The sequence below is a fragment of the Symphodus melops genome, assembly GCF_947650265.1.
Source record: "Symphodus melops genome assembly, chromosome: 19".
In the NCBI taxonomy this organism is placed as follows: Eukaryota; Metazoa; Chordata; class Actinopteri; order Labriformes; family Labridae; genus Symphodus; species Symphodus melops.
The window spans coordinates 4,177,062-4,321,240 of NC_136709.1; the positions used below are offsets into that span (position 1 = coordinate 4,177,062).

The following is a 144,179-nucleotide window of genomic DNA, read 5'->3' on the forward strand; positions in this document are numbered from 1 at the left end:
CCCGCGTGAGGACTATGGCCTCAATGAATGGGGACGCGCGCATTGCCACTGCGCCACCAGCGCCCTCAATAGTGAATATTCTGACCTTAATTTAAAGCATTACCAATCTGAGCTAAAAGGCTTTCATATGTAAGGCAAGTGGTTCTTCCCTATTTGTTTTCTTTTAGATTTGTATTTTGTTCCCTGAGAAGACCTGAGTGTGTCCACAATATCCAGGACGCTGACACGATTGCCCTGCTCTTAAGATGCCCATCATCTAGTCTGATCAGTTTAGTTGCAGATAAATTAGCATATCTGTGAAGATGGTCTCCGGGTTGGGTAATTAAGACAGTCATTGCAAAATCTAAAAAGTTGAATTTCTGAAAACAGAGTTTATGAAGTATGTAGAGAGGAGGGGATTAACATAATATATGTTTATAAGTTTAGGTTTATGAGAGGGACCATGTGTTATTAATTTAAATCCCTACAATTTTCTGCCAAATTACAGTAGATCATTAAGCTTTAATCAAAACTGCTCAAGTCTCATCATTTTTACTTTTATTTAAGCCTCCAAAGTCCTTGAGATGTCCCTTGGGAGCAATCATGTGAACAATTTTAAATTATAACACATGTTTTCCAATGATGGCCTAAGTCAAATAAGGGATAAATAGATACAAAGATACATGTTTTTATTATACCTTCATGCAAGAAAAGACCAACCAACACCGTCCAAAAGAGTGATGGATTACTTTTGCAACATCACATCACTCCTACCGGGGTCTCTGGTTATAAATGACAAAAAAAAAGCGAAGAGATAAAAACTTAGTCTAAGGCTTTGAGAGGAAGCAGAGGCATGTTTATAGATAGTAAAAACTAACAATAAAAACGTAAAAGTTGCCTCAACCATTTGTTTTCCTACAATTAAGAGATTTGTTTCAGTACAGAAATCTAAGTCTCTGTTTGCCAGTGAGATTTTCAATGTCATGCTTCGATGAAAAAGACATAAGCTAAAAAAGGCACTTTTTTTAGATCAAATAAAACTGTGATAAAGTCATGAGTTCAGACAATTTGTAAAGGCCTTTCCTTCACTGAATGCTTCCTGAGCTCTCTTAGGTTCGTTGGGACTGTTGGTGAGGATGGCCTGCAACATGTGCTGAGAAACATCCAAGGTCAGAGAGTCAGTATGTTCGTTCTGTGATCAAGTGCATCAGAAATTGGTTAAGTGTATGATTCTCTTCACTTTGTCTGTGAGAGGGTTAGGAGGACGTTGGGCTGCTTGTTGTGTTGTCTATAAGTCAGGCATTGTGTTATGACTTAATACTCCCCACATGCACTAACTAAAAAGAAAACCCTTGTTGCTGTGATTTCCAGTCATTAAGAAAGAGGCCCAACAGACCTAACAACAACAATAACTTCAATTTATATAGGGCCTTCCAAGTGACCCAATGATGCTTCACATCAGAACACAAAAACACAACCAGCACTGAAGAGTTTAGGATGATGACACATTCCTCACACACTGATCGCAGACTCTGCTCTGTAAAGTGACCATCAGCAGAAACAAATCCAATTCATATTCGTTCATACACCGTCGACAAAGCAGCGGGAGCGACTTGGGGTTAAGTGTCTTGCCAAGGACACGTCAGACGTGGCTGCAGGAGCTTGGGATCAAATCCCCGACCTTACGATTAAAGAAGACGACTCTTCCAACTGATCCACAGTCACCCGTAGTGACATGTATTTAATCTGCTTGCATGTGTGGTAGTTAATAATTATACACAAAGAAAGTGAAGGGTTTAGTTCGGATTGTATCTCAGAGGTTGGGAGCGTTTAAAATATACATTAAAAGTGTGAAAGTAATGATAACACACACTGATGTAGGATCGTGCATGGAATGCATTTATCTCCCATGAGAAGCTCATTAATTTCCAATGAGAGAACCCATTATAGCAGCATGTGTCATTGCAAATGCACTGAGCCAGGGTGACAGTGTTGCATGAGAAGAGTAAAGTAGACACTCCATGGCTTAAACTGAAGGAAATGTATATGAAAAGTGCTTTATTTTTTTGAAAAGCTCCAAACTGCAGAACAGATTGGTTAGTTTTGTTAATACACTTAATCTTACATGATGAACACGTAAGTTAAACACAGGTGTTGAGCTGAGAATCAGTTATAGATCAAATGTTATCAAAGTGTAATGCTAAAGGCACATGATGCAGTATGCACTTTGCCCTCCCAGATACGGGTTTGCCTCAGGCCTTATGAAAGCATTGTTATGTTCTAGATAAGCAGACTGTAGAAAACATCAACAACAGCCTAAGGATAACACTGTGTAAGCAGCAGCACAGTTTTTATACTGTAGATACAGACAGCTCTGCCTTAAGGAGAAAGGCTGAGCGCTGCACATCTGTGCAATGAAGAGGGCAGGAAGCCATTGCTCACCGTAGGCCTCAGGAGCATGTTGTGTGACTTGATGCCTTTGAGAAACACACACCTGCATCTTAGAGGTTAAGTGCTGGAAAGTGGTTGAAAGTAGCCACATAAATAGTGTGTCATTTCAATAGAAACAGGCCGAAGGTGACAACTTAGTATTGCAACTATAGGTATGGCATTTATTTTTATATTTTCTATAAACCTATAATCAAATGACTAACAATCATCAGACCTCAGAGCGCCTTGAGTCGTCAGAAGACTAGAAAAGTGCTTTCCAACCCAAAGTCCTTTTACTATTTACCTCTGCTCTGTGTTGTGTAAATATGCAGCAATATATTTGTGATGGTAGATGTTATCAGTGCTCGTTCTATATAGTGCATTCATGAAGGCATATAGACGAGTTAGAGAGGGAGCTTCTGTTTACAGTTTTCTATGCAAAGGAGATCCCAATTAAAGGCTTATGTACCAGCCTCGTGTTGATGAACTTTTAACAATTAGAGGCAGGTCTAAATTCGAGGTCCCTTATCTTATTAGTGTATAGTGTTCATTCATTGGCAGATCGGAGATATGCATAGAATTGGTGACTCCCTCTGGTCCCACAGTGCAGCAGGTTAGTAAGGGTGGGATGTAGTAACACATTAGACTATTTCAGCTTGTGGCATTTTGACCTTTTCAAGCCTTTCACTCTTCATGCACCTTGTTAGTTTAGTGAGGTTGTGCCAGAAAATCCTGCTCTGCTTCTTCTTAGATGCCCTTCCATTGAGTCTGTCTCCTATTGACCTCTGTCTCAAATAGAGGCAGGGTTATTTTATCAATTCAAGTAAATGTTAACATGTTAGTTAGCTATGAAGCTTCTCATACTCATGAAGGTATAGTTCTTGAGGATTTGTTTACAACAACTTTTGTACTTTTCCCCCTACACACTACCACACATATTTGTACTTTCTATTTTTTTTTTTTTTTTTCAGTTTGAAAAACCAGCTTTTTACTTAAATTCATTTCTTATTTCACTTTAACATCTTTGCATGCTATCAATCGCAACTTAAACGTTAAGGACAACTGTCCATCAGTGATATCGAGTACTAAAGCAAGAGAACAGGAGAAGAAAGTTGATTCAAACTTAACAAGACAAAAAACTCTTACTTTGAGAGTTATGTCTGTGCCCATCAAGATAGTCTTAAAGCTACATGGATGAAAATGAAAACCAAGTGGAAATTTGAAAATGTCACAGGAGCGGCAGACTTTCCACATTCATACTGTTTATTTTACACATTGGAACCAAGCTCGGAAATAATTATGTGCTGGAAGATAAAGCTATATATGCAGGCTGTGTAGCTCATGTTTCTATCAGCTCTCTAATTGGCTGAGTTAGCCTGCACAGGGCAGCTCGAAGGACATCAGTGTCACTTTTGATGGCAACAACAAAGCCTTGACCCTTATCACCCAAGCTGGAGTGGTTCAGTAACAGTCTGCTTCTGCAGAAAGAAATATCAGATTGGAACTGACCTCGACCCCTCTGCTTGAAATCCCAGCACCGCCATAAGAAGCTTTACTTCAGACTAAGGGCGGGTGAATAGGGATAATTTAATGAAACATTCAATGAGTGCACTCCACAGTCCTTTGACAAATTGTCTTTTTTTGGGTTTTTTTGATCGCCAACCATGGCTCAATTTGAGTTGCCTGAAAAAAAAGTCAAGTTGAAATACAAGAAAAGGAAAGGGAAAGCAAAAAGGAGCAGATATGCACCTGTAGTATTCAGAGGTTAAGTATAATTGCATCAGGAAAAAAACAATTGAAACAGAAGATCATACGATTAGGTAGTCTGATGGTGGCTTAGGCTCTGGTAGAAAAGTCTACTGTATGAGAACTATAAGAAGTGTAATGGCAAGCTGTCGATTTTCAAACCAGAGCAACTTCTGGGCATAAACAGTCTGGTAAATTACAGGTGAGGTGGGCAGACCTTAATAAGATGCTGAAAGAGCAAACAAGAGCAATCCTTCAGTGGCATCACAAATAGATTCATCCCTCAGTACCTCTTTGTGCTATGTTACTTTCTAAAGCTTGGGATTTAAAGCTGGCAACCGAGCAAAGCCTTGAATTAGCTTAATGAGAAGAGCTAGGCACATGACTCCCGGCTCACGTGGAGAGAAAGTCAGTAGCAGGCACTTAACGCTGAGTTGATTGTTGTGTCTTTGAGCTGCATTGACAGGCGGGGGATGGCTTCAGGTTTGTTGTGCAGTTAAAAGAGTGATGACTTACATGCTAGAGAATTATACATGTCTGTATTTGCATGCATGAATCCTTGTCTGTTTTTTACTGGATCTACATTTGTGTGCTAATGTGGGCATAATTGGGACTCCGGCATATGGATTCTTATTGTCTCAATAATGAGGGCAGAGGAAGGCACACAGCCATAAAATGTACGTCTCAATTGTACATTGTTAGCTTTCGTCAGTTTCAGTGGGTGTAAGCTTAAGATGTAGCGTTGTTCAAAAAACAGAAAACACTGAAAGCCTGGCCTACATACAGTTATGCAAACTCAAATAACAAAAGACCAGAGGGTAAAAGTAAAAACTTTTTTTATGACTTCAACTCCCCAGGAAAAGAGTCAAGCCAATGAGATGAGTACAAACAAAAAAAGTTTCTTGAGTGTCTACGTGAGGCTGTCTCCAAAACCTTAGAAAAGTCAACTTACACAAATGTTAACATGCAAATGTTTGCATGCTGTAAACATTTACAATGCATGCCAAAATGCATTCGTGGGCAAGTTGGGTACCATTTTCAAAACTTCAGGGGAAGTCTGGGTGTCTATTGCTGTAGGGATGCAGCAGTACAGTCATCCCCCAGTTCACAATGTACCTTGTTTTGTTGGTGAAAACGCAAAAACCAATATAGCTGCAATTCACAAGCATGTATTGAACGGTGGATGTTGTACCGACGGGTTTAATTTTATATTATACATTATACAATTGCATCATCCAGTGTCTGTTTGGCTACGTCTCAATGATGTTCATCCACACTATTAAAATGTGATTACACAGTGAAAGACACAACTCCTTGTTTGATGTCACACCTCTGTTGGATGTATTAAGGACTTATCTGCACACATTAAGATGCGAGCTTCATTAGTACACATTTAATTAGCATGTTGAGACGATAGGATGACAAGTATATTTTTTGTGAAGAGTAAAATATGCTAATTTGATTCAGTGTAAGAAGAGGGAATTTGTTACTCCGGGTTATATCAGAGATGCAAAGAAAGAAAAAAAAGAGAATAAAGATGGAGCCATTGTGTTTTTGTGCAGCATCTCCAAAAAATGTCATGCCCAGACTGCTGTCAGCAGCAGCAGTGAGATCTCTGTTTGTCTGCAGGAGGAGTGTCTGTTCCTCAGTTTGCTCTGCAATGAAGCCATTTAAATGAATTCTTCGACCTCAGCTCTTGATCAAACCTGTTTTCTGTCCTTCCCTACTCATTATTCTCCTGCTGTTTCCTCCATGCATTGTCTGCCTGTGTATCGGGACAATGGGACACAGAGGTTACCGTTGCCTGTGGCTTGAGACTTCATTGCGTGTTGTAAGCAACTGCCAGAGCACACACAACGCCATGTTTTGTGTGTCACACTGTGTTGTTAATCCTGCTGGCAGGAATGTCATTTCTTGGCATGAGTAAGTTGGCTAGGAAACAACAGGAGGTGGTTGGAATGAGTTCAATTAGTCATTCATACTTTAAATTGGGTTAAAGAGGAAAGATAGAAGGGTTCTTCAGTGTCCGAAGAGTTTGACCCCAGAGGGCACGTATGGAGTCAGTAGATGCAGTTCTTAAGTACTTCTTAAATCCACTCTAATATAGCTTGTTAACAGTAGCTCTGCCAGCAAAAACTTGGCTGTTAGCCTACAATTCAACAACTGTATGGCCCTAAGCTTTGCCATGTGACATTATGAGCCAAAAACCTCTCAGCTAAGACTTGTGTAATAAAGATCTCCATCTCACTTTACTAAGTGGTTTGAGCTCTGTGATCTGTCTCAACACTTACAAGACACTTTCCACGGATCTGTGATTTTCACGATTGAAAAAACACAGTTGACACTGTCAAGGAGAACATGGAAAGCACATTAAAACCATGCATGCATCAGCATCACTGTGCATGGGCTGGGTCCATGTTACAGATGCTATAACGTAAGTGTAGCACTGGAGGAAAAGGCATCCATAAAGATCCAGTGGTTTACATGGATCTCTTGCTGACCAATAATTATTAAAAAAAACATAGTGTATGTTCTCTCAGAATACAAGACTAATAATTCAGCAACATGTGTATGATGTGTATGAATGGGATTAGTTACTTCTGATGGTCACTTTACATGGCAGCCTCTACCATCAGTGTGTGAATGTGCAGGTGAGACCTGCAGTGGAAAAGAGCTTTAAGTAGATAGAAGACAAGCTTAAGTCCATTTATCATTTAACATGATGATCGCAGACCTGGAAAAATGGCATCATGATATTTTTAGGCAATTGTATAAAGTTAGTGATACGTGATTATAAAGTTATCAGTGATCTTACTAGACAGGCCCTTACTTGGGTATACAGTACATCAGATGTTTACAGTACAAGGAGGGCAAGTGTGTTAGTTGGTAATGCTACGAGAACATTCATTTAAAGCCTAACGCTTCTGTGACTAGTCACTCTAACTAGTTTCTCAACAAAGGGTCCATGTTTTCTGGAGCAGGGACCGAATGGACAGTAGCTACAGTCCATGTCACACTGGTCACAGTTTTGACTGGTTTGACATACACAGTTCCTCGCTCTCTCTCCCAAAGTTTCTTGCCTCTAAATGCACATTTGCAATACACAATTCAAAGACACAGTAATTGTGTTCATATATGTGCTCAAATTAACTAATAAACTAAACTAAACTAAATATTCTTTTAAATGCACCCCAAATTAAAATCTGTAAAGGAAGAGTGTAGGGCTGTGTATGTTCTCTAGTATCTCCTGTAATTTACAAAATATACAAATATAGAATATAGTCAGATGCAATAAAGATCTTGAGCTGATTATTTTTTTAACATTGTTCTGGATGTTATAAAGATTTGGGATTTGCAGGGCCCAACCCCCATTTACAGATATTTCTCAAAATAGAATAAGTTGAAAGTCGGTAACCTTGTTGTATTACATTATTTAACAAATATTGTATCACCGACTTTGATAGTGCCATGTTTCTGTCCATTTATTTCACTGCTTTGGAAACAAACCATTGTTCAACAACCGTCCAGGAACACAGTAAATTAATGGGAGGGTTTATCTGTCAGTCAGTAAGCCAGGAGAGTGAAGGACTACTGTGAGTCTGGAGATCCATGGACTGCTTTCAAGGTGGAAAACATGTTTGATTTATGTTGAAAAACCATCGCAGCCAGTAGACCTACTTTGGTGTCTCTTTCTATTTCATCCTTAAAGAAAGAGCCAAGTTTTTGAGGGGCTGACCCATTCACAGATCTTTAATCTTGTATCCAGGTTGGCATGTCTGTGCCAATGTTCTCTGTAGCTGCTGTGGCACACTGTAGCAGTGTCTATTTGCCTCAATCCATTCCAGAGATATATTTAGACAACAGTAAGTGGTGGGAGAAAGCAGGGTGTTGGGCTGAGATAAGTTTCTTTACACCTGAGGACTGTTGTCGTGCATCACCGTGTCAGTGTGCTCTGTAAGCTTTTTGTTGGATTTTGTTGCTGACACAACAATTGTGACTGGCACATTCTTGTGACAATGTCTAAAAACATCCAAATATTACAGGCTACAAGTGTTTAACATTTAAAATTTGTTTTCGCATTGACAGTAAAATGATTGAGTTGATAAATGTGTGTTTTGTGTATATTTTGTTTTAGTTTGAAACTGACCCGACGCTCTGCATTTCCTTGTCTGACTTCCTGTCCAGGTTGATCTATTCTATCCAACTTGTCGCATGGCTACAAAAGGCTCCGTTGAAAATTAACTTGGAGTGTATTTGAAATAGATGGACTGGGGCGCATTGACTTTGTGGCAGTGAGTGTACACATAGGTATACGTTCATCACCATTCAACAGAACCAGAAGCATCAGTCTGGATCAAAGAAAAGATCAAAGGTTGGAGTAAATAGTGACCTAACTGTTATTGTTGGTTCTGTGCAGGACAAGAACCCTCTTGGTGAATTCTGTTTGTTATGGACCAATCCATCCATCATTTCTGATTGTATAAGAGGGATTCCATTAGTGCTGGGACTTTTCACTATGTATCCTTCACTGAATACATTACAGGGTTTATTTTTATCAATCCAGCTGGTACTTTTGAATCACAAAACAGACTCTTAATTAACTTGATAAATTAAAACATACAAATCACATGTGTTGGGTTTAAGCTGGTAACCATGGAGACATACAATGAAGAAAGAGCAAAGGAGAACAGTTGGGTTGCTTGGCAACAGGCCACTTACAGTCAAGGTGTGAATTAGTTGAATGGCGAGCAAAGAACTGTTGTAAAAGTAGTGTCACACTTCAGGTTTATATGCTGTACTGGATATCAGCACTGCTGTGATCATCTCTTGACCAAATAACAGCACTGCTTTGGGAAGACTCAACTGAATACCAAATATGAGCTTAGAAAACAATGTTTTCCCTTTGCCCCTAACAGCACCCAACATGTTGGCGTTAAACATACAGTATAGCAAGCTGACTTAAGACGTCATGATTATTGTCTGTAATACAGACAAATCAGTCCTTGTTTTCAAATGCCTGCAATGGCAGCATTTTTGGTCAATTATGGACATTCAGCACATGCTGTAATCAACTCTTCCTGTAAACCATGACTTAAAAAACCTTGTTCATTGGAGACATATAGAACCTAGTAGTATCTGAAGTACCTCAGAATCCATACCCTTGTTGAATGTCTAGAATTTATTGTTGAATTGTTAGCCCTATACAAAATAAAGTATTCTAACTAAAGTTTACCGGTATCTCAGAGGAATATAAGGAACAATGGCATCACCTTTGGGAGTCATTCGTAAGCAGAAAGTCCCAGAGAGTTGGTGCAATCGTGCAGATTTTTTCAGCCCACCATTGTGCTAATGGAGTTGCAGAACTATCTCCTGCAACGAGTGGAGAGGAGCTCAAATGAGGCTGGGGAATGACAGGCAATAGACTGGAAAATATGAGAAAGAGAGAGCGAGGATGGACTCAAGCTGATGTGTTTATTTGCCACTGCAGGTGCCTGGCAGAAAGCTTGGTGGGTAAAATGCATTTTAAGTCCCACGTGCATTAAGAAAATGGACACAGCCCGTCTTCTTTTATAAAAATCAAATGCAATGGTGTGAATATTGGTCTTGTTTTGGTTTCAAAAGTTCACGCAGGGCTTAAGAAGAGGTTTGAAAATGAAATCCTACCATGCAGTAAAGTGCTCTTGCCCATGACGTACAAACTGGATCCATCACTTTGTAGTTCAAATTACTTGCATACAGTTATTGTGAAAAGATAGACAACTTACATTTATAATTGAACTGTTATTGTGAAGTAAATGGGCTTGGTTTGACAACTGAGATGATGGTGAAAGTGTTATCGAGTGCAATTGACATGCAATTGAGGTAATGATTTCAAGCAAGCTGGGAAAAGCACAAATGTTCGTTCTTGAACAGGCGTCAACACAAGCTTTGGGCTGTCAGTTTGATTTCCCACATACCTGTTCTAAAAAACAAATCAGAGCAAACCTGGATTTTGAAACAAACCCCTATTGCCTGTCATAACAGCTAAGAATCCAAGACGTGTGAATCAAAGAGCACAAATGTCTTTATTAAGCAGAGAAGCAATCACACACTGTCATCTGGTAGCAAAAAGCCACATAATAGTCTTTTCACTGTGCTATTCAAGGAAACAAAGGATGCATCATGGTTCAATTCAAAGGGAGAAAAGACTGTGGGCAACATATTCACTATTACAGGGCTAATGTAAAGCATGTTTAAAAATTAACCACTCCTGAAAGCATGACAATGTGATTCATAGCATTACAACTAACTGCTGACTCATTTGCTAATCAACAATGATTCCTTGCTAACCTTTTATCCCTGAAAATGCTGAAAAAGCATTTGCAATTTTTGAACACATCTGCCAAATGCATTTTTCAACATCATGGGTGCCATAACCGGGGCATGATTGTTGCTGAATGTACAAAGAGGTTAGCCTACCAGAGTAATATATATATATATATATTTATTTGAATTTTTATGACTTCAGAGGCTACAGAAACTACGGATTACTTTTAATAAAATTGGGTTTTGAAAGAAAAAGGAGGTATAAATACAATAGATACAAGAGAAAAACATGATATCTCTAAAGGCAAATGCAAACTTTTTGGTTCAGAAGTCAAGATGATGTCAGGCTGAGGATGAAAAATGCAAGCTAGTCAAGCTCTTGAACAAAGATTTATGTAAAGCAATCAAGATTATGCTTTAATAAAGTAGGGTTAATTTCGGAATATATTTTAGAACAGGTTATCTTTGTGCTATGGTTCAGGGCTATAAACCTATTTGTGTGTGGTTGATGGTATAGCAATTTCTATTGGTTGAATGATGTTGCACATAAACAACCAAGAAATGAATGGTGTCTATCTCCCTTTAACACAAACAGAATGTCTGGATTCAGGCTAAAGCACAGGCAGTTTATATTGTATTTACACTGGATTTCATGGGGATGTTTGGTACAATATAGAAGATTTAATAGAGAGGACGATGAAGGACTGACTTACAGTCCACAAACAGATATATGGTCTTTCCCAACAGGAGCACTAACATCTTACAGCAGTTATTCTCAGCCACAGCTTTACAGATACCATTTTGAGAGAAGTATAGCCTCTGTAGCTTCGCCTCACTGGTTGTCTGTTCAGCTAGACGATGATACATTATAGCAACTATATAGGAGCACTTGAAGAAGCGACTTCAAAGAAGCGACTGAGATAGCAGCCGCCCAATCAGATCTCACTTTAGCAGCATAATGGCATTCAGATCCCTAAAGGCAGAGAAGAGGATGTGTCATAAATTATGAATTTCCATGAGAACAGATATGGATGGTGGTGTCATGCAATAATTGGCACAGCACTTAGCTCCAAGTGAAGCTGGCTGGTGGCTGAGTGATGTACGCCGCAGGCACCTACCCTGAAAACACAACCGAGATTATTTGCAAAGTCAGCGCGGCACTTAGAGCCACCCCCAATTATTATGTTGACCCAAGGGTCTATGATGTGTCAACATCTTCTCTTCACCTTCAGGGCAGGTTGTTGGGTAGCAACAGTAAGTCATGTTTAGAGGAGCCCTGTAAGGGGATTGAAAATTATCTCATATAAGTTTGAATATGAAAAAATACACCTTTCTAGGTACGTCTACTTGACTTAAGTGTTGATGGGGGTCAAATCTGGGTAAAATTGATTCATACTGTATAGGTCTGTCAATAATGATGTTTCTTAATTGTGATTAATCAATGACTTTCAATAGTTTATCACAATTAATCCAATTTCTAATCGTATGTATAAAATTGAATCATTTAAAAAAAAAGTTTTTGCAAGGCTTTTATTTTGAATTGTGTTGTACTGCCTGCTTTTATTTTGACATGAAGGAACTTTTGGTAGAGAGAAGGTTATGAAATGAACTTCACCATAGGAACAAAAATACTCCTTACGGATGGACCAAATAAAACCAAACGAAACCAGCTAAAAAGAACAGTAAATAGTGAAGTGTTTAATGTCATGAGGTGGATATTAGCTTTGCCTCATTAACGGAGTTGTCTGATAATTTTTTTAAAGTGTAATGAGATAATCAAAGGAGTAGCAGTATTAATTGTGATTAACTCGCCATAATATTTACAAAGTTGAACCCAGTGGTCATTGACTCATAGGATGAGTTATGTGAAAATTCCTGTTCCAGAGAATGAGATATCAATTGGCACAAGCTTTGTGCATTTTTAATCCCACCAGACAAACACATTTTTAGCCAACATGTTCCAACAACTGCTTCTACCATCACCATGTTTTATTGCTACTTTTGACTATAGCTTACCACTAACAGCTTTACAACATCTTCAACATGGCTAGATTTTGAAAGGCTGGTTCAAGCCTTCTGCTTAACAAAGGTATTACATGGAGTGCTGTCAGAAATATTCATACAGCAGCTTTCTTATCTTGTGACAACTCAAAGTGAAAAATATATCAGAGTTGGAGGGAGGAGTTTGTAGTGACGATGTGAATATGTAATTGGGCACTTAGACGAATAATCTAAACCTATCAGTCCCAATTACAAGCAGACATCCAGTAGATCTAGTTGCAAACTCGGATTTTGGTGAATCTTTTGCTGCACGTCACAACAGCTAGTTTATTTTGAAAATTTGAAAGTTTTCATGACTAAACTGGAATAGCTGTTTAGGCTTGTTTGGTTTTTTTCTCAAGAGCTGGGAAAATAAGACATAATATTCAGTGTAATTAGGGTTTGCCTTGCTTTGTTTTCTCTTTTCGTTCCATGACAATGAAAAGATTGCCGTCTGATAAGTTAACGTCTAAATTATGGTGTCATGTAAGCCCATGTGGGCTGGGCATAACAATGGATGTGTGACAAAAAAAACAAACTTGTTTTTACTAATTCAACCAACTACTACATCTGTTTCTATGCCACCTTAGTTGTGGGTAATTCTTCCCTTCTGCTATGAGAACTCCTGTATTTCCCTCTGGGTATCTGACGCTGACAGACATTTGGACATACATCCCTGTTACGCCTTGCGTGCAACATGTAACACATGGTTGCTCAATGGTGGGGTAAAGTCTTTCCACCCCTGATCTGTCATCATAGGTAATAACAGAAGTGTAATGGGGGAATGAGCTTGATATATGTAACATAGCCATCGAGGCAGATTAGCTATGCCTCGGTTAGTTATGCGTATGTGTGCATGACTGTGTGAGCTGAATGTGGCGCTCCTGCTGTGAGCTCACGTGGTTGCATCTCGCACTTCTCTTGGTGTGCCACAACCTCATAACGCAGTGTGGAGTCACATCATGGGACAACATGGGATTACACAGGTATGGATGCAATTTTTATTTAGAAGGGCATGAACTTTGTTCCAGCATTGCCACAGAAAAGAAAGTCTGTGAGCGGCTCATAACGGCTAATAAAGACTTCTCTTATCGCAGTGTATGTTGAAGATCCAGAAACGTGAACCCAATTTGCACAAAGATTGGAAAAAGGCATTGTCAAATATACATTTTTATTTGTATCAGCCACACCTATACCCATATTCAGTATCAGGTAGCTAAAATTGTCCTAGTTCCTAAATATCAGTGAACTGTAGCTTCAGGATTGGATTTTGTTTAAAAGCAAGGATGCAATGAAGCCTTGAAAATAAAAGTTTCCCTAAGAGAATGAACCTGACTCCAGACCTTTGCAGGATTTGGGCAGACCTAGTGTTCTCTCCTTTTTCGAAAATAACAGGATCAGATTGCACACAAATGCCAAAAGATCTGAGCTGTTTCTCATTCTCTCCTGCGCTCTGCCTCTTGTTGTTCTCCTGCAGGTTAAAGAGTGAACACATGAGCTGGAGGACTTCTTCCTCTGCACACACAGAGACGACACCTCGCTACGCTCATCAGAGGGAGGAGGGGAAAGACTTGGGATTGTTTGTTGCCCGCAGGAGGAATTCAAGGTCAGTACACTGCGCTCTCATACATCGCAGACGTAAGCGCGCACACACACATGCACACAGCGAGGATTCTGAGCAAATAAATAGATGGGGCACCTTCTATTTGTGTTTGAATTAAGAGGAGTCAAGTGAGTTGATAAGATTTTATGCATGAGCTGCTTGACTCCATAAGCAAATAATTGGAGAATAAATGAGGAATCTGTTCAATATCTCTGACAGAATAATAGATTTTTCAGCAAAATTGTAGTTCAGATGCAAGAAAGGAGTTAATTGACGATTCCCAGTTGTCTCTGCCCTTATTCTTCCCCCCCGTCTCTTTCCCTCTTTTATCCACTCTGCACCTCTTCACATTTTCGTTCTCTTTTCATGTCGCCTCTATGATCCTTCTTTGAGTCCTCTATTCTTTTTTTTGAGTTGTCATTTATCTAAAGGAATATCACTAATCAACTCTTCTAAAGAAATTCTGGGCTATCCAATGTTTTTTTTTTCTTTTCCCTGTGAAGTCCACACTCTGGGAAAAATTTGGGTTTTAATTGCTTCCCCATAGATTGCTGCTTCACTGAGAAACCGGGTTAATTGCATTAGCAGAGAGAGCCACTTGTGACCTTCATTCATTGCTGCCAACCACAGTTCTACTGCAGTGTGGGTGCTGCAGTGTTACTTTTAGAAGAAAAAAAAAAAAGGTGATAGTCTGTGGATGTCTGCCTGGTTTTGTATGAATGTTGACATCAGTTTCAAAAAAAGCTTTTTTCGAAAGTGTCGGACGTTCAAAGCCTCCCTGACAGGATCATGTTTGCTGTGTAATTCCTCAGCCTACACATGTCAGCAGCAGGGCAGCAGCACATGGAGCTGCTCTGTGCTGTGATTGCACGGCAGATTGATTGGAGACTTTAAAGTTGCTCGAAGGTGAAGAGTAAATGGAAAGTAAATTCAAAATATATAGGCCAAAAATCATCAATAACCCCAGTAACTTCGTGTTTCACAGTACTTCATTTTTCCTTTCTTATTTATTTCCAGGGAGAGTCGATCAGGCCCCATTTTCCATTTATATTCAGAAGGATTCAGCACAGACAGGCCTGGCAGGAATCAATCAGACCTGCATGAGCTGAGACCATCAACTCTCCCCAGCTTTCATTCCTTTCTCCCTTCCTACAGCTTCTGTCCTCCCTCCCTTTATTCTGGCTTCTCTTACTTTTCTCCCTTCTTCCCTTTCCCCTCCATCTCCATCTCACCAAAGTTATTTCCTTACTTTTTGATTTATTCCCTTCATCTGTCCTCATCTTGTGTGTTGTGTCTATCTTTGTCCCAATGGTCTGGTTCTGCTTCGTCCAGTTTTGAGTCACTCTTTATTTTCTCCCTGCATTTTTTCAATCTATTTTTCTATCTTTGTGTTTATATTGTGTTACATCCGTCCATCTATTAACCCATCTTTCTGTTTTAGTTCCCTAGTTACTTTTCCTCCCTTCACCGTGTTATTTTATTCTTCCTTAAAATCCATCCTGTACTACTTCTACAATGCGTCTTCTTTTGTTGCGCCTCTTCCATTTTCCAGTATTTTGAGTTCTACCTTCCTTATCTTCCTCTTCTTTAAGCTTACTTCTCTGTTTGACTTCTTTCCACCTCCCCCCTTTTTTTACATCTTCCAAAATGTCCTCTACCTTTCCTTGTCCTAGATTGGTTCTGTTCACGTCTCCTCCCTTCCTTTTGTGGACTTCTACTTGCCTTTTGTTTGTACTTTTTTTGTGTGTATTACTTTTTTTTCATTCTCAATTTGTATCCTTCATGTATTTTAGATGTTTGTTCTTCTGTGCCTTCCTTTTCTCCTTTCCATCCTTTCTTCCTTCCAACTTTAATCCTACTTTTATTTCATTCTCCCTTCTGGCTTTATCATAGATTGTATCCATCTGCTTTCTTGTTTTGTCCCTTTTACTCCGTACTTGCTCCTTCTCTTATTTCCTGCCCCCCATCCATCTTTTAATATCATAATTTCTTTCTATTCCTTCCCTGTTTTTTCTACCCTTTTCCCCTGCCTTCCCTTTGGCTTTGCTTCCTGGTGATGTGAACAGCTCACACACAGCCAATGATAGCTTCAGATGAGGTTGGGGCCATGACATTCCCCAGAGGACCGGTGACTGGCACACAGTCCTTGTAGAATATTCTGCCAAGTTTCATCACGAGCTGAGGATAATAATACCTGTTTTATAGGTTGAGAATCCCAGGATACTCTGAAGGACAAGCAGGGTCAGCTGAAAACACAAGCAGCCTGTGAATTATTTTGCATTGCATTTGGGGAGAGGTATTTATTCTAAAAGAGGAGAAGTCACACTCTCGGGGGATTAGACTGGGCTTTACCATGGTTCCTTATCCTCCTGAATATACCCGATAGTTTTGCTTTTCATTCTTTCTGAATTAATAAAGTTTCATTTTTCATGCTTTCTAAAATAGTCCCCATGGATCATGAACACCAGAATATCAGTTATTTAGGATGAAAAAAACTTCAGCTATAATAAGCATTCACCCAGTTACATGGCAACAAGTTGACATTTGAATATTTTTTTATGACCACACTCTGTCAACTCTCTCAATGAGTTCGTAATAAGTCGTCCTCTAGTTTGATGAAAGTAGTGTTAATCATCATTGGCAGCTGAGACAGCTGACACGGGCTGGCAGTATTAGGAAAGCTATAGCTAATGAATGCAATGAGGCAGGGCTAAATTCATGTAATGAGCTGATGTGATTGGAAGCATATACCGCAAACATGAAAAATCAGAGCGTAGCAAGAGTTTCTTACCAGTTATATAAGTGTGCCATGGATATCTAATTGTACCCCATCCAACAAATCACATATACAGACTCAAAAGTCCACCGGAAAACAAACTTGTTAACAAACTCCCAACATGTTGAACATGGTAGCTTACCATGGCCCTGTGCTACAACATATCATGATCTAGGTACCATCAGCTTTGGGCTTGCAGGTCTACACTATCAAGTATAAATTGAATTACCCACCAGTGACAAATAAAGCTTGTTGAATTGAATGTTAAAATGTACAGTTATGAGTCAAAATGAAATGGTTAACCCAACTGGAAACATTGAGTTGGACCGATGTCAAAGCTCTCTAAACAGACACAAGTTTGCTCATGGTTGGGAACCAAAACTACTCATGTAGTTTGAGGATAAAGAGTGTGGTTCATACAGTATTGCATGGTATAGAAATGCATGTTAGATAAAAGAACAACATATTGAATGCTGGTTTTCTGGGTAAAAATGTAACATTTGTTTGACCTACCAACCTGTAAACCACAGGGTGTCAAACACATACATGTATCAGGTAGGTTGTCAATTGCGGCCGGACTAACATTTTGAAGAGGCTGCTCGTGGATTTATTAAGTGTTATAACTAAATAACATGGGGGTAAACATTTAAACATTGGAGGCTCAAAGGGTCAACATTTATTGATAAGAAGACCATGTTTTTCATCAGAGGTAATATAATGAACTAATATGAACTTGACTGCTCCGAAGACATCTTAAAGAGGTCCGATCAAACTGAGGATACAAGTGAATCAAAATAAATTTAGAATATAAAATGCATCAGCTTGAGACAGGGTTTTTTTTTTAAGTCAGCAGATTTTACCTACATCCAGTTTTAAAACAGGCAGTCGAAACCTGAAAAAAACAAACAAACAAACAAACTATGGTTTGCATTACATTATGTTATTTAACATGAATAATTCAATCAAGCACAAAAAGAATTTGAATTCGAAATGTGAACAAGCCAATTGAAATGTAGAAAACAACAACAGATGTTTGGCATTGTTGCTTGACTGAGATGTTCAGCTGTGAAAACTCTCAGGAAGAAGTGTGCGCTTCAGTGAGACACCTGTTCTCACCTTCATCACAGAGTTGCTCACACAGGTATGTGCTACTTCCAAACAAGCAGCATGTTGGAGCAGTTTGTAGGTGTCGTGGGAGCATTGTTTCAGGAAGGTGTGGGAGCAATGCAGTCACAGTTGCAGTGTCACATTGCAATCGAGTTCTAAAAGCTCCATTTTAATTTGTACAGGTGCTATTTATGCTTCAACTGCAGACACATAATCGAGAAGTTCGAAACTATGATTCTGAGCATAATGGTGGAAAATCGGTGTTTAAACTCGCTGGCATCAATACTCCGTTTACCTCCACAGTGCAAGGCTTGGAACACAGCAGTGGAGACTGCATTCAGCTTTCTGTTTTCCCACAGGCACAGCTTGGCTTGGACAGTTCTCCCTGCATCATACATGTCCAGGATCTCACTGTGAAGCTACAGGTTTCGCTAATCAAGACGCTGCACTGAAACAGCAGCAGTGAGAGGGAGCTGGAGCTTGAAAGTCTTGATTTGCCTGCCAGTCGTCGCAATGCATTCTGTGTATAGAACCAGGGATGTGTTTGCGATAGGCTACCAAACAACAGTTAAGATAGAAGTATGATATTATCTTGGGAGCCCGAAAGTGTCCGAGTTTGACACCAGGGCCAAACGCATTAAGATGTGACAGTGTTCTCTGGAGCAGTGGTTCTCATCTAGTGGGTTGGAACCCAGAGTAGGTCACAAAGCCTTTTACAGAGGGGCGTGAACTTGTTTTTCTTTGTTCTGTCACGTGTTCTGTATCCTTTGAGGTTTAAACTAGAACATTTTTTGTTAAATAAATGTCATTGGTTGCAAAAATTGGGGTTTTCATGAAGGAGTTGGAGGTGGGTCCTGAGGATAGCCTAAATAAGAACCACTGAACCAAGCAGCTGTATGACTTAAGTCACATGTCCTTGAATTTGTTTGTCTATATAAAACCAAACCTTTTTTATCCTTTGAAAGAATACTGCATTTGCATTATTATGAGCAAGTAGGGGTTTGGTTTTATAAGCAGCAGGAACGCTTGAAAAATGTTCTTTTACTGACCATCAGTAACCTTTAGACTTCATAGATGAAACCCCTTTTATGCATGGCATCTTCCCAGGATGTAAATAAGATGTTGGCAGAGAACACAAAGCACAGGCTGTGCTCTGTAGACACATTTAAAAGCCTCTCAGGGTCAGTATGTGAATTATTAAAAGAAGCATTATTCCAGCACAGCAGAAGTATTGCGACCTTTAAAAGGGTGTTTATAATCACAGGCTTTGTTTGATTTCTTCAAAGGCTCGGGGCTTTTACAGCTGAAGGTTTCTGACTGGACTGTGATAGTATTAAGTTCTCTTATATTCCTGCATTTAGTCCACACATTCTAACACAGTATCATACTGTAATTTAACCCATTAACTTGTAATATTTCTAAGAATTGTTTTGTAGTTTAGTCTTTTTTGCATAAAACATTTTTTTATAGATTGTATTAAATTTGACTTTGATGTCCCCGATGATGAAACCTTTCGTGTTGTTGTTTTTTGTTTTTTATTTAATTTAAAATTAATTTAACCAGGAAAAACCCTCACTGAGATTAAGAATCTCATTTTGGAGTGTGAAACTTTGACCTCTTTTGACCCTAGCATGGGGTTGACATGCTGATTTGTGCGAGATGTCCAAAAAATAGTTGCATGAACCTGCAGTTTAATTTGTTTCAGACGACCCTTCATGGATTGTAAAGTCTTAAGGGATCATTTAAAAGTCACATATGATGAAAAATACACTTGACCATGTTTTTCCTAACACTAATATTTTTCCCCTCGTCCGTCTACAAAGCCCCCAATTATATGAAAAGTCCATCGTCTCCATATTTTGCATGCTCCACTTTTCAGAAAATGTGTGCTCACAGGCCGTTTGGAGATTTTCCCTTCATGACATCACCATGGCCAGTAACCCCTCCTCCAGTGAGATGACCGTCCCATAGCTTGCTTTGTTGTAATGTTTGGATAACTGAGCATATCCTCCTGGACTTGAATGAATGATTGTATCTGAAAAGCAGGACTGATCACTGTTTGTCAGCGGTGTTGTCTTTTTGTGATGCACTCGTAAAAGTTCTCACACTTTAAGCAGGATAATCATCAGACACGTGAAGCTGCTGTGAGGAGCGAGACTAAAGATACAGAAACTTTGAAAACAGCTCTTCGACATCGTGCCAAGGCTATAAACTTGAGAGCTATTTAATGTGATCACAGGTGATCATTCCTAATGAATACTTACACTACAGTCAATATCAAAGTAAAAGCTTGTTAATCACTTCGTCCATGGGGGTAGAGAAGCAGTCCATTTGGCAGTTAATCACGGCATCATTTGTCCATATTCATTAGAGATCAAACGTATCAGAAACGTAGTGCTTGATGAAATGTCTGAGTCTTCTGCTGCTTCTGATCTGACCAAGCTCTTTGCCCAGAGCAGGAATATATTCAGTCAATCACATCAAATGCAGACTAATTGATTTGCCATAAAGATCTTTGTCCAAAAGGATCTTCCACCACACAAACACACACTCACTCACAAACATGCACACACACACACACTCAGTCCTCCGTTATAGCTATATTAATAGCTAATATAATATTGATGTGATCTCAATATGCCACTACTTAATGGATTGAGTAAGTGCAGGCTAAATCTCTAAGGACTGATTGAAGTATAGTATTATAGGGGCAGCAGTAGACGTCCCATTATCCGTTGGGTGAATTGCCAGTGTGGACCAGGTCCTTGAGCAAGGCACATGCTGTTTGTGCTCTTTATTGCAGCCCCCCTCACTCTTAAATCTCTTAATTGTGTGTGTAGGTGTGTGTGTGTGTTCACCCTATGTGTATCTCAATAACAGTGTAAAAGTAATAACCCATGTGGGATTAATAAAGGATATATCATATCTTTATGTGCTGAAGTTAAAACATAAGAAGGATATGGGGACTTACCATGTTGAATATTATTCGACTAAGTACATACTGTATGTTTAAACCTCAGTGTCTGTGTGTGCCATGGCTGGCAATGCTCTATCCATCTCATTTTAGGAATGCAACAGCTCAGGAAAGTGTTGGCTCTCACTTTGGTCTCAAAAAGAAGTGTGGTGAAGCCACTGCAGCATAAAGGAACAGAACACTTGTCTCCGGCCTTATTTCAACTGTCTAAAGCGATCAGTCCAAAGCACATGTTGCTAAGTAACCTATGGTGTGTCTGACTGAACTTTACCTGTTAAGAAGTGCACAAATCTGGGTGCTGAGCAAGGCCAAGGAAGCAAAGAGTACTCTCAATGAAGTTACTTAAATACTCTTGATTAAGTTACTCGATTATACATAGGTGTGTTTTAAAGTAACATTGAAATCTCCAGACAAACTGCATTAGACGGGATCTTTACGAATTATGGTTGACTAATTTACTGTGTGCTAAACAAGTTATGTCCAAAAGAACAATTTACTACATTTGTCTGCCTTCATGACAATCTCCGACAATCGACTACATTCAAAAAACTGGACAGTCTGACAGTTTAGTTGTGCTCATGGCAATGTTTGAGGTTTACAATGAATCTAGCTCTTTGATGTGTGCCAGCATGTGAGTGTGTGTGCTTCCACATGCATCAGAGTGCAGCTGAGGCCGACACCAGCATGATGGAGAGCTAGGTGTCGGCCTCAGCTGGAGTATTTGGCCCACGCTGGGCTGAAGTAGGGATCCCTCTGAGATCAGGCAGATATCTAAGAGGGAGCAGTGAGTGTTCCCTCACTAGATTGTTGTGTGCTTGACTGGGAAAAAGTAGTCAGACGTTTTACCTCTTCAGCAACATCTATCAGTTAGTTTATTGAACTGAAGAAGCCTTTCAACGTCTCCAAGATCTTCAACTCAGTCCAGTTACTTCTGGATGAAGCTTTGGTTCATATTGGATGATACTGTAATCTATCATTTTAGCAATGTAGGAACGTGCTCGTTACACTGGAAAGTTAACTTGGGCAAGATACTTTTCCACCGAGAAAATGTTGCTGGTTTGACAATTTTCTACTTGAGTGGGCTGCCCACTTCGGATGGGTTATGTCAGTAAATAAATAAAATAAGTGAATATCCTGATTGGTAATTGTCAATTCTCTTTCGTAACAACTGAAAAGATTGATGTATTTTTAAAGAAAGTCAACTATTGGGACATACATTTAGTGGCGGACTCCTGTTTGGATGCACTATTGCCAGTTTTGAAGATGCATGAGGCTTACTGTTCACGACGGGAATAAAATCAAAATGCTGTGAGCATGATCCACTGTAATGCAACTGATGTGCCATCAGTTTTGTGAATATCCCATGTATTGTTTCTGTTTGGAGTGGGTGTGTTTGGAATCATTTCCTCAGAGAGATGTGGAAGAGAAAAAAAAGATATAATGTGCATCTAATATTTTCCAAACAAATCGAGGTAAAAGGACTAAACCAAACTTGACAGTAAAACAAAATCTGCTCCATCCCACAGTCGTGCTGATTTCATATAAAAAGGTCTGATGAAACGGTAGCAGAGAATCTTCTGTAAAATGTTTTCTTGCCTCCATTGACTGAGCTTTGATCAGAAAATGTCTGTATGGTGAGAGATCCCTGAATAGCTCAGCCTCCTACGGCAGCTGTTTATGAACTTGTCCCAAAACTGTCACTGTGCTTGATGAACAGTAACACAAGCCCCAGGGATGGAGTTTTTGAGTGCACGATTACATCATCCTCTTCATCAATTTTTTTTTTCAATGACTCAAATGCTCCTGAGTTTCAGCTCTTCAGCCCCCCTGGAGCTGCCTAATAGTGGCTGAGTCCCATTCACCTGCCTCACAGGTGTGAATGAAAGCTGTTTGTAATGCTTGCATCATTACAGTTAAGACAATGAAGTTCCGGGTGCCTGAGGCTGAAACATATGCTGCTAATACTTCAGGCTGTGTTACAGTATACTGTGAATTAATGAAGTGCAATACAGGCTTTTAACTTGAGATTATAGATAAATGTACACCTGTGGGATACACTGCATGCTTCAGATATGCTAACCAGCTCTCAAGCACACAACAAGCTGATTGCTGGAGAGCTGAAAGCAGGATTTAGTAATGAATAAACCAGAGGTTTGAATGTATAATGTCCCTGTTTTTGTTGGATAACATGAGGTATAAATATGAAGTATGCTGTGGGGAACCATTGATTTATTCTTCTAAAACCAAGTCCCAGATTGGCTGTTCGATCCACAGCTCCTTTAGTCCAAGTGTTAAAGTGTCCTGAGGCAAGTCACTGAACCCAACATTGTTCCTGAGGGCATTATCCAGAGGTGTGTGAATTTGATGAATGCATATCAAGTGAATTTGTGAATGCTGACGGACATGTGTGTGAACGTGGTGTGAATGGGTGCTCTTGGTTGTGAGAAGACAAGTGTCTATTTATAATAAACTAAATATACGTGACAGTATACTTTGTTTATGTTCTCACTGTACAGGAGAATAATAAAACCGATCTGCATAATTTTGGCAAAAACACTGTCATTTGTAATTTCAACATTTCACCTGTTTAATTAAAATCAAGCAGATGTCCACAAACCAAGGAGCACTGCAGAAAGAAGCCAACACAATCGACTGTTTATAAGATTGTAATGTGAACTCCAGGTCTAAAGGTGATGTGACTTTTATATACATTCTATTTTACAGCTTCACTGTAAGACTTCAAGAAAATAAATGATATCTTACTTGATTTGAAAGGTCATTACTTCGAAAGGAATTCATGGTTTCACCCCTTTTTCAATGCAACACAATGTTCATTATTCACAATTTAATTTAGAGTAAAGTTGTCTAAAAAAACTGGGCCTGAGTATCACAAAAAATGTGAATGGGTGGACAGACTGACTGATTGGTAGACAGGTACACAATTAGTCTCTCGTTATACAAAAATCAATACATGACAAACTAACTACTAGGCTACCAGCACCCCTGCTTTTCATTTTTTAAGTTGATTTCTTTAAAACCTGTTTTTTGTGTGTTTTTTTTTGCATTTTCATCCAAAGAACTACCCAGGCTTCTTTTACAAATGACATTGTGTTCCTCTACAGCCTCAATCCCATTACTGACACTAATGACTTCAAATAAGCTTTCATACCAAAAGGTTTGAATTTGTGATTTTAAATACATAAATCAAAATAACTGACCAAAACATTACTATGGAAATGCAAATGTCATAAAGTTCATTATCATTTCTAATGTCTTTAACAATCCTTGTAAAAATTCAGAAAATCTGCACACCAAGAACTTTGACAACAATTGCCATGGATCCAAAGAAACAATGTCAAAGGAGGAGAGCGTCAGAGTGATTAGATGGAGAAGACTAATCCAAACAATTACATGGCCATGATTACACATCAAAGTTATGAACAACAATTATCATCAAACACTCATTTGTCATCTCATCAACCTTTGCCAGACAAGACCGCTGGCTGCCAAAATGTTTAGTGCTGAAGCATTTCAAACTTCAGATAACAGCCAAGTCGTTTCACAGTGATGGACTACAAATATCCTCGAGCCGCTTTCATTCCAAAAGACTAAAGTGTTGTAGTTATTATCTCATATACAAAAGCTCTGTTGTCATGGAGAAGCCAAAGTCAGAATATTTTCTGCACAAGACTAGCCTTTTCTGTTGATACATTTTGGATTGAATGTAGAAGCTACACACGTCTACAACTTCTAACTCTAAAACCAGAACATAACCACCAGGGACCGTGTGTATGATGGAAAACTAAGCCTCTCAGTCATACTTGTAAATGGTAACTGAAGGTGCAGAATCTGTAAGACTATCTCGGACAAGCAGGATGGATAAAACTGACTCATAAATGCATTTCATCCCACATCGCCATCCCTCCTGAGCCATCATCTTATCACAGACGCTAACAGAATGTGAAATTACATCTCAAACCTTACCATTCACCTCCATTCAAGAGTGTCAAACATATGAAAGAAAAAAACGATTCGGTTGATATCAAAAAGACAACAGCTTCCTTAATTAAAAAGTATTGACTGTGAAAAGAAGAGCAACCAGGCTGCAATCTACAGTATCAGTCAAAGTTGGAAAAGAAAACAGCTGTGTTTCAGGAACACGAAAGGTTCTGCGGTTTATTGTCTCACCGTCTATACACGCTATGAAAGCTGGGGGCCTTGTGTTGAGAAATGTACTTTTCTGTTTGGCACAAGTAAAAAGCAACAATAGCATGAGTAATAACTATACAGTAGATGGGTGCACACAATAGGAATGGGCACAGACACTATGCTGTGCAGCCTACACACACTGGTAAGTTGAGTGTTAAGTAACACTTTCTGTATATGAAGTTGACCGTGTTGGTTGAATTGTGTTTTGTTCTCTTAGAGCCATGACTCAGAGCTTCATATCTATTTCATGCTTGAAGAACTTATGATGGGCAGTGAGTGCCTTGGGGTGTTATCACATCTAACCTGTAAAAAAGAACTCGAGTTTGTTTGTCAAGTGTTGGTGTGAAAGCTATCAATCAAACCCCAGTGCAACTCACGGCTTAAAAGGTGGGTTTGGTCTGCTTATTTTTAGATGGTGTGGTGTGTTTAGAGTATTCGAACAAGAACCAAACCAGACCTGATCAAACTACAGGAAGCAACCAGCATCGCCTGCCACGCCTCTATTATTTTGCAAATGAATGACAAAATCTTATCCTTTATAGGATAAAGAACATGGGCCTGGATGTTTGGGATAATTCTTGCTGTTTGCAGTCAGCCTTAAGTGGATACTCGAGGATCGTCCGTTTATTTGCGCTCCCACATCAGCTTCATTTTTTTTTATCAACGGAGGCTTTTTATCTTTTTCAGATGTCAACCGCAGGACATCGGTGTGTATCCCAAAGTGCACAGCATGTGTCCATTTGACCTGTGTCAGTGCTGAGCTACAGAAACGCACAGTACAGAGGAATAATCATAAACACACACTTAGTCACACAGCACTCAGGACTTTCACACAGGGTGGATTGATCACGTTCCAGTCATGCAACCCTATCACCAAAATAGAACTTTCTCAACCCAGTTGATTTTGGACAGATGGCTGTCTACAAATATCTCCTGGTTTGCTTGAGGTTTTTTGGCTGTTGGATGTTTTTTTTTTCCTCTTCAGAAGTGTTTCCATGTGCTCATTGGTGGATGAAGTTGGTCCTCTGTCAATGATAGAACTAAATTTTAGATCTGCTTTATATGGTCCCAGATGATAACATGTATTTATATCTCTTTTTCTTGGCATGTAAATTGGTGGATTGATTCATATAAGATCCTTAGAAAAAAAGATCATATCAAAAAAAAAGGGTTAGGGTAAGTTGTAGAGAAAGATTGTTGTTATTGCTACAGAAAGCCTAACAGCTGAGTTTCAGTAAAGCTAAAGGCCAAGTTCTAACTTTAAAATCTGATCTAATAATAATAATAATAATAATATATATATATATATATATATATATATATATATATATATATATATATATATATATATAATAATCCATTTTATTTAATGGCGCCTTTCAAGCCACCCAAGGTCGCCTTACAGTGGATAAAAGCAGTACAGAAGGTTAAAACCAAACATAAAACAAACAAAAGACAGGTGTAGTGTGAAGTGAACAGTTACAGCGAGTATGCCAGTTTAAACAGGTGGGTTTTGAGTTGGGATTTAAAAGTGGAGATAGACTGACTGTCTTATGTGGTGGATGGGGAGTTCCAAAGTCTTGGTGCCGAGCAGCTGAAGGCTCGGGCACCCATGGTACTGAGGCGTGGTGTGGGGATGGTTAGCAGTCCAGCAGAGGTTAAGCGGAGGGTGCGTGAGGGGCTGTAGTGATGGAGGAGGTTGCAGAGGTAAGTGGGGGCTAGGTGGTGAAGAGCTTTGTAAGTAAGGAGGAGGTTTTTGTAGTCGATGCAATTGTACAGGGAGCCAGTGAAGTTCGAGTTAAGTGTGAGTGATGATCCGGGCGGCAGAGTTCTGGATGAGTTGCAGTCTGTTGAGTTTGGCGGGGAGTCCAGTGAGGAGGGCATTGCAATAGTCGATGCGGGAAGTGACAAATGAGTGAACTAGGATTTCGGTGCTGGACTGGGATAGTGATGGGCGGAGTCTGGAAATGTTACGGAGGTGGAAGAGGGCAGTCCGGGTGATGTTTCTAATGTGGGGAGCAAATGAGAGGGTGCTGTCCAGAATGACGCCGAGGCTTTTGACTTGAGGGGAGAAGGGCACAGGGAAACCGTCGATGATGATGGGTGGTACTGGGGTGTGTTGTGAGTTGGTGAGGGTGGGTTTGGAACCGATGAGCAGGGCCTCGACTTTGTTGCCGTTGAGTTTTAGGAAGTTCCTGCTCATCCAGTTCCGAATGTCTTCCATGCAGGTGATGAGGGATCTGGTGGTAAGCACTTTATTGAAACCATACTTGCCCACCGCTCTGTTTAAAGGGCGCTGTTTACCTGCAGTACTCAAACACTGCCCTGCCTCACTGTTCTTAAACATGAAGATCTCGTCATTATAGTAAAGTCATTACAGATCTCTGCTTTAACTGTGGTTGTCAAGTTACATGAGGCATTTGATAATGGAGTTGCCATCTTCATGTGATGCTGACAAAGCATTGCACTGATATATTTATTCATGTATTTTAAGAGGGGAACCCTTCAACATGCATTTTTCAGTAGATATTTAGGTTTGCAACAAATGAATTTCCGTGTGTTGTATCAAACATAAGCTTTCAGAAAACTCCAAGTGGCGTGTTGAAATGTGCGTGCTATTAATTAAATGTTTGTTTATCCCATTTCACTTCTGTGTTAAACAACAGCCACTCTTCCTGGGGTCTTTATATCATCATTGACAAGATTTCATGACTAAGATTGCATGTGAAACGTCTGCAGGAATTGTTTACATGCTGTTCTTAGATAAACAACATGCTATCATGTAAGACGAGATATCAATTAAACCCTCAGTGAAATGGCACATTTATTTGCCTCGATCAGCTGTCTTTTATCCAACTCTGTATCTCTGCACGAGGTCTTTCTTTATCTGAATTGAGCTCTTTGCAGATGTTGCTCACAGAAGCACAATAAATCTTGAGAGTGGGCGTTCACTGACACTGCATGCTGTCTGGGGGAAATTTCAGCAAAACATCTTCATGGGAGTTTTGCATTAAGCTAACAACTAAAATGAGACTCACATCACATATTTTGTTTTCCTTCCATCTCTCACTCAGACTCCCAGATGGGTTAATGGCACTTTATGTAAAGATTGCATTACTGTTGAATGAATTACCGACTGACACAGCATACAGCATCTTCTGCAGCTTTAATTGAATCATGTGCTTTAATTGTTAACAGCAAAAGATATTTATTTTATAAACACTTCTTAGCACAACAGGTACAAGGAAGATGTCATTACGTTACACTGCGACTGTCAGAAGAGAGTATGTGAAATATAGGACTCACAGAATATCATGAGTAATTATTATGTCACAGAATAAATAACTATTGAGAGAGGGTTGCTTGAAACCTCCCACAGATATTCGGGACATACGTATGCTTCCGCATGGTGTTTTAATCATTGACTGTAAATGTTTACAGCCTTTAGCCATCTTTTACAGCAGGGGGGCTCTGAAGGCTCATCGGCAGCAGCCGCCATGTTGGAAATCCTGTCTCAGGTTGACTTTTAGGCAACTGGCTGAGATGGGGCCGATGCTTGATTTAAGCCTGCTGATGAACCGATACATCGTTACACATGTGAACCATGTCATCACATGCTTAACTATGGATAACATGTATCATTCATAAAATCTAAACGCGCCGTTTAAAAAAACCACGGTTGCGATGAAAATAACTAATCAGACCTATTTCCTTTTTTGTAGCAGGCTGTAACAGTTGTTTTAGGCTTTTCAGGGTGTGTACGTGACTTCTAGGGTTCTTGGAGCCACCCTTAAGCAGACACTCTTAAAAACATCATTTGTTATGACTGGGAGCTAAAATAAAGATAGATTGATTAAATGATAATAATTAGGAAAAATAAAGGCGGTATATAAAGCCGACTTCTAGCGGTCACAGGGGTTGGAAAATGTTCGGACAAATAAAGCCAAAGGGATAGAAGAGATAAAAAGCTAATTGTTTAACCATTCTACAAAGCTAATTGAAAATAAAAGAGTTATGCACTTAATTAATGTTAACAAGTGCGGAGAGAATTCATATGAAAGCATGTTTCCCCACTTCTACAAGTCAAACAGAGGAAGAAAAAAAACAACAACGCTGATCTATTTTTAGAACGTGCCTGAGTGACTGCTGACAAAGAGTTTCATGTTTTATTGATCAAAGCAGCTATTGATAGACTACTGTGCGCTCTCGTTTTTCTCTCCATCGAATTAATTGATGGCATATACTGTACTAACAACAAGAAACCCATATCATGCAAATGTGCAGGAACTCTTTATTGACTACATCAGAGGATCGTATGTATGAAGCGAGCATCTTATATACAACACTGTTTCCTCCTTCACGTCTCTCCTGGGTGTTTCTGATATTTTTGTGCCTCAGCGTCTTGTTATCGCCGGCAGCAGCTGGTTTGTAGTTTTCTGTAAACAGGAATGCAGCATGCTATCAACAAACATGAGTGTTTCATCAAAGAAAAGGAAATGCAATTCAGTCATATTTCACTGACTGGCAGCAGCGTGAATGATTAATTGAATATTTGATGTGTTTTCCAGAAGTCAATCAGATGTGACACAGACGGAGCAGCACCTCAGCACGTCAGCCTCCTGTGCATTATGAACGCTGATGGAGGATTGACGCCAGTGAACTTTGTGTAGCACAGGGCGATTAGCAATCTAATCAATTAAAAAAACAGATAGCATCAGCTGTCTGTTGGTGTGCAACTATTGTCAGACTATTGTTTTATTTTGATTTTTTTTTTCATTTATTGATTTATTTGTAAACAATCCTACATTCAAATCTACTTTAAAAAGGAGAGTTTTTAACAGTGATTTAAAGTGGAAGGGTCAGTTTTTGATGTGTGGGCATTGTATTTCAGAGTTCGGGGGCGGCTACTGTAATAGTTGTTTACATAGACAAAGCTTGCCGTTAACTCCTCATTAAAGTCTTTATTTATATGCTAATACTTCAGAGAGTATTGTGAATATATTTTGTATGCTTGATAGTCTGAAAAAAGTACAGTCAGTTCAGGTCCAGAGCTAGGAGCAGTGTGAGGTTTATGTTCTAAATTACGCGTTTGTGTGCCAAACACAGAGCTTAGTAAAGACAATATATACCAGGTTCTCCAGTTAGTACAGCCATCACAGCTAACAGCCTGAAACCTTTAATCATTTCCTCCTCAGTTGTGTACCTGCTGTACTGTAAACAGTCGCCTTGGTATTTCAGTGCAGAGAGAGAAAAGCAAAAATAGATGCACTATTCTTATGTCCATTGTCTGTTTGATGACCAGCAGATTATTTACTTCTTGATCTAAATCAGTGGGAAATAAATGGTTTCTGTTGACGAATGCTTTAAAGGTTACATTTAATGCTAAATAGACTTTAGTATGATTTCCAAACACTTATTTTGTCTACAGACCCCCCCCCCCCCCCACCCCCACCCCCATCTTCCATTCCATCTCTGCCTTGTGCCCTCTCCACTTTTCAGAAAATGTGTGCTCAAACAGGCTGTTTAGAGATCATGACATCACAAAGGGCACTAACCCCTCCCCCAGGTGGAGTCTGCCTTCTCACTATAAACAATAGGCCATGGTTCAAGAAAGTCTGAGCCACCCAAGTCCTTCCAGAGAGGGACGTGGTCAGACACAGCTCATTTGCATTTCAAGCTGCAGAATCAGAAAGAATTAGAGCGGATTTTTGACTATTTGAACTGGTTGAAAAGGAGGAGAATATGTGGCCTTTATACTGAAATGTGAAAATTGGTCCCTTTTTGGTGGTTGGTTCTGGGGTCTTTCGTGATTGGCCACTTCTGATGTTGATGTCAAAATGAATTGATCCTATCCTGAGTATGTTTATCATTACAGCCATATATACAGCAATATAAACTAAACTAAAGAAAAAAATAAAAGGCGAAGACTTTTTCCTAAACAGTGTTGAAATGCTTTGAGGCGTCTTCAGAGTTTTCACACGCCAGCATCAAAAACTGACAACTTCCCTCATCATCCCTGATTAACAGTGACAGGAAGCAGAGTCTGGTGACTTCCTGTCACACTGAAGCACTTTGTCACAGAGATGAGTCTACAGGCGTCAGCAGCTTTACTTACAACTTTGCACCATCACGACAGTACAAGCCGACTCAGAGTGAATCTATCTGTTATTTAAATTACACTAAATTCATAAGTGTGACATATCTGTAATTACACCCAGTTTTTTTTCTTATTATTAATGGAGAACAAATGACCTTTGAGTTAATAAGCTTTAGATGTTAATAAAAATGTCTTCATGTTAATTAGAAATCTGTCTTGATGACGGATGATTGCCTTTTGTGTTACGGACCATCCAGACAGATGTGACACAGACAACTGTTTTTACAATCTGAGGTAGTAACTATTTAACTGGACACCTTAACAGATATGTGCTGGATTTGCATATGCTCATGCCAAATGATAGTGTATTAAGAGACAGAGCATGCCATAAAAAAAGAAGGTTTACCATGCATTTATGTGTTCTGATCTAAAAATACCGTCCTCTGAGGACTGACCCTTGGGCAGAGTAGAGCAGTGTCACCTCTCAAACACGTGCATTTCTCTTTTGCCGAGGAAAACTTAAACAGAATCTTCGCAGGCTCCAGAAAGTGGCAGAAATGTTGCACAAATTTTAATCTAGTGAGACGAAACCTTGAAAACTAATCCACCGATAGCTGATCTTTCGCATGCAGATGAATACTGCTTTGTGTCAACAAGGGAGATTTGCATGACTGTGCGATGCGAGATAAAATGATGTCATATTAAGCTTGTTTTTCGAATTCTGTTGTGGATGTAATTCAGCTGGCTTACCATTTCCATCCTGCATGCATAAGTGAGTACATTACAACCTGACAGGAGACAAACACAAGCTTCAGGGATGAGGCTCTTTATGTAAGCCTCGTTCCAATATTCTCCCAAAACACATTTTACAACAAAGAGTTTTGGAATTTTAAATGTGTTATTACCCTTGCATACATAATGCAACCCCTCCCCTTGTGTATCTGTCACAAGTTAAAATATTCCATCTTTGGCACGGTACTGGAGGGCTCAACTCACACAGTCAATTACTGTATGCAGCCTCGTTCATATGTCTTGCATGCAAATGAGACTATAAATACACCAACTCTTATCTCCGATGTTTCCCCCCTGTCAGGATGTTAAAGAGAGTGCTGTGACACACTAAAGGTCTCTCGCTGTCTTACTGCTCCATACATTGTTTTAATCTTGAGCTCTAAGAGGTGCAAATTTAGGCTTGTGTTGTTCATTTGCACAAATTCTGCCCATCGAAGGTTTAGAAAAGTACGGCAAAAGTAAAGCTGAAAAATTAGGGCTTATAGTTTTCACACTGGCTGGCTGACTTTAACAAATGAGAGATATTATACATTTAAGGCCTTTTGTGTCGAGGCAAAATATTTACCCATAAAAACAGGCTTGAAAGCAAGGACATAGCACATGGAAGTTAAGGGTTATGATGGCAAATTGCATTCAGAAAAAAAGCGGATGGGCTGTTTTAGCCTCCATTCTGTTTGTTTAATTTTGTCTATTGATGGTTATGATCTGAAGCATCTTTGTTTTCTTATTTGTGCCTCGACTCCGACAATAAATATTCAAATCGAAGTCACTGGGACACTGAAATATGTTGTAAAACAGTCGTTTAAAATATGAATTTCTCTCATCTTAAAAGACTCCAAGGCAATTATTGATACTACATTAGTTAGAAACATGACTGTTGAGCAGGGATTATGTTTCCTCTTTATATTCATCATACGTGATATATTCACATATGGAAACATCTACCGCTGGTTGAATATCATTTGTGCTTCAGGTACGTTGGGTTTGGGCTACTGCAGCTAGCTTTAATGTGATATTCTGTAAGCGCCTCTGCATTGTGCAAAAGGCTCAAGATGTTGCTGGAACAGGACAAGTCTGAGTCTAGGGAACAAGCAACTACCTAAATGAATGAAAGCTAAGTATCAGCCACACTAAGGCCCATGTCTAAGGCTGCTGTGTAACAGTTTGTCAGGAGGCTTTAGACCCGCCACAGCTCCAGCTCTCAGCCTGTCGTTAGGTGAACTGAAAGTTTGGTGGATTGAAAGCTAGGTTGAGACAGCATTTCCAGCATAGTGACCGCCATCGATGAAACTGCGGAAACAGATGGGTGACGTCACTCAGGCTTTCTCCTTGTATATTTACAGTCCAAGGGGATACACTTTACTCATGACTTGGTGTCAAATATAGAAAGGGATACATCATTAAAATAGCAAAGATCTAATGTGCAGTATGTTGAAAATGGCTTCATAAAGGATATATAGCACATTAAAGTCATCTTTTGCATCATTATGACATATGAACCTTATTGTCACGTAATTACTCCTCTTTCATTGGGAGTGGCTGCAAATGCTAGGGAAAAGGATAATAATAAATTGCAGTTGTGTTTTGTTTTTTTCCTGTGAAGGGTATCATCATTTATTTTTTTCAAACAAAGAATTATGAAGCAAAGGTCCACTGGAGCAATCTTCTAGCTGTGTCAAAACACTGCAGCGCTAAAACAGAGCCAACAGCAGGTTACCTTTATTTAAAGCATACCCTGTTGGAAAACATAAAGTAAGTTCAAAACAAGAGAGGTTCAAAGAGCCAGAGGAGCATGGAAGTTCATTCATATTTCAATCCTGCTGAGACAGAACATTTATGATGTGGAAGTGTAATGTTGAATGTGCTAAAGAGGGGATGTATGATACTTCATGTATTGCTAAGATGAAACAGTCGTTTCAATGGCTGAGATCATTTGTGAGCTCGAGCGCTGCTGTGTGTTTATTATTAAAACTGGAAATGGAAGAAAAGGAAAGTTTTTGCAACTGCAAAAAGTTTAGAAATATATTTCTCTTTCTGTGTAAACTATTGTCATCCAGCTCGTGTTTTAAGACGAGCAGCACGGAAAAAAGCTTCACTCGTCTTCTTTCTTACTAAGTAGAGTGAATTCCGTTACATTTAGGTTCATTGGTACAGCATACTTTTCAGACTTGTTTGGAACCTATGGAGGTTTCACTTGATATCGGTCTTAGACTAAAGACCACTTTTTAAAGGTCCTGGTCTTGTCTTGGGATTGAAAGCATTGTTACCCAGCCTCGTCTCCGTCTCAGACTGAGTGGACTGGTCAAGACCACTACTGATGTTTTCACATCATTACTGGGATTCGAATTAAAAAACACGCCTTTGTCATAACAACAAATAACTTCATCGTATGTGGTTTTATTTGTTTCCCCTGGTTACAGATGCAACGTTCCCGGTGTTACTGTATAAATTAGTGACACGCCCATGCACACAAGATGTTTATTTTTCATTGATATTTGTGCTCTTGGTTTTGCCATGGTCTTAATTAAAACAAAAAAAAGACAATCAAGACTTTCAAGATATCCTCATCTCATTTTAAGAAACATATTATGTTCAGTAGGGTCAGATCAATATGGTAGTTTTAGGTCTGATCCCGATACCGATATCCTTCTTAGATCTATGTTTCATCTTTAGAGATATATAAATATACACCGTCATTGCTTTTATATCGTAAATGCACATGCATCACCGCCTGACACTCTGGAGAGTAATAATGCCTGTAACCATACAGCACCCTCTGCTGGTGACAGCCAGAAAGAGAACTGCTATTGATAAACAAAATGAAACTCAAATTAAATACTATTTTATCTGTGATAAATCTAGTTATATTGGCTAGATATACAGCTGGCTGATTAATCAGTCCGGCTCTAAGTTAAGTGTATTGAGATAGTTTGAATTGTTTATCCTTGGTATGAAACAAAATTCAACAGAAACTCAAATGATACAGTCGTGCAAAAAAATAAAGAAAGTAGACCTTTTTGTAGATTAAAAGAAACATTCACAAGACTGTGTAACTAACTGACCAAATGTGGCTACATACCCAGGATCTCTTTTTTACACCACAGAGTTAGGGTTTACTTTATGTCCAGCAGAAATTAGTGTTGGAAGTGAACGATGTGCTCCCTCAGTCCCCTGCTGAACCAGAAGAATGACTATTGTGCAAAATGCTCTTGCATAAGGCCAGTACTTTGATGTATGAACACACCATTCTGTTTGTTTAAAGTCATCTTTTACATCAAGGGCTCAACAGCGTAGGGTGACTTGAGGGACCGCTGTGTCTTTGAAGAATTCATTCATTAGCATTCAAAGGGACAGCCCCGATCCACCCGCCCAGTGCTCGGATCAAAACATTGCCAACAGCAGGGCAGACGTACGTGCGCAGCATCCTTTCTGACCGGCACTCTTTGAGACACCTCATTTGCAGCTCAGCCATCGTGTGCAAATCCCTCCAGATAGATAATGTCATGGTGTACGCAACACCCTGTCATGTTATTATGACAGGCCTGTTTGCAAAGAGAGATTGGATGTGATTTGGAAGGGCAGCACACCGGCTCTTTGATGATCTACATCCAGGTGGAAATTATGGTAAGGAATAATATGTATCTATGCGGATCAGAGAGTTGTGAAAGATAAAGCAAAGTCAACGGAAAACTCTCAGGACTTATGGATTTCCTGTTCAAGTGCACCTCTGAATAAGAAGGCCTTATTACTCATTCTGTGAACTTTCTCTTTGTTGAGCTAGACATGCACGTCAATGATTTTATATGTCAAAGTCAATTTGGTAGTCACGGTTAGTAATACTCAGTCTGGAGAAAGAGTTGTACAAAGTCTTGCGAGTCTGAGAAAAGTTTGATTATGTGGGTTTTTTCTTTCTGTTTGGCTTCCAGACACATTTCCAACAGGAAGTCTGCCTTTCAAATGAGGGCTGCAAGAATGATGTAAATGATCCCCATTAAGGTGTTTAAAATGAATGATATATTGCACCCTGTTATAGTCATTATTATCATTTTAGGACAGCTGTTCCACCCCTGAAGCCACCAAGGAGAGCAGTCAAGTGATTAAAAATACTTTATTAGTCTTTCCTTCAATAAAGTATTAGGCCTATAAATATTGTTGTGGTTGTAGGACTATTAGTAAATATTAGTGCATAAACACAAAGGCTTCGGGTCCAAATCAGCAAATTCTTCCTGCTATGTCCGCAGGGGACAAAACCTACAAATTCCTCACAGGAGCATGAAGAAGTGAAAATGGAGTTGGAGTGAAGAAGATGCCTAGAACATATTTTCTATGTGCTTTTTTTAAAGCAGATCACTCCTGTTTTAACATTCATAGGATGCTAAACTGTGAGATGACTGCAGAGATGTTACTGGTTTGCATTTTGGGTTTCTTGCACTCCACAACCAAAGCAAACAGAATTGTGATTGATAAAAAAAAATCCACTCATATAACAAACAAGAACTGTTCTGAGAATCAAATTCATATCCCTCATCTACATACTCTGTATTCATATGCATAAACATGTTTATTATTAGTCAACATTGAGCGTGCTGGCTAAAGCCTTATGACAAAGCCCATAATGTGAGGGAATATTTTTTCCTGTTATGTGTGTTTCTAATGCATCGCATATTAGTTAAAAAAAAACAAAACTAGAGATGCTCAAAAACACATCCAACAAAGACGATACATCCATAATGTGTGAAAGAAGATTTAAAAAAAAAATCACTTCATCCTCCCCTGAAAGCATATTTGCACTTGGGTGCCACTGATCAACCACTATCCCCTCGCTTATTTTAAATGCATGCTGCACTCAGTCGCCAATATGCAAAAAGATTACATCTAATCTTATTCCTGAGGAACCCAGCAGTCTGCTCTCTGCTTGTAGAAGTCCAGCTGTGGCTTTGCTTTGGGATCAGATGTGATTTCTTGTTGTCAGATAAGATGACAAGTAAAACTTTAATATACCATCGGAAGCACCGTGTGTGTGTGTGTGTGTGTGTGTCTGTTTGTCAGAGTTATTTATGTAGATGAGGTTCTGTCTTGTCTGTTTTAGCAACATAATTAATGTACTGGTGAATTTTGTGTCTTCACGTTTGTGTTTGGATAACAGTATGCGTCTATTGGCATGTGTAAGTGTTATTCACAGGGTCTTATCGACTCTCAGTGTTTCCATACTGCTGTGTTCTTGTGAATTAATCCTCGATGCTATTCAGGCCCTGACAGAAAGGCTTTTGACTGAGTGATCTTGCTTATAATTAACTGACAGTAAACACTGTGCACACAACGCGTAATCACTGCATTATAACGATTCTCAGCCCCCACTACCGGCTTTGATTGACCTCTTAAAATGACAGGATGCATTCTTGATTGATTACGTTGATGCAAGGCCTTACAAATAAATTGTGCAGGGACCACATAGCTAATTTTCGTTTGGCCCTCAGTAGCCGCCTCATTTGAAGTATTTGACATGTACATTGAGTAAATGACAGCAGCCGCAGAGGTATAAGCGTCTTGGGTGTGAAATAAAAACAAATTGAAATAGCTTATAGCGTGAATTTATGCATCATAATGTTACGGTAGACAATCTTTGATTTATATATTCATCACCTCCAAGGCCTCTTGTTTAACTTCAGGTTGTAAATCTACATTACAAACAGCCTGAGCTTCCCTGCACGATGATAAACATGAAAAAGGAACACTGCGTCTCGCTGAAGAAACCATTTTCCAGTGAGCCATGTTTCACCACGTTACATCAACCGTAATCTCGAGTGACAGCTGTTGATGACCTACGCGACACGCAACAGCGGTGTCTCAATTACGCAGCGTGAAATTGTAACTGTCTGGATTCTGGTTGAACTTTTACAGCTTCATGCCTGTTTGCACTCAAACAATGTTAAGCCCACCACAAGTCAGTGATGTGGGCACCCAGTTCTGCAGTTGGTGGTGTACATGTGGAAATATGGAGATGCTTTCAGGCTCTGGAATCTCATTGAGCATATTGTGTTGCGAGAATCAAAGCAGAGGTGTATTTGGCAACGGAAAACCGCCACAACCAGAGAAGTCAGGAAATCTCTGAGGCTTAGTTACAGCGCACATTGCAGAAAGAGCTTGTCAAGGGGATTTTGGGAGGATATTCTGCCAGCTTGACACTGTGACAGCGGCAGAAATCACATGACACAACAACTGAAATTGTTTGTGCAGGAGAAGCTTGCTGTGTTTACATTATATTTAGCATATTCAAACTTGCCTAATCTTAAGAAACATACCATTCGGTCCTAGATACTTTTTTTTTAATTTCCTGTGGAAACTCTGACATGTTTTTCACAATCTGAAAATCAAGCATGTTTAAGTGTGTGTGTGTGTGTGTGTGTATGTGTGTGTTTACATGTGTGTGGTTGGTGTGTAGTCCTGTGAGTGGGCTTCAGTAGATACGGGTGGATGTGTTGTATTGTATGCATTGTGTTTGTGTATTGCTGTCTTCTGTCAAGTGTTTACATGTGTATGGAATGTGTTACATAGATAAAACTGAATAGAAATGTCAGTTATAAAGGAAATTTAATCACTACTCTAAAGGTACAAAAACAAATCAATGTTAAGCAGAGTCTTTGTAAAAGTCTGCAGGTTAAAGATGTAATGGGGTTTGGTAAATGTGGCTTACATTAGTAGTGCTCACACTGCAATCCGTTGGTTCTTCCTGCAGGTCAAAATCCACATCCACATGCCTGTGATAAATATATAGCATACTCTGTTGCAAGTGACAATAGTTAAAAATAGTTAAAATCCAATGTTGAAATCCACGTCATAATCAGCAGTACAAAAGCTGTTCTGTTACCCAAACAAGCTGACATCATCATGTGTTCAGGGTCAGTAAAAACAATTGTAACACCAAGACAAAGAAAACCTACGTTTTAGCGAGAAACTTAAATAAATTCAGTTGCTAGAAGCAGAATTGTTTTCTTTGCATTAGAGGTGAAACTCAGTGAACACTGAAGGTGGTTAGCTAGTTAGCAAAACAAGTTAAACAAGGCAGCTAAAAGCCCCGAGAAAGTGAGCTGATTGAAAGCAAAGCTGAAGAGCAGGACATTTATTTTGTGTCATTGTGAAAGAGCAGAAACTGTAAATATATATGATATAACGTATGTTTCTGAAAAACATCCAAGTCATACTTAACAGACAACAGATTTTTATGGGCTGTATTATTACCAGCTGTATTATCTGTGGGAATGGTTTATTGGGAAACTTGTGGACTACCAAATTGATCTGAAAATGTAAAACTACAATTTTCTTTTCATAAAATGGACATCTGAAAACACAAGCCAGTACAAATGTCTGTTTTTTTGTCACTTGGGTGACAATTCAATTGAGAAGACATGGGCTGGTGTGAAATGGAGAAAGTGTAAAGTATGGTCATTTTCTTGGAATCAAGCCATCTGCGCTATCATTAGACTAGGCTGATGTGACACCCTGCTTATCATCCACTATCACATTGAAACTATTTCATTTAGTGTCTTTGTCCTATAGTGCAATAGCCCTGAGACGTCTTCTCTTTCAGCCAGTTGGATTTTGTGTCTTTTAGTGTTCTAAAGCGTCTGATTTGGCAAATAGGGATGTCTGGCAGATGCAGACCTCAAAAAGAGCCTTGTTTCAGCAGAATAAGAATCGCTTCATAAAGAGAGCACTAATTGGGCTGAGACTTTAAAATTGCTTTTGTTTATTCACCCTGGCCGACTCAGCCTGGAGCCAGAAGACGTTTTTAAGCAAAATAAATATCACGAAAGCTTGTGTCTACCTTTCTCTCGAAATCACTCACTGCTTTTATCTTCTCCCCGTTCGAATGAGAAGGAGCAGGGGGTTCTGGTTAGGACATGTGCTGTGACATGGTCACAGAATTTTAATGAGGAGATGTATTAATGCTGTGTTAGACCCCAACGTTTTTCCTCCTTCAGTACGACTGGCTAGCAGAGCTACAGGTTGTCAGAATCTTTGAAACCTTGTCTGAAAACATCACAGAAACAAATCTGTCTTCTGACCCTGCTGTCCTCATTTTCCCTCAAAGTGATTCACCCGTCCTTTAAGTCTGCAGTCTGATGTCAAGGCTGAATCCACTTGTTCTGCTCTCTGCTGAGTCCAAATGGCAGTTTGTTTGTTTTAGTTTTTTTGTTTTATTTTACTGCGTTATCAATGAGCATGTTATTTTTTAAATGTCTTTTTTTTTTAACTGACATTTAAAATCAGTTAATGTAAAAATTGCAAAATGATTACTTTTTTTTTGTCTTTGAACTCTGAAGTTTAGTTTATTAGAATCTCCATTAACTGCAGCTAGTTTTAAGAAACACTCAAAATCAGTCTTTTTTAAGGTCCTGGTCTCATTCCAGAATCAAAATCATTTCTACTCTGTCTTGTCACAGTCTCAGACTACACAGTCTCTGGATTATAAATCAGGGCCTACATTGACAGGTTATTATCCCACGTCATCATTACTGTGATTCGAAGGAAAACACTCTCTAAAGGATTTTTTATTTATTCATAATTTGATTTTTATCTCCATTCACAGATTTATTGTTTTGGTTTTCACTCAGTCTCCATCCCTCAATGTCTTAGTGTTGTCTTGGTGTCAGAGCACTCCGGTCTCAGGTCTGTCTTGGTCTTGTGTCGTGTGGTCTTGACTACAACATTAGCTGCAGCGTTGCTATTGTTCCTGGCGTCCGTGACTGTGTTGTGACGTCGTACGACCAAGAATCAACACAACATGAACCACAACTTCTCTTCACTAACTTGTCAAATTGTTCCTCTTCTTTCTTTAGGTGACCTGAGAGACCCAGAGACAGATGTGACACCTATTCAGAGTGCATGATTTGGACTTCTTCTTCCTGACATGGCTCAACATGTGTTTGGATACCTGACCTGACCAAACAACTGCATCCTGTTGGAGTGAGTCCCAAAAACACGTACACGAAGAGGAGGTTCCGTCAAATGCACCTTTATATGCACTGTTTGCCAAATATCATCATCATGACATAATAGTTGTTGCTGGTGGTTTCCTCAAGAACCTTTAGGACTATACTTTCAGGTCCACACAGAAGTGTTTAAAGATTTGAAAGTAACTAGTGCTCTACAATGACGCTATAAATGTTCCAACTTCAAACAGACTTCAGAGCTGTAACTTTATTATCTTGATAGGATACAATATAAGCACATACCCCAGGATGGGTTATCACCTTTTATTTAACATCTCTGGAATATCATCAGTAATCTCTTCAAAATGAATTTCTTGTTATTGCTTGCTCTGATACTGCTGTTTAGGTGACAGTCCCGAAAAAAACAAAGCATATTTGATAAGAAACATATACATTTGTTTATATTGCCTGGGAACTTTATTCCTGCAACTTTAATGTATCTGCAATACATCAATAGTCCTGAGAATGTATAACAGGAGTAATATCATAAGATTAAATTGAAGAAAGTGCTTATGGGAAATCAACACAATTCATATTTAATATATATTAAAAAAACAGGAAGCCAACCAGCAGCTGAGAAGAGCGACCCCAGAGAGTGAAAACATGTTTCAGAGCTAAAATTAGAATTTTTAGACACACCAAATTTACCACTGAGAGCTGGGATATAAATACTAATGTAGATCTGTTATACATGGTAAGGAACATGAGCATTGTGTGCACTAGCTTATAATTCATGGAGATGCCTGGAGTTTCAAAAAGCACAGGTCAGCTGGTCTCCCTTGTGGTTTGACATTGTAAATATAGAAAATGAGTTTATTTTAACCCAAACAAAAATAAATCAATGAACGTCTTGTGTCTTTGAGACGAATACTTTCTTTTTACAATAATTAGACATTCTTCGCCAGATCTTCTTTAAACCATTCTGTCACATATCATCAGTCTGTATTTGAGCTGCCGGCCCCACAATAATTGGATGATATATATCACTCCCAGCAGGACAAACACTCAGCAAAAAGCCAGAGCGTTCTGATTTACAAAAGTGGATTAGGGTCTCAAGCTTGCTGCTCAAACTCTTCCTTCCTTTCTCCTTCTATCATCCACCCTTTCTCTGAGAAAATTGGCGTCATTTACTGCTGTCACTGCAGAGCTCGTTGTCCCCCATTATCCCAGGGACAAAGCTGCCATGACATTGAGTTAATCCGTGCTTGTTTCAATTTTACTTCCAGTGGAAGAAAACAGATAAAGAGTTCAGGTAAGAGATGGCAAAGAGGTGCAAAACCCGAGGCATAACTAACAACAATGATTGTAAAGGTTGAGAGCAAGATAAAGCGCAATCTGCCAAAACCAATTTGGTTGATTTCCTCCCAAATGTCATGGAGGGTTTGGGCTTTGTTGTGAGGTTATTGTCTCTGGGAATGATGGAGAGTGATTCTAAAGACTTAAATGATTTACTGGTGTAGTGCTGAGACTTTCTAGCTCATCAAAATCTTCACAATCAGCATTACCTGAAGGCAAGCAGTCGTAAAACATGTCATCGAAACTTCTCATGTAAGCTTCGGGAAGGGGAACTGTGAATATGGAAATGACATGTGCAAGCCTGCTCCTCTGATTAGAAGAGAAATGTCATCAGTAAAGCTTACCGCCTTGGATGTAAATCTTTCCAGTAGTGAAATTGTGTCACATGCTGCAATGTGAAACTGGACTTAGCTTACTCAGTTAAATCCACAAAATAGTGAAAAGAGAGCAAACAAAAGTGCCAGATATGCCTGTCAAGTAAAGCAACCTTTTCTGTCTTTTAACTTACTCCAAAAAGATGGTGTCATTTTATACAAGCTTTTTTGGTGCCTAACGGTTCTTGGTTACTTTGAAATTGCACCTAACATGTTGAATAACATGAGAGAGTGGACTATTGAGCCCAATTGCTTTACAGTAAAATGTCACTTGATGCAATAACAGGTGTTTTGATTAAGTTTTTTTTTTAAGGAAATAAATTGTTGATCTTATTTTCTTCATGTGCTATTCTGCTTGTATACCATTATAAACACATGCAAGGTCACTCAAACATTTCTCAGTGTGTAGTACCACTTATTTTACTTCTAAGTCTGATAGTCCACACTTAAAGAATGCTTGGTATAGATTTGAGGATTCTGATCAAATTAAGAATCCATACAGAGTCATTTGGGGCAGCTGTGGCTCAGTGGTAGTGGCAGTGGCAATTCTTCAAACTGGTGAAGGTTTTCATCCCCATCTCATGCAGTTGCAGGTTTAAATGTCCTTGGCCAAGAAACTGAACCCCTAATTTCTCCCGCTGCTTCGTCACTGGCATATGAATGTGTATGACTGGGATGAGTTAGTACTGGTGAACACTTTACATAGCAGCCTCTGCCTGTGTGTGAATGGGTTGGTGTGACCTTTGGTTTAAAATAGCTTTGAGTAGTCTGAAGATTAGAAAAGCACTATACAGTCTCAATCAATTCACCATTACATGTTGGAATGGAGGGCTATACAATCTGTACAGAATGCTTGAGTAACAACTTTTCGTTGTTTCAACGTTTAACATCCACTTTCCATCTCAAGAGCATCGTTCACTGGAATCTCCCTTCCTTGTTCATGAATCAGTCAATCAATACAGCAGAGAATCACAACAAAAGTCATCTTGTCATCTATTAAATAGAACCCAACTAATCCCATTGTGAGCAGGCACTTAAAATTAAGGTCAAGGGAAAACCTTAACAGGCAGACATTTAAACAGACAGCCCTATGCATCAAAACATTTTCGAAGAAATGCACAGAGAGTAAAATTCCGTAAACCTTTGAAGCTAAACTTTGCACTAACAATAAATACATTCACTAACATTCTCATTCAGGCCTCGAATCAACAGTTCAGAACTTAAAAAAAAGCAACTTCTCTAAAGAGTGCTGCTTGAACCAAAAACTCTCAAATGTCACAGCAGTCAGATCAATTCATTCCAGCCGAACTGTTCCAGTCAAACGGTTTGTTTTGGGGCTGAAGTGATTGTAGGAGGTAAGTTCAACTGAAGTGAACATTGACAAAGAGCAAACTGTCTCGACAGTACTGACCTTTGAGGAAATGAAGGGTCAGAGAGTCCCAAAATGGAAGGAGCTATCTTAGCTTAACTCACCTCCACAGTTAAACTTAATAGACAACAGTTGGTGGTAATATGTTGTACAATTGTATAATGACAAAAAATACATTCTATTCCATTCTAATAATACATTTCTTCAAGGAAGACTTGACACAAAAAAGACACAATCTCTCTAACATCGAGAAATTACTTTTTAGTAATGAAAAGTTAAGTCAATAATGTAGTTGTTTTGGGGTTTTTTTTCTCACTGACTGTTTAACATAAAAGTCTTTGTGGTGTCACCCATGGGTTTCTAAAGAAGCATTTTGATGAGGTGGAGTTGTGATTGGATTTAAGCCTCCTGGCAAACACCTTCAATCACAGTATCAGTTAATTGACTGACTTTATCCCAAACAGGACTTATTTTATAGGCTATATCACAGAGCTAGACTGCAAGAGATATAGCTAATTGGTTCATGTTTTCAACTAGCTAGCATGTTAGCTGCTGACTAGTTATTCAACCAGCACTATAAGTGATCGCCATCCCACATTTAAGAAATGCTTATTACGCTGTGCCTCTGTCTCTTGTGTAACTACACCCTCATCACAAACAGTATTGCAGAACATGTTGCCATGTGGTTTGCCTGCCTTAATTGATTCAGAGATTGGAAGAGCTTGGACAGACATTATGCCACTGCATGGTGAACAATCTTTTCACGGGTACAGTTTTGAGATTGTACTTGGAACAGTGGACACAACCCAATAAACAAGACAACTATCCTACTCTTTTTGGTTCCTAATAAAACATTATATGGCTAAAAAAATGTCTGCACCCATCTCTCCAATCTGCTATGATGGAGACAGGGAGGTTGTAAAATACCTTGATAGCTTATTATGAGCAGATTATACAGTTAACTATGTGTGGATTAATAAAGCACTCTGAAATCATATTACATTTGTATTAAAAAAAAAAAAAAAATAGGAGAAATTTGCAGTACAACGTTGACATTAAATATGTTGATCCTGGGAATTGCCTCCTCCATTCGCCCTCTCTCAGCGGGATATCAAAAGGATGATAGCAAGCTAATATTACCGTGTGATCTATTGATTGCACTTGTCAGCTTTTACAATCTGGCTTCATCTATTTCTCTGCACTCCCCCCTCTCATTTAGAAGTTTCCCGGGAGCCGAGGTGAGCCCGTCCTTTACCTGACAGACTGCACGCTCATCCATCCAATCCTCTCTGCTACAGGCCTCACCACCCCTTTTTACAGCTGCACATGAGAGCCCTATCATGGTCCACTAATCCCTCCTCATTAAGGCTGGCCTCGAGGCTCTCGTTACCGTACATCCATTCCCGTGCGCCTTGTACTCATGGCTTTCATCTATACCAGCATGTGCAGATGTCATGAATATGTCATATGCAATATAATACATGTGTCATGTTTTTGATGTCTATGTCAGCTGTGGGACCAGATAACATGGGGAAAAGCAGCTGCTCTTACTCCATGGTACAGGAAATGTTGCATTGGTTGCACTAAGGCTGCATGTTTATGGACATTTGCAGGTTAAAATCTCTTTCTAAGCTTTACAGCACCAGTTCAAGTGGCATCGACAGCTGTTGTGTTATTTGTGCATGCAGTGCTTGATAGCATAGCATAGGCCTCGGGGCAACATCCATCTCTACATTTATTGCTGTAATTCTTTATATTTCTCATTGTGTTACTCTACAATAACTCGCCCCAAGGTTCTCTGAGCAGAAAAGCAAATCTACTTTTTATAGCCAGAATAGGGAAGTTTTCTTGACAGAGCGTAAATCTGTGCGCTCCTCAGTGTCTCTGTAAAGGTTGTAGTAGTGAGACAACTGCTTAGAAGATCTACCCTCTCTTTGAAGTTTCCCGTACAGCCCATGAGCTCGTTGGATTTCCTTATTAAAAGCCTCTCTGATCATCTCAGAAACAACTGAGACAAATTGGATGCGGCTACCTCGCAATACAACCTTCATCTAAAAATCCCCACGATGCAGCACGCCCCTCCACCCATACATCCTCTGACAAATGGTGCTAAAGCTCCATTGACAGTCAACAGGAAGATAGATTGGAAGGACACAAATCATCCACTATGAGACTGAGCCGCATGGTTAAGGGGCTTTAGTTCTCTGTCAGAAATACTGTCAGTGCGATGAGTCATCTCGTGTCGTACTTTTGAGTGACTTGTAGGAAGAGTTTTTATAAATCAAAGGGGATCCAGTGTGTAGAACAGTGTCATAGAGGAGTTGAATGTGTCTCACAAGGTTTTAAAATGAAGAACAGCGGTTAGCCAAAGGGATTGAAGCTACAAATTACACATTTTTCTTGAAAAAGTTGCATTAAATGTGAAACAGTTGTTTATTGTGTGAGCAAAATATATTCTCAGGCAGCATACTTTTATTCCCTTAGCTATGATACAGCAGTTAACAGCTTCCCCACAGAATCAGCCTAACTATCAGTAGATAAGAAGAATAATTCTTTCACGATTTATCCTTTAAGAAGCTGGTTACACTAGAAGATTGTTTAGATGATTTTAGGCCTGATTTTCCCCTTCTGACAAAAGAAAGCAAAGTCCTGAATTTTTCGCAGTTCGAGAAATGATCTTGCCAGATTTTCCTCTGATTTGATGTACAGTATGTTCAGAGTAAATTTAATTGTACTGCTCAGCTAAAAAGAACATCATGGCTGCACCTCATTTCAATCCAATCTCCTGTTGTTTGTGGTTGGTTCTCACACAGCAGGAGAGCATGCACTCTGTAGATTGTCACGAGGAATAACATGATAGCCAATTAGGAAGCTCTATGGAGAAAGAAGCACAACAACCGCAGTAATTGAACTTTTAATTACCCCCAGCATTCACTACATGTATAGCCTGTGTTAAAGCTGCCTCCACTACTCTTTTTCAGTTTTCTTCATGAACTTTCAGCATAAAGTAGTCCAAAAAAATTGTTGTAGATTATTTTGGTTTTCATTTTCTGCTTTAGCCCAAAGTTACATTTTATTGCAAGAAATTTAGCAAATTTTGAAATGTTGGGTGTCTGAACTCTGGTTGTTCATATTGGCACTCTCTGCACACACTGGCACTATAACTGAAGATGGATTGATTGATACTCCAGGTGGAATAAAAAGTCATATCTTTTATTTTTTGTCATCATGTGTGGGGTCTCTCACTTTTTGAAGATTTTAAAAATCTTTGAGTGAAGATCAGGCTTTATTATTGGAAAAAAAAAAAAAAAGCCCTGAACTCCATTCAGGTGCAGCCCCTTATCCGGAGCCCATTTTTCTGTTAGACTTCTCTGTATAGTTAAACAAGCCAAACCCTCCACTTCAAGGAGGTTGGCCTTGTGGGTAACATTTAAAATGTAATGTAGTAGTCTGCCAGGTTTTTTATGGTAATTGGGTCTCTCTGGTGTGTGTGTGAATAAAAGACAAGTATAAAGGTGTATTGCAGACACAGTGGAGCTTGTGCTTTCTAAGGGTTATTAAGTCACAGAAGTCAGCAGAAAGTCTTCAGATAGGCTAAGGCTGAGGTACAGCTATTCTGAAGGGGGAATGTGATGTGGTCACTGTACTGACTAAATTAAGCACTTGTTTTACGCGATGCTCCTATGACCTTTGTCTGATAGTTATTCAACTGGCTAACAGATACAACCAGGGCCAAACCAAAACTAAGAGTAAGTCTGAAAAAATCCGGCAGAAGTTTCTGAGGAATGCTATTATACTGTACTAAATTATATAAAGTAAATGTTAAAGCAGCAATATGTAAGATATCTACTTAATACATAATCAGACATTAATGAAAACATGCTGTGTTAAAGTTCTGGCTTCTCTGTGCAGCAGTCAATATGTTGTCCTCCTATGTGAAGGTTACAGTGCAGGAAGATTTTAAGACTGATGCAGAGCTAAACACTGAAGCTTCTATTTCTGTGACTTGACAACCTGAGTGCACGTCGACTCTCGGAAGGAGGGGGCAGTGGAGACAGCTGTCTCAGGTGTTTTGAATATGGACCGCAGTACCCATTGTAAACACAAGGTGTCAGAGCTACATATTTCTCCTCTTAAGCTTGCATCCCTTCCGATAATTCAAAGGTTTATTATTGCAGTTGATACAGAGTGAAGACCGTTCCTGACAATGTTTTCATCAAAACTCAAACTGTTTGCTGTAAATGATGATCATAATGTTGCAATTATTGGTCAAGTGGCAAAGTCAGTCGATTCAGATTTGACCTGGACCTTAAGGGAAAGCTCAAAGTACATTCATGTTTTAGGTCATTATACGTCTTTGTGTAAACTCTTTTAAATTTATTTTAATCAAACTATATACAGTATGTGAATGACATTTTTATATGGTAGCATTTCCTCACAAATGTTTATGTTTGCCTTTTGAATTTAAAATATATTTTTTTGTCTCAAAAAGCAACAAATGACCCTCTCCAGTGGAGCCATTGAGCCACAGCCCATAGATCTCATGGTATTAGTTAAATACACATACACATACTTCACATTGCAAACAATGGGCAGAAGACATTTGTGCTGTAACAGTAAGATTACCTTGTCTGTCAATACGGCTTTATCCTTAGAAAAGTTTTTTGCCGAATGTTCTCCAAGAGGGCCTTAGCCTTGTAGTGTGTCTAGTGTAACGACACTATGTGTGTCTCATGTCAGTGCAGCTGGATGCAGAACCCTTTGCTTGGCGCCTGAGCAAACCAAACCCAAGTTCCTTCAAATTGTTGCTGTAAGTGCTGGCCATAAGGAAATGTTTTCATCTTTACCTATTCAAAATAATCCATTGTTTCTATTGTTGAGTCTGCCTTTTGTTGTTTCATGATTTAAAATGGCAACGTTGGCGTATGAACGAGGATGTACTTTTGTCTTGAGCGTTGAATATTGATTGAATAGGGTTTCTTAAACGTGGTACTTCAATGCATATGCCTACTCACTGTATCTCATTAAGAGAAGCCTATTGTTATACTATCCCTCAAGACTCAGGACTGACCACGTCTACACTGACAAAGGCAGGCTGACAAAACATGTGGGATAGAGTATGAAAACTTATTTGATTTTGTCATTTGATCATTTGACGACAACAGCCTTTTTCAGGCTGCTTTTGAGATCAGAAACTAACGATCATTTCCCACCAAAGAACACTGCAAAGACATCCATTATTACATCCATGTTGCAACAATATCCATGTGTCTCTTCAACCCATACACATCAGTGCTATTCCACCCCCACACACATATGGACCATTTACAGCGGTTTGTGGTGCAATCTTAAAGGTTCTTCAGTTATCAAAGCAATGAACAACAGTCAGCACACCCTTTGAGGCACAATTCTACAACACAGAGAAAAACTACTGGTGTTCACTGTTAATTATATCCTTTATATTTTCAGATACTGCACGACAACATAGTGCATGTACTGGTATAACAACAAAAAATCTTGTTATTACCGTTTTGTTGGACAGACCTCCAACCTTGATAACTTTATTCTTTATATGATGAGTCTTTTAAAACTGCTTTTACACAAATAAAGTGGAAAAAAGGAAGAGGATAGGCACATTTAGAATCAAATGTCACAAGTAAAAAAAATATGTAAAAATGTGAACATCGACTTACTTTTTAAACAATGGAGAAAGCGTCACACAAAAGGACGGATTAAAAATTCAAAGACCTTATAAATGAGAAAAAAACCTAAAGGACAAAAATGATTATTATGGGCCACTGCAGGCAAGACGCAGCTGTGTCTTTCTGTAGCCAGACAGTGATGGAAAAGAACAACCGCGCCACCTATGAGTGTTATCCATCATGTAACAATGACTAATTCTCTTTCAAAATAAAAGCGGGTTTTAATCTAAATGGGAAAAAAAGTATCTCTAGCCTAGAACAGTTCAGAAATACAAAATAAAAGCATAACAAAAAGTTGCTGAAAAAATGGAATTTAGAACATACTTTAAAAATGTAATGAATCCAGATTGACTACTGAAATGAGCAACTAATCAGAATTAAAAAAAATCTTTTTGACAGCAATACTTTTGATCAAACCATCTATCGACACAAATGAATATGGTGCATTTGGATAAGTTTACAGTCATACCTTTACAGATTAAGATATTTTAGAGATACAATTTTTTATTTCTTTCAGCCGTTTCTGGGGATTTTGAATCTGCTTAGAAAGTCATTGACCATACTTACATGCAGTCCTCTACATTTCACTAAGATTTCACTTGTTACACGTTCTAATTGTACGTACAGTAGACAGTTTTTCACATTCTGCAGCTCTAAATCTTTGGTTGTTTGAGTCTCAGCAGGAGCAGTTGTATGCTGAGGAAAAGAGCACTAAGTCTATGTGACAACTAAATGCAGCTTTTTACTGGCGCAAGGAGAAGTGTTGCAGCAGTCCTGCCAAATGCATGAATCAATCTGTAGCGTTAGGCTACTTCGCCTCAGGGTTTTTCACCCTTAGATTCAGCCAGCCCCACCTTGTGTGTCTGGTCTCCTGCCTTTTATATTTTTTAATTTTACACCACATTTCACTTCTACATTTTGACACTCGTATTGTATTTCATTAAGTTAACATCACCGGGGGGTAAAACAGATGGACCGTGCACACTTGCTCATGACAACCACTAGCCACAGCAGGACATTATTTGAACTTCGTGCGGCTCACTGCTGGCTCACACATGCACGAACTTCCCGATGAAAACGACTCCAGATGGCTGGTCCACCATGTGCCATCCAAACTGGAGTAAACATGCTCACACTCCTCCATGCTCAGACATCATGGCTGACATACTTTGTACTTCTAAACAGGCCACAGAACTTCTTAGCCCACTTGAACATCATGAATGGAGAAATGATGGAGTTTACAGGCTACAATTTAAACAAGGTTGAAGCTGATGAGGATCTGTGTGTATATTTTGTTTTTGGGCAAATGATTAAGTGGGGGATGGTGGGGATGTATACACACCAATATGTTTGCCCCATAATTGAAAGATACTAGGCCTATGCGAATCAACAAAACACCTGTGGATGGATCGTTCATATCAGACAGCAGCCAGTCTCTCTCTCTGTATTTAACATACTTATTGTCAAGCGCTTTCATTTTAAAATATTGAATACTGGCACATTTTTTGAGGCAACATGATGTCTAATAATGTTACATTTCTTAGGCCCTCACACACTTACGCATACTGATGCACACCAGACCCCTCTAAAATCAGTGAGGTTAAGTACTGAAAGTACTGAACATGGGCAAAGGACCGATATCGCCCCCTCGGGGTGAAAGAGGGATGTTTTCAACATTCAATCAACTTTGTTTTTTTCTTTCTTGCTTAACCTAACCAAATAGACTGTTTAACAGAACTCACTGCAAAGGTGTAAAAGGGGGAAAGGGAGTCATTAGAGAAGGTACTAAAGGATTTATTGACACAGACAGTGTTTCGGAACAGATGCTGTAAAGGAGATACATTGTGCAACCGGGCGAGAGACTTAAGTGAGGCTGTGAGAAATGATCAGTTTTTCAAAAGCCAGAGGTGCAAAGGTCTTTGTAGGACTTGCAAAAAGATTGTGTGTGACCTTTGGCCGAAGTAATATTTCATAGGAATGTATTGGTTCTCTATGTATGTAAGAAAACAAGTGGAGGAATAAACAGCATTGTTTGCTAATTTGGCAAGGTAATTAAATAGTGCTGCTTTCTAAAAATCTCCTGCTTCATTGAGTTGATTTTTTGATTACTGTGAAGGCCACAGCATGAGAGTTCAATCATTTTCAAAATAAGTGACAGCATCTGTTGTGCATAAGTACAGCCTAAGTGTTCCTAGCATGGCCGAAAGCTCTTAGTCTTCTGTAAGAAATCTGTCTCTTGCAAGTCCTCCAACCTCGTGGAAGAGAAATACTATCAATATTATATCAAAAATGAACTCGCACGAACACCGCTCATGGAAGCTGAAAAGAGAGTAAAAAGCCAAATGACAAGTAAAAAGGTTTTAAACATGTGGAATAGGTATAACCATATTTACTAAAGCTCAGTTAGTGTCTGCAGGAAACAGAGATACTGTAACGTTTTTACAAATTACAGCTTCAAGGATTCAACAGTCAACAACTCCTTCATGCTCACACAGAAAAAACAATCCAATGAAATTCAGCTCACATCCCCTGACCCACCTTGTAATATCCCCCCAGGTACGTTATCTAAAGCACTCCAAGCGTAATGACAAGCGTGCATGTCTGTGGGTGTTTTCCAGGCTTGATGCTCTTTAAAAAGCACAAGTGGCCGCAGATAGATTCAGACGGGGAAAACCACATGGACATGGGCGATGACAATGTGTGTGAATTTGATAAACCCTTTTCTCACGGGCCCAAGAACCACCCTTGCAGAAAATGTAATTACACTTCTTTGCAGGAGGTGCAGTACTGGACTGTTGCATGGGTCCGGGCCTTGGCTTGTCATTGAGACCAAAGCGTGTTTGTTTGACACGCATATGTCCGATGAGAGCATGTTGAAGGGGTGGTTTTTCGGTCCGTTTACTCCAACTGCTTTTTGAAGCTGAGCGTGAGCCACTTGCTAATGACTCAATGATGCGTTATGTGGATGACACCATGTGTTGTAGGCTCTTTGGTGTAAACTGACTGAGTAAGTTGGATGGAATTGAAATGCAGAGTGAGTAAAAACCAAGCAGACTGTGGCCACAAAGTGGAGGTTTTTTAAGTATGAGCCAAAATGCAAATGCCTGCCAGCTGCCAGTGGCTGTTGTTTGGAGGCTCGTGATGAGACATATTTGACCAGAAAAGACAAAAACAAATTGAATCACTTACATTGGACTGGTAGAGTATAAAGCTGGTATTATTGAGCAGTGTGTGGAATCAAATAAAGATACCATACCTTAAATTTAAATGATGAAACTTATACTATTTTCTTATACTTTTGTGAAATTTATGATGTTGCCTTGCAACTTTGCAAACTAAGTAAATTTAGGCTTATTTTTAGTAGCCTAGCTTCCTTTCCTTTTCAATACACGGGTCTTCTACTGACTATACTAGTCTACTTTATTGGTCCAAATTTAAAGGTCACAAATAATAGTCCTTTTCAACAAGTTTAAAACAAGTCAGAGCTCCTCAAAACACGTCTGTGAAGTCGGTGGCTAAAGATACTACTGTATCCCATTGTTCGTCCCAATGGTGATATATAGCCAAATATTTGATTCGGTGGAACTCATTGTGAAAAGTGTGGGAACAACTGTTCTGGGGTAGATTGTAATACAGAGTATTTTTTGATTCGGCAAGACCAGCAGGTAAACTATGACCATCATGACGATAAGAACGTAGTCAGGGATGATATTACTGAAGGGGGCGAAGAACAGAGAACTTATTAAATACTCAAGTTGAGGATATTTTAATACATTTTCTAATAAATGCTGAATGTCATTTTACTTTCATTCTTTGTTTTCTTAGTATTTATTTCACATGTATCTGCTTGCTCCTATGGCTTAGTTCCCTAAAGTCATAAATGTTCTGTTTTTAATTCTGTAAAGCTTTACGTAGGTTCTCTAAAAAAAAGACTGGCCTTGCCCTAATTGCCCCAGACCTTTTTGTTAGCTTGAATCAGCAGCACAGCAGGTATTTGCTTGATGCGGCTTCTTTAAATAGGATTAGAATTACAGCAGCTAATGACAGAGGATCAATAATATGTCATTTGGATTCTCTGGCTAATTAAAAGCTTTAAATTAATGATGTTATTAATGGATGCAAACCTCAGGTGACCAGGATCAACCCTCCATCTCGGATAACATGCTCTGAATATTTCCAGTCAGAGGAAGGTTTGAGTAAAGTTTCCATTCCAGGTTTGTAAGCAGTCTTGGGTTGTGTTAAAACTGCAATTGACAGGCAAAGCCCAGCCAGGGACCTGCTTTAAAAGGGAGGCTTAGATTGTTCTTCTGCAGGGTCCCCCATGGTCGACAGAAAAGTGTTGATGAGCGAGATCTGCCCTAGAAATCAAAGCACTGCTGGGGGTGTTTGCAAGTCTTTCACTCATCAGACTGAACCCTCTGAGAGCTCGCGAGGGAAGCGCGAGCGGGGAAGACAGTGAATCTGAACCGAGAGAACGAGGTGTGTCATGAGGCCTCCGGAGAGAGGTTTGGAGGAGAACGGGGTGCGACTGTGTGTGAAACAGAGTCTGCAAAGGCTGGATCATGTTGTTCTTGTGTGGGAGGGCACAGCATGAGAGAAAGCTCAAACATACAGTAAGCACCTCACAGCATCAGCACTGAGTGGAAGATGCAGCTGTTTATTAGTGAAAGAAAAGAAGAGAATCCTGCATGTCATTCTTTTTTTTCTTTTTTTTACCACGAAATACAACAGGGACGCGTTTGCAGACAACAATAAATCCTCAAATTCATTTATCAGAGCACAAGACGACATTTTTACCCACTCCCACACATATTCACTAAGCACACAAATAATAGAGCTTTCAGAGTGTGTTTAGAAAGGCGAACGGCTTGTCATGAGGAGTGGCCTCAAAAAGAAAAGAAAAGAGACAAATACTGTGCCTTCAGTCATTGCTGAGATTATAACGTCACTTGGGAGTGGGGGCCCTGTGAACCTGTGAACCCCCCCCCCCACACTGTGCTTTATTTCAATAATTTTCCACAAACCAATCTAATGTCCTCCTTCCTCCTTCTTCCCACACAGTGCTTCGAGAAGATGTTGATGGGCTTTTGTTTGAGAGGCAGATTATTCTTTATAATTGTAAAGTGTTTCTTAGCTTTCTTTTTTAAGGATGCACTTCAGACAGCCTTCTGTCAGCATGTGTCACAATCCAGAGGTGAAAAGGTTAATTCATCTGTCAAAGAGGTCAAACCAGACTGCCAATTTTAATGGATGAAGCTTAAGTGACATCAGTCATCTGTTACAGCAGGGTGCATCGGAGCCGTTTAAAAAAAAAGAAAAGAAATGTGCGTGCAGTGTGTGCCCATGATGACAACTAATCAGATCTACTGTATTTACTGTATTTTGTTTTCTTTTTGTACCAGGCTTTAAACATGTTAATTTATGCTGTAGTGTTGATTTAACGTCCAGTGTTCCTGGAGCCAGTCTCAAGTGGACACACTTGACGAACTGCAGGATTTTTGACTTCCACATTTTTCATATTTCAACACCGGAGGTTTCCGCTTCAATCAAACATGTAAACCTGCAGACTGACTTCCCATGTTGGCCACTTTAATGCATGCATAGGCATCCATATAAAACAAGTGCATGTGAGCTTCCCTTTAAATTCTCAGTGCCTCTCCTACACCACAATAGTGCGTCAAATAATGAGGGGAAAATACTGGTTTATAAAAAGAGCTTTCTTTTCTCTTTTGCTCCTGCAGGCTGCATTTCCATTGTGCTCTTTGAGAGTGAATGTGTGGCCTTGAGGTGTTTTCGAGGGACCATATGGCACAATACCACACAATATAGGTGAGTCTTTCATTTCTGTGTTCCAATCTTCTGTTTAACATAGAAATAGTTTAACTTTGAAAGACCTTGTTAAAGCATCCTTGGAGGGCACTTTACAAAGTGTCGAACAATAACCCAAGTCATCAGAGAAGTGGAGCCAATAGTAACTATAGCAGCAGCGTATAACGTTGACCTGAGTGCCAAACACTGTTGTTACTGGAGCTTTCATATAGACTGTTTGTGGATCGAGTGCATGTGTAAGGACTTGGACTGTATAAAAAAAAAGACGTTTTTTATCTCAACTAAAAAGTAAGAACTTTACCCCGCAGAACTTCAAAAATGTCCCGTCCACGTTGGACCAAAGTTAAAAAATGTCATGTAATACACTTTTTTTCTGGCAACCAGTCCAGCCTCTGGCCCAATGAGAGCTGGGATTGGCTACAGCCCTCCACAACCCTTGAACAGGAAATGTGGTATAGATAATGAACGGATGGATGACCAGCTTTATTTAATGTTACACATATCACACCTGTTTTATCATTATATTTATGCTACACTTTACTCACTATACATATCATGTCCACATAGCTTATTAAAAAACACAATATTCTCAAATCCTTCCTGACTTGGAACTTGATGGCATTTTGCTCCATTTAAAATGTTATTATGATTGCTATTATACATCATTTGTTATAGTTATATATATTTTTTTTTTTCATAGATCAATAAAACTGAGACAAAGCCCCATATCAGAAATGTTAGCCATTTGGGCCTTCAAGATCCATTAGAAGATTAGTGGGAACATGTTCCTCTCCAAATTCACTTTTAATGGATTAAAACAAGTTGAAGGATTTATGAAGTAAGCATGTGTTGATGATGAAGATGATGAAGCCGGTGTCAATTATGAATTTCAGTAAAAGCAGCCCTACATTTTTGATCTCGCCTTTGAATCTCCTGTATAGTATCGGACCCATTTAAGAATGGGATGAAAAAGATTGCTTCATCATGAAATGCCTCCTCTATTAGGAAATTTGCAAAGGTGATGCAAGTGAAAAACAAACAGGTATGAGCAAATACATGTGCCGTTTGGTTTGTTTTCTAACTTTAGACAACCAATCTGATCCTATTGTGATGAAGTCTCAGTCTTTGTTAACCCCTGTACTGACGCAAAACAACTCCCAAAGTCAGCCTGGGGAGATGTATTTTGATTCAAAGTGTCTCACTCAGAGCAGGCAGTGCTTAAAAAAGAGTGAAGTGCTGTCTGACTATTGTTGGCACACAGCTTCACAGAGAATGAGGATCAGAAGAGGAGATGAGGAAAAGAATCAAATGTGTGTTATGCATGAAGCCAAAGCAGTTTCTCGATCCTGAGATAATATGTTGTACACTATAATGCAGGCTTGGATTGGATGTATGCAGTGCATTATATTATCTTAATATAAGGTGCAGAGGGTTAAAAGAGAAGGCCTCTTGGTACATGATTCATAAAAGCACACTTTTTTTTACGCGGAAGGGGTAAATGCGTCACTCATTTTCATTAACATCTGGCCCCTGCTGGAAGAATAAAATCAAGGCTGGGAATAGAAAACACACGTCAAGTACAAGATGTATTTTTAGAACTTAAATTTGCAGAAGCCTAATAAATCATTTCCAGACTACAATAAGCAGGTCCGACATGTTCAGACTCAATAAAGAAGCAGCGCTCCTCTGAGGAATATCTCGGGAAATCCATCATGCATTGTCTCAATTAGCTCCCCTCCTCCAGCTCGTGATTCTGCGAGTCTGATGTCTTAATGAAAACACATTGGATATATAGTGGAGATGTTCACTTTCAGATTACTGGGAATACTTATTGTGACAGGAGCATATAGGAGGATTGAAATCAGTGGTTCTCAGCTCATTCAGCCTTAGGACACAAAACCAACTCCTCAGTGGAAAACCGCCACGAAAATGTCTGATATTTTTCAGCCAATCAGATTCATTTTATTGGACAACTGTGGACCTTGGACTTCAGTCAGTACAAAAAATGTGACAGAAGCAATACACTGAACAAAACAAACGGTTAAAAAGCGCTTCACAGAATGTTTTACACAAGCTTTTTCCAGGAACATATTCGTGACACACTGAAAATGGCTCCACGAACAACCTCTGGGTCCAGACCCACCAGTTGAGAAACACTGATCTAAATACTATGCTCCATGTAATTAATACAGATAGTTCGGTAGATTGCACTCAATAACTATTCTTTTAGAGCATTAAAACAAAGATGTGAGTAGCATCATGGAACTGTGTAGAGAGAGCCATTTCCTTGCTGTGTGAACATTGGACAAATGTGAAAAAGATATTTCAATCAGAAGAACTGTGTTCCAGTTGATTAGACCTGATTGGTCAAGTTTATTATAACTTTTATTTCCCTTGGACAAAGGGCAGGTTTACAGGTTTTTTTCCTGCTTCATGTACCTTTTCATTGTTGTTGTCGGAAAAGTGAAAAGAAGGGATGCCTCTACTTGGCTCTGCTTGAAGGAAATGTGTGACTTATTGAGCCGTTTCCCTTGAGCACCTGCATAAACCAAAACAAACTGCTATTTGGCCATATCTCCTTTATACAGCAGCCTCCGCTCTCCTCCAGTGACACACCTCCAACCACCCTTCCTTCAAGTTTCCACAAAAGGAGTTCAGCACAAGTGATAGACAAAGTTGTCCTTGGCACAAACTGCAATTGTCTGTCGACTGCATTGTTCTGTTAGCATGCTAAAGTTGACACTCTTAAGTTAGCTCGTAGCTTCATTTACACAGCATGACCGTGATCTAAAAATCCTTACATTGCATCCAAATAAGCAGTGAGAATGTTATTCTTGTTTTCGCAAGGCCATCCTGTCCATGTAAACACATCTCTGGAAACAACACAGGACTTGTGCTTCTCTCTTATTGTAGGCAGTCATGACTCAGCAAGATTTTTACAGAGGATAAACTTGAATTCAAATGTTTTTTTGTGTAACATGTTGGACATTATGCCATTAACAGAAACACAATAAGATGAATGAATGACATGAAGCACATAGAACTCAAACTGCACAACTACAAGAAAACAAAGGCAATGTACTATATTGCAACTTTTAGTTATGTTAAGTGTACAGTAAAATCTCTTCTGGTACAATGTATCACTCATACACTGTACCTGACTTTGCATTTAGCTTCTCTAATTTCATCGTTTGGATTTTATGGCCAGCAGTTTTTTTTGAAGCTATGTGTTTGGCCTTTGTTGCCTTTAGTAGAGAGAGAGACAGTGGATAGAGTCGAAAATCAGGGAGAGAGAGAGAGAGGGGATTGAGATGCAAGAAAGAGGCCACAGGCCGGAGTCGATCCGCGTGAGGACTGTAGCCTCCATACGTGGGGATGCATGGGCTGCCACTGCGCTACCGGCGCCTCTTATGGCCAGCAGTTTTACAGTCTTCACTCATACAGTAGCTCTCATCCGTGCCAGCAGCTTGTTACAATAATATGCCTTTCTACACAACTTTCAAAATACCAAACTGTAGAAAGAGGAACTTCACATGTTACACACGAGGGAGGAGTGAACTCTCGGCAAGCGAAACATGTATGTGCTCTAAAAGTGCTCCTTAGCTACTCGCTCACAATTCTGAATCATAAGCTGTATTAAGCTTTGAACCTGACTTGCCCGAGCTGCAGATTGGAGCAGAGACATTTGTTCTGTCATACAGGACATGATTTCTGTGTCTAACTGAGCACAAGTTCAGCTGGACAACAGCTAAGTGTGTCTGAGCTGTCAATTGCAGGTTGTCACAGAGTCTGCAGCGCTTTTGAAAAAAAAAAAAAAAACTGTGTTGGCGAATCAGCATGCGCTTGAGCATGAAATCAATCACTTTAACCTTGCTTTGAGGTGTTGTTACAGACACTTGCAGACGTTGTTCTGCATTGTTTCAACATTGAAATGCTATTTCACTTTGAGTGACGTTGTGTGGACTATTGAGATGATTCTAACCTTTAACAGATTTCTGATGAAACTGTGCTGATAAATTCCTGAAGTGGAGTTTGAAGTGCAAATTTTGAAAATAGAGTCAAGGAGAATGTTGGCCCTGATCATCAAGGTTTAAAACCAATCCTAAACCACAGCTTAACTAAGCAGCGCCCTAAAAGGTGCGATTATTTGCATGCAATGTTAGCCGAGATATGGATGAAGGGAGAGGGAAACACTTCTGTCCAAAGCCACCAACAATACCCAGACAGGAAGAGATGTGTAATTTATGTTTTGTTAATCATCTTAAAAAGAACTGAACTACAAATGAAAATGGTCCAAGTATTGAAAAAACGTCCTGTGTTTGTGTTTTACAGCTACGCTGGCTCGTTTTTGTGCACGAAGAGGGGCGCAGGTGTGATGAAAGGAAGGAGGGCAGGGTGTCGGGGGGTGTCGGTGGGGGCTGATCAGGAAATTGTGAAGGGAAATCTAATTTATTTTTCATACGCTGCTGAGATGGAATGTCATATATCATGCTATGAAGCAATTTTGTGCCAGTGCTGGGCTCACAAAAGATGAAAGAATAGTGATCAAAGATACACACAGAGAGAAGTCGGCTGCTGGAGACAGGATCTTCTTCCACTGAGAACAATATAAACTGTGTTGAAACAGTCATTCAGTATACTGTCACTGTTGGTTTTCACTGAGGAACAATTCACCTCGAACAGTTTACACAGGAGGAAACAAGAATGAACTTTAGCCACAAAGAAAAAAAAAAAAAATCAATGAAAGGATTCAAGTCAGCCCATTCATTCATAAATCTCAGTGCAAATTTTCAGGAACAAAATATCTTGTTTGGCCACGCCCACAACGCTCAACATTAAATACATAAATCCAACTGAATGATAAGGATGCTTTGTGACTACTGACAGCTGCTAATGTGTAAATTAACAACTGTCTCCTTATTTTAACCATAGCAACTCAAGGGTGATTATATCTAAATATTAAGAGTCAAATCTTAATTATATAAAAATAAACTGCAGTTCCGTAAGTGTCCACTTGAGACTGACTGCAAAAGCCTTAGATGTCCCTATACCATCTATGTTAAAATGCACATCTAGACAGCATGAATGAACATGTTTAGAGTATAATGGTACAAATCTTCTGCATTACTAGGGGTGTTGTAAATGGATTTGAGCTTGTTTAATGCTTTTCTCGTCTTCTGACAACTCAAAGAACGTTTACACCACAGGTCACACCTACACGTTCACACTGACGCAGAGACTGCTATGTGAAGTGACCATTCATACACACTCAAACACCACAGACAAAGTAGCGAGAGATCACATCAGAGTTTAAATTCTGATCAGGCACAAGACACTTGCATTACATCCAACATAATATAGAATCATTTTAAAATGTTACTATACTACTTAAAATAATTTATGAATCAAAAATGAATCCCAACTTAATTCAAATTTCAGATCAACCCTGACAAGTAAAGAAGACTTGTTTCTTTATGTTCATTGTTCTTTTTCTGGCAAAAAGTCAAAGACTTTTTTTAAAAAACACATTGACAGAAATGCTGAAGTAGTAACATTGTTCATATTGATGTGTGCGAGAAGACAAAATCAAGTGTCGCACCCACACTCAGCCCTCATCAATTTAGCTTGTCATGCAGGAGACAAGTGCAGTGTTATAATCCAATGATTATGTATCTCCTGCATTGCATTGTAAAAAAGAAACATATATACCGGTTTCTCAATTAATCTAGTACTCAGCAGATTCAGGTTATCTGCCAGTGGGGAAAAAATAATCTCATTCTGTATGCAAATTAACTTCTCTTGTTTGAAGATAACAACACACACCCACTAGCATGTGACATAATGGGGAAAAAAATCTGGAAAATTTCAGAACAAATGGGCTGCTTGTAAAAAAAAGAAATACAGTCATGAATATGCTGTAAACCTTTGCATGAAGCCTGATATCTTCTTAGGAAATCATAATGTGGAACACGGTGCAGATCAGAACATTTTTCATGGCGCCAGTGAAGTAGAAAAAGCCTCGGAGTCTGGTATGGATCCTGTAATTGGTTGATCTCTGGTGTGTAACAATAGGCTGAAAATTCTCTAAACCTAGAGCAGAAAGGAAAACGGTTGGAAAGATGCTCTGTTGATACAGCCCATCAATGACACGCTGGATGAATAAAGAAATAACTCAAACACTATTTGAAAGTGAAAGATCGGCCTTTTCCTGTGTATTAAGATGAGTTGTGATGTATTTTTTTTTTCCTTTTCATCTCTTAAAGCAGTGGACCATGTTGTGTGTGCACTAAGAAAAAAAAAGGTAGAGGGGATACAATCGTGTTACAGGGACTGAAACAGGGTTAAACCATATTGGAAAAACTGACACTGCACTATTGTTTTCTTATTGCTATATACAGTTTATTGCACCTAAAAAAATAAGGAAATTATACCAGATAAATGCAGTGTCTGCGACATCTCTTCATATTTCAAACAAGCAATAACAGGTTTCTTCATACATTTAAAAAAAAAAAAATCGGCTGCTTGCAGTTGTGTTACTTATATATAATCAACCATTTCTAACAATATTTTTTTTTTTTAAGGTTTAATTTGGTATTTTGAGGGAGGACAGTGGATAAATTAAGGAACTAAGGAGGGAGAGAGATTGGGAAATGACGTGGAAAAAGGAGCTACAGGTCAGATTAGAGGACTATAGCTGTAAATGGGGCACATGCACTAACCACAAGGCTATCACCACCTCTTCTGTCAAAGTTAGGTCGAGTCATCATGTATTCTAATTAAACAAAAAATCCCCATCTGGAGCGTTCTATGACTCGTTCAACACTTCGTGTGCACAGCAGGTGTAACGGCTAAAATTGAAGAATCAGCAGCACATCTGTGCCGTTAGCGTTCTCTAAATATGGCTACAGCATTCACCAGCCCCGGAAAGAGGTGTTGGTTATAGCAGGATTATTCTTGTTTAAAATCTGTAAATTAAGTTTCTGCCCCGAGCTTCATGTGAATGCATCTATGATGGTACAATGCGCCTTTAGCCTAAACATTTTATATTCAGGGACAGAGACTGCATGAACAGCGGTAAGTTCTCTAAATTTACTGGACATTAGTCATGGAAACATGAAAATCACCTGGCAGTAATTCAGTCTGTAGGGACTTACGTTGGGAACCGGAGGTTTGCAGGTTCAAGTCCTGATGCTGACCAAAAGAAGTTGGTCTGGTAGCTGGAGAGGTGCCAGACCACTTCTCGAAAACTGCCGAGGTGTCCTTGAGCAAGGCACCAAACCCCCACCAGCTTCCAGTGGAGGCAGCCATCGTACTCTGACATCTCTCCATCTCTCCACAGGTCATGCTTGTGCATGTGTGTGATTCAGGCCCGTCTGTGTGAGAAGCTTGTCTCAAAAATAATGAGTGCAAACCCCAATTTCCCCCCTAGGGGATTAATAAATTATAAAATAAAAAAAAGAAAGAAAAAAAGGAAACTGAAAACACTTGACCGACATTGTGATGTGTCTTATGCGCACGCATAAGTTCATCTGAATAACATTTATTCATGTATTAAACTATGTATTGTTCAGAACTAGCCTGAAAGCAGCACATAGAAAAAAAGTCAAGTGGGAGAACAATTGATGTATGGGAAGCATACAACTCTGATTTGTCTTTTTTATTAACATTCACATCTAGCTCCACAATATCTGTGCAGCTTTTAACGCTTCAGATGAATCTCCAAAAAATCGAATGACTGTTATAGAACAGAAACAACATCAAATTATATCTGAAAGGTGGTTGGGTTTGTTTGTGGTTGACGGAACACTAATGAGGTTGAAAATGTTCCTTTTGCAGAGACTGTCTCTCTTTTAATCACTTTCACTGCATGGATCTCAGATGAATTGGACCAGGCAAAGAAAAATCCACTGAAGCAGACAGAAGTCAATAAAAAAAAGACTTTATCCCAGTTGATGGGAGAAGTCAAACAAATTCAATGTTTAGTTTAGTTTTCTTCGTTGGTATATTTTCCTTAAACCTGACAAAGAACATTTAATTAACCCAATATGGCTGCACAGCCATTAGCTAATAAGCTAAATAAGTTGCACTTAACAGTTAAGCAATAGTCATAAAGGTCACAATTAAAAGCTCCTTTCAACCAGAAAAGTCTCTATTTCAGCTCTGCTCAGAACAGGCTGTTTCTGTGTCTGTAGCTTTAAATGTAAATCAGCTGTGTCTGACCACGCCCCTCTCTGATTTCTTTAGAGTGAGAAGGGGGACTCAGAGGGCAGAACAAACACCTAGCTGGGGGAGTATCACCCACCTGGGGGGTGAAGGGTTACTGCCCTTTGCAATGTCATAAAGGGGAAAACCCCAAATGGCCTGTTTGAGCACACATTAGCGCCGGCAAAAGATGGAGAGGATGGACTTCTTTTTATAACGGAGGGTTTGTATAGTAGGGACACATTAGTGTTAGAAGAACATGGTGAAGTGCATAATAGGTGATATTCAGCACTTCTCCTTCACTCAATCCTGAAAAAAAGACACAAATGACAGAATATATGCCTCTTAATGGAGGTTTAAGTGACTTAACTCTTCTACATTAGTATATTAACTGATTTTGGTGTGGGACAAATACTTGTATTCACAGAATAAACTCAAAGTGAGACAGCTGTAGCAAAAAAAGTAGTCTGAGCTGTGAAGTTTTATTGTGAAACCTAACACCTTGTCTTTTGAGTAACAATGTTTCGATGACCTGCTTGTCGTCTCACTCTAGTTGGAAACAGCAGTGAGGTGTTAAAACTGACTCTTTGGTGAAGTCATGCCCACACATTTTAAAATCAGTGGAGGTGCAGAGAACATGATGTAGGTATTTTGTAAATACGCCCACACCATGCCTCTGTATATATTGTGACATTTTTGCGAGCTGATGTTAACTGTATGCACCAGGCACTGTGATAAATCCACACATAATCTAAATGTGACTCAAATACTCTCTCCCACATGTTTTTTTTTTTTTTCCTCTTTTCACCCAGCAGGGAACCCTCAGTGCGGAGACGGAGAAATCACATGTCCTGTTTTAGATCAGTGCATGCGCCCACCGCATCTTCATTATGGATCAGTGACAAGTCGTTCCCATGAAAAGAAATGAACATCACTGTAGCGTTCAAGTAGAACAACAACAAATATATTTCTTTATTAGCCTGGCTTAATTGCTCATTAACTTAGGATTGCTTTTTTGTTTTTGTTAAATATTTCACTTGATAATCACTTACAGCCCACAAATGCAACTCCTCCTAAGCAGAGCCCCCTCAGCCAAACAAGCTTATGTGAAGCATTGCAAACTGGGCTACCTCCAATGCTCTGCAGTGTTGCACACAATGCACAGCTCCTGAAAGAGGAGAGAGTTGATCTGCGCTAAATCTGCGCCAGTTTTCTATTCCCTTCCAATTCGGTGTGACAAACCCTCTGGAGCTGAACTAATGCTGTTAAAAAGCTGCACCAGCTGCCATGTGCTTTTGTCTGATGTGTTTTCTTGCCCTGTGCTTCCGTGCAAGGAAGAGCAGAAGACTTGCGAGCAAACACTCACGAGCTGAGTCAAAAAGCTGACGCGTTCAATCTTGCCAAGAAGCAGCTCGGCGGTTTTGTGACGCAATTTTTAAAATATCACCTGTACAAGCAAATCTGTTTTTCAGACACCATCTGTTTGTGAAGTCATGTTGTAAAAATGTGATTCCTTTTTTTTGTCTGCTTCCATGATAAACTGTCACAATTATTACAGCATAAAGGATAACGATTTTATAGACAGATTGAGGATAAGAATCTCTTAGTCAGGCACATTACATTTCCTCTCATTGCGTCATGAAGTCAGCATTGTTTTCTGGCCTTGGAAATGTTTTTAGATGAACTCATCAGTGCAAGAGTTCTCTTTTATCATTCAGCGTGTAGAGCATGGAAAAGAAAAGATGTGCTCTTTGAAGGCTAGTGCCTGAAAAAAGGACAGAAAAAATGTGTAACTGAATTTTATTAAAAAGAGTTTAGAGCTGAGATTTAGTAGTGACACTTTTGTATATTCCTGGTGATCATTAAATGCTAACACATTTTTTTTTTTTTTTACGTGCGTTAAGCTATGGAAAGATTATTTTCAATTGATGAGCTTATATTTCACAGCTTGATTGTGATTTGCCAAATAACCATTGCAGCGCTTTGCCTTTCCTGGAAGAACAAACAGTTGCTATTGAAGGCAGCCTGTTGCTCTAACTCGAGGACCACGTTGATATTGATCCACAGAAAGTTGTCCAGTTAACTTGACATTGTGCTGTTTACTTTGAGGGAAAAGAGAAAACTGACAGTGGTGAGAAAGAGGTAGAAAGAAGTAAAAATGGAAAACTTGTAAAATCTACAAAACTGAAGGTGGCAGGGTGCAGGTAGTGTTGTAGTTGGTGCATGTGCCCTGTGGACAGAGGCTGTGGTTCTCTAAAAGGGAGGGCCGGGTTTGAGTCCAAACTGTGGCTCATTTCCCTACAAGGCGTTAAACACTCCTGCTCTCTTTCGCTGATTTTCTAACATATCCAGTCCTGTCTCTACCATAAAAGCACAACAAGCCTCAAAATAAATATGTAAAATGCATAAATTGAAGGTGGCAATTCGAAATAAACTATAACTGATCACAGTATGGGATATGACGGTAATTAAAGACAGCTAAATGGAGAGTGAAGTGCCAACAGACTCGTAGTGACAAGGCTGAAAAACTCTGTTAGGTGCTACTATGATTAATGGGAATCCCTTCACTTCATCTTACTTCAACATCAGTGGAAATGTTCATTTTAATGGGAGTTATATAATCTAGGATAGCTCATTTTACAATAGCTGCAGACTTAGCAGTAGCTTTAAAGCAGCTCTATTTGAAGACTCTGTTAGACTATTTGTTAAGATGAGGACAATATATTCTTTTTAACAAAACCCATTTCTGAATATGTTTTGTTTGTGTTTAAAATGATTGTGTGTCCCTCTTTAATAGATGTGGGGTCATGCTCAGCCAGATGGGGTTTCCATTCTGTACATTAAAAAAAAAAAACCTTTACATTATCACTCGCTCTCTTAACTTTTCCAGACTGTGTCTAAGTTTGATTGTTATAACCGGCTTCCTGCTCTCACCGTTCCACCCCACTGACCTGTCATCCAGTGATGCAATTTGCCAGAAATGTCACACAGAGTCATAACTCTAACCACATCAAAACACCCAGACATGTTAGCTACATGGTGGTGTCAAAAGATCTGACGTCCATCAAATATTATGGTCAATAAATCTGTTTAGGGGACAAATCTTGAGATTACAAGTATGTTGAAGAGTGCAAACACAAACTGTTTCTAAAGCCGGGCTCTCTTTAAACAGCTCTAACCTTCATGGTCAGTCGCAGTCATGTTAAAATTGCAAGTAAGTCACAAATCATATTTAAAGGACGAGTGTACAACATTTCAGGCCTAACTATAGCAGAAATCAAGTCTCTGAATCATGACTGCTGGTATGCTGCTGTCTATGTTAACATTGGGTTTACATGGATGGGACGGCCGGCTCCTCCCCTTGTGTATGAAATCTAACAAATGAAAAGAAGAATCCCATACTCACTTCTTAGCATTTTTAGGTCACGGTCATTCTGTATAAATTTACATGCATTGTATAGTAAAGCTACGAGCTAACTACAATGGGCTAACATTAGCCAACTAACAACAAAGCAGGCAAAATGCGATAGCAGCTCAAGCAAAGGACAATTCTGTCCGCTGCTTGAGTAGACCAGAAGCGTCAGTATGGTGGCGGTGTGGCCAAACAGCAGTCTGCGAAAATTGCAAGCCGTTTTTGCAAATTCGTCCTTTAAAATCTGGATTCTATTGTGAACAAAATGCTATCATACAAGAGCTAACAGAGCAACAAAAAAATCTTTAAAAAAGGGTTAAAAAAATCAGCCTTATTAATTCATGCTTTTACAAATGCAGACATTGAGAATATATGAAAAAGACAAATGTTTGTAAATCAGACTGCTGAAACTATCCATGACTCAGTCTTTGTTTTTTTTTGGCAACGAATGAACCCAAATTTAGTACAACAACTCAGAGAAATGTTCAAAAGAAATGTTCCCACATATGTTGGATAACTACAAAAGATTTCAAGAACAAAGAGTCACCTCATTTCAAAAGAGAAAAACTCTTGTCCTAACTTAAGAATACATTTGTTTAAGGCCTATAAATAATTCAGTCACTGCAGCAAAAATTATACACCAGAATTATGTTATTGGCTTTTTTCATGGCAGTTATGGTAAAACATACTCTGGTACACAAAGGCCCAGTTGCACAATGGGCAAGATTTTTAAGACAGAACAATGCTTATACATGACTGCTAACTGTATGCATGCTTTCCTACACAGTTTCACAAAATATAAAACCCCTGGTGTAGTCCAATCAGTAAAAATCTAACTTTCAGGTCAAAAGGCAAGACACCCTTGACCAGTAACTAAAACCTTAGCTGAGCTGTTCACATCTGATTTATTCAGTTTTAACAGTAAAATACATAATGATTGTTTTTGTTGCAATTTCCATTGCCTCAAACCAAACCCTGAAGCCAAGAACACACTAGATTTCAACAATCTTAAGCAAAGTCCAGATTTTAATCTGTGGTTGTCAATGTTATCTTGCCAGATTTTCCTGTAGTGTGAGGTTTTGTTAAGAGTGAGCCGATCTGCTGGCCTGATTGCAGATCATAAATATTACATATTACTTCTCCCATTTGCATTAAGCTTTGTATCTATGGAAACCTGGTAGTATTTTTGAATGCTAATGCATCCCACCCTCATTTTCCCTGGAAAATGAAGCTTCAGTGGGAGTGGTCTGCTATGCTGTGCATTCTTGGAGTTGTTGTCTTTCATCCACATGAACCAAAAATACACTTTCCGCCTTTTCTCGGTCAAGAAGAATCCAACTTTAAAATGTAATTCACATTTCTACTACATATGTGTAAAAGCCAATTTCACGACAGATTCATGTTTCAATGGGTGAAGTATCCCTTTAAACTTTAAAATATTGTTGTGTGGAGAAACCTTGAAGTCAGCTGAGCACACAGAATTGGCCTTTGAATAAAATGAAAGCCTAATCAAAAGCGAGCTGACTGAAAATGCGAAACAACCACAGCAAATCGATTTTTACTCACCTCCACGTCTTTATCCATACATTTTCTTTCTTTAGGCATATTCAAAGAAGTCCAAAGTCATAATCATAATTTACATCCTGACTGTTGTCAGCCATGCTTGTTTACTCTTAAGTTGTGCTGGATAACCAGTCTTCAGGGTTGGGATGCTGTTTTTTGGTGAATGAAATCTGTTAGTGCAACAATATGCACACCACACACTATAGGAACAACATTTCATGTAATCTATGATTTAAAAAAAAAAAAAAAACGTTTCAGGTGTCTTTCACTTCAAACATCTTTTAATATTTTAAAAACAAACACATTGGGTGCCATGGGAAACACACATTTCATTCAATGGCCCCATGAAATACATTCTTGAAGACATGATTTCCCTTGTATTCCACACGTTTACTCTTAAAGGATTGTTAAGAGAACACAAGATGTTTAGTTTTTCTGTGTTGGACAGAATGTAAAGGTAAAAGATCTTTGAAGTACCTTTGTCGGTGTTGTCTAGCTGAGAATCCTGTCATGTCAAAGGAAGCAGAGAGCATCCAACAGGGGTCGATAAATGGATTTTAGGAGGTTGGAGCCCCACCATGCAGAGTTTGACAGAACACACTCCACACTCTCACACTCCTCTTGACTTTTATGTTTCAATCAATGGACTCCTGGACTGGGTGTCTTTGGCCTGTACAGCCATCCTGATGTCCAAGTCAAGTTGCTGTAAGAGTTTTTAAACTATTTATCAAAGGTTAAACAGAATTGTGTATGTTTTGTTTAATCAACCTATATCTGTGACATAGCATTGATGGAATGTACTATGCATGTTCTACGTTCTATGCATGTTCAAATATAATAAACACAAAGTCCATCTATACAATTCTGAAATGACAATGAAAAGACATTAGTATAACGTCACTGAGAAGAAATAAAGTTTAAAACTGAAATACATACTTAACTATAATGCCTACTCTGTAGTTCAAAACGCACGCCTCTGTCGCCTGTTTCTCATCTCTGCTTAGATCCATTCATCTCTAACACACACAAGTCTCTAAGAAAACTGTCCATAGCTAACTTATACAGTATTACTATGACATTTTTTTCAGACTATTGTGAGTTTTACAACGTAAGAAGTGTTCCAAGTGCAAAATACATGCAACCCATTAGACTAGTGCACATGATTTTGGTGTTTTGAGAGTGTGTTTTAAAAATGATCAAAGAAAGACAGAAATGACCAAAATGATTTGTTTGGCGATTACAATGTTTAGATATGTCTGAATGATAGTCTGAAAGGCTTTCAAAAGTCTACAGCGCCTCACATGAAAAGACATAATTTCCCCAGACTCAAATATTTGCAAAGATGGGATTTTGTATGTCCACTATTTAAAATGCCACGTCTAGATTTACTATCTGGCTGCCAATGGAAATCCATAAGAAGACAAGAATACGAAGCAGAAATAAAAGCATACTTGACAAGGCTGCTCTTGTTTGTTCATTATTGGCATTGTCTGTGTTGATTAAGGCTTGATTAGCATGGTTAGCTCGCAGACTACTAGCAGGACTTCTCCATCCTCCCTTCTTGTTTCTACACATTTGACACTTCATAGAAGTTACCACCTACTGAGCTTTGACTGTGTCATATTACCAACAGTAGGCCTCCAACTATGGTGTTTAATTCTCTCATAATCTCCATGTTTTGATCAGCCTGGTTTGCAACTTCCTGTGTGGTGCTAGAGAGGGTAGGAATGGGTTGTTGACAATGTGCTTGTCATGGAACTTAACAATTTGTCAGAGCCAAGACTACTACTATTCTGGATAATACTGATTGTTGAATTTATTGGAACGTTAGAACTAGAAAAGACTACATAAGCTCGGACTGAGTTTTGTGACAACCCCTCACTGAACAATGTAGATGATGGTATATGGTGATGGTGATGGTGGATATGCTACTCTAGCCAAACACTTGTTTGATTCTAACATCCAATAGAAGAAGCAAGATCAAGAAGCGTCTGTGACAAGAGAAGACTTGCCAGTAAGCATAGGGAGCCCTACTCATCATTTGTAATTGATACAACATTTGGGGCTCATCTCAAGCTCTGTAATGTCTTAAAGGAAGAGGGAATTACTTGAGAAACGAGGGGAATAAACACTGTGGGTTCCGTCACAGAGTGGCGATACTCGAAACAGAATGAGCTCTACTGCTGAGCTTACGTCTGCAGCTTCAGTGCACTAAAGAGGTTCAGCGTTTTCATTATATATTACCAGCTGCCTTTGTAGTACCGGCCTCTGCTGATGAGAGATCTTTTCTTCTCTTTGGGCCAGTTACACGACAAAGAGGAGGCATCAGCATCTGCTCTGTGCCAGCAATATTTAATGCACGGAATATGCAGCAAAGTGCATTTCACATCAAAGGGGAGCATTCAGTATCTCCCAATCACTGCCCACTTCAATCAAACATCACTTTGACTTCTTTTATTATCACCATTTCTAAAACTAATTAAAAGGGAGCCTTATCAGGCTTTGAAAGCAAATCACGTATTGAGTAGGAAACAAAAGTTAATCCTATTATTATAACCGGGATATTGGCTGACGGAATCACATGCAGATTATTTTGATTTGATTTCAATCTGCTCGAGCAGCTCATCTTCACACTAATTCAAACATACCACATTGTGTCCACAAGGGAAACTTCACATCAGACAAGTTTCTGTTTGACAAAAAGCTGGCTGACAGCCCGCTGATTGGTTTCATGCCCTTCATATTCTCATCTCTTTGTGTATCCCTGTTGCGGGCATATTTCTCCTCAATGACTTCTTCCTGTCAGCCATTTTGTGAACACAGCAGCTCACTGTATACCACGGGCCCTATTTCAAAGCAAGCCGCTTGTCTCTTTTCCAAGAGGCTTAAGCTCTTTAGCACCTGCAGTATGAATTATATAACAGTCCCCCATATGGACAGAGTCCTGCATATAAACATTGCACATCTTGCTCGTATGAGCGTTTGCGCAGAGCAAATGGAGACTCATTACCTGCTATGATTTCTGACACCGCCTCTGTTAGCTTTCTCTCACTCTGTGGACACACCTGGAGTTAAATTCCTATTTGCTCACAGTTTTAGGTGTTTGTTATATCAGTCTTGGGAGTGGCAGATGGATGAGGTTTATTGCCTAAGAGTTTAAACGTTGGGTAAAGTTTGAAATGCAGATGGCTGGTTTATTTTTCTCGTCCAAACACTTTGCCTGGACTTTAAAGGCTCAATTATATTTGTTAGGGCAGAACACTGACCTAATAAGAATAAGAGATACAATCTTCACTTTTACTTGTTTTCATTTCCAGGAGTTTTGCTGTTCAGTGTCAATATTTGTTTTTCTTTGTCACCATTCACCAATGGTGCTACACCAAAAAGGGCTTAAAAGACACCGAAGAAACTCACACAAGTTAAAACCTGTGTCCATTGTAGCGCTGCTTGCACATATTTTTAGCTTTTCAAGTCACATATAGAGGTATTGTTATTTAATTTATTAATTTCTTTTGTTACCAGCTATCAAATACTCAAAGTATCTTTAAACACCCAACTGTAACGAAGTCAAAAACAAATGGACATGACGTCCAATGTGAAACATATCAGAGTTTCTTGTTTCAGTGGTCACAACCTGCAGTCTCAGGGGGTCTTGAATCTTTGTCTCCTCTGAGGTTGTCTGAATTAAATTGGCACCTAACTACAATAATAATATCACACTCACAGGGTGGTTTATTCAAAGCTCAGTGGATAAAATGGTTTGAAAAATTAAATGGTTCTGCACTAAAAAATATTAGTCAGCCACACCTCTAATTCAGGTGCTCAGGAAAAAATACAAATTTCTGCCTCGCCTGTCTGCTCCGGTGCGTGACGGCTTCACAGCACGGACAGCACAGCCGGTCAGCTGTAGTGCCGAGACAATAATTAAACAGTCAAGACAGTAGAGAAGACAATGTATGTGGAATAAAACTTTATATAATCATTATCAACACATAAATGCATATACGTTTTTTTTTTCGTTTTTTTCTGAACCGTCAACATGGGTTGTTTTTTTTTTTAAATAAACTGGATGTTTTAATATTGTATTGGTGTCTGCCTTCCTTCCAGCTTGTTTTTTTCTGTGCTGAATTGATGCTGAATAGGAAGCATCATGTTATAAGGCATCCAGACTATTCATCATTCAGTCCTAATCTCCATTGTTTTTCCATGTGTCTTAAAAAAACAGACCCCTCCAACAGCAACATAAAGCCCCCTTTGTCCCCTTTGTTACATGCTAGAATTAAGTTTTCATACATGGCTCAGTGCCTTTCATGGCGTCTTCTTATATCTTCTGTCGTTTTCTGTCTTTTTCCCAAAATCAAATGTTCTGCTCACACACTCTGCTAGCTCTCTGCGGTTTGTTTGGAGGATGACTGGTTGCTGGTAATCAGCTTTCACTGGCAGCCTGAAAAAGAAGTTAAGGCAGTGAGCAGCTGCCAGCCTCCATGTGTGTACCAGTGTGTACGCTTGTGCGCCTGTCAAGTGTGTGTACATCTGAATGTCACCACAGATAGTTGTCTTGATGTCGAGCACATAAGAAAGTGAGACAAAATTGAATTTTGGGGCTGTCAACCGGCTCACTTTCAGCAGTCAGAATCTAATCACAGATGGCTTGATCAGACTGTGCATCTCGCTGTGGTAAAAAGGTTTGTCTGCCTTCCTCATATGAAATTTAGAAAGCTTCCACCCACAGTGAAAGACTGCCTGTAGGCTTTTGCATTCACTGAGTGCATGGCTGGTTTTGCCGCCAGGCCTATGCTGTACACTGGAGCTGTAACAAGGGTGATGGATGGAGCTTGCTACTCACAAGTGATTTGCATCATCTTCACTGTTGCCACAAAGCTGCCATGGGAACCATCGAGAAACACATTTTTCTCCTTTTTCACGGTAACAGATCAAACCCTGACAGAAGCCATCTAAAGTTGTTTCTCCTTTCTTTCGTCTTTAGCCTCTCAGGCATGGTGGCGAGGAAGAAAAAAAAAGATTGGTCTTTGACGCTACCGATCTACTTTTTTTTTTTTTTTCACAGCCTCCCTCTGCCCCAATCGACCCTCCTCCGCACAGTGATCCACTTTTCCTTCTGAATGTTCCCAGGCTACATGTCTCTCCCTCTTTCCTCTACTGTATCTCACTCATCCTGCGCCCTCCCTTCCCAAAGCGATGGCTTCGTATTGCGTTGCACCTTCAGGCAGTGTGTGGGATGGTGTTGTGGGTTGGCATCTGGCAGACTCTGATAAGAGAGTGAGTGAGCTGGTGATATTCCTTCTGAGATTTATTTTTTTTTTGGTGGGGGGGTTCCAGGGAGACCAATGGGAAAGGCTTATTACTGTGTCTGAAGGACCTTGAAGATAAAGTACTATGCAATCAACTTGGACCACAAAGTGAACACAGTAAACGCTTGTGCCCTGTGGTAGAAAGTGTCTTGTAAGGATATGTCATTATTTGCTCTTTTGTGATGATGTTCCTTACGTGCTGCACCAAATCTTTAATCTGCATAAACAGATTTGTTATGACTACTTGGCAGCAGCTGGACAAGCTGAAAACACATCTTATGACTCAGAGCATCATGGATTTAGCATGTTAACAAACCCCTGCCTTTTTACTTATCCTAAAGAGAGGGGGGAATGCATAATCATTCAGAGTATCATGAACTGTTCAGAGCAAATGCTCTTTTTGTTTTTGCTGCAGACACAAAGTGACTTGTGTCTTTACCTAAAAGTCATATGTGTCTATGAGACATGGTTTGATGACATAAAAAGATAGAACAAGTTTTAAAGCTGCAAAAGGAGTGTTAACTGTATGGACTGTATGGTCTGCCAATAAAAAGTGAAACCCTTTCGCAAATAAAAACAAAATTGGATCCATTGGTGGAGCATCTGGTTAGTTTGTGTTGATTTCCAACTAACTTGTGAAACTTTTTTTTATTTACTCTTAGTTTACTATTAAGAACACCAAGTCAGTCAACCAAACCACAAACAAAAACAGTTGATGTGGTCCAACACCTTCTGTATCCTCAAAAGGGCAGCTTATATGCTCAGAAAATTCCCCAATAAGACGGTGCATTGTGTGGTGCTGTGCGGCGTGATGCAATCCCGATACATTACAATACTGTGTAGCACGTGACTTGACTTTATGGTACATTTTAATGCGATGATGGACGATATGGTACTTGATGATACGGTACGATACTTGATGAAACAAAATAATACTATGAATAATACTACACATCATGATGTGATATTATGTGATACGACATTATTATGTGTCACGATGCAATATATGTCATGATAACAAAAAAATGCAATACAATATACTAAATTGTCCATGTAGGGTAATTTGACTTGGGCTCATTATAGGGATCATCTCTTTAATGTAGCAATCATTTTGCACGTACCAGTGTGATTTGCATTTTGAGTTAACGTTTTTTGTGCAGCCATTAAAACCAGTCTTGCAGCTGCAGACTGCTGTGCAGTCATCGACATTTAACTCGTCTTTTTTTTTTTCTATGAAGACATGCGAGCGTTCGGGAATTTTCATTCTGTGCAAATGTGTCTCCAGTGAAATAGTTAGACGTGTCTAATTGCTCTAAAACCCACATTGCGCCTCACATGAGGAATGTGATGCATCATGTGCCACAGACTGATGGTGCCATTGTTAGTAGTGGTATCAGACAACAGTGCCAGACTGGCTGGCTACATTGCTTCTATTCTGTGGCTTCATCGGCCATTCAAATCTGTCCCAATATCCCTTTTCAAGAGACTGTAACATTTTATGAGGTTGTCTCTAGAGGAGTGAGTGGTTAGTATAGTATGTATTTATCAATATCAATATCAAATACCTAAATGCAAAGGATTGACATTTGTTTAACACTGATGCAGGGATATTGTGATTTCTTGTTTTGAGCCGAAGAGAAGGTCCAGTGTTCACATGTACTCTTAAATTGCCCTTTGGATCACACAAAAAGATTTCCAAGGGTACAATCACTCTCACACCGCACAGGAAAATCCGGCAAGATAATCTTTGGAACATTCACATGATCTGAGCTCTGATAAAACATTCACTTGAGTAGTAAAAGAGTAGAATAGAGAGTTTAGTAAGAGTCATTTGGATGTAGCTGTTTAGCGTATCATGACCTTTGGCTTTTCATAAGTTGTTATCACTCTATCAAATACAGTATCAGCTCATGAGTGCATTTCCTGGATGTTTATCTTTCTCAAATCCCCAGGGCTCATATTCTTCATTCTCCTGTTAGACATGAGATCAAACGCATCATAAATCACACAAGAATACATCAAAACACACACACACACACACACACACACACACACACACACACACACACACACACACACACACACACACACACACACACACACACACACACACACACACACACACACACACACACACACACACACACACACACACACACACACACACACACACACACACACACACACACACACACACACACACACACACACACACACACACACACACACACACACACACACACACACACACACACACACACACACAACCCTGGGTATCTCAGCCTTTGCTCCATCTCATGCTTGAAAGGTTCTGAGGCTCTGACCGGAAAGTTCAGCACTCAGGGCGATGGATGTGATATGCCAGGCAAAGAGCCAACCAAATACTAAATGAATAAGAGACAAAAGTGAGATTGTTTGACTGGATAAAAAAGCAATGAAGCATGAGGCTTAGCCAGTGAATTGTCAATTACCCATTTACGTCTGATATAGTGCTAAACCTGTGACTAGCTTCTGGAGGTGTTGGGGGCTGTTATGTGATGGAACAGAAGCACATTCACCTCTAAAACTATATTTGTGATCATCTTTAAACTGGATCTGTGTGGGAGCTGGGACAAACTTTACAGCCATCTGACTCATCCCTGCATATTTATTTGGTGTTTTACTGAAAGCAGGTATCTGCATCTCTGCAGCTGACGTTTTAGAGCTTTATACGGTCAAATATGCTCATTTCTGGTTTTCAGGCTATTGGACTGCTATAAAAATCGTGTTTTCAGGTTGATCAAATAACAATTTTGAGCCTGTCAGCCAAGAATGTGTCAACAATTAAAAAAAAGCTCTTGTTAAGAAGAACTGGAATGGACCAGAGCTGCTTCTGTCCCTGCTCTGGTTGTACTTTGTGATGCCCTAAAAAGTTAGGAAAGAGTTTGTTTAATGAGTGTCAACACCAAAAATAAGCCTTGAACACGTGGGCCAATGAAGTAAGCCGCTCTGACAGCTTGTTCTCGAGTCAACTCTACTCGTTAGAGCTGTGAGTTTCTCAAAATTGAACCTCTGGTTCACACTTTGAGAAAGAAGTGAATACAACTTTTCTGTTTACTCATATGGGGACATTTCCTTTTAGACTATTCACCTCACAACAACTATTTAAAGCTGCTCATGAGGAACTTTCATTTTGTGTCAATTTTGGACAAGGTGATCCGTCTGATTTCTTTGATTCGTCTTTTAGTGATAAAGTAGTTCAAAACTAGGTTTAAAACTAAAAATACTTATTTCTATTAACAGTTAAATATCACTTGCACACACCAACCACCGGCCACCAGCGTCTTGGGTTTGGGTCAGGCTGGTGGCATGTTTCCTGCATTTCATTCCCGGCACTCTGGATGGGTTTTTTTGGCTTAGATGTGCAACATTTCAATGGCAAATTTTTCTGCAGTAAAGTATCACATCTTTAGCCAATAGCAGGTAGAATAGCATCTAGTATTACAGCATTATAAGGCAAAGTGCAGATAGTTTACACAACCTGTATAATCATTCCAAGCAGTAGCAAAGAAAATAAAACCCTTAAAGCCTGATACTCCATCTGCATGATCTACATTTTAATCATGGCTTCTGGCACATCTTGACTATCCCTGACGATCAACTGCAACCTGCTCGTATGGTTCAGCTTACCTCGTTTTGCACAAGGCTTGTATCAGTGCAGCCCAGACATAACATCATCACTGTGGAGCTTTGCCATTATCTTTTTATTTTATTTTGCTAAGTCATGTGTATTAATTAGCTTTGGTTGGTGCTGGTGCCTCACAGCTCACAGGAGGTTCCTGGTCCGAATCCCCATCGGACAGGAGCCTGTCTATGTGGAATTTGCTTGTTCTCCCTGTGCACGCGTGGGTTCTCTCCAGCCTCCTCCCCAGTCCAAAGACAGGCTTGGTAGGTTCATTGGTGACTCTAAAAGTGCCCATAGGTGTGCATGTGAGTGTAGCTGGTTGTCTGTCTCTATATGTCTGCATTGTGACTGACAGTAGCAAACAGTCCAGGGTGTGCCCCGCCTCTTGTCCAATGACAGCTGGGATTGGCTCCTGCCCCCCTTCACCCTGAACATGAATTGCAGTGTAAAGAATGGATGGATGGGATGTATCTTAATTTCTCCTCTAAATGATATTACTTTTAATTTCCAATTCTTTACTTTCACATAAAGGTCGCCGAGTCACTCCCCTGACCATAAGACTTTCATTTTCCACGGCTTAACAAAACAGCTCCATGTCATTCCAGAAACATATTGATAAGAAGCACTGAGAACAAAACAAGCATAATATTATGCCAGGCAAAATAACGAAGATAAATAGACACAGTCTAATACGATAAAGGTTAATTAGGTCGGTGATGGTTAAAAGAAAATCCAAACAAAAAACTATTTCATTTATTAGCTGTTGGCCTCGAGCAGCATCAATTAATTTGATCCTGTTTAGGAGTCCTCCCTCCTGTGCTGGCATTCATTATTGTTAGTGTTGGATTTTTTATCTAATACCAAACAGAGCTGTGAAGTGCAGTTCAATTAATCTGCGTGTGTGTGACAATGTGTGTCTGCAGTCTGATGTGGGAGGCATGTATGTAATTAGCACCAGACAAAAGGTAAACTAGAGAAATGAAGAGGGTGCACAGTCTTAATATGGCTGACCTTTTACCAGCATGACAGCTTGTTAAAGCAGCAGCTGGCTCATTTAGATCTAGACAAGATGAAGAAAGAAGTCTAGGGTACACGGGCCATGTATTTCGAAAGGGATCGAATTGATCAGATATAATTAACATATTTTCTGTTCTGAAATGTGTATTTCAAAAAAGTCTTAAAGAATTTTGACTCTGAATATTAACATCTGTTAATCTGATTTTACAAATTTCCATTTTTGATTCAAAAGAATTTCATTGTATTTGTAAAATTTCGTCGTATATTCTCAACGAGGAGGGGTAGTGACCAAGTGCCACATGCAGCTACTGCTAACAGTAGGATGTAGAAGGAGCCACGTTTCCTTGGACTTTGAATTTTTGTAAATAGATGCACCTAAACATGCACAAGACACCTGGAAAATTCACTAAAAAGCTTATAAAACCAGAAAAAGCAGAATATGAGACCTTGAAAGAGTGTCCAGGACACTCTTGAAAAAGAGATTTTTAATCTCAGTGAGATTTCTTTCCTGGTTAAATAAAGGTTAAATAAAACATAAAAAGGCAAGCATTTCTCTTTTTTTTTTCTTTTTTTTTTTTTAAGGAAAATGCTGTGAACCTTCGCATTAATGAGAAGAAAGGCAGCTACTTGCAACACATGGGCGGTTTTTCAAAAGTGAAGCATCTTGTGCGGTGCAGGATGAACAATAGTGTGATGTCAATCCGCCCCTGATCAGCTCTACCCCACTGGGTCTGTCGAGCTGCTGGATTCATTTCTGTCACTTTGCCACTTTGAGTTTCATTAGCTGGTCATTTGGTGCCTGCAGTTTTGATGTTATGTTGATAAACTGATGTGATTTACGATTAGGATTGTGTTTTATTTTGAAATTCACCTGATGCTCTATATCTTCCTGCATGTGTCTGAGTTCCTGCCTGGGACAATCTGCTCTGTTTACTTTGATATGTGCTGGCAGTGGGATCCATCCAAAACAGACTGGGCACCTGTCTGAAGAGGAGCAGAGCAGAGTGTTAGTACTGAAACACACCTGAGATGGACAGCATCATGTGCTGAGAATAAAATACTATCGACAAGATAAGTAGTTAGTATTTGAGCAATGGCAAGGAAACAGGGAAAAACCTTGAGCGGAACTAGACATGTTAAACAGCTATCTGACTTGACTAGATGGACTCAGAATGGAGGGTACAGGGAGACATGGAAAGAAAAAAAATAGATAGAGATGATTCATGAAATTTCAAATTAATATGACACAGCCTGTTGCCTTTTGTATATTCTTGCAAAAATATAAAAAGCTATACCTACATTTGGGCACAGAGGCTGCCCTACAACATACTCCTCTCAGTCTTTTTTTCTCATCAGATCCAATATCTGGGATATATGATTCAACTCGACTGACTTGGCCAGTGTTTTAAGTACTGCACACTACATACATACACTCAGTGAGATTATTTTATCTGCACTGAGAAAAGTGAGATAACATTAGATTTCTATGGATCTTTGTGACCCAGTGTAAACATGGTCTGTCATCTTTCCTCTCGTACCAAGCAAATGTTTTAATATTGAAAAGATGCTGGCGCACAGCAGCCTGTGCAGACACTGCAGACAAATAGATATAACACTAAAATGAGATCTGAGACGAGTAAACACAGACAATCCCCTTCTGAAATGAGGAGACTCAAATATCCATGTGAAGGATTAAACCAGGCAGGCTTGAAAAGAAAAGGGAAAACATCCTCTGGCGATCTGTAAGTTTACTTTATTAACTAAAGTTAGGAGTGTTAAGCAACAGTGGGTGATGCAAATGACAGGTGCATGTTTGTGTTCTGAAAGTAACAGAAGACGGTTTAGGGTTTTAAATAAAGTCTGCAGCACTTAAAGCAGTTGTGTTGACATTGAATTCAGAGAGGCATCAAAGATACTAAAAACAATGGTAATCAAGGTCTCTTTCCTAATAATATAACTCCCCTTAGATGCTCTGAATTTGTTTTGACCAGAGAAGGTAGGTGGGTTTAAGGCATGCACACTCAGCTTTTTTGGATGCCCCTTGTTTTGCCTGGCAAACCAACAGGTTTTGCCGTAATGGAAGCGGGCAAGTGAACTGGTTCACATAAAACTGAATCTACGAGACCTAAAAAGCCTCAGCATGTTTCTAATGAGCTCCACAATCAGAGACATTATAGAACTAGGATACAAATTGGAGATTTCCTTTTGAAAAAGGAGAGAGGAGGAGAGATTGGAATGTAGTAAGGTTTAAAGGACAATGAGCTGGCTAAATGTTAAAAAAAAACATACAGACTCAAATATAATATGTCATGGAGGATACCTGGAGTCAGATTTTAACTGGAAATTCTACCAAACAGTACGCACTGCTCTTTAGCAAAGTTTACTTGCTAAAAAGGGCATGCACAATCTTAATCGCACCTTGCAGAGCTCCACTCACTGCAGAGGCTATGAGACTCTTTAAGACAAAGTGTATTTACCAGTGAGATCAAGGTGGATTTACACAGTTTTCAAAGGTCTTAAGAAGATTTTTGTGAGCATGCATGATGGTTAAAACATTCTGGACATTGTGGCTCTTTCAGTTATATTACATCATACGCAGACCAAGGGTGCATTTGAAAAAAATACTGTTGGACTCAAACCAAAGTCATAGAAAGACAAAGGCAAAGTCAAGAAGCATGAAAATAAATCGCACCCACCAACTCTTTAGAGCTAACATGCCTTAAGTTCCATTGAAGCTCAATAGACTGGAAAAGTGATGATGCAAACTATGCCATGGTTGGTTGATTTTGACTTAACTACTGTTATGTTTCATCGATCTAATCAGCGGTTTTGATAAATGAATTGTTCATTCACTTAATATTTACAAGAGCACTGAAAAACATGATTAGATTACTGAGAAAGTTCTCTACGTAATGATGTTTAATGTCTCCGACAATCACTGCAGTCTCATTTAGCCACTTGTTAGCAACCGCCATTTTAAGTATACGTAAAAACTATAAAAGTGGGGGTCTTAGCTAATGTAGTTTATCTCGTCTAACAAAAGGTCAACATCTTTTGAGCTTGTGTTAACTTCAGACTTTATTTCATGCTTCTAACCACAAACCCATTCAAAGTCCCCCATTTAGAGTTTAGAACCCATGGCGCTAAAATGCTAACTTGGTTGCTAATGCTAGGTTTTAGGACTCGTTCCTGTGCCAGTCTATAAACATAAGGGCACACAAACATCAATGTAACAGACAGGTGGTCCTTTTTTTCAGTCTTTGTTTTTAAGTAAACTTCAGGGTTATAGAGCTAAATATCAAACAAACAATTACCTTCATCTGACATAATTTTGCCCTGACATATCTTGGTAACACAACCGAGAGGCTTCCACCATGCTTATGAGGCTTTACTAGATAATTGTTATGTCCCCCAACATGGTACCTCCCATTCTTACCCTGCTTTACTCTGAGTTTGTCTTCAGGGAATATAACCAGACTCTTTCAAACTCTCTGAAACATTGCAGGTTGCTTATACTGTGTCTGTTTGAGCAAACTTTTGCAGCATTATCCTATAGGCTCTATGGAGATTTAGATGTTTATCTGTTTCCAAAAAGCCCTTTTTTTCAGAGCAGCTTGTCTAAACAGGTATCAGACAGACAAGCTCCCAGTTGGTTAATGCAATCCTCAATAGTTGGCTGTCACTGTTCAAGAAAGGTAGAACCATTTGAAAAAAAAAGTTATTTCCAATCCAGTAGATGCAGACAAGTCTTTGCAATATGTGTTTGCGAGTGTGATTGAACTGAAAGATTATTTTGGTGATTATCCAGAGAAGCGTCAGCTTTCAGCAATGATGTGCTGCCTCCATTTTCCACTCTGATAATCTCAATCTTTTGTCAAGATATTAAATTATATTGGCATATTTACAAATCCTGTGAGCGATTTTGCATTTTGTTTATTTTTTCATGTAACTTCCCAAAGATGCAAGATGCAAGACGCCAGATTGTAGATTTAGCATTTTCAAAGTGAAAGAAGTGTTAGGTTGTCAGTGTAAAGTTCCAACGGGGCATCTTTCTACATGCCTTCTGCTCCAAATAGCAGCAAGAGATAAACGTTGTCACAGTTTGGGGCGTCAACATGACATCAGTAGATTGTACAGAGCAGGCTCAGGTTTACTCAGCTGTCATCCGATGACACTTATTTATTTATTTTATTTTTTTTATCAAAGCTGAGCAGCAGAAAGAGAGACAAAAGAAGTAATGCTGCTGAGTCCAGCTCTCTCAGCTCAGTGCTCACTGCAGGAGGCAGTAGTAGTATGTTGGAAGAAGTACTGAACACTGCTGACAAGTGCAAATAACACTGAGGCGAAGAGGCCAGAGCACAGTTAGCAGGACCAGTACTGGGTCTTCTTTGTGACTTTCCTCTCACTATAAAAAGAAAAGGGAAATGTTTTTGTAATGATGGAATTTGTAAGGTTTGGGACCAAACAAATCCATGTGGTCGCAGCATGGCTATTTCAATTACAAGCCTTGGACTGATGGGTAGAGGGTGTTTGGCACAAAGGGAAGATGAGCGTCCTCTCCCTCAGGGCCAACAATACCTACAGTACTCTTGGATTTTCTCCAAACAGATGGCCACACAGCTGTGCAGGCATGTTCATGTGAAGGTTACCCTTGTTCAACAAAGTCCTTCTCCCAAAACACACTTGTTTTTCTCCTTCTCTAACTGCAACGCCTGCCTATTGTAATTGTTTCATTAAGTGTCCCTTGTGGTACGTCCCACTATCTCAAGCAATGGGGTTATGAGATTGGCAGGTTAAAGAATCTCAAGAGAGGATATCCTGGTACAGCAGCAACACAAAGAAAATATATGCAAGAAGGTCAATGAAATAAATATGATTTCTAAACAAATACTGTATATCAGGATAGTCAGCAGAGGACACTATCTGCTCTTGTTCAACCTCAAGACCTTGAGGTTTAAAATGCTTTTTGCGTTAAGGCACGGGTGTTGAGTGAAGGTGAGCAGAATACCAACATGTTTCATAATGTTAAATAGGGCTACGTAGAAAAGCTCCTAACACCAAAAACATACTAATAGTGTACTCTGGAGAGCACATTCACAGTCCCAATCACCCAAATGAGTGCAAGAATCAGAGAACATCAAGGTGCAGTGGTGCTTTAAGGATTACGGCTTATGATAAACACATTACAGTTAGCTGTAATGACCCAACATGTCAAACTCGTGAATAAAAACATTTACCCAGAGGCCAAACGACAAGCAAGAGACAAAATTGGAAATTAGCACAAGCTATACTGTAGCCTACTCTTTATGAAGCACATCAGTTTCATGCTTTGTATGGAAACTATGTGAAATTGCATTGTCCCTAATCAGGGAAATACATTTAAAAAAATGGATTGTCTGTAGATGCTGGATGCAGGTCTGTTCATTCAAATAGATTTTAAATTGTTATGCTATAAATGTAGTTGTTTGATTTGGTGTCTTTAAAATCATGTTTTAATATTTTATTTTAAAAGAATCAAAAATGTGTTTTAATAATTTACATGTTTTATAACTCACAACTTAAAAATCAAAAAAGTATAACACTTGATGATATTGTCCGTTTTTATTTTTGGAGAATTACATTCTAAAAAAATAATCTAGTAGACACAGCACAGCAACACTTCAACTGTATATTCCAGACAAGAGCTGAGAAGTCAAGTGAGCCGACAGTAGAGGAAAAGAAGTCTGAAACTGGTATAAAACCATCGTGTATAGAAACAATCAAATATGCACAATGAATTTCATGGTTCTATATGTCATCACCACTAATACACTTTGGAACTGGTTCGAATATGTTCACATTGGCATTTGAGGAGCATCTTTGGTGTTTTTATTAAATTGTGGGTGTTTTTGTAGCCTCAGTAAAGGCCATACATGAATGGATGTGGAGCTGAAACATCCTCCGTGGTTCTCGTCTCTTGAGGCGTGACACCCCACTATCCCTTAAAGGTCAACTCAGCCTCTACATGGACTGGTTTTCTCCGCCCAGTAAGGACAATGTTCCACAAATGGTTTAATGGGAAAATGGTCCAAGATTGGAATTTATTCAGAACAAGCCTTCCGTTAACATTTCCACACATTTTTGCAAGTTCCCAGTTTTATTAATGCTTACCCACCATAATAATTCCTCTCAGGGGAAAGTAAGACAGACACAAATGGCCTTTAGTTGTTTCTAGATGCTGTCCATTAAATTGAGTTCATGAAAGAAACTTTCATTACTACTCTCACCATGAGGCCCACTGGGCATTAGCTACAGAGCCCTGAGCAGTCGACTTCAAGTCTGCCATTATTTGGCTTGAATAAAAAACCCTCATTCCACATGTAAGTGCAGAGAGAAAAGGTTCTTCTTTCGTATGAATACTGCATCACAGCTTGACTTATTTTCTTTCACAAAGTCAAAGTGAAGCCGAAGCCCTTTACACACTGGAATCCCACAACAGCACCTTAAGAAAGCCATGCCATCATCACACTTTAGTACTTACACATTGCTGTAATGGTATGTGAATTCACATTGTAGTGGAGTGTTACGGAAGTGGGGGAGGAACAACATTTTACACATAATCCTGTTCCACCTTGCAAGCTCTGACATACCACATTGCAACCGATGTCCCTCTATCACACCTCGGTTATTTACCTTTGTCAGAACCACCGCCGCACCAATCTGCCTCCACAATGAAAGATTTATGTACATTGGTAATTTTATGCAGTGATGTATCCCAAATAGTTTCTCCAGATGGAGTCAATGTAACACAGAGAATTGATGTGATTTGTTTCAAATGTTGTAACATGTCTTGAAATAGTGTATGAAGCTTGGAGTCCGACTTTCCTTATGGTTGCTGCGTACTGCCATTCCATATTGAGCTTACAAGCCAGATTCCTTTTTTCCCTTCTCAATTATTAATTGAGATATTATATGTTGAAAAGGGACAAGAAGCTTCAGTATGCACTAATTAATAGTTGTAGAGGAGATGGAAAAATCTTTCAGGTCTAAGTCTGTAGAAAGCAAGTTTTCTTCAGTCCATTTAGAGGTTTTACATCTGTAATTTTGTAATTGTAGCAAGCCCAGTATTAGCTATGTTTTTCAAACTTAAGATATACAGACAGTGTATATACAGATATGTTTCCCGACCATATCACATTTCATTTCTATTTACATTACACTATGTTCCTATGCTATTATCGCATGTCTCAATATCTCATTATTATTATCAATTACAGTTGCCATCAGTTCATAATTTCTTTTTTGCTATTCTACAGTTTAGTGGTCATGAATCATGGTGGATCACTTGTTTATTACACATGTGTTACATTTAACAATGTTTAATTTAAAAAGTGCCTTTCTATGGACACTTTGTATTGAATTTTTTCCATATTTAAAGGCTTAAAACTAGGAAAGTTCTTTCAAAAACACAATGTTCATAACAAATCAGCCTTGAAATGGGATCAATTTCTCTTTATTTCTTTAAGTGCCATTTTCCCCCCAATTATTAGTAAATTTCCTCAGGTAAAACTATTTCATTGCAGCCTCTTTAAACTACTCCCCCATTTTTTTCAGCCTGCCTTTTATTGTCATTATCTTTTTGTAGCACACAAGCCAGATGCAGTGGCTCTTCACGATATAATTACAGAACAGCACTGAAAGGAGAGGGGTTATTTATGCACATTGCCTCTCGTTGCCTCTTATTGCAAAGTGTGCTCTACACGTTAAGGGGTGTTATAGGGTGGTAAAAGATAAAGAGTCCTCATGCTGTAAGCAGCATATCAAAGACATATGATAATGAAGGATAGCATTACAAATCAGTCCCTCCCTGTAGATAAAGTGAGAAGCATGAAGACTACAAGGCAGAGATTTCCATTTGAAAACACTGCTTTCCAAAAAAAAAAAAGAAAGATGATTGGAATTTTTTTTTTTTTTATGTTTGAATATTAGGAATTAATAATACAAATGTCTTGGGGAATTAAAAGCTTGTTGGATGAAGCCATGTGTGGCCATCCATTCGAAGGAGTCAGCCAGGTGTGAAGGCTGCAAAGATCTTCATAGATCTGTGCGGATTTCATTAGCCAACTTTGACGACTAACACCTGCGACTTGTGAAATATGTGTTTTTTTGGGTTTTTTTTCCCAAACCATACTTAAAACCTTTTCTTCAACCAGTGCAGGTATGGAAAAGGGAGCAATAATGAAAGGAAATGATAGAGATACAGATGGAGACCGCTGTTGTTCTTCCTATAAATTATATACCTTATCCAATATGTACTATACATGCTACCTTCAGTTGAATTACTTTCCAGTGCATCCATAAAACGAGATCTGTAATGACAGCTTACTATATAAGCATGTGCGTCATTAAAAATAGCTTCTTAGCACAGTTTAATCCGGGCTTCATGGAGAAAATCCTCATGTGATTTCTCCCACCTTCTTTGCATTGCAAAATACATGCATGTGAATATAATAAGGGAGATTTTTAATGGGAAAAATCTTCAAGGATGACAATCAGACAAGTTCATCAAATGAGCAAATTTGGCCTACATTGTCCGAGGCCAAGGGGGAATTAAATCATGCCAGTGTTAATGGATGCTCCTCCACATTATACTGTTTTTTAGGGATGTGCTGAAAATTTGTGGAACATTTTCTTTGGATGGGATATGAACCTTCACAAAGTGTTTGCAATTTCCATATGTTAAAGCTAGAGATTAAAGCACTACAATGATTATGTATTGTATGCAATTTAACGTTTTGTGGAAACCAAGGGTATGATAAATTGGAATACCAAGTTTCAACTGATCATTAATTTGAATTATAACTGGTGGTATTTTTTTGTGTTTGTTTTTCAGGTCCCCATTGTATGAACTAACATGGACAAAGTGGTCATCAGTCTCCTGCTTCTGGGAACCACAGTTACAATGGTCCATGCATGTCCCAAATACTGTGTCTGTCAGAACCTCTCAGAGTCTCTAGGGACTCTGTGCCCTTCCAAGGGCCTGCTCTTTGTCCCACCCGACATCGACCGACGAACTGTGGAGCTGCGTCTGGGAGGCAACTTTATCCTCAAGATCTCCACTCAGGACTTCGCCAACATGACGGGCCTTGTAGATCTCACCTTGTCCCGCAACACCATCAGCGCCATCCAGCCTTTTTCTTTCATTGACTTGGAGACCCTGAGATCACTGCACCTTGACAGCAACCGGTTGACTGAGCTTGGACCTGATGACCTTCGAGGGCTGATCAATCTGCAGCACCTCATCCTCAACAACAATCAACTGAATCGAATCAACAAAGTAGCCTTTGACGACATGTTACAGACGTTGGAGGACCTAGATTTGTCATATAACAACTTACGCAGTGTGCCTTGGGAAGCTGTCCGTAAGATGGTTAACCTCCATCAGATGAGTTTGGATCACAACCTAATCGCCTTCATTGCAGAGGGAACTTTTACAGATTTGGAAAAACTTGCCCGTTTGGACCTCACCTCTAACCGTCTGCAGAAGCTCCCTCCAGATCCCATCTTTGGGCGCTCACAGAGTAATGTAGTTTTGAGCACTCCTTATGCTCCTCCACTCTCTCTTAGCTTTGGTGGTAATCCTTTGCACTGCAACTGTGAAGTGCTTTGGCTCCGAAGGCTGGAGCGTGAGGATGATATGGAAACCTGTGCTTCTCCTGCCAGTCTAAAAGGCCGCTACTTTTGGTCTGTTCGTGAAGAAGAGTTTGTTTGTGAGCCCCCTTTAATCACTCAACATACAAACAAGTTACTTGTACTGGAAGGCCAAACAGCTAGCTTGCGTTGCAAAGCAGTTGGTGATCCAATGCCGATGGTGCACTGGGTTACTCCTGATGACCGTTTGATCAGCAACTCCTCCCGAGCTACAGTATATGAGAATGGAACTTTGGACATTACAATAACCACATCTAAGGATTATGGTACCTTTACTTGCATAGCTGCTAATGCTGCTGGGGAATCTACAGCCTCCATAGAGCTGTCAATCATCCAACTTCCACATCTGGGAAATGGTACAAACCGTACCACACAGTCCAAATCAGGGCTTTCGGACATAACCAGCTCTACCAAAATTAGTAAAGGGGAGCCTAAACCTCTGCCAGAGAAGGTGGTGTCTGTATCAGAGGTGTCTGCTGTCTCTGCGCTGGTTAAGTGGACCGTTAGTAAATCAACTCCAAAGGTCAAAATGTATCAGCTTCAGTACAATTGTTCTGAGGATGAGGTCCTCATTTACAGGTAAGAATGATTAATGAATCTTTATTGAATCCAAATAAGAGTCTAGACCTTTATGGGTCATATTGTTCAATTAAGCCTGAAGTGTAATCTGTAGCTTCAAATACTCGCTGCTCAGCTTCCTGCTAATTGTTTTCAGGTTGAGCACTCGAGACAGTCAATTTCTCTAAAGTGTTACTCAGAGATCAACATTCATTTTCCTTAATCCTTCTGGAGATTTTTTTCTCCCCTGGCAGTATAATTGCTTTCACCAAAAGAATGAAAACTATGTGCACTTTTTTTTATTAGGAAAAGTGAAACCAAGTAAGAAATCCTTACACTGACGTAATAAGAAATTTAAAAAAGGTTTATTTTTAAATGTATCCTTCCTAAGCTGCTCAAGTCAATAAAGTGTAAGCTACAGTATGAGACTTCAGCTGGAGATCTGTGGCTCTGTGAAATCAATTCCCCATATCATATGAGACAGTTAAAGTACTGACATTCAATCACAAGACAAGACAAGAACGTTGCTTTTAAGCATTGAATCAATATATTAAACAGGACAAAATATACTACATTTAACTTTTACTTTAAAGTCATCATGGAAAGACACATTTTAAAAGGAATGCTGTTACACATTTTCAAACATTTATCTCAAACATTACATCAGGCTGCTAGCACCATGGACTCCAAAAGCTCAGTGCACTAAAACACACCCATCGACCTACATGGAAGACAGTAGTTACACAATTAGGGAAAATTGGTAGAGTGGCTTGCATTGGATATTATTTACAGCACTATAGTGTCAAAGTCTGGCTTCTTCCACCACAAACAACACGGTTAAATCCTGTTGGAAAAAACCAAACAAATGCCATAGTTGTATAAAATATGTTGCTGCAATGAAAAGTAATTGACAAATATGGTAAGGCAAAAGCCTCGTTATCAACTGGGAATATGAGATTAAAACAGTTCATTTTGGCCAAGGTCAGATAACACCGCAATAGAACACAATCATTAATTGCTAGCTAACAAGGTTTCTCTGTTATAGTTCCCATATTATGTTTGTTCTGGTTTTATATGCTCTTTAGTGTGTTTTCCAGCTGTCTTATGCAGGATTAGGCACGTCTATGTGCACAAATTTATAGTCCACGGAAACGCGTCTTGTCCTACGTCCCCATGTTAGCTGTTGCAGTAGCTGCATGTAACACTCGATCCCTAGCCCCACCTGAATATTATTTGCCAGTGTGATATCAATGATCCAAGCCCATTGGCTCGTTGTAGCAAAACCAAGCTTGTGCTGCACGCCCATGTGACATTTGTGCTGATTGACTGACCAGTTACAACAGAGCAGTACAGCCACAATACAGCAGTTTGTCTTACAGAGAAAAGAGAAGAATCAAAATATTCGGAACATCTTTTATCCAAGTGATGTAAACAAAGGTGACCCGTTTGAATGTTCTCTCAGTGGCTGTTTTAGAGGTTTCTCTAATGTCTACAAAATTGCGAACATCACTCTGATATGTCCTTTCTTAAATACATTTCATCAGTCATTCATCGACTTGTAGCAGTTAATCCCTGGAAATGAATTATTTTAATTACATTCCTGATTTTGCTATGAGCCCAGAACCATTACTATAAACCAATATAATGCCTTTGTGATTGTCTTGACACCTTTAAGACATCAATTACCTGCAAAATGTTTTATCCCCATCGTATTTTTACTTTCTAATTTGGCTAATAACCTTTTTTTTACCCTTGTTAAAGGAATGTATGAACCTTAATTAGTGCACAGAGAATATAGATAATATAGAGCAGAAAAATTACCCAAAGCAATATATGTATGAGCGGTTATATAATTACTCGTGTGCAGTCATTTTGCACGTCAGAAGAAAATTAGGAGCTGAAAGGGAGAGATAACGGGTAAAGTGAGGCCTACTACTGCTTTTGAATGAATATTGATATGACTTCATTGCTTCCACATGCACATCTACTGTGTTCCTTCGGCTGGCTGACACAGTTTCTTGAATCTTGCACTCACACAATGGCATGATTAAAAATCAATCAGAGCCATAAAAAAAAATGTGTGAGTTCTCTCTCAAACATGCGACTCAACGCAGCTTCTTCCCAATTATATAAAAATGCAATTAATGATGAATAATGTGACCACACCCTCACTATAGTGTTGGGGATCCATGGTGGAGAGTCACCAGGGGGATTAAAGCTGTGGAAGCATAAACTCTAGGAAAAAAGAGAGCCAACAATGCATGGATCACTGAGTAATCTATTTATATTACAACTTCATGAGTAGGGCTAAGAGTCCTAAAGGGCTGTTTTCTGCCCACATGCTACACCACTTGCAACATCAATTGATTGTTACGCCTTTTTTATGGCTTGTGCCTTCAGGGATTACCACTATTATTACACTTGGACCTTATTTGTGTATATTGTGACACAGAAAGCTTTTGAATGGCTCATTTAAACACCTCAATCAGCAGCTACAAAATGGGTGGACTGCAAATGCTTCAAACAAATCCGCAGGGGCAGGTGCCCCTTATCAAGGTTATAAACATTAAAAGTGCTTGTTTTTTGCTCTTGAGGTTCAGATCGTTATTCTTCTTCTTCTATTGTGTGAAATAACTATGAAAAAAGTCCCGAGCTCCTATCTCCAACTTTTTTCATCACCTTACAGCAGCAATTCTCACATTTGACTGCGAAATCTCACAGCAGGGCTGTTTTATGAGGGAGAATTTGGTTTTGCTTAAAAAAAAAAAAAAGAAAAAGCTGTTTACATGCTGCAAACACAATGTACAGCGGATGTTGTCCTTAAAGCGGGAGGGCCAGGTCTAATCCAACCTGGCTCCTTATGTGAATTTCATTCCCCATTCTCTATCTCCCCTGTTTCTGGCTCTATACACTGCCATTTCAATAAAAGGTATGAAGAGCCAAGTGAAAGTTGAAAGTGAAAAGATACTGTACCTGCAAGATTTTCTTGAAAAGCCAATTGCATTTACTCAATTATCTTTGACATGAGAAAGCACAAACAGCCCATTCAGACAAATCTTCTTAGACTGTAATGAATATATAATGTGTCTATGAAGGAACTGCTAATGGTCTTGTTTAGTTTGACATGTCTGTGATGTTTTACTTTGACACAATGAGATGCAATCACAACAGTTAATTACGCTCATCTTACAGTTTACAGTAACAGATGTTTCAACAGTGGCAGCCTGGTTAGACCAGCCAAGCATAGCAAGAAACTGCATGTCAGGAAAATCTAAATTTACGTTTTCAAGGGTAACTACTTATTAGCTTCCACTTTTCCCCTTAATGCATAAAATATATTTTAAGAATGACAAGTCACAAGGCCGGATCCAAAGGGCCACCAGGGGTGCCAAGGGCCACCCTTGAAATCCTATTGGGTCACACAATATTCTGCTTTTGTCTTATTTAAGGCAGGATTGATGTTAACAACAGCTTTTACGGCTGCATTTCCATTTGTTAGTACTTTAAATTGTGAGACAAAAAAATATATATTTTAAGCGGTTATGTTTATAAGATTTGTATAGGGCCTTTATATTGCTTTATATTATAGAGACAATATGGTGAATAGAGTCATAAAACAGAGAGAGAGAGAGAGAGAGAGAGAGAGAGAGAGTGTGGGGAAAGACATGTGGGAAGAAAGTCACAGGTCAGATTCAAAACTGGGCCGCATGCTTGGAGGACAAAAGCCTTTGTACATGGGGCACGCTTTGTTTATAGAAAACACAAAGTTTAAAATAAATATACACAGGAATATAACAAACTGGAGTCATTTTGATGTCATGAGTTAAAAGGTCTGTGTGGGCAATATCCCAGTTTAATCATCCCAGTCAAAAAAGTTTGGCTCTGTGCCTGACATACTATATTTATTTCATGACTTGCCTTTTAAAGGTTGCGATTGATAGCCATACTTTTAGATCTGATCTGATCTGATATATCTTTGAAATTAAGCTCGTGAAGCACTGACTTTCCATTGAGTCAAAAGTAGTGACGCTAAGTGAATCAGTCTTATTCAAACATCTGGAATAATAACAGAGTTAAAACTATTGAATGCAAGTTAAATGGAATGTACATGTAATTGCATTTGGCCAAAACAATATTCAAAGAGTGGCCATTGAAAACTTATCTCATTACAATTGCTTCATGCATATCAAATTAGTTATAATGGCACCTATAGTCTTTTTTTTTCTGAAATACTCTGTGCATATAAATAGCTACTTAGCATAGTTCATTTTTCTTTTGTTATCTCCCAGCAGCATAACAGATTAGGCCAGTTGTTATTTGTCCTGAAGTTTTCTAGCCTTGTCTTGAACTCCCATAGCAATGATTCTGTTTTTTTTTAATGGTGTTCTTTTATGTTCTTCTGTTCCTTTTTCAGGATGATACCAATGACTAACAGAGCTTTTGTAGTCACAAATCTTGTCCCTGGAATGCAGTATGACCTGTGTGTGTTGGCCATCTGGGATGACACAGCCACCACCCTCACTGCCACCAATATAGTCGGCTGTGTTCAGTTCATCACCACGGAGGACTACCCACAGTGCCAGTCTCTCCACAGTGGCTTCCTGGGTGGCACCATGATTCTGGTAATTGGCGGCATTATTGTTGCCACGCTGCTGGTGTTCATCATTATACTAATGGTGCGGTACAAGGTGACCAGTGGCATCCAGACAAATAAATTACCTTCTGTGAGCAACACATACTCGCAGACCAATGGGGGATTGAACAGGTTCAATGGTGCACCACCACAGGTCAAGTCCACAGTGGTGGTCATGCGTGAGGAAATGGTAGAGTTTAAGTGTGGATCCCTCCAGAGTAGTCTCTCTTCATCCTCATCCTCTTCTAACTCATTAGACAGCAAAACAGGCAGGAAGGCCAATGACCACTACAGCATGCAGGGCAGTGAATGCAGCACGCTGCCCAGCAGCAAGTTCAGGAGGCACGGCGCAAAAGCACGACCAAACCTGGACAACCTATTAGGGGCCTTCACCTCACTGGAGCTGCGAGGGGTAGTGAGGGAACACCAAGGGGCCTCTGGACCTTCCTCAACTTCTACTGCTATGACGACGGTGGTTGTGGCGCCCCCGTCTGATAAAGAACCCCTACTTGGGAGGGCAGAGTCCACCACCATGCTTGGACGTTTACTTGGGCTGCCCCAGGAAGGTAAGCCCAAGAGGAGTCACTCGTTTGACATGGGTCATGTCGGGGCTGCACAGTGTCGCAGCAGCCACCCTCGAAGGATAAGCAACATCTGGACTAAGCGCAGTCTATCTGTAAATGGCATGCTGCTGCAGTATGATGACAGTGAGGATGAGAAACCCCCATTCGAGAGCTCTGAGTGGGTTATGGAAAGCACAGTTTGAGTCCAACTGTAAGATCAATGGACAGGTGCTGAATCTATGCCAGGAACATGAGTATGGATGAGATATGGGAATGACGGAATCTGCCTTTGGGTATGGCATGAATGTACTCCATGTGAAAATTGTCCAAGCAACTATATAAGAAAAGACACCCATCTCTTCAGATTCCTGGCAATGATTTCAACTGATGATCGACAGTCTCTTAAACGTATTCAAAAATACTGTCTGGATTCAAAAGAACATAGACTCTTGAACTATGCTGATGGGAATCATTCCTTATCCACAGGACACGTGAGAGTATCTCTGAAAAGAGAACAAGAAATGTAGAAGTGGATTCAATATGTCTATATCAAGAGAACTGAATGCCAAGAGGATCAACTGCAGCTGTCGTGAAGTATATGTGCATCACAGTGTCTTGGACCCTCAGCGTGACATGGGACTACTGCAACAGTAGAGAGAAAGACTGGAGGGGCCAATTGAAACAAAGTCATTTTTATTTTCACAAGTTTTTCTATTATTTTTACTATTTATTATTTTGAGGTGATTCATCAGCAGGCAGAGGCACAGCTCTTCAGAGGTTATCATTTTTCACACAGAGATGCCATTCTTCCATGTGCAGCCATTTCACATTATACAATAGTGGGATTTTAATCAACAACAGAAAAATGTTTTTGTTAATGCCTAATGCTCTACTTATCAGCAACATAGAACCACAGTAATCCGGACTTGTTTTTTCTACCTCAGGTTATGTATCCTATGAGGTTATGTATTGAAGAACGCAGATTAACCCAAACGCACAGTATGGAGCGCAAACAGCCCAAGACACACAATTATCTGCCTAAATGCTTCAAATAGCAACTAATTCAACCCAACATTTCCCTGCTCAGGTTGACATTCTGCTTTCACTTCATGAATGCTTTTATACCCCCCCATTGGTTAACAATGTTGACAGTGTTCCCTGTTGGTGAAGAGGCCATTGATGTAAACAATGTTTGCCACAGGGTATGGTTTCTGATGGGAGTAGGCTTTGAAATCCAGCAAGCCCACATACTCAGCTTGCCTCAACACATAGAAGGTTAAGTTATTTGGCTGGAATTCTCTACAGGAAAGACATACAAGAGAGTATTACAATTACTCTGCCTGTTTTTTTTCTTATTTTTTTTGTAATGAGTCCAAATTGAAGTCTATGAACGTGATATAGGTCATTAACTAGAACTTGTTGAGACCGAAACAATCACTTATTAGCAAAATCTTTGGATATGTATTTCATCCAATTGCACAAAAAAATGTTGGTTTGTGTTTTCCTCTAAGTGATTCATCAAGGGAGCCATTTATTGTTTCATTTACTGTTATTGAGAGCTGTACATTGCAAGAGGATACTTTAAAATAGTGGTTATTGAAATAACTGCCCACAAGTAACAGATACATCCATACCCATGTTGATGCCTTTCTTAATATCTCATGGGCCTCTGCTGCATTTCAAAATGTGAGCTGGTCGTCATTGTTTATTATGTTTCTTCTTCCCTAGGTGTAATGTTCTGTATATTGGCATTTTTTTGTAAAATTACTGGGTGAGAATGTAAAGGGCAGAAAATTGTGCAGTAGTACTTTTATGTTCATGTGAAGCAAACAGTCGGAAGGTGCTTTACCGTGGTGTACCTACTTGGTCATTGTAAGTTGGCTCACTGGAATGGGATTTAACATTAAACAAGTGGAGGAATGGCAGTTTGGAAGGGTCAGTTCACAAACAGTTCTCAACACATCTCGATACTCTTGATGTCTTTTACCCCATGTTTGTAGAAATCCTGCCATGAGTTTTCCACCTTTACCATATTTGATGGATTTGCTTTCTAATTATTATCTTTTACTGTATTATTTTTTTAAGAAATTAAAGTTATATTGGATGTACTGTAACATGATTTTTTTGTGTCAATGTGTGCCTTAAACAATAAGTTGAGAAGAAGTCAATAAGTCCAGTGATATTTTCTGTTCCTTTTTGTTATTGACAAATTCGACGAATCTTGCAAATCCAACAACAAATTGAGTCAACTCCAAGGGTGATGTGTCCAGAGCAGATATATATCTTAATGCTATATTATAGTCATCTCTCACAACCTGGTGAACTGGTGATGATCCCTCATTATCATCCAAAGGGAAGCTGTAGTGGTTTTTGATTAAATCCCACATACAGTAGAATAACTTGTCCTGCTGCAAAATGTTTAATCATCCAGTACTAAAAATAGCCATTAATTGGTTAAAGTACCAAGCTTCTTTCAGGCATTATTTAATAATTGTTCATGTAGGCATTTGTAAGTCAAAAATAATGGAGACATACTATCTCATAATTGATTTTAATATTCATGGGATTTGTAAAATGAATATAGAATACTACAGACATTACAGTACGCTGGACTTAATGTCTCCCTCAACGGTTTTCCAGAAATCACATTTACAAAAATAACTGAAATTACAAGAACTATCACTGTCATATAATGGGTGATTGCACACATAAAACCCAATAATTCCACAAAATCCCCAAACAATGTACAGCATAAATCACTGAATAATATCAAACTCACATGAAGTTCATTAGGAACCTCACTGATTGATTTTCTGCTATAAAGCAGAAGACAGTATTAAACAGGAAATTGTGTCACAAGAGTATTTTGGACAGTGTTTGATTCAACATCCACCAGTTTTATATAGCAGCACTTTGTAATAATTGAATACAGACTAAAGTGAAATTGAAGCTAGTCTTTCAATATCCTAATGTGTCCACAAATCTGTAGACAATTAGGATGATAAAGTCTGTGAGAAGCTACATTAGAATTTTTCTCTAATCACACCATATGTTGGAAAGACAGTTGCTGTCCACATGCAACGACAGAACTATGTTTTTCTGAGTAATGGATTTTAACCGTAAGAAGATTTTCATAGGTGTAGTTTTTTTTTTTTTTTTCAGGGGTGGAAACAAAGGGGGCTTGTTTGCAAAATCTAACCCCTATTAGTCCTGCAACAATAAAAAAAAAAAAGTACTGAACGCTGTAGCATATTTGGTTCTGCCACATTACAAGTTACTTCAAGTTTTAACATTGTAATAGTTTTGCTTGCTAGCTATGGCTTCATACTAATAATTAACGAGCCTATGTTACACAATGATAAGCTAAATTGCATACATGGTGAACAAAAATAGTCGTGTTGCAGGCTGAGACGAAATAAGTAGACTCACATTTCTGAAGGAACAATACAGTACTTGGCAGTGCAACAAAAAAACATCCTCCTCATTATACTGAAATTTGAAAGACGGCTGTCTCAAACCTTGGCTAAAAAGACCCCCAAAATATCTGCATGTATAGGCACCACGAGTAATAGATGAGAAAACTTTTTATTTTTTTATATTGGGTGAACTGATCCTTTCACCTGCTTTCTCTCCTGTGGAGTCATGTAACATCCTCTTGCAGTCTGCTAACTGAGAATACATTTTAAGTGTGTACTCGACATAGGTCATGATTCTAACCAGAGGTTCTAGGACAAAAAAAAGATGAAAAAAAATACTGTTTCTGTGTAAAATCATTTTGCTACAAAAGATTATAAAATACTGATTAATTCATATGAACCAAACTGACTGTTTTGTGTTTTCTTTTCTTTCTGTATCTCTATTCTTATGTCTTATATTAGGCCACTAATTGCATAGTTGGCCCTCATCCTTTAGCGCCTGAGCCGACTTTTTAAGCCTCAACATACAAAGAGGCGAATCGAGTAGCCTTTCTAACTTGCTGCCTTTGTTTACCATGCATGAGCCAAAGGTTTTCCTCCTGAGGTCCAGCTGCTGTAATCAGGCCAGTTGCTGCTGACTCACCCCAGCTGCCCTGATTTCAAATAACCAGTACATGCAGCTCCTGGCCAAAGTAAATAATAAGGCTTTAATTCATATAATCTGTCAGGAAAGGTGCTTAGGGCAGCAGGAAGTAAAAAATAATCTCCTCATGGCCTCATGATAAGACAGCGATATGCACCTGTTGAAGCCTCAGAGGGAACAAGAATGCTGGCAGTAGAAATGTAGTTATTAGCGGGCTTAATACTAGAAGCAATATTCAAATCATAGCAAATGTAATATAAAGGTAAGACCAGGTTCTGTAATAAATCATAGGAGTGATCCGATCATCCTCACAGCTAAATTAGTTTGAATCTAATACACATCTCACTTAGCTTGTTTTGAAAAAAGACTTTTCATATATTTATATGTAAAACTAAAAACAAGCCTCTCTAGCAAAGCTGATAATCTTTGTTCCCCTAATATGTGTTTCTCTCTGTTATGGCTGCACTGACATTCTGCCAAGAGTATCCGATAGAACAGTAGGGAGACGTTTTTCTGCCACAAATTACCAGCAAGGGGACACAATGACTGAGCTTTTTTGCAGCTGAATAGGACCTGGGGAGGAGCTGGTTGACACAGTTTTTTTTAGAACGCAATGGAGTGCAAAAAAAAAAAAAAAAAAGAAGTGTTTCCCACCGCTGAACATGGAAAATTGTATAAAAAGAAGCCACTTTTAAAACTGCAGGTGTACGTTTGTTGAGTAAGAGGAAGCCTGTATGTGACAAAATACTATGACTACTACTTTAAAAGCTTAATGTTGTCAGCTGAACAAAAAGATAAGCAACTGAACGAGAAAAGAAATCAGTGAGAGACTCGAAAATCAATTACGTGTTTCTCCAGTATTGATGGCAGAAGATTGAGACAGAAAGGCGTGATCATGTGTAGGAAAGAAAGACCATAAGAAAAACAAGATAAAGAAAGAGGTGCGATCGCAGGAAACAGAAATTACCTTCAACCTTCAATAACTATTTTCCTTGCAAGTTTATGTCAATGGCTATACTGTAAGGCGCGGATTTATCAGCAATTTATATCATGAAAATGTAAAAAGAGAGAAATGGGAAATGTGCCCATCCTCCTCTCAATTCCAACCCTTGAGCAAAAATAATTTAACGACTGGCTTGAACAAAACAATACGGCAGTCTTAAAAATAAAGCCTTGAACATCTGTTATCCACAATTAGCAAACAGGTCATGAAAGCCACATCAACTTGTCACTGCCAGACAATGGTTGAGATATTTCAATCAGGGTTGACCAACCCACCCATCAGCTATGATGAAAACCGGAAAGTTGCTTCCTGTCTGGATTCTTTCGGAGATTATTCAAAAGAGAAAATATACAGTGTAAGCTCTACATTTGGCGTGAGGAAACTGATTTGACAGGACTCTTACACTCCAGCCAACACATCCAGCTTCAGTGCTGTCACTTGAATGGAATTACAGGTTTGATTTCTTGTCTGCTTGTACATAATGAAAATAAAAACTTCTTTGTTAACAACATGTTTGATGCAAACAGGAAAAGAATGGTACATTTCTTGAGCATCATCGTTATTTTGACAGCGATGCCTTCGGGGGACGTTCATACCAATTATCTGACTCGTCTCTCATCTCTAACCTTCACTGTCAGCGCTTTTTTTCTCCAAAAACTACAACAAAGTTTTGTTTTCGCAGGGCAATGACCCCTTTTAGCTCTTCTGAAGTACTTTTTATGTGGTTGCTTTTGTGCAGAATTCACACACTAGTAGCCACACACTGCAGCTATTCATCATCTTTTTTTTTTTGCCTGAACAAGACCTGCAGCAGAGTATTTTGTCTATTCATGAATAGAAAATAGACTGCTTTGGAGGTTAGGACAAAAAGTTTGCATGAGGGGACTCTCCATAAAAGTGGGTGTCCATTACAGAGAGCTTCATGAAAGTGAACTTTGTCTACTTCTGCCACCTCATCGCCACTTTATTTGGGGATTCTTTATTCCCAGAATGACATATTGATAACCTCATTAATAATAATGTCCCAGTCAAAGAATGAGCATTGGGTTTGTTTATTTCCTGGACAAAGTTTCCTGGGTGGAAAACAAGTATGCTAAAAGTTTTACAGCTGGTTTTGTAGAGAAATTTGTGCCTGCCAGAGTTGATTATGTCTTGTCTGAGAATTTAACTCCTCTCACTCGGAGTTAATGAGTATTTCTTCAGCTGTCACTCGTTCCACAACGTAACAAGCAATTAAGCGATACCTGCTGGAGATTGAAAGAGCATGTCAGAATGCAATGACACATAAATGTCATCACATGCCCACAATATTACATTTACTGTATTCTATAATTCTTCATAAGAACAACAGACATTTTGAAGTTTGATTCCAGAGAATCCACATCCTCAGGAAGCTGAGAGGGGCTGCCACGACCCCTGCTGTTAAAATGTTATCGGGGCACCATCAAAAGCGTTTTGGTGTACCACTGCTCGGTCGTGATTCAGCAGCTGCACAGACAAGGATAGGCGGGGCTGACAGCAGGCAGCAAGGGTGGCAGAGCTGGGTGATCAAAACTAAACTACCAGCCATCAGCGACAAATACACTGTATGCCTTCAAAGGAAAGCTAGCTGTATTATAAAATACCCTACCCACCCTGGGCATGTTCTCTTCTCCCCACTCCCCTCTGGAAGGAGACATGACTTCCCATGGGCCTCCTTTTTTCATATTAAGTTCACTGGTTTGGTTTAAGCGGTTTGTGATAAATATATCAAATAATAGATGCAGTAAATACAAAACAACAAGGTTTGATGGACCCCAAACGAGAGTTAGCATTGGCCTGAATACAGTTCTTATATCCAATGTTAGGCCAATCACACAATCCTCAAATTAACACAATTTTTGTTCCATATCTTTTTGAAATGAAAATAGAACACATAAACAATGACAGCGTGGAATGCTATCACATTTTTGGTTAAATGTGTGAAAAGTTTATTTGTGTCAGCTTGTATTGCTGACCCCAAGTGGCTAACAGAAAATAAATAAAAATAAATACATACATTGGCTATAGAGTTATTCCATGCCAATTGGTCCAATTTTAGAAATCTGACACACCTGACCATCTCAGATTTTGATGAAATTGTTATACAAACTAGTACTTTACTGAAATTAATGTGTGCAAAATGTTTGCTCTGTAGGTGGTATAGTTCCTGAAATACAGTTCTACAATTTCCCCCCCCAAACAATGGACAGCAGCCCATTACACAGCAGCCCTTACACAAAAGGTCTTTTTAGGAGGCCTTTACTCAGTGGCTATATGCTTTGTTGTACTGAAAATGACAATATCCATTAAAATTTTAAAAATGACAGAACAGTAGGGAGAACTTAGGTTTTTAGCCTTGGTGGTTTAGTTTTTGCACAAACTGAGATTTAAAACAGAACAAAAATGACACTCATAAGCCTATATCTCCTGAACGTGGTAGTTGTATAAACCAGAACTTTCTACCTGGAATGGCATATAACTTTAGATTAGCTGAATCAAATAAGAAGTTGTTGTTGTCTCTGCATTAGAGTCCATCAAAGTTGGCCTCGGACTAAAAAATGAAAAATGAATAAAATGCACTAATGTTTATTCATCTATTTGACCATCACACCAGTTTACTTGATATCATTGGAAAGAGCATGTCAGGAGGCCTTTAAGACCTAAGTCTAAGCTGCTTCAGGGTGAAATTCCGCCTTGAATTTGCCCTGTTTGTCACCTTTCAGAGCGTAGGGTGGGCCTTGCACGGTAGGGCTAAAAAAATCAAGGGTATTTGTGCATTTGTGTAATTTTTGTTGTATATTAAACATGTACAAAATAATGAACAGGCGTTTGGGTGTCCTAGTCCATTATTGCTAAACTTGCATGTGTTTTGCTTCATCTCAGAAATCTACATCAGTCGTGACGTCTTGAGAAATTAATAACCCAAGTACCAATTCTGGTTCTCATACAGAAAAACGCCATTGCTGCAATCCTTTTAATATTACACACACAAATAGATTGATAGTAGATTTGAATGTTGGCTGATGCATTGCACATCTACAAAAACCCACCCCATTATTGGCCCTTCAGAAATCAGGGTGGGTTTTTTAGGAGCATTGGACCAATTGGCATGAAATGACCTTATAAGTGTCACCTGAATAGTAAGATTAACTAACTCAAACATTACCTCTATGATATCACACGTACTTTGAGGGACGTAACTGAGAATAACCAGAGCTAATATGACCTACAGGGAGATGTTCAGTTTTCAAATATCCAATCACCGTGTGCCTCTCATCTTGCATCAACACCTTTCTCACCTCCATTGATTTTTCTTTCAGCACCTCCAACTTCACATCCAAACTCAAGGACTGCTAAAAAACGTCTGACCTTTCGTTCACCTAATATACGATGGGAGACTTGGCACTGAAATCCCCTCTGTCTGCAGTCGATAGCTCTGTCCTATAAGCACTAGGTAGAAGCAACTTGCAAAAACTCTTATCTTCACACAGCTAAAACATAAACTGCCATGTCAGATAGTCTTATCAGTGAACATACAGTACATGAAAAAAAATTCAAGGTTCTTATCTTTAAGTTGTTCATGTTTCAGTAGTTCAAGTGCCAAATCAACTCACATTTTTCAAATCACTGACCTGACGATGCTTTCAGATTTTTGTATAAGAGTATCTAAAAGAAATAAAAAAAAACATTTGGCCCTAAAATATGCCTTGAACCATACATGGATCATAAGACTCTTTAAACTTTTGAGGCCACAATATATAAATTGATTCTTAGCATTCCTTTGGGGTTGCTCTTCACCAAAGCAGGGTTTGTAGTTAGCGGGGAAACTTCAGATTTAACTTAGAGAAGTATATAAATATGATCGGCTGAGAGATAGGTTTGTACAAAGAGTGCCACTGACCAATCATATCACTTGATCGAGGAGCTCTCGGATCTGATTGTTAGAGACGGGGAATGAGACGAGCAAAGATTGAAGACGAGCTCCACTATCTCGAGTCACAAAGTAAATCTGTATGATGCCACAAAGGGGAACACAAAGAGACTAATAACTCTTTAAAGGGCAAGTGACTATTTTTGGTAATTTCCACAAACATCACATATGGCCGACCTTTCTATACCTCAGTAAGGTCGACAAGCATGTGATCCTCACTCAGCCAATCAGAAGAGATCACCCTACGTCACTGATCCTGCTATTGCGGCATTTGAACCAAATATGGTAACTTTGTCAATGTTCATTACACTTACAATTTTTTTTAAAAATGTTCTAACCGACCGAAATGTTTCTGAATAACACTATGAGGTCGATTTTTTTGAGTTTCAAAGTATTTCAACGAGGGCACCGTAAAGTGTTAAAGCATAAGATACTCTCTCTGACCACAGATTGGAGGACATCACTGGCCACTGACTTGGACGTGACAGCCATGGCTCACTCTACTTCTGACTCATGGGAACTTAATAATTATGTTCTGTGAACTAAAGAGCTGAGAGGAAGTCACATAGCTGTCCATGTTGCAAAAAGCATTGGAAGCATGCCAGCTGATATTTTCTCGAGAAGTCATAGCCGACAAACAACGCTCTGAACTATGTAAATGCCATTCACAATTTAAGGCTCATTAATGTTCCACATTTGGCCCATACGCTACACCTGGAAGGGCGCAGTAGGATGGAGGTTAGAGTAATGATTCGGCCCTCATCAGACTTAAGCGAAGTGCAGTTCATTTTATAAGGTCTTCATTGAACAGCTGCCTCCCCGAAGGAAAGCGGGATCTCCTTGGCTTAAAGAAAGAAATACTAATAAATGACTGTGTCACCAGAAGGAATAACATATACAACATGATTTGTTGTGCATCTGAGCAGCAAGCAGCAGTTGCAGCTGTCATTTTTGAAATAATGTTTCTCATTCGGGAACTTTTTGAAACCCTCTGTGGTGGCAACTCAGGGCCGAGCATCAGCTGTCCTGCCTCAAATAGCTCAAGTACAAGCCTGCATTGCTATCACGTTTTCGACGATGAATAAGTGTCAGTGCTAGAAATATTATTAACAATATCAGACAGATAAATTACAACAAATTTATGTTGTACTGTGTTCCAGTATATGTAAGCACAAGTCTATGGATCATCTAAAGAATTCTGGGAATATTAAAAAAAAAGAAGAAAAAAAACTGCCCGAACAGAAGTTAGGACATGATATATAAACATTTACCAAGGCTTGATTTTGAAGAGAAAGCGATGCGTATTGATTCATGTCTGAGCTGTATTTCAAACAGTGAGCGCAGCATAATGTCGCTCAGTATGACATCTGAAGCACGGCATGATGCATCTCTGCAGCTCACCTCAGCTCACCTCTTTGTAAAACATTGTGTAAATATCACTCAGTAAATACAACAGCGGGAGTGTGTGTAACCTTGAACCATTTCTCTCGGTGGCTCCCGTCCACAACACCGCTGCCTCCACCCTGCTTGTCATCCAGCTGGTTGCGATGATGAATGGGACTAAATCATTGCATCCAACTGTACCAGACAGGCCTATGAGGTAAACTTGTTTGCAAATCTCATGCATAAAAATTGCCTCGGTAATTGAGGAAGGAGATTTTCTTTCTCAACAACAAGGACGATGAATATTTTATGGCGCACTTTCAAGTCGTAAATGGTGCAGGAAATAAGCTGCGTCCAGAAATTGTATTAACTGAAATGATATTTTTCCAGGACTATCTGCCAGGTAAGTAGTCATCCTCTGGTCATGTGTTGTTGTTTTTGCTTTGCCTTTACCAGCGCGGAAATTGAACAGAAACCAGTGAGGTGTTTTCACAAAGATCCCTAAGAGGAAAATAACCATGGAAATGAATTTGAACCAGTGTGTTTGTTTTCTCATGACATGAATTACGTCTGCACTGTCTTTTATATTTTCCAGTTATTTTCTCTTTCCTGCAGGTACAACTCTATTTCATAGTGTCATTGTGAATCAGACTGCTGATTTAAAGAACAGGAAAGCCAAAATGCATCGGCAGTATTTTTTTTTCAGATTGGATTTAAACCAGAAAAAGATTTCTAATCATCACCATCCACACATCGTAAGTCTAGAAATGTTTAAGGTGTAGTGTTTAGTACCTAACCAAGTACTTGTTTCCATTGATTTAAAACAAAGCTACTTCTAATTTTATGCCTTAAAGGTCCAATTTTATATCTACTAAATCAAATCAGTGACCTTATTATCTCATCAGACATAAAGGAAGCATGCAGGTCCACCCCTCCCTACACACAGAGCACGCGCTGTGCGTAGGGCCCCGCGATCCATGGGGGGCCCCATTTTGCGAGTGAATTGAATTTCCCTCGGGATCAATAAAGTATCATCATTCTCTGCAAATGCGCAAAGGATGCACGTGCATTTTGCTGAGAGGCGCGCGTAGAGCACCGCCACCAAGTCAGCCTGAGGCAGGAGAGAAAAAAAAAAAAAGAGATGCAATGATTGAAAGTGCGAAGCATCACCATCTGACCAATCAGCGGCCAGATGGGCCGGCAGGCAGCTCTTTGCAGGTAGAGAGTAGAGAGAGAGAGAGAGAGAGAGAGAGAGATGACCTCCAAACGTCAATACGATTCAGGAGCTAGCAAAACAAAGAAAAAGTCCAAACAAGAAGAGGCTCGTGCTTCACTTGAAGGTGGGTATGTTGTTGAAATAAAAAAGAAAATACTTTGTGGCTTATAAACATAAACTGCTGGCATGTCTGCTCGTGCGAAGCATGAGACAGAAGAGATGATAATTGTGTCTAGATGTGAACTGGAGATTACATCAATCTATGCTTTTATTGTTCCACTTTTGATCTGTAAAGTTATTGTTCCACTGTTGATAGGCTGTTCACTTGATTCGTTAGTAATTGTAATTTATTATTATTATTATTATTATTATTATTATTATTATTATTTTTATGTTATTGGAAGGGGGGCACCAAAATAAAATCCTGCTTAGGGCCCCCACTTGGCCTGGGGTAGCCCTGGAAGCATGTTATGTTGAAGTGCTGGCTTCTCTGACATTAGTGCATCAGCCAGTATGTCCTCCTCCTGAGGTTAAATTCCTGTGAGGAATGGTTTGTTTTTGTTTTAAACAGACAGACAGAAGTAGGCCCCCCTCGCTCCTCGGTTCTGGGGGCTAGTAAGACGAAGGTGCAGAAATCTGATGAAACTAGGATCAATGTTGGAACTGCTTTTGAAGTGTGAAGTGTGAATGCAGAAAGGTTTGTAGACCGATGCAGAGCTGGCTAAACACTAAAGCTTCAGTGTCCTCCACATGGCAACCTGCGTGCACTTTGACTCTAGGAAGGAGGAGGTGGGGGGAAACAGCTCTCTTCAATGTTTTTGATTTTTAATTTAATTGATTTATTTTTATCTTTGTAAGCTCCCTTTGTAAGCTGACATTTTATTTGTTCTCAAAATAACTGACTTAGGCAATTGAAGTTGTGGCTTTATTTCCCGTGTTAACTGCATTTGCACCAATACACTAAGACAAATTCCTCGTATGTGTAAATGTACTTTTTAATAAAAAACAATTATGATTCTGAAATTTAGTCATGAAAGTGAAAGCTAAGTGTTTGTAGACAAATACTTGTTTTTGCTCTTTTCTTTTTTTAATTTATTTTTTTGTTTTGTGTCAAATAAACTGAAAAAAAGATATAAACTAAATATCCAAGTCATCCATGATCCATGTTACCACTCTTTGCTTTCTAGGATGAGAAGGTGGTTGGGAACATGCAACGACAGCCATTCACACACATTTAAATAAACTATAACTCAAGTTTGTGTTTCATGATGATGATTTAATTCATCTCCATTTTCCAACAATTCATCTTTCCGGCTAAAGGCACTGAGAAATAATAAGCGACACTCAAATAACTAATGATCCATTTCGGTTTGCAGCATCATCATCCCTAATAAAACACTGCACAGGATATCACAGTTTGTCTCAGTGTCACAGATAGAGACATAAGGGTTCACAACTGCAGCTCCATATGGTGGATGTTGAGAGCTGTTCGGTGCATCATTAGCCTGCAGCTAGAAAATAATGTAGCAGATATTGTGGTAATTACAGCAATGCTCAATATTTGGTTATTTGACGACAAATTTTCATCAATATCTAATAAGTGGTGACTGAACAGGAGGAATTTATAGGTTGCCCACTTGGACAAAAACATGGAATTCCAGGCAGCTATGTTTTTAAATTGTAAACTTTTGTCTGGATATTAAGAGACACATCAACTCAACATGTCTGCATAATTATCAGACATCTGGGTCTATTGTATGACTCGTGCATGACAATTTCTCATTTAAAAACGATCATTAAATCTCTGCTTTCCCTGTAGCTCTCATGCACACTTAAAACATCCTGCAAACTCAGACAGACCATTTTAAAGCAGACAACAGGTGGTTCACTACTGTCATCTGAACAAGCAAAACACCACAGGTACAGCACTTCAAGGACTTTCAATGCATGTTGAAACATTGGCATAACATAGCTTATCTGCAATAACTGAATGCATCTATTCATAATCATCAGTAAACTTACATTAATCACAGCCTTTTAATCACTCCGCACCCTACAAGGCATTTTGTCACTTTCACTGATTGCTTCAAGTGTCTTTGTACATGTTTGGTAGGTTGGGCTTGAGAGAGAGCTATCGTATTATCATCATAATAAACTAACAGTGATTTGACTGTCTGTCCTTTGTATAGTTAAGTTATAAGTTTTGCAGGGAGTATATGTTATCTTGAGTTACTGAAATTAACAAACTCCAGGAGCAATTTCAGAATAAAAGCATCCCATACAAACAAGAGGAGTTTTTCCACAGACCTGTCAGACTGGACTTTTACATTGAAAATTACATCAGAAGTATACCAGAAGTTTTTTGTTTTTTTTAATGGACACAACAATGTAGAAATAAACATTGACTTTAGGTCAGTTGGCTCTCGCGGCATCATTTAACTGCACATCTTGACCCAATACTGTGCACAGCTTGTGGTAAAAATAGTGCGAGCCTCTCTTATTCTCTCAATTTTAGGCTACACAGGAGTGTGAGACACGCTGCTCATGCCTGCAGTGTGTTCGCTATGACTTGAAAGCTGAAATCGTGCAGCATACGTGCATGCAACGTGCAGCAGTCTGAAACCAGGGTCAAGCTTTTCTGCACATCAGAAACTTTGAGTTCACATCAAAGAGGTCACATTTTTGAGAACAGTTATATTCTCCAGAAGGTTCCAAGACCTAAAACTGTGCAAGATTGAAAAAGATTCACATGCAACAAAACGGTTACATAACTCTTAAAGACATAAAGAATAGCTTTAACTAACTGGGCAGTGCTTATCCAGTAATCTGCCTGCAGCAGTTAAATCTATAGGTCCAGTCAGACAGCATCAGGAGTTTAGGAGAGTATCTTTTAGACAGATATGAAGCTCAGGTCTGAGTAAAGCTACCTTTACTTCTTGCTTTGCAGGTATACCCTCGACACATGCCTGTAATCCCTCTTAAATACCTGTGAAATCTGTTACCACATAAGGGATAAATTAGAGAAAAATTGGGACTGGAGAGTTGGAATTTGTTGCCAGTTGTGCATGTGTGTGTTTGTTTTTATGTGGCATCAAGCTGCGCTGGGCTGTATGTTTCTTTCAGACTATAGCCCAAGGCAAATGTTCCCTCAGTGACAAATATGTTTTATCTAATCTAATCTTAAAATTGCTGCGGTGACTCAGCAAGGAGTTCCAACTGGCTTCAGATGGGTCATTATTGACGTCAAAGCAGGTGATTGCACTTAACAAAATAGGCCTCCCCCTGACATGTTTCATTACCTGCAAATTAGTGTTCAAGGTGACCAGCAGGAGACTGGACAATAGACAATATCCTGGACATTGCTGAATGATTTTCTCCATCTGTCTTTATCAAAAGGTGAAATTAACTAAGACTATTTTTTTCGGGACACATGTCGTTGATAATAGTTCAACCAACTGATTGATGCCCGCATTTAAAAAAAAGAAAGAAATTGACGTTAGACAACTTACTAACTTCAATGTTTGGAAGAATTGTGGCTCATTATAAAAAAAGGAAAAAGGATTCTTACTCGTTCTCTTAATAAAAAAAAAACATCCACCATAAACCTCACTTGAGAATCACATCTTCTTTTTGGCACACAAATAGTGTTTGTCACATACTGGGTATACTCTGTTTGTAGAAGAGGGCTGTGGTAAAGAGGAGGAATAATATGTAAAGAGGACTGGCTTTACATTTGTATTCTGACCAGTCACCATGTTCAGCAATATATACAGTAACAGGTAAGCAGAACAGAGAAGCTGAGGATTCCTCAGACATGACCTTTACACGTCTGTGTGTTGGCTGGATTGAACACAACACGGGCATTGTTCAATGAGGCTGGAAGGGTAAGGAACACTAAAGACAACTAACAGACTGTCTCATTACTTCTGCTACTTTGAGTTCTTTAACTTTCTCTATCAGAGGACCAAATCAAATGTCCACCTTTTCAGCTGCGTTTGAAGCCAATTTCCACATACTGTGTGCGCACCGCGGCCTGCCATACGCAGCCACTCTAATCATTGTTCTAATAGACACCCAGCATATTTTCAGTGGAGCCCACCAAAAACACGCACCACACTGGACAAAATGTATCACCCCGGACAGGAAGTCAGACAAGGAAACGCACAGAGAATCCGATCAATTTAAAATTTCAAGACTGTACAGACTCCTGACCATGTGTTCCATCACAACAAAAGCACAATTTTTTAACAACATAATCTTTATTCATGTCTTATGTAGTTCTCCTGTGACATAGTGAACCCGTGTTTACAGCTGCTCATGGCCGCGCTTTGCTGCTTTCCACTCTGCCTTCGGACGGAGCAAAACCGTGGCGGCGACAGAACGCAGCAATCACGGACCTCGTGGAAATTGCGGGTCAGGACTGTGAGTTTAAGATATGTAACCACAGCTGCAACAGATTATAAAACAAACTTTTTCAAACTTTGCAACAATATGTAATATTCAAATATCCAGCATATTCACTGTGTCTACTCACAACGTTTAAAACAAGTGTGTGGGAGAGAGAGAAAATCTATTCTGAAAGTCTCTTACATAAACTTCTTATGAACTCTGGAATCCAGCTGTTCATAAATTCCTTCTTTCTTAAAGCCTTGTGTTAAATTATTGATTGACAGACCTAATGGCTCACATTAGATGGTGAATTGTGCATCTATCTTTATTCCCCCCTTTCTGCGGGAACCATCAGAAACAAGTCCCCCGCAACTGAGAGTTAATGGTGCATGCTGGGAAAACTGTGCTGCTTGCGAACCACGGGGGACCGCAGGACATCGAGTTCTGTTATTGTGAAGTGTTATTCCACAGCAGTCTGCAGTGTAGCGTGTAGCTTAGTGCTGTGGATGTACTTGTAGCGTCTTTATGCTCCACAAAAGAAATATAAAGCAAGAGCTCCTTCCAAAAGTTTCCAATGATGCATAAAATAGTAGTGTTTTTAGAAGAAAAAAGTGTGTCAGGTTTTCTTCAAACTAGTCAGAGCAGGTCAGATTCAGGGTTTTTATAAAACTTGTAGCTTCAGGCAAAATGCTCTCATATGGAAGTTCAGCATTTCTTGACAGAACTGGGACAAATGCAGAGGAAAGTTTAATTTTGGCTCACAGCGGGCAATCCAAGGAAGATGCAATGTTGCTGCAGCAAATGTGTGCTATTTACAGACGTCCCAAAAGAACAGCAGCAGTCGTGGAGGCATCAGTGTGAATGTATCTCCTTGATGATGCTACTTAGCTCTGCTACGCAAGTCATTTGTCAAAAGGTCGGCCAGACACTCATCAGAGGGCTGTTTAGGAAAAATCAATGAGGAATTAGCATATATTTAAAGCTGTTGAAGAAAACAGTCGATTATTCAATAAAGCAGTTGGAGTGATCTCAAAATGGCAAATGAGAAGCTCTAATGAGCAGGGTATTTAAAATTCAATGAGCTATCACTGGCTTCGCCTGTCTCTGTATACCAAGTTAAACTGTGGGTGAATAACACTGAGGGGATGCTGAAAGAAGGCATCATGGTCAAACATATGGAGAATGAGCCATTATTCAGGGTATCTTCTGTTGTGTAACACAACATGTTCTAATATCTGAAAGAAACAATACCATTTATTTGGCTGCTTGCGGCGGGGGGGGGTCTTCTCCACAGTGACATGTTCCTTCAGAAGCCCAGAAAGACCGTCTGTAGCCATCTGTGTATGTCACAAGGTTGGCTGCTTACTGACTGTGTAGCACGTGATCAATGTCAAACAGGAAGTTTGATGAAGTTTAGACAACATCATGTAGTTAGTGTCAGTTCAACTTGGACTGTTGGTTTCAAGTTTATGCCTCTCAGCTGAAAGTCTGAGTCCTATTCACTTCCCCAAAACCTTTACCTTAAACACTTTGTCTTTTTATTGCATGTAAAATCTTATGGAGTTGCTTATTCACACAGCGGGAAGATGTCCCTGGGTCAGGAGGTTGTCTCAAGAGGCAAAAAGTCTGAGTGAAGAAAGTGTGTTAGTGTTCACAAATGCAGCCCAACCCCAACATTTGGAGAAGTTCCTTGATGGATGAAAACACCACATGAGACGCAGTGATGAAGCATTGTTATAGATAGATAGATAGATAGATAGATACTTTATTGATCCCGAGGGAAATTCAAGAAATGTGACACTACACACATAAGCGAGAGGCGAGATGGAGTTGTTATCAGTAGATTGTTTTTCATGATATTTCATTCATTCCAAAAGCAAAGTTCAGGCACCTTAAGCACAGAATGCAGCTAAATTCCAATTACTCTGTTATTTTAATTTATTATTAATGTTATTATCATTATCATTATTATTATCAATATTATTATTATTATTATTACTTTATTATATCCTTATAAGTCATATAGGGGGTCTTCTATATCTGTCTGTCTGTCTGTCTGTCTGTCTGTCTGTCTGTCTGTCTGTCTGTCTGTCTGTCTGTCTGTCTGTCTGTCTGTCTGTCTGTCTGTTCTTTAAATGTTCTGTCTTTTCTGCACAGGATGAACTCAGTCTAAACAATCACTGTCGCTACATGCCCAAAAAAAGAAGAAAGTGCACAGGAAGCGTGGAAAATAGGTCTTTTTAGGCTGCCTGTGTTGGCAGGTGGACTGATTAGAATAGAAGTACTGTACTGAATGGTGGTGAACACATCATGGATTAATGAGAAGACATACGCAGAGCCATTATCAATTGATTTTTTCTGAAGCATATATTTTTATCCCCACAGTGAGGCGTATACAAGGTGATGTAAAACATGTTCTTATTTTTCCTTCACCATACGCTACAGCTACGTAGCTCTGCTGCATTTTTTCCACATGTCTTCATGGGTGGGATTGGTGGGTTTTTGCCTGGGATCTCTTAAAATGTACATCTTCGTCCAATATAATGCATGTTTAAAGATTTCTTTTTGCAGTTGAATATGTGGTCACAGAGTTCATCAAACAAAACCAAGCAGAAAACCTTCCCTCCGAAGTGTTCTGGCTTCTCTATTTATGATCCCTGCTGTGCTGAAGCCTCAGATCAAGCTGCGTGAGTATTTTTTCATCCTGCAAGGCTCTCCCCCCACTGCAGCGCTTTATGAAATAAGAATAAATTGAACTGCATGCTAAAGCTCTTTCTAAGCCAGGCCTTATAATGGTGCATTGGTGGAGAAATATTGCCTCTCCCATTCACAGAAACTCCCTGGTGCATTACTTAACTTGTTAGTGAAAGGTCAGGCCTCAGAGGAGCAGAAATGCAAGGACAGCAAAGAGTGAAGGTTTGCGAGGAATGTCAACAAGAAAATGCTTGCCAGTGCAAACGTAGAAATTAAGCTTCGATAGGAGATGGAACTCGTTTGATTGCATTGTCCACATTTAACCAGATGATAGCACGGTAAATAAAAAGAAATTACATTACATCTGGATACATCTAGCAATAATTTGAAGCCATCTGTTTTCCCTGCAAGACCCTTTAAACTTTTACGCTATATTCCATGTATGACTTGGAATCAATATGAACTAGGGTTCCAAGCAGCTTGAAGGGCCCTCAAATGTTTACACACATCAGGGTGAGGTGCATGTTGAGGGGCATATTGGTTCCTAGGTTACTAGGGTTAGAAATGAGGACTGATTGAGGAACAAAAAATTATTTTCTAAAAAAAAATTATTTCCTACTTTTTTCCACGCGTTTTGTAGTAACTATGTATTATCACAATGATGTGTTAAAGAGAAGGGAATAAATAAGTATGAGGATTCAGGATGTTAGCATCGTCCAATGATACATATATGTTGGCATTGTTTCAAAGGAAGTTTTAAGAAAATAAAAAAATAGGGAAAACAGCTTTTTTGACAACCACTAGTTAATTCCTTTACTTGTTCCTCACAAATAAATCAAATGTATGGACGCATGTCAGCTTAGGGCTTCAGTACTCAACAGCAAGTCACAATGAGACTTGTGAACTTGCTGCTAATGATTGATCAACTGGGGCATCGGTGGGAAAAAGCACTTCCTGTCGCTTGTATACCACCCCCTTTTCCCCTATATTGTCTCTTTTCACATGAGCTCACCTTTTTGATCTCTCATGACTCTTATTTCACGTGTCAAGGTCAGTGGAAGCTTTTTTTTTTCACCCTTTAGATCTTCAGGGATGAGAGTTCTTTTTTTTTTTTTTTTTTTATCTGAACGTTCCAAGACTCCCAGAGGATTGGAGCCACGTTGGGGCTTGCACATCACCATGTGAGTTATGAGTTATCAGAGGCTGGCCTCAAGCGTCTACTCTGACTGTTAGATACAGTCACAGTGGAGGGACAATGACTTCAGCTGGTCATCTGGATTAAGATTAAGCCTGCCGATTGGTGATCTTGCATCCCACTGAGACAGAGTGTCTAGAATGTTAAAGTAGATCTTATTTCTTCCTCCTGGTTCTACTTGACACCCATGCTCCAATCATACCGCAGTGCGTTTTGCTTGTAATTGGACTGCTTAACATTCACTCATTTCATCATCTCAAGGATAACAATTTGACGGTGTCAAAAGTAAATTACCTGCTGCCCAGACTCAGAAACACGCTGAATAAGAAGCAACGCATGTGACAGAGGCTTTGAGGTGACAGGTTGGGAGGGATTATTCCCTCACTGACACTTCTATTTCTTCCAGTGGTTGTCAGTTGATTGACAGCTTGAGAGCAACAATGTGCAGCTCTGATGGTGGTATGGAATAACAATTTCACCTTAACAGTGAAAGAAAGGAATTTAACACATTCATCCCTGTTTGAGTCTTATTATTTTCCATTATAGAATATCCATATTGTTAGGAGAGTGGTAGAAGCTGTTTTTCAGGTCTGATTTTATGTCATATTCTCTTCCAAAAGTCGCTCTGTTTCATCCAGAAAAAGTTGCTGATGACTATGGTTCACAATATAGGAGTTTCTTTTGTAGTGAGAACAGCTCAGAGAATACTTCCAGTAATGGGAAATAAAGAGGAAAAATGGTAGGCAATGCTTGTGAGTTGCTGACTATGCACCGAAGCCCCTGCAAGTAATCAAACACAGAAAACATTAAATGGTCAAACTACAGAGTGCTGCATTGGGTTTTTTAAATTAGATTTTGACCAAACTTTTCAAGAATTAGATTTCTTTTTCTCAGTTTCTCACTTGAAGTAAGGAACATTTGCAGTTTCTCCATTGATACAAACTGTGTGCAAACACCACCAGGATATAATTAAAGTAGATGACCAAATAAAGAGCTCCTGTATTCTATTTGTATGTTTCTGTGAAGTCCATGACAACAGCAGTTGAGCCAAAAACTAGAGTTTGGGCTTGTTTTATTGTTCTTGGATTATTGGTCCTGATTTCCCATGAATCCAAATGAATATTGGTGCTGTTTAGTGTTGACCTCTGCTGTTCTGAGCTCTCACTGCTTAGCTGCAGTAAATGTAAAGTAAATATACTTATATACATACAGTAAATATAGAGTGGAAATTAGACTGAGGTTTTTTTTATAATTTATTTTTCTTTCAAAGGAATAAAAGTATACCATGACACAAATAGCCTGGAGCATCATCAGCACATAAGATTGCCAGAAACGACTTCTTCTCACGATGACTAATGAACTTCAGCAGATAAAGAATTCAATTCAATTCAAAAAGCGTTATTCGTCCCGGGGGGTCAATTCAAGGAAGAATGCGGCTGTCAGATATTAAGAAGTGAGTTTTTATTAAATCCTGACAGACTTCTAGTTTGAAGAATTTTGAGAAATTTGAGAGCTGTTGATGAAATATTTATCACTCTGTAATCTTAAAACAAAATACATTCTCTACCTGCTTAAACATTAAAACCCATTTGGGCCTTTTCTTGAGTCAGAACTGAATTGAGTGAAGCTCCTGTTATCTTTATGCTGCAAACCGATGAAACCAACTTCCAAATATTAAATGTATTCCATCCCCTCATAAAGTTGAAACACCTTGTTGTTCTCCTCTCAGTCAATCACATTCAAATCAGTTCAGCTCAGGGACAAAGAGAAAGTTTGTGCGAAAAAATGTAGGACATTTTACCGCAATGCTGGGAGGAAGTTTAGATAATGTAATGATGACCAAATAACACTATGAAATAAACACTTCTGTTGAAACCATTTACTACAAAATATTTACGACAATGCTTTACCACTGGATGTTTTGATGCACTCACTAAATAGGTTGAGCATATCTCCACAGAGACAATGTGCAAGTTCATCTGAAGCTATAGCCTCTGATGTTGTACATGGTTGCTTGGTTTTTGTAAATCTGCAAAAAGGACCAGAACAGCAGTCTGCTGACCATTATGATTGCTAGTGCTGCACAGCATGGTGAATGTTAGTTATTCTACCCGACCTTATTTATTGGGCAATCCTCTTTTCCTCCCCTTGACCCCACACGTGGACTGATTGGTATCTGAATCAGGCCGAAGTTGAAGCCTCTTGCTTTCTACACAGCCATTGGATAAAAGCCAGGATGAAAAGCGACTTCGGAAAACATGAGCCAATCAAAGTAAATGCCGGACATGGCCCTCATTCACAGGAAATGGGACGAGTGGTGAAAATGGAGTGCAGTTCTGCACAAAGCTTGACACCTGGTTACCCTTTGATTGGTCCACCTATATAAGACACTTTATCATTATTTTTAGTAGGGGTTAAATACAACTTAAAACTACACTGTAATCAACACTGCTGTTTAAGTTGTACATATTTATTTTAATCCTAATTGATTTTTAACATATCCTTTAACTCAATCTCACTTAATTTTATAGGTATTTTCTTAAGGTTTGATTGGGGGTTTCATTTATCATGAGCTTTAAGTGTAAAAGGCTTTTCTTTCCTAAGCTACTTGAACGCCTGCTGGCCTTGCCTTTGCATGTATGTATATGGCCCAACATTTATTTCCCCTTTATATCAGCACCTAGTGGCTATTAAAGGAACTGCACCTTAAAAGTTTACATTTACTTCTTAATTTAGCAAATGTATATTGCTTTGTCTGTTCAGCTGTGGTGCCTGTAATGGCTAACTATGCAACCACATAGAACTGGTTTTGTGGGATTAGAGTTATCTAAACATGTAATAATTCTAACCAGATAGCTGTGGTTTCATCATACAGAGATGTAAGGGTGCACAGTATTGCTTCCATATTATTTTTGGACTGCAGTGTTTAGCACTGTCTGTACATTGCTCTGGTTTGAACCAGCCTGCCTCCTCTGTGATTCTCCCACGATCATAACCGAAAACAGCAGCAGGCTTCCCCCTCAAGCACCTGCGTCTAACTGATGTCTGTGAATTCCAAAAGCATCAAAACATCCTCTGTCCATTTCTTTTTTCTCCTCCATCACTTTCTCTCTCTCCTCAGATCCCTTACTGTGCCTCACACTCATTCCCCCTGCTGCATCACCCCCCCGCCTCATAGTCGGAGACAGATAATCAATAACCATGGCTCGGCATCCCAAGTCTTATTGACTTTGTTTTTCAGGAAGACTCCATAAAGAGTCATTGGGGAGATTCTGTCACTGCCAGTTCTATCCCCTGGCATTAAAACCTCCTCCGCTATTGCCATAGACAAGAACGAGCTTATGCTACCCTGCATGACCACCGGAATACAAACTAACAGTGAATGGAGACAGCAGTGCTACTTTCCACCTGCTAGAGAGACAAGGTTCACAACAGTGGGGATGAGAATGAGAAAGAAGAAATGCCCTGAGTATTACAGAGAATGTGGAAACACTCCTGTGGTTTTCAAATATAGGGCTGCAGGATATTTGGGTGAATTCACATGATGAACTGAGGGGTGAATTGTGTGCGGCAAGGGCAATGAGTACAAGTTTTCATGCCTCGTCGCAGAAAATGACCATTAAATGTCTGCAGGAGTTGATGTGGTTGTTGATCAATACCAATGACACAGCATATTACTTTCCGTCTTTCAGCCGGGGGGTGAGGTTTGCCAGACTGTGCAGAAATTCTTGGATTGAATTCTTTCTGGCAAGAAACAGAAATCAACGAATAAATGCCACTTAAAAATGCAAGAAGTTTTATGAGGCATCATGCAATCTTAAATAAAAGCCAACATCTGCGGCTCTCCATGGGAATGAGATGGGTCATCCATAAAGAATGGAGAAATAAGAAGAGACATGTCGATCTGGAATAATAGCTGAAATGTCAGCACATTGATGCAACTTTAATAAAATCATTTATTAGAAAACCACAGGAGCAGATAAACTGAGCATTGCAGCCTTGCAGAGTGTTTTTGAGTTTTAAAACCTGCATTGAAAGGCAAAATATTGAGACAACATGGATATAATTAATTAGATGAATTTGTGAGATCATTCATGCAAAATAAAAAAAGTACCAGCAGCAAACAGGAGTAATCGGCTGGATCACTAACCAGGCCAAGTGCTCAACTGCTCCAGGCCCCCACAAACTTTGTTGCCAATAGCTGATAAATAAAAACGTAAAACTTTAAAGAACAGCCAATGTGTTTCAGTATTTTTCAGAATAATGAGCTATGTGAGCCCCTGCATTATTACTTGAAGCATTGATTGAGTATATTGCATGCACTTCCATAAAGTTAATGGACTCACAAGAGGCATATAAAAAAAGAAGGGTCAAAATGGAACAAATGAGGCTGACATGTACGTATTTAGTCATGGGCCAAACTCCAAAGTGTTGGAAATACCTTTTCCATCAGGCAACTTAATAGCGTCTCAAAGGCTCAAATGTGTTTTGAACAGAACAACCAATTTGGTTATGCAGGCTTTCTTGTTTAGTCGTATTTGCCTGCTCAATTCTCCAGTCGGTAGAGTCACTTGTCTCTCAACTGGCAGGCTGGGGGTTCAATCCCCAGTTCCTGCAGCCATATGTGAATGGGTCAGTGTGACATACAGTGCAAAAGTGTTCTGTGTAGTCAGAAGACTAGAAAAACTCTTCACGAGCTCAAGACCAAGTCCAATTAAAAATGTAACCAAACATATCTGTAACTAAAAGACATTGTAACTAATGTCTTGTGTCCTGCCCGTCTGTATACTGCTACTGGATGCCTTGAATTTCCCTCGGGATCAAGAAAGTATCTATCTATCTATCTATCTATCTATCTATCTATCTATCTATCTATCTATCTATCTATCTATCTTCTTTATTCTGTGTTTTGTGTTGATTTTTAATGTTATACCTTTATAGGGAGCACAGTTTACCAAAGTTGAATTCCTTGTGTGTATGCATACGTGACCAATAAAGCTGATTCTGATTCGAAAAAGAACTCAAGTCATTGTACACCTGCTTGGACATTACTCCTCAAGAAGCTGATACTTATGAGTTCAGTGAGCAGAGTGCCAGTCTGTTTTTTTGCACTGTAATAACCGCACATTTCAGATTACAGATATATTGCCTTGATTTGTGCTCAGAGATGGTGGTGCTTTACTAGAATATAAATGCAGCAAAGCACATAAACCAAACCAAGTTGTTTTAACCTCTGGGGTTTTTTCTGCATTTTCTAACAGCACATGCTCTTTTGTGTTTATCACCCTGATAGCATACTGGATTTTAAGATGATGTTATGCATGTTATGGGAAAGGCTATTAAAATATATATCAGGAATATTTACAGAACTGCCATTGGGATATCTTGGCAAAATGGCTGCCATGTTAAGTTCTCATGTTGTTATGGGAACTGGGTAAGACACTCAGGGGTGGAGAATTGTTTTAGAGCTATGCATAAGGGAAAAATCATTGGTAAGATCTGTGCAGGATAAGAGTGGTTTAACACTAGTGCAGTGTCTAATGTTCAGAAAGGATTATAATATTTATTAGAATTGTTTATTTCCCATATTGATAATAGTGATAATACACACTGATACTGTGCATAAGTTAAAAATTGAAAGGTCAAAACAACAGTCGGAACAAAGTAATAAACACAGGAATAATACACCCAGGTCATATAGCAACAGCACAGAAACCGTATGAAGAAAAGAAAGCACAATCACACGATAAAAGGTGGCTTTAAAAGACACATGTTAGAGCAATTTAATTGGATGGGTCAGAGCAGTCTTGAATATGTCTGGGGAGTGAGTTGCAGACGAGGAGTGCAGCTACGGAGAGGGCTCTGCGTGGAGCTTGGTTTTAGAGGTGGAGAATGAGAAGAGCAGAGGCTACAAGAAGGAGTGTGACGGTGGAAGGGGTCAGTCAGGTAGAAAGGTGGTTGAGGAGCGGGTGTGGGTGAGCAGGTGTGCAGTAGAGTTCAGGATGTCAATTATCTCCGTTTAACCTTTTGTTTATGTTTTAATGTTTTTTAAACCTTCCATTTAAGGCATCCTTAGGTTTTTTTGAAACGCACCCTCAGATAAATGTATTATTATTATTATTATTATTGTCATCATCATCATCATAAAGGATGCTATTGCAGTACAGAGTATGCATGTAATAAAAACAAAGGGTTTTAGCAGCACAGAAGGGGAGTCATGGACAGAAGCAGGCTATGCTTTTAAGGTGAAAGAAAGTGGTTCTTGTGGGTTGGATGGCATGTTAATCAAAGGAGAGGATGATGTCAAAAAGATTGCAAGATTGTGGATACTGTGGGGAGGGAGACAGGGTGGAGTTGTCAACAGTGAGGCTGAAGTTTTGAGTGGATTTAGAAAAGGATTTTGGGCCAAGGATTTTAATATCCATTATGTCATTGTAAATTGCGAGGAAATTGGTATACATCTATGTTTTTTATTTATTTAAGTAAGGCAGGTTTATTGTGTGGAGTGGGTTGTGCAGTGGTGATGGAGTTAGTGGAGAAGTAAAGCTGGTTGGCAGCTACATCACATTAGAAGTGGAGACCGTGCATATGGATGTTATCAGGAAGCTGGAGCAACTATATGATGAGCAGAAGGGGAGCAAATACAGAGCCTTGGGGGATGCCTTGATACAGAGGAGGTGCAGTTGTTGATGAACTGTTGTCTATTGAAAAGAGTAGCGCCAGTGTTGTTGATTCAGTAGTCTAAGGCCGGAGAGAGGACTAGTGTGACTGATGGAGACAAACAACACATTTAAATGTGACTAACCATGCTTAACTATTAAAAAGCAATAAAAAAACAATACGTTATTTGGCAGCCTTGACCTTTACACAATAGGGAACATTAAAAATTAATACAAGCCCTGGGCCTTGTCCTCATTGTAGCAAAGGTAAATAGCTAAGAATTAATGGGAGGTTTGTTATCAAGCAAAAAGGATATTTTTTGGATGTGTATTTATCCACATAGGAGGCCATATGCAGTTGTCTTGCAGACAGATGTGGCCACAGAAAACACGACAAGATAATTCCCAGCAGCCTACTCGTCCCCTATAGTGAACATGTGGGATAATCCCATTGAGAAGGGGCCATGGCTCATATTGTCACAGTGATGGGGAACAGACTAAATGACAAAGCTTTGAGGATAACAGAGGATTATCTTAATTTGCTTTTTAACACGCCTTTGAAGGATGGTAACCTAAATAGCATACATTGTTAGCAAAGAGTGTAGGTGTGTGCTTACATAGAGGTTCACTGGGGCTCTCTGTGATGTGTTTATCCTGTGTGCTAATGAAGGCTCATGCTGTCAGTCAAACAGCTGGTGGAACTTTGCATGGGGATGTGCACCTCAGGATATCAGATCTGACTACATCTCTTAAACATAAATCAAACTTGATCTTCCATCAATGCCATGTTTTAATTTCTCCCTGAGAAGTCATGCATGTTGTTTGTGCAGACGGAGTGGATGCTCTCGTAGAAACTGATGCACACCATGCGGTCGACGTACAGAATGCATGGGCACCATGGTAGGGGGGAAAGTGGGACCACAGGGCCTGAATGGAGAAAGGGCACAAGGCATTTTATTGTTTCTTTTTGGACAGAGGTTGCAATGTAAGTGGAGATGATCCACAAAAACTTCAGGTGTTTAAAGGTGGAAAATTAAAACATTTTTATTAAAAACAAAAATGTGTCTGAATCTGATCATATATATTAAATTAGAATATTAAGAACATAACTAATGAGAGCTATTAGACTTGCTTAGTATATTACAGTATAATCACAGGTACTCTATGCCTGATGTCATTGTGACATGTTAAAATACTACCAAGTCATGACTGGTAAACTTGTAAAATGAAATTATGGTCTGAATGATTTGAAATCTATCACAAAATATATAAAATATGCAAACTGATTAAAACCACAAGATATTTTAAGAACATTTTTAGAAAAACGTAAACAATTTAGAAAGGTGAACATATCACATAGTTTAATTCATTCTTTTGATTGAGTGAACAGTTTCCCTCACACGATGAGGTCTGTTTTTGACTTAATATGGAAAAGCCGCCATCAATTGAAAAGACAGAGTAGAGGTTACTTAAGTAAGTGAGTTAAAGCCACTATCGTGTGTTTATTTTCTAGCAGCTGAAATACAGAATATGTCTCTGTGAAAATAAATGTCACTTGAGATGTTACCAATAATATATCATGTCTTCTCTTCTGTGACTTTTGATCCCAAATTTTAGGGGGTGTAACTCAATATTACACAACTTTACAGCTTTTACAATGATGGTGTGGTTATAATATGAAGGATTGACGTGTGTTGTGGTGATGATGATGGCGGACATTCTCTTTCCATGGGGCCCAGAATTCCTGGTATCTATACATCTAGTATAATTTGTCACGTGTCTGTTGTGGCCTCTGCCTTCGCAAATTAAAGTCTAAAAATAGGGGGCAGGTAAAGTTTTGTTCAATTTGTATACAGTATGTACATACATTTTGACACACAGTTGGAAGCTGAATGACCTTGATTCCTCCTGCCTTCCTCGATCAAAATCCATATCCTTTCTCCATATGAGACTGGTGAGAATTTGCTTATTGCATTTGAAAAAAGATTACTGTATATTGCTAGAAACCTATGAGGCCACCCAGTCCAGTTATGAGCCTCCAAAAGCCCTGATGGCATTAGTTCCTACCCCTGTTTGTGACCGGGAGCACAATAAGGCTGTTTCTGTACGTCAGGCAATATATAGAATCCAAAAATATACTGCATATTGTAATGCTTCATACCTACCCTACATAGAGGCGATAGTGTGCTATGCTTTTGTTGAATATGAGAAAATCATTTGTTATTTGGGCGCAGAGGTCCCACAGATGCATGGCAGGCTGGTAAATCTATACAGTAATATATTTCTTATTAAAGGCTCTAACAGAATCCCATTAAAGTGAACTCTTGTCTAGGCGTATGGAAAAGAAGTTCTGCTAAATTTCAAAAAGTTGAGCAGAACTGCAGCATGTTTCATCTCTCTGCTCTCAGTACTGAGGCCCCTCTCAGCCTTACATAGATCTGCTCCCATCAATAACTTTCTCTTGACTAAATCAGCCGTTTATCATATAGTCCAGAAAGACAGACCAGAAAGGGACAGAACACATTCTCATTCAATCCCTATCAGTTAACAAGGACTACAGGAACTCAGTTATTGTTGGAATAAATATGTGGGGTTACTACACACTGTTATACAGGGACAGGACGCGCAAGGACTTTTCAAGGACATCTCAACAGTACTCAGGATGTAACATGTCACCTCTCCAGCAACCAGACAATCTTCAGACATTTTGATCTGCACCAGGACTTGAATAGGCAACCCTCCTGGTTCCAACCCAAGTCCAAATACAGCCTGAACTTGTGTCGCTGCTAATTCTCCGTTTGCAGATGGGTGACTGGTGCTATCGCCAGGTGGCAAAAAGAGCTTAGAAAAGCATCAGCTGAGCCAGCGTTGAATATTCTGTGGAGCTTGTTAAGTTTCCCTCTCTTCAAAGCAACTCATATTTACATCACCCAACAACTGAAGAAAAACAGAGACATCAAAACAAACTGCCCGTTTTTAAGCAACCTTACAATACTATTTCAATCACTTAACAGAGTAAAGCCCCTGCCAGAAATTCACTGTCTTTGTTTACATCTAGTGGAGAATTCTTCCCCTTACATTGCTGCCAGCGTGAAAGCCTGATTTACGGACAGCTTTCATGTTTTCTTGTTATCTTCAAATAATTTAATGTGAAAAGTTAATGAGGGTGGAGCAATTAAATTAAAAATGATGGCTGACGTTAACTGAGTTTTTCAGTTTTGTGTTTGAGTCCATCTTCTTTTGGATTATGCAGGGTCAAGCTATTATTTTGGAGGCTGTTGGACCATTGTTTTGCCACACAAGCTGATGGTGTAGAGGGACCACAGCGACTTATAGGCTTCAATAAATGACTGCTCCTGAGTCATTGGCAGCAGAGGCACAAGTCTCTGATGCTCCTCAGAAGGAAGCTAATAGTTCCTTTTTTTTCTGTGAGAACAAAAGTTATCTCTGATGTCAGTACTTCCTTATTGCTCATTGTTTCAAACATTTTGTTTTTGTTTTATTGTCTGAGGACTAATCCTCTACCTGTGTGACACACTTGATGTGTATGCACTGGACATCACCCATCACACCATGCTCTTTAATGTAGCATTCTGTTTATTCCTTTCTGTCCAGTGTGTAGTTAACATGAAGATTGGTCTTTGCTGTTTTAGGCTTTTGCAAACAAAAAAGCTTCATGTCCTCAATGCTGGTGTCCACGAGCAACTTTTAACTTTTCAAATCATTTAAATCTGCAGTTATTTAGCATGCAACACCCCATCTACTCTTTCTTCAACTCTTTAAGAATGGACTTTCAGCCCGAAAGGGCAAGAACACATTCTGCACATAACTGACATTATATGACCTTCGAAAGTTTTTAATGTGAATGTTGAACAACAGGGGGAGCAATTCTGGGTTAAGTGTCTTGCCCAAGGACACATCGAACATGAGCTGGGGATCGAACCCTCGACCTTCCAGTTTGAGAGACAACGACTCAACCTATTGAGCCACAGCCGCCAAATGTTGTCAGACCTGTTATCACTTGTTCAATCTTTAACTTGCATGTACGTTATATGCCTGTTAGCATGCACCAACCAGCCGGTACATAATTGTCTATCTTCATCAACAGCTTTGCAACTGTAAGTCAATACAATGAATTGTTAAAAACAGAACCATTGTCGTCATGGTAACAATAATTCATGCACATTTAACTAAATTGTGGCAGCTTGGTCAGGTTTACACACAAACTAGCACATCTTGGTTGTGTTCAGGCAAAACGCATAAAGGTAATAATGTTTACATCATGTATGATTATGTATGTATTAAACTGCTCATTACTCTCATCTTTGGCAAGTATGTTCTTTTCTACTCATCCGTCTGTACTTTGACTACAGTATGTCCTTTTAAACAACACTGACAAAGTAAAAGAATTGTCTTAACAGTGATAATCTTTGTTACTTTGTCCACATGCTTGGATTTCCATTGCGTCTATTTTCATTCATTCTTCCGTCCAGAGCTCCGACACAGAGAACTTCTCAATGTGAGGGACATACGCAAATGAGGACCTCAGAAAGATTTAAGGAGCCAGGGCATCTTAGAACTTCTAGACATTTTTAGGGGTTTAAAGGGATACTTCACCCATTTACATGAAACTTTGTATCATTAGAAACATGGTAGTAGTCATATTGCATCACATGAAGAAAACTTTCATGCAAAGAAAAACATATTTTTCTCGTCTCAGGGCAAAATGAGGGTTGGATTCACGACCATTCAACACTACTACCATGTTTCTAATGATGCAAAGCTTCATGTAAATGACTGAAGTATCCCTTTAAGTATGAAAACAATGTAAGAGGGTTTGCCTTCGGTGGTCCCCCCCCCCACCAGATCTTCTCTCAGTTTAGAGTCGATTCCACCTAAACTTGCTATCAATGAGTTTAAAGTACTACTTTGCTTAAATACAGTAATGCAGTCTGGTAATATATCTGGAGCCTGAACGTTTGAACTCCAGGGACTCTATGGGAATGTTGCAACCCAGAATAGACTATCTAACCACATACATATGTTCTTTGAGTCTCCAGATATGATGTCTGCAGTATCTGTTGTTCCCATCTTCATATAGGATGCCCATATTCCAAATAACATCACTTATTCGATAGAAGGGTTGATCCTCATTATTTGCAGTCACAACATGTGCTCACATGTGCTCATTTCACCATCAACACTCAAAGCTCTCCAGGTAAACCTTTGGAGAAGTTATTTAAGACTGACTTCTCACACTTTGAAAAGCAGAGGTCAACTGAATCCTGCAGAATCAGGAAACGTTGGTATAACACAAAACAACCTTCTCATCATCTCAGAGCTGCCCTGCGTCAGAGCCTGTGACCCTCCCTCAGGCTCCATTATTCCCCCTCTCTGATATCAAGGATCAAGAAACTCCTGTAGAGGGAACATATGGTCAGAGCTGAGCGTAACCCAAGGCCCTTCTTCCCACGGCTACTTCTCTTTTCCTCTTTTGTAATTATACCTTGAGGGGAACAACCCAAAGTGGCTTCCCGACTTTAGGTTCAGCTACCGACTCTGTCTGAAAGAGAAGGATGGCGTGGCAAAGACTGTAGGGTCAGCATGACACAGAGAAAGGACCGTTTGCTGAGCTGTGTATTAAATCCCTAAGATAGAGCATGGGCAGAAAAAGAGACTGAATGTGTACCAAAACGAAACTACACTCATAAATCCATGGACACATACTGTAATTATACTAGAAAGTATACAGTAAGACACAGACAACGTGTCTTACAAGTTAACCAACCAAAAAATGATAAATGGAGGAAGGTTTTTTATTTTATTTTATAAATGTCACAAAAGCAATAAAGGGCCACCAGGGTTGAAATGATTAACAGGAGAATACAGTTGGGGGCTAGAAGACTTTTTGGTCTATTTGTTTTTGAAGCTGACATCTTAGTATGTGACCTTTATTTGGGTTATGAGAAATTAGAGCACTTATTAAGAACCCCTTCGGCATCGCAGGCAACCACACAACAACAACAACACACACACACACACACACACGCACACGAGGGGAATGTGTGGCAGGATAAATTACGAGCGTCCAAGTTAAGAGAGCAGACTTATTGAGATTCTCCCAGAAGAAAGCAAGAAATGCTTTTCAGTGACCTGGAGCACATGGGGATGTGCTCCAGTGTGACACTCTCTCCACAATGCAAACACGTGGCTGCTGTGTGAGAGACAAGCCAAGCAGTTAAGAGACCTCCTCGTAGACTTTCATAATTAGTTCTCTGTGGAATCAGTGTAATAAGGTGTCATTACTTAATTTTCCACTCTTCTCCCTTTTCCATCAAAATGCACCTGTATGTTGTTGCCAAGGGAAATGTAATTAGCTCTTTCTCATCTGCGGGCCTCAGTCACTATCAGCGGGTCATTAAAAGTCCAATCTCCTCCTCTGCTGCAGTGCCAGTTGTTCTGCGATGTTTACCTGCTCTCACATTACAATGCAGCACAAGAGAATAGAAAAAAGCCTTTCATTTACAATTACTTCTCCAACTTGCACGTTGGTTTTATCTCTGCTGGGCTGAGGAAGCTACAAATTATGCTGACACGCATTCAGACAGGATCAGGATTTTTTCATTATGCTGAACATAGTTGTGATTGAAATTAGTATGAACAAGATTCTATAACATTAGGGACAATCAAAGAGAGTAGAGCAGAACAAAGACTTAGAGCTGACTTTAACATTATGACCAAAGGAAAAGTGTGATGAGACCAGAAAATTAAACATCAAGAAAACACAAGGGGATTACGGTGAATAGGGGTGTCACAGTGAAAGGTTTTCCATTGTGTTGATCGAATATGCACAAGATTATTATTTTTTTTTATGTGTAAAGTATGAGTTTGCTACAGAATACTTAAGGTGACAAGAGAGAGAGAAAGACAAAGCACTGATATGCTGCATGGACACTGAGTATGTCCAGGTCTCACTGAGTTTTGGGCCAGTTAAGCCCGTTTTCATATCAAGTACTCAGCCTGTCATTATGCCTTCTGTGATCAAACTGTTTTGTACAGGGTTTTTTTAAGCGCACTTCCATGATGATACCCGTTACTGCTGTGGCGGTGCAAAGCGTGTGCCAGCAGCGCCACTATTGCTCTGCTCTGTTTCAAATACGTTGTGAGTTTTTTTTGTATGGCTCCCGAGGAAGCACGAGTCAAGCTGAACAGAATGGAAAATCATGGACAGGAAGTCAAACAATGAAATGCACAAAGGTTCTACTGACTTTCAAAATAATACTCAATATACAGACACACCATTGCATCTTTTTCACCAAGTTTAAGTTACATTAAGCATCAAAGAAACGTGTTTTTAATCTGCTGTATCTCTCTATTCCCATGTGAACTTGTAGTTCTCTATCTGCTTACGCTCCAGAGACTGACCAAGTGGGGCGGGGCTCGCACTGACCGACAGAGCAAAACGCAGCATGACGGAGCATAACCATAAACAATATCTGTACTTATAATAATACCAAGAGCATCAACATTTAGAAAATAGCAAATGGAAAAGCCAGATTTTCCAAATTGGAGAAATATTTCAAAAGAAAAAGCAGCTTAAAAAAAAGACAACTTCTCACTTTACAAGCAGGTAGGCTGAATATATCTTTGTTTCAACCATTTGCTTTGCAATTTACCAACGTTTAAGGAACTCACTTAAAGAAGTGCAGCACACACCCTTTAGTTGAATGGCTAACTGTTGTTTTTACTCTTTGGTTTTGAACCAGAACTGAGCATAGAGGTCAATGTCAATAAAATAACACTTCCTGGAATGGTTCAGGAACAGCTACATTTTGCTACAGCTACATTTTTGTCACTTCTTTCTGCAATATCCTTCAAAGCACAAGGACGAAAATGAAGTTGGCTGCACAAATACTGATTCTGGATTTGGATCCATCAAGGGGCATGTGATACTTGTTGACCTTGAGGAGGATGTTCAGAAAAAAAGAGTTATTGAAAATCTGGTTTCGATGTTAAACAGTCCATTCCATTACCAAAGCCTCGAGGGAAAAAAAAAACAGCAGAAGATGTGATTGAAAACCAACATAATTATTATTTTTGAATAAATGTGATTTTTTGTAAAAGAAAAACTACTTTTACTTCAAAATGACACCTTGCTCAAAAGAGAAACAGAGAAAAAATGTAGAATTGATTGACAGCTGTAGGGTTAGAGATAATTACAGTGCTTTTTGAAGAAAAGCTAAAAGGAAGAAAACAAACGATAAGGGTTGGAGTGATTGAAATGGACTGATAAATTAAAAGTAATTATTTCTCAGCACTCAGGGGACAAAAAAAAAAAAAGACTCCAGTCAGCTGTTCTTTAACATTTTGGGCTTATTTTGACTGTGTCTGTCAGAACAGATAGTGTCATATTAAAGTCCCATACCTGTGTGCTTTGAGGAGGAAACACATTTTTCATTACAACTACTCCAAATGTCTGTTTGAATCCAGACGTATGTATCCCAAAATTGTAAGTGACAAGAAAGAACATCACTTCTACCTCCTGATATCGGGTGGATCTGTGTGTGCATCAATGTGTATGTGTTTCACAAGGAGCCTTTATTCCTCTGTATGTCAGTGAACCAATTAATCCACCTCGTAATTGACTGTATGCTGGTGGATTATTGTACTGATTGGAAGGTTGACACACCGGTAGTTAATTAGCCCTAAAGAGTCGACTGACATCCATGTCTTTCTTAACTCACTAATTTAATTTTCAGACCTAATATAATTATCACACAGACCCAATTATTGATCAACCTGAGTACCCTGACATTCAACAGGAGGACATCTTTGCACATCCCGTCACTCGCTTCAGACTCATCTTTTTTTCTGCTGGAGACAGGCAGAAATAGCATCTGCTGCTGTCTCAGTGTGATCTCGCTTTAATAAAGAAATGAAATGAAGATGGGATCCATGTTGTGTGAGTGGAAGAGCAGACAGGGTGTCCAGTACATTGATGGGGACTAATTGGAGCTGACAGTGAGCTGATAGGCTGACATGATCGGGGTCATGGTGTCATTGGAATCCCCCATCTGTCCACTGCGATGTATTAAACATAGATCTGAGGGTATGTGTTCTTCCTGTATGACTTTTTTTGGTCACTCATTGTGACTCACAGTGCATCATTTTCTTCACTACTTCACATTTATTGATTCTATTTTGTGTTTGACTCAACAGTACTGTTTAACCCAAAGCGGGGGTCAGGCTTTAATACAACATATTCTTAATGACATGTAAAGACTGGTGAATTTTATTTCAGTGATGGTGAATGGGCAACAAATTTGATGAACCCTATAATGACCCATTTCTGTTGGGTTTTTTTTACTCTCATCCTTGCAAACTAAAGATTTACTAAAACAGATTTGCAATGAAGAACTTCTTGTCTAAGCAAAGGCCAGAGGTGTACTGATTGGTTGCCAGAACATGAATTTTCATTGAGCGGTGCAGTCAACATTAATGATGCAAACAGGAAGTTACTGTTTTGCCAGCTTGAGGAGTGCAGTACGAGAGATAAATTTAACATACTTAAGAGTAAATGTGAGTTGACTTCTTTCTTAGTTTCATAAAAACGTTTGTTAAGAAGTTCAATAAGTCAGGCACGTTAGTTATATACAATGAATGTAAATGTGCTCCTGATGCCACTGTAGACTGTTACTTTGGTATTTTGAAATGACTCATTAGTTGTTTTGTTTTGTTTTCCAGTTTGGCTGCACATACTTTTAAGAGAGAAATTAATATCAGGGACCAGGGGACCGTACATATACTGACGATATCAAACCTGGCATAAGGCAGAAAGATAAAAACGCTGGTTACAACATGTGCTGTACTTGGATTATAAAATAAACCTGTAAAGATAATGATGTATATTTTAAAACACTGTTCGTGACAAGTAGTCAAACTGCCTCAATGTCAAATGTAGTATAGAGTGATTTTGGTTGTTGGAAAAGTGCTATTCTTTCAGATCCCCCGCCGTATGAAGATTATTAGTTTTTCCTGCCATCCCTCAAAACATCCATCTCAATCAGCTGGCACAAAATGCTCTATTGAATTGCACGGTAAAAAAAAAATAGCTTTAGCAAACTTCCATGAAGCAGGTTGGAGAGGGGTGCAAGAGGAAGACATCACTGTGAGTACTGTGATTAACATGACAGGGTTGGAGGTAGAAGCAGATTGATTCTGCACTCACTCTCTCTCCTGCTGTTCATTAGCAATTTCTGAACCATAGGCTTTTAGTACCATTTGGAATAGGAAAGAAACATCATCCATCATTTTCAAGCTGTTGGCTTTAACCTGCATTGTATAATTATTCTTTCTACCACTTGACACAATTGTCTTGCATGCTTCATCAATTATAAAACATTTTAGCTCAGACATTAAAGGATTGATGAAGAGGATTTCCATTTCTCTATGGAAAGCAGATATGATCACCACATACTGTAGACCAATGAATTCCCTCATTTCTCACTGCAACTTCTAAAAACAAGAACAAGTGAGGGATTAATTCCACCACATAGACTCATGTGACATGAATGAGCTATCACAAACAAACACTGCCAACCTGTGAGACCGGTTTCTATTGTCCTGTACGGCCACTCAGAGCTGCCATTGAAGGCTCAAGTGGTGACTGTATCAACTATTGGCTCATTGAACAAGGAGCAGACCCAGGGGAGCTAATTAAAGAGCAATCAGGTGAAGTCTTACTATTTCTAATTGCCTCCCAGGGGTCTAAAGGCTATGAACTGAAAGAGTAGAGCAGGAAATTAGAGGGGTTGATATACTGTATATGAAAGTGGAAGACAGAATTAAAAAAAAAACTGTGAGGACATTTGCAGTCAGGCTGTGACAGAAACATTCTAAATTTGAGGATAAGGAGACACGATAAGAAATTGCCCCTATAATTGCAGTACCTAAAGGCAATTATTGAATTCCATTTCCATGCTCTATGACTGGCACAGTAAAACAAGCCTCAATGGCCATCCAACTAGTTTTTGCTGTACTCTCAATAAATCACTCTTCTTCTAATCTGTCTATGTCTGCAATCCAGCCAGTATTTAAACCTCTGCTGCTCACTCTTGCAACTAATTGCCATTATTGTTATTTGCCTCTTCTTTGGATTGATTAAAAGTTGCACAAACTGGCAACCATTGACGACAGATTTTGTGACTTTCCTGACAAACAACCCAGCCTTCTCCAGTGTCCAACCCTTTGCAATACATAATCTAACAGCTTGATCTGTTGTCAATTGCAGTGTGTTATTATCATATGTGTAATTCTGTACCTCTGGAAGCATTTAGTGTCAGACATTGCCTGACATTCCTGTGTTTGTGTGCTGTCAATGACTCTGAGCAAGTTAACTTTTACTGACTGTTAATAGGGAAACAAATATATATAATTTGATGAATAGCTAACTCACCTCACAGAATTGGCTACCTTTGAAAAAAAGACCTACTAGACAAAATGAGTGATTTTACTTGAAAGAATAAGTGACCTCCCCTGATAGAATTAGCTATCTTTGAGAGAAGGAGCTACCTGCCAACAAGAAGACCAATCTGGCTTGTGCGTCTGTTAGTGCAGAGAAGAGAACTGAATGGAAGCAATTTGAGCTGATGTTTACAATGATAAACATTGTATATAAACAGTCATGAATACAAGTTAAAGAATAAATTAGTTTTAACCACACAAAGTAGAAATCCGGTAATGTATTGTTTTGATCATTTTCAATAAACAACCTTCTGGAATCTTTTTTAATGGGCTGACCACATATTTTTGATGTAAATAATTGCCATCAATCATGTTTCTTTGATTGAGGGGAGGCGTGAATCTTGTTAGTGATTGCAATTCAATTAATTGTGCAAGTTTAATTGCGAATGGTATTTATAACTGAAAGCTAATCATGGTCCAACAACAGCTCGTTGTGCTTCCCCAAGGTGGCAACGCTACCACTATTTAAGCTTTAAAGAAAGACTGGGATTATGTACGTAACTGAATTAAATTCTGGTTACATTCTCATTGCCATTAACTTAAACAATTTGGGTTTTTTTTGTGTAGAGTGACACAAAGAGATACAGTTTGAAGCCTCGGATTCAAAGTCAAATGCTCAGTGATGCACGATATTATTATCAAAACATAATATTTCCTTTAACTTCTGGATACATCCAGTAACATTATAGCTATTTAAACATCTTTGCAAGTCGTCTTTGTTGTACATATTTCTGCCAAGAAGCTTACAATTGTAATTCCTTGGATTTGATGCATTAAATCATGTTGTGGGGATTTGGAATTATTACAACATCGCTTTTTTTTTCCAAACAGGCCTCTTGCCCATCTCCCAGCTTGAAGTTAAATACAGAGGAAAGAAATATGTTTTTGGAGTGTAAAAATGTTTTCAATCAGTGAGCTTAATTACTGTTGTTGGAGTGATTTGTGGAAAATGCATGCAGAGGGCTTCCCAGGGAGTAAAGTGCTGGGACTAACTTGTGAAGAGATTCTGACTCACTCACATTTGTATTTCACTGTGAACTACGTTTAGGCTTAAGTGTGAATAGAGGGAGGTGTAGGTGAGTGCACTGTAGTGCTTATGAAAGTTGAGTGCAGAAATGGACATGGCCTTTGTGGAGCACCAGGTATTACTTAAACCATCATTTTTGCTTACATAACCTGCAGTCTTCTGCAAACTGATTTGCATAAAAACGTACACATTAGACCAGAGGGTCCTTAAATAGATCATAAGGTGGCAATTAGAGCGTCGGACAGCTATAACATAATTTACTGTATACGTGAGCTACACAGAATCAGTGAAAATGGTTTTGTTGTGAGGGGAAATGAAATCCATCACATTATTTGGATTGCCTAAAAGTAGGAGTGGCTTATTGTAATATAGGCAAAACAGAGTTAATTAGGACCTATGGCTTCTACCAACACAATAGAGTTTCCTTTAATACCAGAACATGCACATCCTTCCAAGGAGACCCCTGCCTTTAGACTATTTCTCACCGTTCATTTTTTTTAACTCAAGTAGTCACACTCGAAGCCGTTGACTTTGATTAGGTTAGCCGCCCACTTTAAAACACCTCTGCTACACTGGTCTGTGCTACAGCACAAAAATCTGTCCCATGGCTATGCTGAACTGGGAAACATAACAATGACAACAGTTAAAGTGACAGAGGGCACAGGTGTATCTGAGAGAGCAGATGCTGTGAGTGTCAGAGAAGAAGAGAAGGAGACAGAAAGCCTATTTCTGAGTATTTCTGTGGAGGAAACGTGGTATGTCAGAGATAAAGAAAGAAAGCAGACTCCACGTCAGGCTTCATTTGTTTAGTCATCAGACCTTTGTTGCTTTGCATGCATAATAGAGGCAGGTGATTTGATGAATCCTCTTTGCTCTCATAAACTGAGTGTAAGCACTGCACACTATTATCAGGAGAACATTTATAAGGCACTTTCAGGGAATTTAAGCTTTGGGTATTGAGCAGTTATTTGTTTTTTTTGTTTTTTTGTTTCCACAGACGCTGCCTCTGAGCCATCCTGCCTCAACATCTGCCTTATCTCCTCCAGCTCCCAAGGGCCCACTGCCATTGTCAATGATGTGGACTCATTAGTTTTTCTCTTCCAAGAGGATATTGTTAACTGGGGAGCCAGGGGTGGTGCTGATAGACAAATGTATTTCAAGTGTTTCTATTTCTGATCACCTTTAAGAGGTGAAAATGGGATGAACATTTTCATCATGTAAAGTTAGCATGCAGAAACAAACACTAATTACTACTCTGTCAGAGCAAAATACATATGAATAAATACATTTTGATACATAAATATCATATATGTTATGATTTTAACTATGGTAATCTTATGTCAACATTAACCAGCTGACCCATATGACTGGAAGAAAATGTTATTCTGCGCCAGAAGGCATTATCTCTTATTTAGATTTCCATATGTCAAATTCACATTGAAGTATCCTTTCACTCTTTAGTAGGGTCATTGTGCAGCAGGTTTTATCAGTCCAGGGCCCTATTTCAGAAAGAAGGTTCAACAAACTCGAGCTGAATCCTGAGCGCAGAGAAAAGAAAAGTTGAAGCAGCCCAAGACAAAATATAAGAATATAGTTCAAACAAAAGCTTCATCTGTAAATACAAATGGACAAAGGCTAAACATAGGTTATTTGACATATTACAGTACACATCATATAGTACCTTCATCCTGTTTAGTTCATTATTTTGGCCTAATGACATGATATATGCCAACGTAAATATATTATTGAAGCCCATCTATAGGCTCCTCAACTAAAGGACATGCAATGTTTAACAAAATAGGAGCCTATATTTTTATTTAAACAAACACACACGTGATACAGACTTAACGAATGAGGAAATAAAGAAGCATTTCTGGAGCTGTAAGAGAAAGGAAACCAAGAGAAACACTGTCAGTGTAGGTCACAGATATTTATGTAAAGAGAAAAAAACCTGCTCCTGGCCAGGTTTGTTTCACAGACTCGCTTACCATAGTCACGGGCAAAGATACCGTTCTCTTCGGCATAGGCTTGACTTACCCTTCTTTCTCAGGTTTCAGCGAGTTCCCTTTATTAAACTGGAACAAAAAAAATCCAGAGTTTCTCTCATTTCAGATTTAACATACTCCAAAAATTTCATTAATCCCACTTTCTGAACTCTGGCCCTTTTTGGAGTCCCTACAGTTTTTTTGTTTTTTTCTCGTTTCTCTCTTTTGTTTGACTCATCGCTAGTTGACTCATGGTGATGTGTACTTGATCCTTATTATCCTCCTCTAGTTTGCCACAAGGCTCTGAGTCATGATCTGGGTATATACATGAGTTCTCCCTGGAAATTGTGTCTGCCATGTACATTGCTTTTCCTAGCCTTTGTATTATATTAATTGGAGAGGATTACACTTTCAGAAGAAGTCTCTGCTTCTGTTGCAATTCCACTGGGTTTCCTTCTTCATTACACATTTACACCATTGGCTTGTTATGTGCAATCAGACCTGAGCCCTACGGAACGAAACACCCAAGCTTGTGTCTGGGAGGACTTTGTCTTATTATAGGGCTGCTCTAAAGTCTATGCTCCTTGCTTAAGCACTGACCCAAGTCTATATGATACCTTTGGTTAACTTTAGGTTTCTTTTTAAGACTCTTAGCAGCACTAGCCTCAGTCCCCTGCTGTGTCCCTGCTTGTTCTTTGCATATATCAACAATGTATAACACTATGAATAACCTTAACATCTATAATAGTCTTTTGTACTTTGAATCATAATTGCAAGTACGATGGAGTTACCTTGTAAAACAAATAATGAAAGAACCACCATGGCTTCATTCTACATGCCTTGTTAACGGTGGTTGAATAGAAAGACTCTTATAGCTGGAATTGCCAGGATGCTGACCAGTGTACTGAAGAGTGTTGCCATCCAGATTTAGTCAATCAGTTTGAAGTCGATGTGTTGCCTCTGTATTGCAGCAGAGAGGGCTTTAAGATCCAATCAGATTCCTGGCACTTCTTTTTTTCCCCCCACTGTTGTCATGGCATTTGACCAATGCCTTTTTTTGTACAATGTTGCACTGATCTTTTCCATATACACTGCAGCTCCTTACACAGTGAGTAAGAGTAAGACATGGACATCCTCTTTGGTAAGGTAAAGGAAATAGGTGGAACTGAATTCATTTATAAGGTTTGGTTTGGTTCTTTCACATATCTGTGGCTATTAGTACATCCTGATGTTCCTACAGAATGGAGAAGCTGCTGACCACCCTCCCTATACTCCTCATCTGATTCACTTGGTCTTTTGTCTTGGACTTGACAAGTGAGAAATCAAACATATGCATCTTTACTTCCAGTGTGCACAGTATGTTGAATTTCCCTGCTAAAGATAACTTGTTCTGTCCAACAGCAGAGAGATGTTTCTTTCAATTGCTGAGATTGTTTAAGTTGGACTTTTTATCATCATCCTGTCTGGTATTTTAGGAATTGCATTTGCTTTTACTGTTGTGTTTATTTGTGTGATATTAACACAGTTTCCATGTATGTCCAGCACATACATGGCATGTTAGCACAACATACTAACATGCCAGAAATCAAGGCATGTTAGCACAACATGCCTTGATTTCTGAGACAGATTTAGTGAAATCATTTATGTTCAAGCTCATGTTGTGTACCTGATTCACTGTCGTTTGCTTACCTATGCAATGTGGTTTGATTTTCGCAAATTGTGCTTTTTTTTTTTTTTTTTCTTTCCCCTTATACACACACTTGCGTGTTTGGCCATCGTACAGTCTGTCATGTTTTTTCCATTCCTCTATGCTGTCACTACGTTGTCCTCCACGCTTGCTGTATTTCTGCACACATCCAAGCACAGCATGTGAGTTGGGGTAGACAGCATGTACTTGAGAAGTGCTGCTATACTCTATGAATGTAAAACTGAGCATCTGTTGCTGTGTTCATTCTGCAAGAGGAAACACAGTGACAGTCTTCTCCAGCATTAGCTTGTCTCCCCTTTACAGTCTCCTGCCAGGGTCAGTGTTGCTCCCTATGCCATGTGTTTATCACAGTCCTTGGATGGGCCGTTGCAGATCTTTAAAAGCCTAGTTTTATTTCAAAGATGGTGTTATGTTGTTGAAAACGTTATTCTTTTTCATAGTGTCTGTCCTCAGGATGTAGCTATACTTAACTTTCATACAGCTCCTGTGCTTGTTACAGAACACGGTGTAGCAATAAAAAATTTAAATGACTCTCCAGTGATTTTTATATCTCACCGTTACGTTTTCATGTGCAGCCTGAGTCAGTAACGAACTGTCTCCAGTTTCCATCTACCATTCGTGTTGCACTGATTATTCCAATCTCTCCGTGTAAACAAACTTTTTCTTCTTGAAACACGTATCACCCACACTCTGAGCTAGCCAGTGACCAGCAATAAATATATTTCTTTATTAAGCCAGCTAAAAAACAGATATGCCCTTATGGTGCCTGGTCATCATCACTCTCCATTTCTTTTCCTGACATGGTGCCCTGACCCATGGTAGCATTCTTTGTTAAGATGTACCACTTTTACATTATCTGGCTGTAATGATGGTATGGCAGAACTTCTAGTAATTGTGTTCAAAAATCCACAAAAGTCTGAGAAATGATAGAAAAACCAACAGATAAAGAGGGAGAAAAACTTTTTTAATGATCACAGCTAAAGTTGTAAAAGTCCAAACACGAATTGCTAAAAAGAAAAAAAATAGACTCATCTCACTTTTTTAACACTTCAAAAAACAATCAGATCTCATTCCAAGGTATTTGTTCACCTCTATTCAAACTTGAGTGCACAGTACTGGCATGATGTTACAGAGCCTGACCTCATTTACTCTAGTTAAAGAGAAGAAAAAAATCCCACCGACGCCTTCTGTAGCTTTTTCTCTGAGTGTTGAAAGCCTCTTATTTACAGTGAAACACAATTCCTCAAAGCATCAGGCGAAAAGGTTCACACAGCTCCAAGTGGAAAGTTATTAGGAAAATGTCCTAAACCTAATAGACCTGAAGACACAGTCATTACAATAGCTCTTCATGTATGTGAAGCTATTACTGTTACCACAGGCCACTGACGATTAACCTGTCTCCTCTGATTAAGTGCAGCAATGAAAGAAAGAGACAGACATGGAGAGGAAGAGGAGGGAGACATTACAAGATAAATGGTTGAGACGTGATGAGCATTAAAGTGATACAGTAATGCCCATTTATGCTAATCATGCATTTCTATCCACATATTTGTATTTGTTTTGTAGGAGCTTTGATGTTTCCCCCTCTTATACTTTTGCATCAAGAAACCCTGACGACTCTGAAATACAAATGCTTCTACTATGAGTTCATGTTTTTTTTTTTGCTCAGCTTAATGTACAGAAGTTTATTCAAATGTGCATGTGCCAAGGCTCTTGATGACCTAGACTAACTCATAATCCTGTCTAGGGTACCAAAAGGGTTAGAGCCGAATCGTCATTAAGCCTAGAAAATAATGTTACATTAAGCTGTTGATGAAATTAAGTGGCAGGTCAAAAGAATAGAGTGCTTGAATATTTAATAATCAGTGAAAGGTAGGTGAAAAAGTGAATTTCCAACCCTAAGTCACACGCTCGACTGAAACAGAGAGTTGGGTTTTAATAATTCTCATCGATAACTATGAGTGTCATAGTCGTTCCCACAGATTAACTGTCCAGGGCGCAGTATTAGAGAATATATCAAGTACTCCAACAGAGGGAGTGATTCAATATTTATTTGACGTTGTGCAAACAGGCTAAATAAAAAACAGTTCACCGCTGTTTTCAAAGTGATCCTAATCCTTAGGTAAATTACTGCATCCTTTAGTCTGTTATTTCTGAATGTTAGGCTGCTACTAGTAAAAACAGACAATGGCAATGTAGAAACAGTCAGATACATTTCATTTTATTGTGTTTACTGTGGGGGAAAAAAGATAATATATAGCACTGGGAAAAAAGGTTTAAAATGACACAAAGAGCGCAAGAGAAATAATAAAAAAAAAAGTTTACATTTATAGTAGGGATGCAGCAATGAACCGGTTTAATGCTGATATCAGCTTATATTGGGGCTGTCAGACGAAGGCACATTATTTGCCAATGTCTGACTATGTCTATCCATACTGATGAAGAGGTGTTTTATTGGGCAGATGACGTAACCTGTTGTTAAAAATCTGAGACAATGTCGGCATTGTGGGAGTCTTTCACCAACAGAAGTCATAAAACAAACATTGGTATCTGAAATTGGCTAAATTGCTATTTTAAACATTAGTATCGATACAGGCCCAGATTATCCCAATCTGTGCATTGTTATTTTCAATCCTCTGTGGTTAAAAGGATATTAAGATTTCCATAATTTCCAATGCAATCAAAATACATAGTACATTGGAGCGGCAAACCTCGGTTAGAATGCACTCCTTCAAGAGGACTACAATGATTACTGTGAAGGAGGATTCTTTAACCATCATCATAATGTTTAGTCATTCTTATTCAATATACAATCTCAAAATATTAATTTTGAGGGTAAATAGCCATGTAATGTAATCCACATCTGGGTTTATTCACACTGTAACGACCAACCTGTTACATTAGCTTTTACATGAGGTGTTAAACAATCATCCCTCCATGCCTTTCACACCCGAATAACATACATGATGCGCAGAGATAATGATCCTTTGTCTGAGTGAAATCTCAAATCATAGTAGACTATGATGACTGTCCAAGCTTTGATTGAAGTTTCTCCATGAGGTGGATATGTTGCAATAAAGTACAATTAATTAGATTGCAAAAATCGGGCCAGTGTGATCGTGCTAACAGAAGCTAACAGAGTGAGCAAGTATGACATCAGGCTGCCTGTTGTCTGTCTGCTGGTCTCTCCTTGGGCTTTAAGCCCTGATATGAAACTATTACTATAAATGTTGCCTTTGTTCTTCCACACAATACACTTTTTGTTTCAAAGTTATACTTTGTTTGTTGTAGTGAAACACACTTCATATCATTATTAGACCGATTCAGCAGTGTGAGTTTCATATCTACAACCTTGTTGAACTATAAAATAGCAACGAGGATAATAAACTGCTGTCTAACTGACCTCTGTCCTGGTTCTCAATAGGGCAGCTATTTCAAGAGCCACCAATTGGTACTATTGACTGTATATCAGCCTTTGGTTGACGCACTGTGTGTAAACCTACGCAAAGCACATTAACAGAGGAGAGAGGGAAACCTGCAGGCCTGTATGGGTCAGCGTGGATGTGAGGTCAGAGGTGCCCCAGCCTCCCAGGGTCGGGCATAGAAGAAGACACATGTACTCATATGTCAATATGACTGTATGATGTCAGTGTAGGTAAAAGATGTAAATCATTATGAATCATATATTTTACTGAAGCAGACATTTTGCAGGGCTACTTCCATTAGGTTTAATGACATCTTATTCTAAGTGTGACTAAAGTGACTTGAGTGTAAATCACTCAAAATGATCCACAAGCATCCACTGGCATGCTTATATTATTTATCAAGAACAAAGCAACAGGATTTGTCACCAGAAATCGTTGAATAGATTTGACTAGAAATCTTTATACCAATGTAAAAAGAAGAAGATGTTTGAAAACCTAGGAAGATCACTTTAGGATTTTCAAACAGAAACCCTCCTTGACCAACAGCTTTTTCTCTGCTTCGCGCCCCTATTGGATTTGACGGCAGCTATGCAGTGAACATCATCCAAATGGTCTGTGCTTAGAAGTAAGGACTTCAAGGGTGACTTCAAAGTAATGTCTCCTACACTTTGATCAACTTTGACTTTCCTACATTTTCTTTGCTCTACGCATTTTGGTCCAAGTCTCTGTTTTTTTTTAATTTATTTTTTTTTATTTCAAGCCACACTTGTAATCAGACACTGAGTATTTCAATTTATCTGAGAGTTGTAATCAGCTAGCTTTAAAAACAAGCATAATGTGTTGATTTCAGTGTCTTATACTTCTGGGGGGGGGTTTTGGCCTTGAAGAGCAGATATGATTCACGAGTTTGACAAGTTGTGACAGTGTCCCAAATCAATTTCTCTGAAGAAGAGTAATGGAAAGTGCCAACACAGTTAATGAGGAAAGAATGCCGACCTTAATATAGTTTTGAGATGCAACCCTTGATAACAAATGATTCTCTCCTCGGAGTCCTAGCAGACAGTAAACCGCTGACCTGAGACCAGCCTGGCTGCAAGAAAGAAATAATCACCAGGTGCAGCGAGCAATATCTCTTGATTTATTGAAGTATTGATTTTGTTACTTGATTTTAAAATGGGGGCTCGGGTGAAATATGGGACAGCAGATGAAAGATAAATGCTATAAAAGCAGACATACCAGCAGAGAGCAGGATTTACACATTATATCAGTGTTGTGTGGAACCAATATAAGGGGGAGGTGTTGCATGGAGGTTTGCAGCGTGTGTGCGTGTGTGTGTGTGTGTGTGTGTGTGTGTGTGTGTGTGTGTGTGGGGGGGGACTCCAAAAACAAGAGTCAGTTTAGTGAGGCTCTCATCAAACGTAAATGCAAGCTCTTCAAATCCACTTGATAGAGATCACTTAAAGGTCACATATAATTCTCCTTTTCAACCTTTAAATAAATCTCAGAACTCACCATAACATGTGTGAGAAGTTTCTTGTTCTAAATCCACTCTGATCCTGTATTTGATAATGCCTTTAAAGCCCCTCTATTTCAACCCTGCTCAGAACAGGCTGTTTCTGTGTCTGTTGCTTTAAATGCCAATGAGCTGTCTGACCATGCCCATCTAGAAGGACTTGGTTGGTTTGCGCTTTCTTGCACCATCCCCAATTCTGTACTGTGAGAAGGCTGACTCAGAGGTCTAAATGAACCTCAAGCTGTTGGAGTGTAACTCAGCTGGGGAAGAGGGTTACTGCCCTTTGTGATGTCACAAAGGGAAATCTCCAAATGGCCTTTTTGAGCAAACAATTTCTGAAAAATGGAGCTGGCAGAACTTAAAGATAGTCTTAATAGGGATACATATTTGTGTTAGAAAAACATGGTAAAGATGACTTACTTCAATGTACTGATGAATAATTGATGTTAGTGCTGTTTTTTCATCTGTAATGTGTCCAGAGTGGAAAATAATAGTTTCTTTTGGATTTAAATCAGTGCAATATTTTTTCATAGAACTTGTTGATTTTCCTCCTGTTTTTTTTTCCTAGCAGCAGGCTTATTCCCTGCGTATTCTCAGCAAACAGCAGCAAGCAAACAGTAAATCACTATGAAATTCATCTAAACGTACTAAGACCATTAAAATGTTCCATTAGTGTTCTCCAAGCAAAAAGAGCTTCTGCAGAGTAATCACTACATAAACTAGTGAAAGCCTGTACTTAATGAAAAATAGATACACTTTCTGTGAATATAAAGCATTTTCCGTGTATATGTGAACCAAGGTGCCGACGCCAGTGTAATTGTTTTCCAGGCTCACTAAACGACCTGGCTTTTCTCCTGTTGAAGTGCACATTATTAGCTTGTGCACTGCAAGCAATTATGTAGTATTTGCTCTGCTCTTTAGAGGGCCACACTGGACAAAGATGCTTCCCCTGGAGGATGGGATATGGTGGTAAACTTTGTTTTTTAAAAGCAATCAAAATAAAGGCTTGGGAACGGTCGAAGCGAAATTGGTTTTGATTCCATGAACTGTCTATCTAGATCTCAGAAGAGGAGAAAGGGTCGATAATCATAACATCTGTTATTACATCAGATGGAATATCACACTGAAGAGATTGCTGTCATTGTTAAAAAAAACTGCCTTCCAGGGGCGTCTTTGCAAAGGCACTTTTTCATGGATGATGTGAACACAGTATGTTGACTAATTAGTAGCAATGTTGCCAAGTGATGCCTTACTTTACCAAATGTAATCTTTATTTGCTCCAAAGATTGATCAACACATTTTGAGATATGACGTGACAAAGTTTCCTTCTGCATGTTAATGAGTTTTGACAGGTGTGTGGAAACAGAATCATTCTTGTAACTCTGTGTTCTGTGTAATAACTGCTGTTTAATTGTTATCTTTTCCTTTGATTTATGTGGTGGCTCTTTGCCATTATGCAGTAGGACAGTGGATGGAGTAGGAAATCAGGGAGAGAGAATGGGAAATTACATGTGGTAAAGGACTCTAAAGCTGGACATGATATCTGTACATGGGTCGTGCGACCCAACTGCTCAGACATATGCTCCCTGTTAAATTATCTTTTAGTTCATTTCTAATACTTTAACTTGGGTTACCAAGACAGCCTTGGGATTTTCAGCGCACAACCCCTAAAGAACCCCTGTAGCATTTTAATCCTAACTGTAAGATCATGTGCTGTTTAAACCAATGCACACAAAAAAAATAAAAATCTCAAGCAAACTGTCCCTGAAATCTGGAGTTGGTTGTTCACACATGCATCTCACATAAGGATAAGGATAAACTGTATTGATCCCCCAATGGGGGAAATTTGGTTGTTACAGCAGCTCCAGAAGAAAAACAGAAAATATAAACAAAAAAAAGTTTAAATGAACGGCTATGAGCAAGTTTACGTTAATTAAATAAGGTAACAAAAAATACAATGCAATTAAATAATACTAATGGCATAAACACTATCGTGGAAAGACAGCTCAGATTAAAAACAGAGTGTGCAGCATTAATAATAGTGATAGTAATGATATTGATGATAAAACAGTCTGACTGCAGATGGAATAAACGACCTGCAGTAGCGCTCAGTCTTGCAGGGTGGGTGTCTCAGTCTGCCACTGAAGGAGCTGCTCAGAGCCCCCACAGTGTCATGCAGGGGGTGACAGGAGTTGTCCATGATGGATGTCAT

The 144,179-nt window shown here is 39.2% G+C and overlaps 1 protein-coding gene across 2 annotated transcripts; it reads left to right on the forward strand.

Moving 5' to 3' along the window:
• Positions 1-13,864: 13,864 nt before the first annotated feature.
• On the forward strand, positions 13,865-96,684 carry LOC306840404 (leucine-rich repeat and fibronectin type-III domain-containing protein 2). Of its 2 annotated transcripts, XM_079369662.1 has the most exons (5): positions 13,865-14,107; positions 40,900-41,026; positions 55,535-55,622; positions 87,665-89,061; positions 93,455-96,684. In XM_079369662.1, the coding sequence occupies exons 4-5, from the start codon at positions 87,686-87,688 to the stop codon at positions 94,437-94,439; spliced, it is 2,361 nt and encodes a 786-aa protein (XP_079225788.1). In that variant the 5' UTR covers positions 13,865-14,107; positions 40,900-41,026; positions 55,535-55,622; positions 87,665-87,685; the 3' UTR covers positions 94,440-96,684. The 2 variants fall into 2 exon arrangements, with proteins under 2 accessions (XP_079225788.1, XP_079225789.1); XM_079369663.1 differs by lacking the exon at positions 55,535-55,622.
• Positions 96,685-144,179: the final 47,495 nt, after the last annotated feature.

Excerpts from the sequence above, each read along its gene's own strand:
- LOC306840404 (XM_079369662.1), top strand. The coding sequence starts at position 87,686 with ATGGACAAAGTGGTCATCAGTCTCCTGCTTCTGGGAACCACAGTTACA. Across the intron at positions 89,062-93,454 it reads GATGAGGTCCTCATTTACAG|GATGATACCAATGACTAACA; the intron begins GTAAGAATGATT and ends TTCCTTTTTCAG.